The sequence below is a fragment of the Amblyomma maculatum genome, chromosome 10 (genome assembly GCF_055883805.1).
Source record: "Amblyomma maculatum isolate TAMU_Amacu chromosome 10, ASM5588380v1, whole genome shotgun sequence".
Classification (NCBI taxonomy): Eukaryota; Metazoa; Arthropoda; class Arachnida; order Ixodida; family Ixodidae; genus Amblyomma; species Amblyomma maculatum.
Genome location: NC_139353.1, coordinates 156,224,716 through 156,368,894, shown reverse-complemented (window position 1 = coordinate 156,368,894; position 144,179 = coordinate 156,224,716). Strand labels below are relative to the sequence as shown.

General features: G+C 47.0%; 2 long non-coding RNA genes across 2 annotated transcripts; both read left to right on the top strand.

Moving 5' to 3' along the window:
- Positions 1–47,864: 47,864 nt before the first annotated feature.
- LOC146177758 (uncharacterized) lies at positions 47,865–67,565 on the top strand. The gene is made up of 3 exons (XR_014701341.1): positions 47,865–47,958; positions 58,886–59,076; positions 67,469–67,565. It is a non-coding gene; the product is annotated as an uncharacterized LOC146177758 (long non-coding RNA).
- Positions 67,566–71,136: 3,571 nt separating this feature from the next.
- LOC146177757 (uncharacterized) lies at positions 71,137–118,529 on the top strand. The gene is made up of 3 exons (XR_014701340.1): positions 71,137–71,235; positions 73,689–73,774; positions 117,590–118,529. It is a non-coding gene; the product is annotated as an uncharacterized LOC146177757 (long non-coding RNA).
- The last annotated feature ends 25,650 nt before the right edge of the window (positions 118,530–144,179 follow it).

Here is a 144,179-nt window from a genome sequence, read left to right as displayed (position 1 = left end):
AACGTAGAGGCATGCAAAACACCGGCGTCAGTAACCTCCCAGACGACCCTAGTAGCAGAGATGAAAACGCCCCAGTCATTCGACGAGATACGGAAATCGAAGCTACAGCAGGTGGAGATTGAGTGCGTAGGGATACCGGCGACAGCTATAATTGATACCGGTAGCAAGATAACCGTGGTTAGGGAAGGCCTCGTGCCAAGTATATGTTCGGGAGCCATCCGGATCGATAAAGCTAGTTTCGGCTTTTGGGGAGACGGTTAACGCAAAACTGGTCACTCTTGCGGTAAGCATCAGGCGGCCCACCGCACACATAGCAGGGCCCGAGGCAGTAGACATTGTATGCGCGCTTTCTGATAAGCTGGCGGAAGGAGTGGATTGTTTGCTCTCCATGGAGGACTGGGAACTGCTTTCGGAGATAGACAGTCGTTACGAGGCACCTGGTATGAATAAGGCCTGCCCTCTGTCTGAAGCAGTCAACGCGTCTGTCACCATGGCGGAGCAGAGCGCAAAGGTGAGCTCTACATCACACGAGGAGCAAGCGGCGGGGCCTGAGGCAGGCAAACTAATGAGTGGTGAGCAGGGTGTGGCGACGGAACAGCCCTGTGAAGTAGATCTGGAAGAAAGCGAGAAGGAAGATGTAATCTCGATCCAGGATGACGCGGACGCAGCCCTAAAACAGCGCCAGGTATTCAGATCCGACCAAGTATCAGACGAAACCTTAAAGAAAGCGTGGGCTGACCCAAAGGCAGGGAAGGCAGGCATGTTTTTTCCAGACGGCTTGTTGTATCACTGGGACTCGATCTCCGGTAGCAAAGTGAAGCAGCTTGTGCTCCCCCTTAGCAGGCGTGAAGAGGCACTCTGCCTTGCGCATGAATCCCTTTGGGGAGGCCATTTGGGGCCACGGAAGACAAAGACCAGAATTAAATACAGCTTTTTCTGGCCAGGCTTAGAAGGGGACGTAACGCGACACTGCAGGACATGTCACGGGTGTCAAGTCCGCTCAGACAGGCGAATTAAAGATAGGGTTCCATCACACCTCTCACCAGACCCGACCATCCGTTTCAGGTCGTAAACATCGATATAATCGGGCCGCTCGATGTTCCGTCGAGCAGGGGTCATAGGTACGCCCTCTGCCTCGTTGACTTGTGCACGCGGTGGCCGGAGGTAGTCTGTTTGCGATCCCTAACCGCTAGGGCAACATGCGACGCCTTGCTTACGATTTTCAGCCGCACAGGCATACCTGAGGTAGTCTGTTCAGATCAGGGAACGAACTTCTTGGCGCAGCTGACGCGTGAGATGTTAGCAAGACTGGGATGCGCGCCGCGTTTTTCTACTCCTGAACATCCGGAGAGCAACGGGACAGTGGAAAGGTGGAACCGCGTTTTGAAGAACATGTTGTTCCATGTTATTGAGAAAGATCCGTAGAACTGGGATAGACTGGTCCCGTTCGTTCTCTGGGCGTACAGGGAAGTCCCCCATGACACTACAGGTGTGGCGCCGTTCCGGCTCTTATTCGGTAGAAACCCTATCGGACCGCCAGCAATTCTGCAGCGAACATGGACAGGCCAGCAACCCCTCCCGAACACACTCAGGGAAGAACCCGCGAAGTATTTGCGACGGCTACGCGAGCAGCTAGAAGTAGCAGCAGAAGTAGCGGGTTTGACGGCGAGCGCACGTCAGGGAAGTTACGCGCAGGCGTATAACAGGCGCGCACGGAGCAAGACTTTTGTCGTCGGATACCAGGCATTGCTCTTTGACACAGACCCTGGCAGTAAAATGGCCCCAAACTGGCTCGGTGCATTTGTCGTAACCGCGCAAGAGAGGCAGAACTCGTACAGAATCACTAGGGCGCGCCCTCTGTGAAAAGTGGCTGTTCCTGGCCCTACGGGGCTGGGACTGGTAGGTCAACGCCGCTTGCGGCGGGGGCTAGCCTGCCACGGAATTTTGCGGCGGATGTCGCGTGGCGTTCCTTCATCACCATCATCATCATCAGCCTGATTATACCCACTGCAGGGCGAAGGCCTCTCCCATATTTCTCCACTTAACCCGGTTCTGTGCTAGCTGCATCCACTTGACCCCTGCGAACTTCTTAATCTCATCCGCCGACCTAACTTTCTGCCGCCCCCTGCTACCCTGCTACGATTTCCTTCCCTTGGAATCCAGTTTGTTACCCTCAGCGACCATCGGTTATCCTCTCTTCGCGCTACATGTCCGGCCTATGTCCATTTATTCTTCTTAATTTCTACTAGAATGTCGGTAACTTGAGTTGTTTCTCTGACCCACTCTGCACGCTTTCTATCTCTTAATGTTACCCCTACCATTTTTCGTTCCATAGTCCTCTGGGTTGTCCTCAACTTAAGTAGAACTCTCTTGGTTAGCCTCCATGTTTCAGCCCCATAGGTGAGTACAGGCAAGATGCAATTGTTGTATACTTTCCTCTTGAGCGATACCGGTAAGCTGCTAGTCATAATCTGCGATTAATTGCCAAATGCGCTCCATCCCAATCATATTCTTCTTGTTATTTCCTTTTCATGGTCCGGATCTACGGTTACTACTTGTCCTAAGTAGACATATTCGCCTACTGTTTCCAGTATTTTGCTACCTAACGTAAACTGCTGTTCCTTCCCGAGGCTGTTGAACATTACCTTAGTCTTCTGCATATTGATTGTCAAGCCTACCTTTCTACTTTTCCTGTCTAGGTCATCAATCATTATTTGCAGTTCGTCCCCCGAATTGCTTAGCAAGGCAATGTCATCGGCAAATCGCAGATTACTGAGGTATTCTCCATCTACCCTTATCCCTAACTGCTCCCATTCCAAGTCTCTGAATACTTCCTCTAAACAAGCTGTGAATAGTACTGGAGAGATTGTGTCTGCTTGCCTAACACCTTTCTTTATGGAAATTTTGTTACTTTCTTTATGCAGAACTATGGTCGCTGTGCAGCCAGTATATATACCTTCCAGCACTTTCACGTACGGCTCGTCTACCCCCTGATTTCGCAATGCCTGCATCACCGCCGAGGTTTCAACTGAGTCAAATGCTTTTTCGTAATCAATGAATGCTATGTATAAGGGCTGGTTATATTCCGAGCATTTTTCTATCACCTGATTGATGGTATGAAAATGATCGATAGTAGAGTACCATTTCCGAAACCCTGCTTGATCCTTTGCTTGATTGCAGTCTAAGGTTGTGCTGATTCTATTAGCGATTACCTTAGTAAATACCTTATACGTAACAGACAGTAAGCTGATTGGTCTGTAATTTTTAAGGTCCTTGGAGTTCCCTTTCTTGTGAATGAGGATAATGTTTGCATTCTTCCATGGTTCCGGTACCGTCGATGACACCAGACACTGCGTATACAGGTTGGCCAGTTTTTCTAGCACGATATCCCCCCCGTCCTTCAGCAAATCTGTAATTATCTGATCCTCTCGAGCTGATTTCCCCCTTTTCATAGTTTCTAGTGCTTTCTTGACCTCGTCCTTCGTCACTGGTGGGACGTCTGACTGTTTTTCCCTACCGCCAATCTCATTACGGTCCTGACTACTTTGGCTACTGTAGAAATCTGTATAGAACTCGTCGGCTACTTTGACTATCTTTTCCATATTAGTGATGACGTTGCCCGCCTTGTCCCTTATCGCATACATCTGGGTTTTGCCTATGCCCAATTTCTTCTTTACCGCTTTAAGGCTTCCCCCGTTCTTTACAGCATGCTCAATTTTCTTCATGTTATACTTCCTTATATCGGCCACCTTGCGCTTATTGATTAGCTTTGATATCTCGGCCAATTCGATCTGGTCTGTTGGATTGGAAGCTTTCATACTCTGGCGTTTCCTAACCAAATCTTTCGTCTCCTTAGATAGCTTACCGGTATCCTCTCTAACTATCCTACCGCCTACTTCTACCGCGCACTCAGTAATGATATTTCTGAAATTGTTGTTCCTTGCCTCTAGGGTAACGTCGCCATCCTCAGTTAGAGCTGAATACCTATTCTGTAGCGAGACCCTAAACTCTTCTGCCCTCCCCCTCACTGCTAATTCGTTGATGGTCTTCTTTCTTACTAATCTGTTGCGTTCCTTCTTCAGATTTAGGCTAATTCGGGACCTCGCCATTCTGTGATCACTGCATCGCACTTTCCCGATTACCTCTACATCTTGCATAATGGCGGGGGTTGAACACATTATGAAGTCGATTTCATTTTTAGTCTCTTTGTTAGGACTTTTCCATGTCCATTTCCGGTTCTTCCGTTTGCTGAAGAAGGTATGCATGATTCGTAAGTTATTGCGCTCTGCAAACTCAACTAGTAACTCCCCCTGCTATTCCGAGAACCAATGCCATAGTCGCCTACTGCCTTAATTGTCTCTTGCCTGTTTTTTCCCTACCTTGGCATTGAAGTCGCCCATTAGTACAGTATACTGCGTCTTTACTTTTCGCATTGCCGATTCTACATCTTCATAGAAGCTTTCAACTGCCTGGTCATTATAACTACATGTAGGTGCGTAGGCCTGTTCAACCTTCAGTTTATACCGCTTATTAAGGCTAATTACGATGCCTGCAAACCTCTCATTAATACTATAGAATTCATCTATATTACCACTTCGCTTACGAGGAGCTCTTATTCCTGGGCCATGTCGTGAGCAAAGATGGCGTTCGCCCAGACCGACAGAAAACTGCTGCGATTGCCCAGTTTCCTCCAGTGTCCGCAGCCTTCCTATAAGAAAGCCATGCGCAGATTACTTGAGCTGTGGGACCACCGGTTTGTGAGGAAATTTTCGCGCATCACCTAACCGTTAATGCAACTTACAAAGACTGATGTGCCTTTAAAACGGGAAGCGCCGCAGACGGAAACATTCAAGGAACTTCAGCACCACTTACATACACCTCCTGTCCTCGGGCAAGTCGACAAAAACGGCGAAACAGAAATGGATACAGACGCAAGCAGCGTTGGCCTAGGAACAGTCATTGTTCAGAGAACTGAAGGACAAGGCTTATAGAGTATGCCAGCCGTTCGCATTCGAAAGCCGAAGCAAATTACTCAATGACAGAGAAAAAGTGCTTCGCGATCAGCAGGGCAACTTGAAAGTTCCATCCATACTTAAACGACCGACCATTTAAGGTGGTAAGCAATCATCACGCGCTCGGTTGGCTGGCAAGTTTGAAAAACCCCTCCGGCCGCCTAGCTCATTGGAGTCTACGTCTTCAAAGATTCGACATCACAATCGTCTAAAATTCTGTCTGCAAGCACTCTGACGCAGACTGCTTGTCCCGTGCCCCTTTGATGCGCCGCTAAAAGACGACGAAGACGCCGTTTTAGGACTGGTAAGCGCCAGCTGTTTCGCAGAACGACAGCGATCAGACCCTGAACTGATAACGCTAGCCGATTACTTAGAAGGAAAAACCGCTTCTCTGCCGCTGTGTTGAAGCATCAGCTGTGGTCCTTCACGTTACATAATGACGTCCTTGTGAAGACAAAAATTGAATCCAACAGAACCGTACACCTTCTTTTTGTCCCTATAAACCTCAGAGAGAAATTTCTACGGGCGTGTCACGATGTGCTAAGGGTAGGACATTTCGGCATTGCACGCACGCTGCACCGAATCCAGGAGAAGTATTACTGAAGTAGGATGGACATTTGGGCGAGTTGGTACAATTGCATAGGGGTGGAACAGCGCGAAAAGACGAAACACAAGACGAGAAGCACAACAGACGAGCGCTGTGTTTTGAAAAAGGCCCTGTACAAAAGAAATACATTGAAGTAGGATAAACAGTTGGGCGGGTTGATGCAATTGTATAGTGGGTGGAACAGCGCGAAAAGACGAAACACACGAGAAGAGAGCGCTCCTCTGTTGTGCTTCCCTTCTTGTGTGATTCGTCTTTTTCACGCTGTTCCATCCACTATGCAATTGTGCCAAATCGCCCAACTGTACATTTTACTTCAATGTATTTCTTTTGCACAGGGCCCTCTTCAAACAGCGCTCATCTGTTGTGCTTCTCTTCTTGTGTGTTTCGTCTTTTCGCTCTGTTCCACCCACTATGCAGAAGTATTATTGGCCGCGGTTGGCTGGCGACGTCGCCCATTACGTTAAAACGTGCCGCGAGTACCAGCCATGCAATACATCTCCGACGAGACCTGCTGGTATATTGATTCCTATGCCATCCACAACTAAGCCCTTCCAACAATTAGGGATAGACCTCCTCGGACCCTTCCCAGATTCATCGACGGGAAACCAGTGAATCATCGTGGCCACTGATTACATTATCGGTTACGCAGAAGCAAAAGCCCTGCCTAACGGGTTCCAGTGGAAATCGCCAAGTTTTACGCCGACTAAATTCTCCTCCGACACGGCGACCCAGAAGTACTCATCACGGACAGTGGAGCAGCATTTACGGCAGAGCTCACTCAAAACAATCCTGAAGTACAGCCATACAAGCCACCGTTCGACAACTGCCTACCACCCGCAGACGAACAGCCTTGCAGAACGTCTGAATAGAACTACTGCGGACATGCTTGCTATGTACGTCGACGTCAAACCCAAGACCTGGAATGCTATCCTGCGGTACGTGGCCTTCGCGTATAACACGGCCATCTAGGTGACAACTGGAGGGACGTCGTTGAAGATTGTGTACGGCATGGAGCCCACAACGACGCTCGACGTGAGGCTGCCGCACCTGACAGAAGACAACTCCGACATCGCTGCCTACCTCCAGTGTGCGGAGGAAGCCCGTCGACTCACCCGGCTGCGCATCCAAGACCAACTACACGCCGACGCCGGCCTTACGCGACACAGAGTACAGACCTGGAGACCTAGTATGATTTTGACGCCGGTACGCCACCGTGGACTGATTGAAACGTTGGTGCAGCAGTACCTCGGCCCATACAAAGTACTTCGGCGCATCCCGTCGGCACGACCACATCCCAGCGGCGTAGGAGGCGCCCAGAAATTGCCCATGTTGCGCGTCTAAAGCATTATTACGCGCGCTAAAGGTCCTAGTTTTTTTTAATTTTGCGCATTTTGTTTATGTTCATGGGTTCATTTCGTAATAATCGAGACGATTCCTTTTTAAGGGGAGAGTAGGATGGATGGAAACAACTTCATTTAATAAAAAAAGTCTTCCAGGGTGGTCTCCTACTAGTCCAGGAGTCCATGGTCTTTTGCTTCACATAGAGCCCGATCTACTAGCCATTTCTGATCGGCGGGTTGAGCTGCCCGCAAAGCAGCCTCCCAGGACGAAAAGGTGGGACGGGGGATGGGGGGCACTGCCTGGGTGGAAGGATATTCCCACAGGTAGTGGAAAAGTGAGGATTTGGGCTCGCCACAGCTGTCGCAGTGAGGGGGCAAGCCAGGGTGAAGGCATGAGAGACGGTAGGGGGAAATAAAAAAATCCGTCTGCAATTGTCGCCATGTAGCACTGGATAAGGGTGACAAGGTGCTGTGGGGTGGTGGCAGTGTCATGCGGTTGTGTTTGTAGAATGTGGTGATTTGGTGGTATGTAGAAAGGACCAATGCGGCCTCCTGCGCGGAGTTGGGTGCCTGATCATCCGGGGCTCGGGTAACGGCGGCATCTATTCACATCTTTATTTGCTCTATTTTTGATAGCTGCCGGCTTGTGGCCGTATCACTGATTCTGGTACGAGGATCAATTCTGTATTCTTTGTTTGTTTATGCTCCTTGTCGCGAGGCGCAGCTTTATCAGTTTGTCGCGCATTATGCGCCGAAATGGGTCTCGAAGCTTCCCGCCACTCGCATATGCTTCTGGAAAGTTTAAGTTTGTGCTAGTCACCGTTTGCGGCTTCATCTAGATGTTTCCTCAACGCCTTTAAATCGAGCGTTTGTCGGTGTGACGGCAATCGTAGATCACCGATCGGAGCGCACATTTGTTGCTATCGCCGCCGCCGATTGCTTAGGTATTTTGCGGGTGCAAGTCAGCCAAATATAGTTTATTCAAGTGAAGCACAGACCTCCTCATTTGTTAGAAACTGCATGATCACCTCAACGTGACAATATTAAAGACAGAGGCCGTATTGCAGTAGCCTTAATGCGTAAAGATGACTAAATCGCTTTATTTGGGTCGGATATATTGGTGTTTATTTTATTGATTGCGGTGGCGTGCTTGCACCATCAAACGTGTTGTTTGTGGTGGTATAATTCGCAAGAAAAACGACAGTGATTTTAAAGTGTCCTGTAATGAAACTTTGGGTGTGCTATGTCAGTGGAGTGAACCTGCGGCGTTCATGACAGCTGCTATATTTTGAGTGCTGAGTTCAGACTGGCTTGAGCAACTATTTGGTGTGCTGGAAGTAGTGACGCATTGGAGAGGCAGCAGTTTTCAATGGAAAATGCTTGAGAGAGTTTCGTGGCATGTAGAGTTAAAATGAAGAAATAAAGATCTGTGATGGAGAGAAGACAATGACGGTATGGTTTGACGTTTATAAATCAAAGATGAAGATTATGAATTATTCGGCAGCGTGAGAAGGAGTGATTGATGGAGACGACCAGACGGTGAAACGACAAGGATGACGTGCATCAACGCCGAGGTTATAACGTGCGCGGGATGAAGCGGCACAGGTGTGGAACGAGAGAGTCTGAATCTCCAGGAGGGAATGGACTTTTCGGCTAGGAGAGAGTAATGCGGGCTTCCGCTCCGGTGGTCTCATATTCTAGAACACTGCACCATAGACACCCTGTTGTCAGCGAGTCGGCCCCGGTGTTCCAGCTAGCAACCCGGCTGCTTCCTGCCACCTGCATCACGAAGGTGGTGGCTCCACCTCATCATCAACTCAACATCACGTCTGCCAGCGCACTGCCAGGAGTCCTCCCAAGCCACCAGTCTGCCAGATTTTCAATCATCGTACCCATTTCAACACCGACGCCATGGCCTGGACCCACGCACCGAGTGATCTGCGCATCGAGTCATTTCCTTGTCTGAAAACTCACGCAGACAAGCACGAGCAGAAAACCAGGCATTAAAGACAGCAGCTGATGCAAATCTTATCAAAGCAGCATTATTCTATCCCCCCGCAATGGTAACCGATGGAAGGCAATGAACGAGTTTGGGTTATAAGATGTTTTGCTTTACTGCTATATCACTGACTGTGCCTTTCAGATCCTCGTCTTCACACGCGTTGAGGCCGTGTATTTCAAGTTTGCACGATCTACTGTAGTATTCATCATGCAGTTCAACAGTATCTGAATGACTCATAGGGCCGAAACCTGAGCTTTTATATTTGAGACGAAGGGTCAGTGATGCTGCAGACTATACTTCTCAGTAGCAATTCCACAGACGTGTAGAATTCCTGCCCACATGAATTTAGAATTTCTGGTGCAGGCCTTACTTCACTTTAATACCCTAAATATCCTCATTAGAGGGTATTACATAAGGGTATAACAATGTAGCGATGATGAATAAGGGTGGGTAGGTTGGATTGTGATTTTAAGGATGATATGCTGACATGAGAAGAATACAATGAATGAACTAATCTAGTTGCTCGGTTTTGAACTACTTGAATTGAATTGCAGAAGTATGCTTGTTTCGGAGACCAGATGGGCGATGCATATTGTCATTTCGATTTAACGAATGATTTGTAAGGAGCTCGACATGCTGAGCTGCAGAGCTTAGGTGATGATTTAAAAATACATGTGCTGTGTTAGCGGATGATATGATGTTTGAAATAAGCGTATTCCACGTACGATCATGACAAATGTGAACACCAGGGTATTTGTATAATTGGGTAAGGTCGAGAGGAACGTTAGATATGCTGTAGTAAAACAGGAGAGGATAACAGTGATGATTGAATGACATAAATTTGTATTTACTTACCTCAAGTGTCATTAGCCGTTCATTACGCGACTTGCGCATCTGGTAAATTATTTTGAAGGGATTCTTGGTCGAAGGTGCTAGTGACTGTTCTGTAATTAACAAAATTGTTGACAAACATCGGAATATGGCCATCTAATTTCTCAGGTAGGTAGATAATATAAATGAGCAAAACTTGTCCCAAGGACGGATCCTTGGTTACGCCTGAGGAGACTGGTTGGAGGACTGAGGAGTAGGTGGTAGGTCTGAGGAGGAGGTTAGACATTTGATTATTGACGACGACTGACTAGAAGCGATGAGCCAGAAATTCTTTTATTCATGCTAATATGTTGGTATGTAAGTTTAGGCAAGAAAGATTCAGAAATAAGTGGTTGTGAGGTAGCTTGTCACTGCCTTAGCGAAGTCGAAGAGTGTTGCATCAGTTTGGAGGTTAGCATTGTGGGGCTTCGCAGCCCCTTTAGTTGTTTTAAACCGCGCGCGCGTCTTTCTCTTTGTATTGCGTTTGCACGGGCAGCGCGAGTGCGCATGAGCAAGCAGATAATCTTGGGGGGCATGATGTTAGCGGCGACAGACGAGGGTAGATAAGGGCGTCGGAAGCGAGGCGCGGGGCTTTTTCTGCCCCGGCGGAGAGGCCGGCGCGGGGCAACCGGCGAGCGTCATGGGTCAGCAGGGTATGCACGGACGACTGAAGGAAGATCGCCGACACGAAGATGGAAGTAGTGCATGCAGGTAAGTTGCTGTCCTGCGAGGCGCAATCTTTCTTGTGCCGCCGTTAGCGCTTTGGCCCCATTGCTCGTTTTATTCGCTCCGCAGTGTGTTTTGTTTCGCCGATGTAAGGCCCTGACATTCTTCCCGCTTTCCGTTGGTGTTCTATTGTCGCGCGCATGAACAGCCTGTTCTCAACGCAGTAGCGCCTTATGTTTCGTTGTTTTGCTTTTTTTGTTTATCCGGAATAAACCGGTGTTTTTAGGAGACTGGATTTGTCACTCATCGGGGGAGACCTAGGCTCGCGGACCCGTTTTTTTGAAGGCGAGGCCATCAGCATCAAGGTCAGCATACAAGTAATGAACGAAAAGTGCCAGTTGACTTTCACAGGAGTATCATTTGCGAAATCTTTGCTGCGATGAGTAAACAAATTAGAAAAGTATGAGATGAGTAAAAAATCGTTAAAGGATAAATAACGTGTTCAATGAGTTTACATGGCATGCTAATGAGTGATAAGGGCCGGCAATTAGGTGGTGAATCTTTGTTAGCAGTCTTGTGTACCGGACGACCTTTTACACATTCTAGTCGTGGGGTATGATACCTGTAGAAAGAAACAGCGAGAACAGCTACTATAAAGACTGAGCAGGAGTGCGATTAACGTTTTTAGTACCTATGTGTTGAAAAGCCAGCAGATGGTGAGAGTTTTAGTTTATCCATGATATGCAGGTTACAGAGAAGGTAATGGCTGGCATTAAAATTCTTTGGTCAATCGCTGTCGTGAGGAGGAGGGGGCACGGTTCCTTTTCATTGGTTAATACAAATGCGAAAGCAGAAATAAATATGTGAGCACACTCAACATTGGGAACAGCACACCCGGAATCATCAGTGAGGGTAGCAGTTTATATAGTTTGAGGGTTTAAAAGCTGGGAGGATATAGTTGTATTATCGTAAGTATGTTCAGCAGGTACGTATGATAGAATGAGCGTTTAGTTTTTTCTACTGCGAGCAGGTATGTCTTTTCGGCACCATAATATGTTTCTCATGCGCAGTCATTTCACAGTATGTGTGGCACAGCTCAACCGAAGTTTCTTTTTGTTTTCTAATCTTCCCAGAACATTGGGGAACCATGGTTCTTGCGTGTTTGAGCAGAAGCTGCATTTGGGAACATATTTGTTAGAAAGTTAATTCATTTTATGAGCAAACCTTGACCCATTTTCGTGGATGAGTTCCTGGAAAGAGCACTGGAAAGATGACAAAAAAAAACGTCCAATGCTCTGTAAATGACCTCATAGTGTTCTTTGTTATAAAGAGTGTTTGTTTTTAGAAGTTCTTTTTGGTTTGATTGAAAGTAAAATCGATGACCTTGTGATCAATTACGTAGGATTAAAATTTTGTTGGTTGGGTTTAACGACCCAAAGCGACTAAGGCTGTGAGAGAGAGCATAGTGGAAAGCATAAAATTTTGACCACCTGCGATTCCTTTACGTGCACTGACATCGCACAGCACGTGGGCGCTTAGCTTTTCTCCTCCACCGAAAAGCGGCCGTCAATGCCGGGTTTCGATCCCGCATCCTTGGGCACAGTGAGATTAGAATTTAAGCACACATCCACTAACTCCCGTGGTTCATCCTGTCTAAACTAGGATGACGAGGGTTATTCCAATCTATCCCAGGATAGGTAAATTCTTCAAAAAGTAAACGTGCGCATTAGGGTGTTTTGTTGTAAGTTCGTTCAGAATGTTTTGCAGCTTTCGATGGAATTTGGTGCTATTGCGGTGCTCCCCAAGTACGGCGAACAAGGATTCTGATCGAACTCCTTCGCCCTCCAGGCGCCAAGTCTCATTTCAAAAGAGCTGATAACTTGACAGCCGAGTCTGGAACACGCTTCCAATGAACTGCTAGGATCTGCTTGTCAGCCTTCGCGGGCAGTCACCGCTTTACAAGGTGGTGGTCAAGCTGCGTGATTGCTTTACTGTCACAACTTTGTCATATCGTCTTCTCCAACCAACCCTTGACAATGGCTTGGAACAACAAGATTTCAAGGCTTCGCTATTTACCTCCCCACCACCAGTATAACCGTTTGGGTGCGCTTTCTTTTCGATGTTCGCCGGCTTCGGGAATTGAAAACTCTGCCTGCCTCTAATACACCCAATACGACCGTGTTTACAGTTCAAGCTTACCTGGCATCTGGATCGGAACTTCGGGTTATGTTGTGTCGAGTGTCGACCCGGACGTCGCCCCGATGACCTTGCTTCATTATTCGGTTGTTCTACACACAAGGCAGTGGAAGCACATTAGATGTAGACAGGACGCACATGTCTGGTTACGCTGCAAGGGCGTCTGTCTCTTGCGGCTCGCATCTCACTTTATGGGGGAATCTTGCAGCACCGCGTGTAAACCTGAAGAGGAGCAATGTTATTGGCGCTTCCGCCCAGGCCAAATCAGAGCTTTCTGCCCATATCCAGAGCGAACCTCTACAAGGACTGATTCCAATGAATATCGTTGTGGCTCTTGCCGTCAATAGGACCATGACATGTTCAATGACGGCCCAGTACAGCGCCGCGCCATAGAGGAACGCCATATGCGCTACTAGAATCATCGCATGAAGCCACGACTGGAGATACAAAATGATCTCTTATCAACATCGAACCGCTTTTCACTGCTCCAACTTAACGAAGAGGACACCACACCGCTAAACCGGCTGTAAATGAAGGTTTCTCCGCGACCCGAACATATGATCAAGTATTGAGGCACGGCAAAGCGCGCTCTGCTAGAAGACCCCAAAACTCTGACCTTGCTGATGAACCTACAGACGAAATTGTCGAATTAGACAAACAGCTTTCAGGTGTACAGAAGCGAGTACAACGTCGCTCCCAAAAAGAGCCTTGCTTGCACGATCGTTCAATCGCCATTTGATCATCCTCCTACTGCGCCTCAGTCACCTTCAGAGCTCACTTGCCCCTTGTCAACCACAAGCACCTGTAATATTTTCTGCTGGGGAACTGCTCCATTTCTTGGCGCAGCAACTACAACAGCTCGCAAAGGTGCTAATTGGTAACCTTCCCCCTATTTCCTAAATATGAATTCAACATTGAAGAGCAACCACCGCGTGTTGCAATGGGACTGCCGATGTTTCGGGCGAGATTCGTACACGACTGCGGATAGGTAAATGTCTTGCCTGGGGTTACTTTTACAAGAAACAAATGCTCTATGCCAGCTTTCTGGCTTCATTTTCTGCTCTTTCCTAAGCAAAATAGCCTGGCAAAGCAGCCATATATGTAGCCGATTGTTATACCCAGACTGAAGTTTCCCAGGCGCTATGGTGCAACAAATGGCAAGAAGTAGTGGCTGTGCTAGTTCGCCTCCCCCAAACCGATGTAATTCTTGTCTCATGCTACATACATCCGTACAGTGGTGGAGCTCCTAAAATACAGCTGGGGTGGATTAATAATTATAACTGGTTCACAGGAAAGGAAAGACGCAGTATCTGTCACACGTTTCTGTGGACACCTGACCCGCACCGTAATAGAAAAGAGGAAGGTGGACATGAAAATGGAAAAACAGAAAGACGAGCCGTATTGGAGGGCACATTCGACCACCTGGGAATCTTTAATATACAATGACATAACACAGCAGATAGACACCGCTGCGCTTCGCCCCCATCAAAACGCAGCCGCTGGAGTCGGATTCGACACAGGTATTCTCGCACAGTAGTCGCGCATTTTAACTACTGCACCACATTGGAGGGGCAGAGTTGCGCACTTTCATTACTCATACCCGAGACGTCCTATTTTGGTTGGTGGTGACTTTACTGCCCCGCATCAAACTTAGGGTTACCCCTCTGCTACTGTTCGGGGGAGTGTAGCGTGGGACGCATTTCCTGATACAGAGCTTGTGCTCCTTACGATCATCAGCAAGCACAGCTTGACATTGGGGCCATTCCAGTTCACCGCTGTCTTCTCCAGACCTCACATGATGGTGTGGTGCACGTCCTGTGTCATGGGTCCGAGAACTAGACTCGTTTGCATCCGCATTACCAGCGCCACCGTCGACGTTACTGCTTTGTCACAGAGTGGGACTCGTTCGGAACGCTACTAAGCAACTCCCTGCCTGCAGCTACGGATCAAAAGGAAAACTTTGCGCACAGCCCTACAAGCTGCAACTCATTCCAGTTGGTTAATAATATAAACAGCGCGAACACGAAGACAAAGGACAAGATAAAAGAAAGCCACAGTACAAGCGCTGACTCACTACTATGCCTAAGCCCTTTACTCCAAGGCTCAAAAATGTAGGCAAGAGGTATGGTGTTGACGTCGCATTGACCGCCCCGCTCAAGATGAAGAGGATCTGCCCGGCTATTCAAATGGAAAGAGAAGCGAAGAAGCAAGAATGTGGGGTGAAACATAGAAACCCATATGTTGGATGCAAGACAGGTGTTGTGTACAGGCTTCCACTCTCTTGTGGAGCCAGTTATATAGGACAAACAGGACGATGTATTAATAAGAGACTACAGGAACACTGGAACAACTTGGAAAGTGGAAAGGACAAAACGTTTCTGGTATCAAATTGTCATTCATGTGAAATAATAAAGGAGAAGAAGAAGTGCACTCCTAAGTTTGACAAGGTTAGGATTTTGTATCGCCACAAAGAGAAGGTGACGAGAGAGATAGTGGAATCATATTTGATTTCAACGGACAATAAGTGTGTCAGCAAGACTTCTCTTGCTTTTTCAAGCAGAGAGGTGCCTTTTTTAAGTGATTTTGTGTCAGCAGGTGAACCCAGGGGTTGTTTCACGTGACTGTTTCGTTTTCTTCATGTTTGATTTTTCTGGGCCTTGGAGTAAAGGGCGTAGCATAGCTGTGAGTCAGAGCTTGTACTGTGGCTTTCTTTTATCTTGTCCTTTGTCTTCGTGTTCGCGCTGTTTATATTAATAATGAATAAGTACCAACTCGCCCAACAAAGTATCATGGTCATTCCAGTTGGGTAGAGGAAACCGACCGCCTCCGGATCTGCATATTGTTCAGCTATGGGCTGCTCGTCGTAGTGAGGAACTGGCGCTCAGTAGAGAACCACTCTCTTTTGAACGCCGAGACACACTACACCGCCTAACAGCAGCGGCACGCTGACATGAGAAGCGCCTTCCACTCTAGCGATGGTAGGACTGGTGTTCATCTCTAAATTCAATGTTGACTACACAATCAATATGGCGCACCTTCCGGTCCATGGAAATCAGCAGACGTTTAAAGTACGCCGTAGGAAACGCCTAACATCTGCACAGGCGCAAACACAGTTTGCATTATTGATGGTCAGGAATTTATTTCCGGTTTTCGACCACATTCCGCCTCCATTCTCCAGCTTGAATTATCTGCCGTCAGCAGCAGACTCGCGTCCAAACAAAGAGGACCTTGAAGGTATTGAAAAACATTTCACAGTGGCGGAGTTTATTGCAGCTGCTGACCAAACGAAACCACGCTAAGCTCCAGGGCCGGAGGGACTGACATAATAAATTGTTAGAATATTGACCAGCCAGCTTTAGAGTGGCTATTCGGCAACCTTCGCCCAATAGCGATTACTTTCACACTTTGCAAGTTAGAGAAAGTATGTTACCTCTGCGACTGTCATCGTGGCTTCAACGATAGAACTGGTACCACCCAGCTCAGATAGTCTTTCACCTTCACAAAGGCACTGAGGAATAGGTGGGATACCTTTCAGGTATACTGTTACAAGGAGGAAGATATCTCACAAAACCCGGAACATTTTAAAAACGTAGGCACTGAGGAATAGGTGGGATACCTTTCAGGTATACTGTTACAAGGAGGAAGATATCTCACAAAACCCGGAACATTTTAAAAACGGACGTCCACAAGGCCTACGACAACGTCAGGCACACAGAGATCCTATCCATTTTACGCTGACTTCGCTTGCGTACCAGAGTATGCAACTTTGTTAGATCACTCTTAGAAGATCGTTTCATCTCTATACGCATTGATAAAGAACGTGTTGGACATCCTCTTGACCCCTGCGAACTTCTTCACCTCATCCGCCACCTAACCTTCTGCCGCCCCCTGCTAGGCTTTCCTTCCTTTGGAATCCAGTTTGTTACCCTAAGCGACCATCGGTTATCCTCTCTTCGCACTACATGTCCTGCCCATGCCCATTTCTTCTTCTTAATTTCCACTAGAATGTCGGTAACTTGAGTTATTTTTCTGACCCACTCTGCATGCTTCCTATCTCTTAATGTTACCCCTACCAATTTTCGTTCCGTAGCCCTCTGAGTTGTCCTCAACTTAAGTAGAACTCTCTTGGTTAGCCTCCACGTTTTAGCCCCATAGTTGAGTACAGGTAAGATGCAACTATTATATACTTTCCTCTTTAGCGATACTGGTAAGCTGCTAGTCATAATGTTTGAGTGCTTTCCAAATGCGCTCCATCCCAATCCTATGCTTCTTGTTGTTTCCTTTTCATGGTCCGGATCTGCGGTTACTACCTGTCCTAAGTAGACATATTCGTCCACTGCTTCCAGTATTTCGCTATCTAATGCAAACTGCTGTTCCTTCCCGAGGCTGTTGAACATTACCTTAGTCTTCTGCATATTGATTTTCAAGCCTACCTTTCTACTTTTCCTGTCTAGGTCATCAACCATTATTTGCAGTTCATCCCGCGAGTTGCTTAGCAAGGCAATGTCATCAGCAAATCGCAGATTACTTAGGTATTCTCCATCTACCCTTATCCCTAACTGCTACGATTCCAAGTCTCTGAATACTTCCTCTAAACAAGCTTTGAATAGTACTGGAGAGATTGTGTCTCTTTGCCTAACACCTTTCTTTATGGGAATTTTGTTACTTTCTTTATGCAGAACTATGGTAGCTGTGCAGCCACTATATATATCTTCCAGCACTTTCACGTACGGCTCGTCTACCCCCTGATTTCGCAATGCCTGCATCACTGCCGAGGTTTCAACAGTCAAATGCTTTTTCGTAATCAATGAATGCTATGTATAAAGGCTGGCAATATTCCTCACCTGCTTGATGGTATGGATAGGAACGATAGTAGTGCCCCCTTTTCTAGAACCTGCTTGACCTTTTGCTTGATTGCAGTCTAAAGTTGTCCTGATTCTATCAGCCATCAGCTTAGTAAAAACCATGTATGTAACAGACAGTAAGCTGATTGGTCCGTAATTTTTCGAACCCTTAGCGTCCCCTTTTTTATGAATTAAGATAATGTTTGCGTTCTTCCATGGTTGTGGTACCGTCGATGACACCAGGCATCGCGTATACAGGGTGCCCGATTAACCTAGCACGATATTCCTTCGACCTTCAACAAATCTGCAGTTACTTGATCATCTCCAACTGATCTCCCTTTCCATAGTTTCTAAAGCTTTCCTAACCTCTTCCTTCGTCACTGGAGGAACGCCTGATTGCTTTGCCCTACTGCCAATCACATTATTATCCTGACTACTTTGGCTGCTATGCAGATCAGCATAGAACTCCTCGGCTATTTTTACTGCCTTGTCCACATTCGTGATGACGTTCCCCGCCTTGTTCCTTAAATCATACATCTGATTTTTGCCTATGCTCATTTCCTCTTTACCGCTTAAAGTTAGACTAAACAAACCAAAAGATGCTATGAACATCTAATAAACTACATTTGGTGACCCTTTCGCCCCATATCTGGCAGAAAAAATCCAATAATAGTTGAGATATTGCGATAAGAAGTTGATGTTTTTTCTTGTTCCCGCCGGTTGAATGCAAACTGTTTCCTTCGAATACGTAGTCCGGTAGAGTGACGCACACTATGACGTAAGTGGAGACTCCGTGTGCTTGTGAGCCGGCGCGGCCCGCGGCGTTGAGCATCCCTCCGGGGCCAACATGGCAACAGCGTAATCGCAATCGACTATCGGCTCACAATAAGTGACGGCCACAGACGAAATAAATAAAACGATGAATAGAGTAATTTACCTAGCGATGGGCCCATAGAGAAAGAAGAAAAATAAACATAGAGTGCTTGTAATGCACAATACGTGTTTCTCAAGCTTTGGCGCTCCTTCTTGCACTGCGTATAAACAAACCGAACCCTCGGTCATCGCAACGCCCCCGAAATGTTTACATACAAATAAGATTTAGTTACCAGCAAAATTGTGTCCTCGATGCTGCGCTTGCCAGTTTTGAAGCTTTTTCGCACGTTTTTCCTTCAAGGTTCGTGCTACAGCTGAGTGTTGAGCGAAAATTGAATATTTATAAAAACACTGCTGGCTTTACCAAAAAAAAAGATCTACTGAGCTATTTTGTTAAATCGTGAAATGAATATATGTTGCTTTGATTTGTTTATCTATGCATTATTTCCGTATGTATTGTGTTATCTTTGTGCAAATGACTGTACGGTTCTCTTATTTACTTCATTTGCGTTAATATGGCATTCTTCTATTTTCTCTTATTTACATTACAGCTCTGTTACTTTTGTATGAAACCTTTTTTTTATTAGTGAGTCTTCGGATGTTTTTTTTTCTGTTGTATATTGCGAGTTTTCATTATGTTTGTATTATTTCATTGTTACATTTTTGTTAACACACTTGCCGTACGCTATGCCTTGCAACGGTTTCCTGGACTTAGTCAAGCTGCTCTAGCAGCTTTTATCCAGGAAACCTTCGAGCAAAACTGGAAACTAAACAAACTGAACTGAACTGAACTGAAATTACGTCCACGGTAGCAGAGCATGACTGAAGAGTCGGCGCCCCTAAATTTGTCAGCGCTGTGAACTTCGACATCTTAAAATGGTTCCAAAGTACACAGAGGCATCCAGAATATTGGTTGCAAGTCGTAAGAGCAGGCAGCATGCTTCGATGGTCAAGAAGTTGTAATTTTTAGACCGGCAGCAATGGCCTGTACACCTCGAAACATGTTTCATTATAAATGCGGCCGTGACATAATATGCAGAATTATTTCTTGGCTTCCTATGACCACTGATGCCAAAGACTCGATGAGACCGTGAAAGCAAGCTTGGAGAAGCCCATCAGCATTCGAGAGATAGAAATTGCTATAAATGACCTGACCGCTGGAAAATCGCCTGGTGCTGATAGATTGGGCGCAGCATTTTATAAAGCTTTTATGTGGGAAGTAGCGCAGGCATTGTATCGAGTTTTGAGCGAGGCATATTATAAAGAAGAAACGCCACCGTCATTTAGAAGGACGCACGTGGTGTTAATACCAAACAGCGATGACCCCGTCAAATTGCTCTCCGTGAAGTCCTACCGGCCTATAACACTTGCCAATGTGGATTACAAACTCTTCATGAAGGTCCTAGCAAACCCGTTGCAAAACGTAATTAAAGATATTGTTGGGCCACATCAAACATGTGGAATTAAAGGGAGAAGCTTATATACAAATATTCACATACCTAGAAGCATTTTGGAATTCTGTGACGGGTTTGAAGATCACGTTGCAATGTTGCAACTAGACCTGGAGAAAGGTTTTGACCGGGTTAGTCACGAAATTTTATTTTCAATACTCGATCATGTAAATGCAGGCTCAGTCATATTAGATGGAGTTAAAAGGGCACATGCAAATTATTTCACTAGGATTATTGTAAATAAGGAATTCACAGAAAGCTTTCAGATACGATCGTCCGTAAGACAAGGATGCCCATTTTCTCCTCTGTTATTTGGCATATATATAGAACCGTTTTGCTTAAAGGTGATTAAAAATGAAAAGGTCCGAGGATTTATACTTATGGAAAGCGAAGTAAAGTTATTGTCATATGCTGACGACATAGCCGTTTTCTGTCAAGATCAAGACAGCGTTTAGAAACAATCAAAGATGCTAGTCGATTTTGTAGGCAAACGGCCAGCGAAGTCAAATGGGACAAATGTTTGCGGTGATGGCAGGGGGTTTGGTGCAAAGCACCTTCCCTTTTTGAAAATGTTCCTTGGTCTGTCACACCTGCGAGGTACCTTGGAGTGCCGCTGGAACATTACAAAGATACGAAAGATTATTGGAATGCTGAACGTGAACGTGTCCAGTCAAAACAAGAATGTGGGGAGGCCTTGTGTTGTAACTCAGTCGGACGCCAGGGTGGAACTGAACAATCTTTATTGATGCACAGCCGTTTTTATAGCATGAAGAACGAGTGATACGCCCACCGCTACTTGCGTGGCTGATAAGTGATGGCGCAAGAAATGCAGTGTCGTGACGATGCGATAAAGATACACTACATTCCTTTCCCCTAAGATTATTAACACAATCATGATGTTGGCTAATCATTAATGCCGTAACGCACAACAGGTCGTCGAACACGTGCTGATCTTCTCGGTTCGATTGATTCCTGTGTAGCTTGACCTGAACGTGCTTCCGGCGTTGCTTCCGCGGTGGCAGGCGATTTCTCTGGCCGCCTGGCAGTAGGAGGGAGCCTGACGTGGTAGTCCGCACTTGTGAGTTGGTCAGGCTCGGGTCTGGTCCAGGCGCACCTCAACTGGTTCCGGTGCCTGTGATGGCGCTCACCGTTGTCCAGCAGAACCGTGTACGACACAGGGCCTCTCACAGCCACAACCCTGGCCGCTTTCCACCTTGGACCTGGACAAAAGCTTTTAGCATAAACTGAGTCACCGACACGAAACCTTTTAGTATCTGGCCGTGGGAGCTCAGGCACGTGTTGCCTATCCGGATGAAGCTTGTCCAACGCTGTCCTCAGCCTACGCCCGAACATCAACTCTGCCGGAGATTTCCCTGTGATGGCATGCGGCATCGTGTGCTGTTTAAACAGGAACCGCGAAATCTTGCACTGCGTCGACCCTTCCTGCTGCTTCTTTAATGCTTCTTTAACTTCTCTTACCATCCTCTCCGCCCTGCCGTTGCTGGCTGGATGATAAGGTGCAGTGAAAACTGCACGCACACCATTACACTTCAAAAATGTTTGCATCTCTGAGCTTGTGAAGGCTGTGCCGTTATCTGAAACGATAACATCTGGCACGCCATGAGTCGCGAACATCTTTCTTAAACTGGTGATAACCGCCGTAGCCTTCATGGAAGGCATGATTTCGACCTCTGCCCAGTTGCTATATGCGTCCACTACGACTAAAAATACTTCTCCCTTGACGGGGCCCGCGAAGTCAATGTGTAGTCGACTCCAAGGTTGATCTGGCTTTATCCAAAAATGCACTGGAGCCTTCGGATCGCTTTGCCGATTACTCTGGCATGGTTGACAGTGCCGCACGAATTCCTCAATTTCGTGGTCCATTTTCGGCCACCACATGAGTCCTCTAGCTGAAGCTTTCATGGCACTCATCCCTGGGTGATTGGCATGCAGGAGTTGAAGCACCCTTTCTCTAGCTGCGTTCGGAATGACTACGCGATTCCCCCACAGTACGCAATCACGATGCAGAGACAATTCAGTCTTCCTCACCTCGTAAGGCGCGAACTTGCTGTCCAGTTGCGTTGAAGGCCAGCCACTGAGCAGCCATTCCTTTACCGTGGATAGGACTTTGTCCGTCTTGATCAGCTTTGCGATGTCCGTCGCCTGCAGTGGCGCGTCTTCAACAGCTTCTAACAGCAGCACGTCTCCAGGTGGTTGTGGCTCATCTTCGTCTCCCGGAGCTGGCAGACGACTAAGTGCATCGGCATTGGCGTTGTCTTCGCCTCGTCTGTACTCCAAGCGATAGTTATATGCAGACAACAACAAAATCCAACGAAGCATTCTGGGCGACAGAACTTCGGGCACTCGCTTGTCTGGGTTAAACAAGCCGAGTAGCGGCTTGTGATCAGTTATCACCGTAAATTCTCGTCCTGCCAGATACTGGTGGAACCTTTTTACGCCGAATACCACAGCCAATCCCTCTTTATCAATTTGGGCATAGTTTCGCTCACTACAGCCAAGAGTTCGTGAAGCATAGGCAATAGGCTGCTCTTTTCCATCATCTGCACGATGAGCTAGTACTGCCCCCACCCCAACAGGAGATGCGTCGCAACACAAAACCAAAGGACGCTTGCTGTCATAAGGAGCTAGTACAGAGTCTGAGCTGAGCAATTGTTTCAGCTTGTCAAAGGCACATTGGTGCTCACCTGTCCACTCCCATTCATGGTCACGATCGAGGAGTCTGTACAGTGGCTCGGCCGCTTCCGTCTTTCCCTTGAGGAAACTGCTTTAAAAATTGAGCAACCCCAAGAAAGCTTGCAGCTCTCTCTTGCTCTTGGGCGCCGGCGCTTGCTGGATGGCGTCCGTCTTGCTTTGACTGGGGTGTATGCCTGCGTCATCAATCTTGTGACCCAAAAATTCAATGCTTGTTTGTTTGAATTCACACTTTTCTTTATTTACTCTTAGCTGTGCCTTCTGAAGACGCTCTAGTACGGTCTGCAATCGCTCGGCGTGCTCCTCGGCATTGCTTCCAGATATCAAGATGTCATCGAGATAAGCTTTCACGCCGGGAATGCCTGCTAAGAGTGTGTCGATGACGCGTTGAAACACCCACGGAGCCACTGAGATACCAAAAGGTAAACGTTTAACCTTGAAAAGTCCTTTAATCGTGTTAACTGTGAGCACCTCAGCCGACTCGTCGTCTAGCGTAAGCTGTTGATAAGCCTGGGCTAGATCTAGCTTAGTAAACCACTTGCTTGAACCCAAAGTAGTCAGCATTTCCATTGTAGTGGGCAGTAGGTACCCGCTGTTTTTTAGAGACTTGTTTACTGTGCTACGATAGTCGCCGCACAAACGCAAAGTGCCGTCTTTTTTTCTTACCACTACCAGTGGCGTAGCCCAGTTTGAGTATTCAACGGGTTCCCATACGCCTTGTTGCACCAAGCGGTCAATTTCTTCGGCCACGGCATCCTTGAGTGCCAGTGGCACTGGTCGACTTTTGAGAAACACTGGTTGGGCGTAGTCTTTCAGCTCGATATGAACTGGGGGTCCGTTGAAGCCAGGAAGGTCCCTGCGAAACACTTCACAAAATCTTGAAGGCACGTCTTCCACGCTCATTTGTTGGATTCCTCGCAAGCCAATGCCTAACGGAGTAAACCAGTTTCGTCCAATAAGGCTGTTGCCTTGCTTCTTTACTACCAGCAAAGGTAGCTTTGCCTTCCGGCCTTTGAATTCCACAAAGACTACTGCACGACCCAAAACAGGTAACGCCTCTTTGGACCATGTTACGATAGTTGTTCCGGAATCTTTCAGCGGAATTTTACACCCGCTTCCCTCGATTGCTCGAAATGTGTCTTCACTCACAATTGAGCACGACGCTCCGGAATCAACCTCCATCGGGACTTCATGCCCTTCAATTACGACTTGAACAATGAACTTCTGGTCCTGCTCATTCACTTCGCAGAGTGAAAATAATGCACTCATTTCGTACACGCCCTTGTCGTTATTTGCCCTTTTTTCCTGACGTATGGTCTTCCGGGCCTCTCTAGGTTCGTCTTTTGAACGGCAAGCCTTTGCTATGTGGCCAACGTTTTTGCATTTGAAGCATGTCGCTTTTCTGAAACGGCATAAATGAGGAGCGTGCTTACCGTTGCACCGGTAGCAGTTCCAGCTCTCTCTCTTGAAGGCTTGTTTCGGGCGGGTTACTTGTATCACACCCTGGTTGTCCGCTGTCTCGTCTCGGCCTTGCTTCCGTATGTCTTGCTGTTGCTTGGCTGTTGCTTCTGCGGTCGCGGCCAAGTCGTATGCAACCGTAAATGTAAGGTCGCTTTCTGCGAGTAGTCGCTGCTGAACTCCTTCGTTTTGGAGACCACATACGAAACGATCCCGCATCATGATGTCCAGTGGGAGTTGCTTGTCGCTGAACCCGCAGTCTTCGGCTAGCTTCCGCAGCGCCGTTACGTAGTCCGCAACAGATTCCTCGGCAGCCTGGTTTCTTCTGTAGAACAAAAATCTTGCGTACAGCTCTGAAGGCCTCGGATGCAGGTGCTTGCGAACCGCTGTCTTAATTTCATCGTAAGTTGCTGTTGTCGGTCTTGCTGGCTTCACCAAAGTTACGATGAGCCCGTACGCCTCTTCGCCGCAGCAACTCAGCAGGACTGCCCTCTTCTGCTCTTCCTTCGTTATCTGGTTCGCTTCGCAGAACATTTCCAGGCGCTCGACGTATTCGTCCCATGACGCGTTCGTGCCGAGACGGTACTCGCCGATCCTGCCGACGGCCATCGCCGGCCGTCACCGTCGCCGCCTCGTCGCCAGCTGTTGTAACTCAGTCGGACGCCAGGGTGGAACTGAACAATCTTTATTGATGCACAGCCGTTTTTATAGCATGAAGAACGAGTGATACGCCCACCGCTACTTGCGTGGCTGATAAGTGATGGCGCAAGAAATGCAGTGTCGTGACGATGCGATAAAGATACACTACACCTTGATTTATCAATGTTCGCGCGTTCAACTGTATGCAATTTGTTCATTGTTGCGAAAGTCTGGTATGTTTTGCAAGCATTGCCTATGTCAGGGGTTAGCGTCCAGAAATTTCACCGATTGCTGGCAGTTTTCGTCTGGGCTTCGGTTTGGGAGAGAACAAGTCGTAAAAATTTGTTTCGCTCTGTAAAAAAATGGAGAACTTGGTTTGCCCATTTATTTTTACGACAAATAGTATCCAGGTTTATGTTCTTACGGAACGGACCCGACCCTTTTCTGCATACGCGTTTTCAAGTTAGACTAAGACTTACCCAAATTTTTTGTGTCCTCTAGCAACTTTAAACGCAAAAGACTGAGTCTTTTTTTGCGTGAGGTTGTGGCTTCCTTTAACATTTTAAAAGTGAGATTCTCAATGAAATACCTAAGCGCTGTAACCCAAAAGCAACTGTATAAGGATCTGATTGATTGAATGAAGCCAGTGTCGTTGTATCGATCATTGCACAGTGGAGGAGAAGGTAAGGATGTCCTAAAAAGAGTTAAAATGATGCCAGCACGGTTGTCAGCGAAACGTTTTTTCTTCCTATTACACAGTGGTACATCACCTGTTAAACCGTGGTTCTGAGAAAAAGGTGTCTTTGTTCTGTGGTCGATGGACCGCTTGATTTGCCATAAGCCGGAAACCATAGACCATGCCATGCAGGCAACCCCGGTAACAAGGCAGCCCACTGAACTGCTCGAGCGCACGTAAACCGAGCGAGGCATACCGAAGACTGGGGAAGCACGCGGGGCAGACTTCTCCCCTATCCTGACATAACACTTCACTACCGAGAACAACCACTCTTATATCCCCCACCTAGGGGATAGGGGGCACGACATCGCAGCCGCCATGCGCTCACCGCTGTTTCTTGCTCAGGTGCTGTCCTGCGTCCTCTTCTCTTGGTCTCCCGTGGATCCATCATCACTGGATGAGGCATTCAAGCATGCGCCTATCCATTTCAACCTCAGCTCAATTGTTGCAGATGATGCTTCGATAGCAAGTTGCTGCGTCCCGCCTCTGCATCTGCCTCCCAGTTTGGCTCCGACTGCGCTGGTGATCTGGCATCACGGATGCATGTGCAGCACTATCTTCGAGGGGCGGTTATTTATTCGTTAGTTTCAAGCCAGCCAGCTGGGGCACGACATCGCAGCCGCCATGCGCTCACCGCTGTTTTTAGCTCAGGTTGGTTACCGGTTTCCCGCTGTATGCTACTGCAGTTCCAATCGATGTATTATTGCGGTGTCGTGCCCCGACGGCCTGTTTTGTGGTATGAAAAAGTGTGCTGCTATGTGGAAGTATGGTCATGGTCTCCTATGTCAAATTTTACTGTTATTATCGGGTGACGTTGAGAGCAACCCCGGTCCCGATTACGATGCTCCTCAGTTTAGTTCGGATAGCGAAGCTATTGCTGGGATTTACGCTGTATTGAAACGTCTAGAACTACGTCAGACGCAGTTTCTTCAGGAACTCCACATGCTCAAACAACAGCAGAGCGCTACAAGTGCGTCTTTGCAAGGCTTCCTGGGCAGTGTCTCTGCACTAGAGACCGACTTGCATTCCTTACGGCAGACTGCAAATGCTCGTACTCCGAATGCATTACCCTGTGTTGACACCTTATCCAGCGATATTGCGCATCTTAAGGCTTGTTTTGAAGATGTATCCAATAGGTTCCGCAGAAATAACCTGCTTATTCTAGGTCTAAAAGATTCCGCAACAGAGAGTTGGTCTGAATCTGAAAAAAATGTGTGCGCTTTCTTTTCCTCTTTTCTTCTCCAAGATGTTCCTTCTGAAAGTATCGAAAGGGCTCACCGAATAGGTCACTTTGTTGAAGGCAAAACCCGACCTATTGTCGTTAAATTTTGCAGTTATAAGGTCAAGGACAATATCTTGTCATGTGGTTTTAGGCTCAAGGATACTAAGTTCGCCTTGCGCGAAGACTTCACGCCTGCGGTTAGAAAGGCACGTTTCAAGCTTTCACAATATGCTCGTGATCAGGCTTTTCCTTCGAAGTTGCGATTTGATAAGCTTTTCGTAAATAAAAAGTGCTTTGTCTATGATTGCGAACATGACCGAGTTGTTGAGCTTATGGAATAGCAAAAAGGGAGGCAACTGCCCGCTCACCAGCATGGGCCTGATCTTCATTCTACGCCTTCGGCATCATCAAATTTTTAATTGACAATTCTCATCATGAATTGCAGGAGTATACAAAATAAAACTGATGAATTTGCTGCCCATGTTTCCTCCGTTAAGCCTCATGTTATAATTGGCACTGAATCGTGGCTGGATGATTCCGTTCTGAGCCCGGAAGTTTTCCCAACTGGTTATAACGTGTACCGTAGAGACCGACACTTGCATGGTGGAGGGGTATTTCTGCTAGTTGAGGAGTGCTTTCGCTCTTCAGCAATAACAGCGCCCCTAGTTGGCTGCGAATCAGTGAGGTGTAACCTACGCCTATGCAATGGAAGGGACCTGACTATTGGTTCCGTCTACCGTCCCCCTTCCGCTACCAACCCTGATATTTACAGGTCTGCCTGATTTCTTGCTTGGCTTAAAAAATGACTTTCTGTTTGGCGGGGATTTCAATATGCCTGATTTCAAATAGGTTGACTACAAATCTCTTCGTACGAATCAATCTTCATTGTCTTTGGCTTTTTGTGAATTAATTACTACTAATGATCTCTATCAGTACGTCACTGAGCCTACTCGGGAAACTCAGCACTCATCTTCAGTGTTAGATTTACTCTTCTGTAACCGACCATCGGTAGTGCGCGGCGCTGTTATCATACCAGGAATAAGTGATCACAGTTGTGTTCTTGCTAATGTTAGGCATTTTCCTTATTTAATTTCAAAAGGTCTCCCTAGGAAAGTCTTTGTTTTCACCAGGGGCGATTATACATCAATGAATAACGAACTTGCTTCCTTCCTTCCCAATTTTATTACTCTAAGTCAGAGTTTAGACTGCATTTCACTCTGGGAGGTATTCGAAAATAAATTGGGCAGCCTAATTGATAAATACATCCCAACAAAACTTCTTTCTGGTAAGCGGCGCCGCGACAAACCATGGATCACGCGACAAATCAGACGGCTTGTCAGGAAAAGACATCGCCTTCTTCAATCTTATAAAAAGAATCGTTGCCCTGCTGTATTGCAGTCAATTCGGGCCCTTGGCAGTACACTAAAAACTGAAATTAAAGCTCATAAGGATAACTTCTTTAATAATCTGGGTTCTAAACTGCGTAGTAATCCCAAGGAATTGTGGACGTTCCTGAAACACAACGGACGCGAACCAGTCGGAATCCCAAACTTAGACGTCGATGGTGACCTTGTTAGTACTAATACTGATAAAGCCTGCCGCTTTAATGCATACTTTCAGTCTGCCTTTGCGCCAGGGTACATCGGTGAACTTCCGAACACTCGTGAATCTATTACCGAAACCATGCCTGAAATTGCTTTTACTTACCAGGGTGTTTTAAAACTGCTTAATAACATCAGGGCCGCCTCCGCCAGCGGCCCTGATGGTGTACCTACCTTTGTTTTAAAATCATGTGCGAACGAAATTGCTCATTATTTAGTCACCTTGTTCCAAACATCGCTTAACTCGGCATGTTTGCCAAATGACTGGAAAAATGCTAATGTTGTCCCAGTGCATAAAAGCGGTTCGAAAATGTCTGTTGTTAATTACACGACCCATTTCTCTGACTAGCGTGTGTTGTAAAACACTGGAACATATAATTTACAGTGCAGTCATGAAAAACCTTGACTCTCATGACTTCTTTACGCCAGTTCAGCATGGCTTTAGAATGGGTTTTTCCTGTACCACCCAGTTACTTGAGTTCAGTAATGATCTGTTTTCCTCTTTTGACGACGGATATCAAATTGATTGCGTATTTCTGGATTTAAAAAAAAGCCTTTGATTCTGTACCTCATGTGCTATTATTACATAAGTTACGTTGTCTTGGTCGCATCCCAATATCCTCGACTGGCTTCATTCATATCTCCAGGACCGCATGCAGCGTGTTGTAATTAACGGTTGTCACTCCGATTCCGTAAACGTCTCCTCAGGTGTGCCCCAGGGGTCTGTCCTTGGACCCCTTCTTTTTCTCATTTTTATTAATGATATTGTTCTTGACCTCACCTGCCAAGTTCGGCTATATGGTGACGGCTGTGTGCTTTACCATGTTGTGGAAAGTTCTTCTGACGCATTAAAACTTCAGCGAGACTTAAATTTTATCCAGTACTGGTGCTCAAAATGGCAAATGTCTTTGAACATTTCAAAATGCAAACTTGTCTTGTTCACTCGTAAGCGTTCCCCTCTACCGACCTGCTACTAAATAAATAATGTTCCCCTGCAAAAAGTTTCTGAATATAAGTATCTCGGCGTATATTTCACCTCTAAACTTACGTGGACGAGACAAGTTGAGCATATTACATCGAAAGCCTGCAGAATGTTTAATTTTTTAAAGCGTAATTTCAGCAAAGCGCAGTCAAATGTCAAGCAGCTCTTGTATTTCACTTACATAAGGCCAATTCTTGAATATGCATGCCCTGTATGGGATCCCCAGTTTATTTACTTATCAGACATACTCGAACGCGTCCAAAATAATGCTGCCAGATTTGTGTCCTACAATTATAATTTTTCATCTAGTGTCACGTCTATTAAACATAATCTTGGTTGGGAATCTTTAGCTCACCGCAGAAAACATTTCAGACTGCAGATCATGTATCGCATTTATTTTGGAAAGTTCAGCATTGACAAAGAGCGGTACCTGCTTCAACCTCACTTTTTGTCTAGACGACTTGATCATCAGTTGAAGATCCGCGAAATAAAATGCCGGACAGATGTGTATAAAACCTCGTTTTTTTCCACTGACGATCAATGAGTGGAACCGGCTGCCAGCTGTCATCACTGAGTGTTGCACTGAAAATTTATTTCGGGCTTTTTTATCGGATGTGTGACGTGGCGCCCAGTTCTCTTGCGTGTGTTTCCTTCAATACTTTGTTTTTGAGTGTTTTCATCACTTTGTTCGTCGCGCAGTTGTCCCCTTTAGATGCATGTTTTTCATTCTGCATTATCAGTTGTGTCCTGTTATTTTCTTCATTTTTATGTATTTTATCACTGGCGTTCCCAGCAAGATTACTTGTCATCTCCCCCCCTGAAATAATGCCTTCGGGTGCTGCAGGAACTTGTAATAAGTAAAATAAATACCTCTCTCTCAAAACCCCATCAAATAATCTGGCGACAGCTACAAGCCAAAACCTCTCCCTCCCCAGCTTGGTTGGCCTTCTTGGCACACCCGGGCCAGTACGACCCCACATGCTCTCTATGGGGCCCACCTAGAGCCACCTTCAGTCACATAATGTTTATATGCAAAGCTTTCAAGCCACCGCCCCAATGGGACATCACGGACCAAAAGGGTTCGGAGATCGCGGTGTCCAGCTCGGACCCAGCAGCGCAAAAGATGCTGGCGGCTGAAGCGGTCGCTGCCAGCCACGGCCTGACAGACACCAGCCGGGATCAGGAACCACCTCAATCCTTATAATGCACTCTGGTTCCCATAATAAATGTTTTACCACTTCCACCATATACCATATTTTTTATTGACTGCTGGGATGCAGTCTTTCTGTGGGATATCTTGCAGCGGACTTTAAAAAAGGACTTGCGAATTACACCCTATTGTATACAGTTCCTGCCGGTCCATAATCAAGGGGGTGTGCCGTATGACCTATTCATGTTGCTTTGCCTCCACAGTGTATGGAAAACGAGAATGGCTGTGAGACACGCGGACGTAGATGCTCGCGTTTTTGAAACTTTGTGAACCCTTACTTTTGCTAGAGCGCTTTCTGGCATCATGCTTTTACTTTGCCCCACTATAAATATTGTTAAGATGCGGCAAGCTGATGAAGAAAGACGACAGATCATTACCGATGGCGATGGTAGATGACGTTGAATGAACTACTATCGGGCCTAGCGCGAGCGCTCCTGCCCGCGCCACTGCCCGCTTCTTCCTCCTTGCTGGTTCTTAACATGACCCGGGGCCACCGAACGATCGTCCCGATCGTGGACCAAGAAGTATATCGATGTTGATGAGTTCAGGGCATGATGATGGGCATGTCTGGATGATTGAAGAAGAGGAAGAAGGAAGAAGAGAACGGCTTGCCAGCACGATGATTCCTAATGAACCTTTACAAAGGACACTCTCGGGCCACACGTCGCCACGACCCCATGGCGGAGGCCAAGGTACACACCTCATGCCATAGGCAGGGCGGGATGTCTTCAAGTGCAGTGGTGTCTTGGGTCGTGGGGTCGGCACATCTTGTCAGTGGGATCACATATGGCTCTTGGTTTTTTCCTTGTGTCTTGTGGTTATCTGTGGCTTCTCGGATCAGTCTCTCCTTCGTCATGTCTTGTGGTCTGGCCGGGGAGACGGGGCAGAGGAACAGCGAAGTCTTGCTGGTTCCGGCAGGCTGGGGAACAGCCATGCGATGCCTCCTAACCTTCAGCCGACGGTGCATGATGTCGCAGGGCGCCGAAGCTCCGGACCATTGATTGTTAACAGGAAATGAAGAAAAAAAAAACCTCGGCGTCGCCGAATGGTTACCGCCGAACGTTACGGTGCAAGCAGTGGTGAGTTCAAATCCAGCTGGTGGTGGCGCTTTTTTTTTCTACAAATTGTTCTTTTTTTTTACCTTTTAATGTACTTGTAGCGCTTTGTTATTTTTTGTATTTACTTTTTATTCGGGCCTGTTTTCGCCGGGCGACCAGCGCAACAGGCAAGGATGCAATAGGGGAACAATGACATTTGGAATAAGGTCGACGCTCTCCGTCGTATGAGAGGCAAGTATGCCCCTTTTGTTTACTATGCCTGCAAATAGCACAATGAAGCTCTTGTTGCTACAGTATGTGGGACACATGTGCCATGAGTTAGTGAAATATTGAATGATAATGCGTTTTTCCTTCGGCACTTAGTATATGCATGCTTTTCGTGGCGTACTTAACTGCAGTCGAGCGGTTAGGTCAGGGTTAACTGGAGCTCGCAGTCGAAGTGGAGACGGCGGCGATATGCTGGCTCAGAAGTGTGAACGAAAGAGCTTGTCGGCGGCAGCGGATTTCGCTCGCTCGCGCCTCCGAATGCTCAAATGTGAACGCGTTAGGCGCATCTGCTGCTCCAAGCTCGTAATGCAGGTGATGCAGGTCCAAGCTTGAAACTATCCGAGCACGCATGAAGTGCCTAGCCGGAACATAATCGAAACTGAAGTGGGCGCCTGTGGCACCTCCAAGTATATATTTGTATTTGCCTTGCAATGTTTACGTTGTCTTTTCGCAGTCGTTTACGTAAGATAAAAGCGTTTATCATTATCGAGACAAAACTTACGACCGCATTCAAACGGGCAACGTAATTCGCAATTGTCAGCAACCGGGATCCCTAGCGCGTCACGTGATTTGTAGTTACGAGTTTCGGCTGTGGCGGCGATACCTGCATATCTGTTCTTCCTCTTTATACCTTATAACATCTCGGTTTTCATCAAGGGTAGACTTTTTGTAATCAGGAATTGGCATTGTATCAATGCAAGCCCACTTCAGTTTTCTCTTCAGTGTCCCTTTAAGGCTGCCCCGTTGTTTAGAGTATGCTCAATTGTCCTCATGTTATGCTTCCTTATGTCGGCCACTTTACGCATAATTAATTAGCTTTGGTATCTCTGAGTTCTATCCTGTCTTTTTTGTCGGAAGCTTTCATACTTTGGCGTTTCTTTATCTTTCGTCACCTTAGACAGTTTACCGGTATTCTCTGCAACTGTTCTACCGCATACTTTTACCACGCACTCAGTAATGATATCTCTGAAATTTTTGCTCATTGCTTTTATGCTAATGTTGTTAACATCGGTTAGAGCCGCCTATCTATTCTGTAGCGAGATCCTGAACTGTCCTCCCCCTAACCGCTAATTCTTTGACGGACTTCTTTCTTAATAATCTGTTTCGTTCCCTCTTCATCTAGACCAATTCGAGACCTTACCATCCTGTGGTCACTGCGTCGCACTTTCCCGATTACTTCTACATCCTGCATAATGGCGGAGTTAGAGTATAGTATGAAATCATGATCATTTTTTGTCTCCCCGTTACGACTTTTCCATGTTCACTTCCGGTTGTTTTCTTTGGTGAAGAATGATTCGTATACCTTATTTCGCTCTGCAAACTCATCTAATAACTCCCTGATATTCCTAGAACCTATACCATAGTCACCTACTGTTCAACAAGGGAAAGAAACAGTTCAAACGGACGGACGTGTAGAAAGGCGAGACAGACACATGAGCTGACTAACAACCAAATTTCCGCTCTCATGCGGCCGATTTTACATCGGGGAAACTGGACAGTGCGTGAATGATAGACTACGCGAGCACGCCAAAGACAGAAAACCAGTCACGCCGAAATAACATGATCATTCATTCCACCGATTGCAAGGACTGTGAAGCGTTTTTAAACCAGACCACAATCATCGCCAAATATAAGGATCTGACCTCGCGCCTCCTATCTGAGGCTTTTCACATACACGAATTTGGTGACACATGTGTCAGCCAACCGTCCGTTGCTCTATTCCCACAAGAGCTTATCTATCTCAATCAGGGACGGTTTTGATAGTGTCTGTGTGTATCTCAGGACCATGATTGTGTCGCAATTGAATTTTCTTATGCGCTTTGGCTCTCTGCTTTATATTGCTTCTTGTGTCGCAACAAACCATTTGGTTGTTAGTCAGCTCATGTGTCTGTTTCGCCTTTCTACACGTCCCGCTAGTTTGAGCTGTTTCTTCCTTTCGTTCAACATGAATCAACCAGCCCGACAAAGCCCTTTTCTTGATTTCACCCACTGTCTGGTCTCCTGCCTGTTTTTTCCCTACATTGTCATTGAAGTAGCCCATTACTACAGTATACCGCGTCTTTCCTTTCCGCATTGCAGATTCTACATCTTCGTAGAAGCATTCAACTGCCTGGTCATCATGACTACATGTAGGTGCGTAGGCCTGTACAAATTTTAGCTTATACCGTTTATTAAGCTTAACTACGAGGCCTGCCAGCCTCTCAATAATGCTATGGAATTCCTCTGTAATACCAGCTATATGCTTAATGACAAGGAAACCTACTCCTAGTTCTCGTCTCTCCCTTAAGCCTCGTTAACACAGTACATATCTGTCCTTCAGTACAGTATATTCCTTACTGTCACCTAACCTCACTAAGCGCTATCATATCCCATTTCATACCCTCTAGTTCCTCTAAAAGCCCTGCTAAACTGGTCTCAGTAGATAGGGTGCTAGCATTAAATGTTAACAGGGTGCTTCCAATGGCAGCCTGTCTAGCTTAGAGACATTCTTAGCACCCCCCGCTGCATCGCAGATCTGACCACCGCCATGGACAGTTGCTCCGCAGCCGCTGGTGACTGGGAGCTGGGGTTTTATCGGACTAATCGTGGGTGGTTTTGGCTAATTACTGCATCAGGGTGATCCACTCCTTTTCTTCTGAGGGAGGCTGTTGCCGAAGGTATTCACCGGCATCAGGGCGCACCCCAAACCTGTTTATGCAATCCCAGCAACACGCGGCCTTTTTTTTTAATCCGGTGGAGAAATGCGCGGCACCAAAATTCGAACAACAGTCTTCTTTAATTCGAGGCGGATGTACTTCATGTACGCCTCCGAGGTGACGTGTTCGACACTTTACCATTAAGTGGGCTGTGCCTCAAAGATCTGTGCTGGCACTAATACAATGTAATATTCCGCTTCTACCTTTGGCTGGCAACTGGAAACTATTCCGGGTTTATTTTATCTGAAGTAGGCAGCTGACATAACGGTACACGAAACGGTACACGACACACGGACTTAAGCCGCTAAGAATTAGGCCTTCAGACTGCTCTTAACAAAACGTCCCAGTGCTGCGCGAAGATTGGCCTGGCGCTCTCAGTAGAACAGACAAACTTTGTCTTTTACAAACCGATGCTGTAGACGCAGACATTTACAAGCACCCAATACAGCTGTCATTGAACGGGCGTCTACCTACTACCACTTCTTCGATGGGAGTTCTCGGTGTCGCACTGCACAGTTGTGGTTCCGTAGCGCCATGGACGCGATTTGCATGACAGAATGTCGCCAGTATCCTGCATCTAATTCGGTGCATTGTCCAGAAAACAGGCGGCGCTTCCTGCAACTTGGCTCGAAGGTTAGTGCGTTCCGCATTACAGTATCGGCTTGTCTATCGATCCCCATTTCAACGTCTCGCATTAAGAAATTATGACGGCTTGGATGCAGTAAATAGAGAGGCAATGCGCGTCATCACTTGCCTCCTTCACCTGATATCCATTACCACTCTCCAAGTGGAAGCTCAGCTCAGGCAGCATCGTGCAGTGTGCTACCTGAAGCGTCAATTTGCCCACAGCAATACCAAGCTGACAGAGCAGACGACTTGCAGTCTTGCATGTTTCTTCAATAAATTACATCTTAATATATACACTAAAACTGTGGCAAGGCAATTATTTAGCAAGAAAGCTGTTGTTGCAGCATACGAACTGGCGCATTACTTTGTCTCGTCGCGTATGCGCTGCTTGATGCAACATCATTGGAACCTTCATGGCAGTGACCACAGATCCCCTAAGAAATATTCGCCGCGTTAAACATTCAGTAGCAGAAGCAGACACCTTTCATTGACGAAAGTTTCCTTAAATACGCCAAACATGTTCTTATAGAACAGAGGCAATGCACCTTCCTTCTCTAATAGCAGAACTTGTGGCCATTCGTGATGATTTGCCTGAGTTAACATAGAGCCTCTATGCTTCACTGCCGACGCATTTGCTCTACGCCAGAATCCACAAACGCAGTCCAAGCCTTATGGCGTATAGCTGGTAAGTTAGACATCATCAACGAGATCTGCTATATAGTGCAAACATTTCTTTGCCCTGTGCGTATGGCGTGGGCTCCCCAGACTATGCACCGTCTGACAGAAACATGATGCGCCCTTTTCCCAGAAGGTGACATGCCCTCTGCCTATGTTGAAGTTGTCTCCATGAGACGCCGTGCTGGTTTAGAAAGAATTGCTCTGCCGCTCCACGCGTACTTTAATTCCACCGTGTGGATCCAACCTTCCCGGTGGTGTAAATAGCCGTGAGGAGGTGGCGCTGAGGAGAATCTGCGTGGGTGCTGCGGTAACGCTTGCTGTGAAATCCTTCTTGACCCCCCAGACTGCTATCCTGAACTGCCCTTTTGTCCCAGGTCCGGCCAGGGAGGCGACACTAAACCATTTCCGTACAACTTGTCTTAGTCTTCGTGTGGCCGGAAAGGTACACCTTCGAAGCCACGCTTACCACCTTACCCGGCCACCTAATACAAGGGTATGGACACATGGGCCCGATCATTGGTGCTACAGGCCTGCATCAATATATTTAGATCCCTATGCTGAAGGGCATATTTGCGTAATAAAAAAAGTTTCTTTTGTTTATAAGGAGAGCAATTTTGCTATAATTGGCCACTGGCTGTACTTGTTATGACGTCTCGAGCGATGAGCACCCTCTATCTGACTGGGCTCTAAAGTTACCTCTACCTCTAACACATCCTGAAAATGCTTAATTAGTACTTTTTCCGACTCGATGAATGATTCGCGGTAATTGGAGTCTGAAAGGCCTTAGAATGTCAAGTTGTTGCTGCATCACCTGTTTTCTGTGTCGTCTGTTCGAGTCTCAAGGTTAGTAATAAGAGCAACCATCTCAGCGGCAACATATTGGGCGGATTCTATGTCAGATGTTAAGTAGGAATGACCGGAAAATGGCTTTCCAGGTCTGCAAAGCGCTAGCTCAGAGCGGATATGGGTTGGTCGACCGAATGCACCTCACCTTTAGGGTTCGGCATATCAGCAATGATTTCGATTTTACCGGCGAACAACACTATCACGTTTGTCTGGACCAGGGTTCGTCTCAATATCACCGGATTTAAGAAGGTGTTTTACAACACAAAAACATTCACCAGTCATGGAAATGCAACACTACATGCTCAGCAGCTATCCCAGTCAACGGCCACTACATGTTTAGAAAAATGGCAAGATGATGAACTGACCTGCTTAGCGAAAATTAGTGGATTAGGAGGCTGCATCATAGCATAACTACTGAGCACACAGAGCGCGGGCAGGAGGTGGTGCTCTTTATACGTTGACAGGGTTGCTGTCCCTTTCCATCCGGTATCGAAGGTCCAAGAATGGAGTGCTGCTTTCACTGACGCATCTGCTCTGCTCAAATAAACGTCCTCGTTGTTCACGGTGTAAAACGGCTGTTCTGGGCCTCGTAAAAGAAGCCACGAGGTGTTGAAGATGATTGGCAAGATACAGGCGAAGGCCGGCGCGAGGACCTGCGAAGCGAAAATCAGAGGATGAGGAAGTTGGTTCATGGCACAGCTACCGAGCCCCAAAGTGAGAAGCTCATCAATTTTAGCACTGACAAGATAAATTGTCTCAGTTCAGTTCAGTTCAGTCGTTCAAGCGTGTTGGACTCTTCGTGACCCTATGTACCTTATCATGCCACGTTTTCCGGTCTGTCATTATCTTCCTAACATCACATAACCTCATCTGCAGCGCCTCGAGTATGCCATCTAACCATCGAGTTCGCTGCCTACTCCTTCTCCGGTAACCCTCAACGTTTCCCAACAACAAATCTTTCTCCTGCGACTTCTCTCTTCTCATCAGATGACCAAGTAGCTAAGCCTTAACTTTAGAATTTGACACTCCAATGAGCAGTCAAGGTTTATGGTCGACAACATCGACTGATTTGACCTTCAGACAGTTCAAGGAACTCTCAAACGTTCCGCCAGCACCACAATTCAAACGCGTCAATTCTTCGGCAGTCAGCCTTCTTCACAGTCCAACTCTCGCATCCATACATCACAACTGGAAAGACCATAGCACGAGTTATACGGATCTTGGTAAGCAGTCTGATGTCTCTGCAATTTACTAGGTGGTAAAGGCTAGCCTTGACTTGTTTATTGTGTGCCTCTCCTGTGTGTCGTCGCCTATTCTGCTGCGTGGTACATCATGTCTTCTGACCAACTAGCTCAACTTTCAACGGTAGCCTTGGCTCTCTTTCCCAAAAGCAGGCGTCTCCTAATTTCATGGCTGCAGTCACCTTCCGGGGTAATCTTGGGGCCCAAGAAGAGAAACTTTGCCACGGCTTCCACTTCTTGTCCCTTGATGCTCCAGGACCTGATGGGGCAAGACGCTATGATCTTTGTCTTTTTAAGGCTCAGTTTAACCCCAAACTTCTCACTCTCTTCTTGTACGCGCCTCCGAAGTCTCTTGAGTTTCACTTCACTTTCTGGTATCATCCGCATATCTCAGGTTGTTGATACGTTTGCAGCAATCTTCACTCCAGCAGAAGACTCGTCCAGGCCGGCCTTCCTCATGATGAACTCAGCATATAGGTTAAATAGGCAGGACGACAGTATGCAGCCTTGTCTCACTCCTTTCTCAATCGGGATCCAAAAAGAAAGACCATGCTCAGTTCTGACTGTGGCCTCTTGTCCTTCATACAGGTTCCTGAGGAGACAGATTAGGGGAATTAGAACTCATCTCTTGGAGAGCTTGCCACAATCTGTCATGATCTACGCAGTCAAACGATTTCGCATAATCAACAAAGCAGATGTAGATGGGTTTCTGGAACTCTCTTGCTTTTTCCATGACCCAGCGAAGGTTGGCAACCTGGTCTCTAGTTCCTCTTCCCTTGCGAAACCCAGCTTGCATGTCCAAAAGCTCCCGGTCCACATACTGCTGCAGCCTACCTTGGAGGATTTTCAATAATACCTTGCTATCATGTGAAATAAGCGCGATCGTGCGGTAGTTGGAACAATCTTTCGAACTGCCTTTCTTTGGAATGGGGACGTAAACTGACCTCCTCCAATCCTGTGGCCACTGCAGTGTTTTCCAAGTTTGCTAACATAAGTTATACAGAATGTTACAGTGTCGTCGTTAAGATTTTGAAGCAATTCAGCTGGAATGCCATCAATTCCGCTAGCTTTGTTCTTAGCAAGGCTGGCTAAGGCCCATTCAACTTCACTCTTCAGGATGCCCGGCTCGAGATCAGTGATCCCAAACATCTTATGTTGGGTTTGTACGTCCGGATCCTTCTTGTACAGTTCTGTGTATTCTCGCTACCTCTTCTTTATATCTGACGCTTCTGTGGGGTCCCTGCCTCGTTTCTCATTTATCACGCCCAGCTTAGCACAGAAGCTTCCTTCAATATCTTTGATTGTCTTATACAGAGCTCTTGTGTTCCTCAATTGGCTGTTGTCCTCAACTGCTTGGCACTTAGTGTCCAGGAAAGCATTCTTATCTCTCCTTGCTATTCTCTGAAAATCCGCATTGAGAACCTTGTATCTTTCTCTTTCACCCATAACTTTTACCATCCTTCTTTCCTCAGCTATTTGCAAAGCCTCTTCAGACAACCAGTTTCCGTTCTTGCATTTCTTTTTCTTTGGAACTACCTTAGTAGCAACTTCTTATACCATATCACGACCATCAGACCACAACTCTTCAGGCTCTCGCTCTTCTAGATCTAATTCTTGAAATCGATTCCTCACTTCCACAGCATATTCTGATAAAATTTGATCCAGATCATACCTGAAAGCCCTTCTAGTTTTCTGCGTTCTCCTCAATTGAAGCTTAAATTTGGACACAAGAAGCTGATGATTGGTGCCACGATCGGCCCCAGACATTTTTTACTGCTTGTATAGCGCTTCTACATCTCTGGAGGCAGAGGATATAATCAACCTGATTCCTGTACAGACCGTCTGGTGAAGTCCATGTGTACAGGTGCCTCTTGTGCTGTTTAAAATGAGTATTCGCTATGGCCAGGTTGTTTTCTTGACAAAACTGTACTAGCCTCTGCCCAGCTTCATTTGATTCGCCAAGACCGAACTTGCCTGTAATTCCGGATATTTCTTCACTGCCCACCTTAGCATTCCAGTCTCCTATGAGAAAAAGGATGTCTGATGATGGAGTGCAGTCTAAAAGGCATTGCAGGTCAGCATAAAATCTCTCACCATCAGCTTCTTCAGCAGTAGTGGTAGCATAGACTTGCGTAACTGTTATGTTGAAAGGGTGAGCTTGGATCCGAAGTTAAATCATTCGGTCGTTTTTGGGGTAGTACCCTAGCACTGCTTTGCCCATTCTTCTGCTTACTATGAGAGCGACCCCATTCCTTCCCAGACAGCATTGGCCGACAGCCGACCTATGGCCGATCATCGGCAGCTGGTCAGCAGCCGACCTGCCGGCATTCGATGTGCGGTCGAATGACCGCCCATGGCTGGCCATGTACCAGGTAGGGCGAAAGTCGGCCGTCAACCAAGGCCCAAGCTCTGGCACCCGACTGAACGTCGACTAATTCGGTCATGGTAGCCCGGACATTGGGCAGCCCATGGTCGGCCATGTACTGGGTTGGGCAGAAGTCGGCCAGCATTCATGGCCCGAGCTTGCAACTCCGATTGAACGCCGACCTGTTTGGCAACGGTTGCTCGGGCAGTTGGCGGCCCACGGCCGGCCGCGTGCCATGTTGGCCAGGAAGCCGGCTATCACTCACGACCCAATATGCCTGTATTGGACGCCGATTACCATCCCTGGACCTACTTAACCTCTCGTACAAATCCAGTTGTCAGTGAGGACGCGGATACAAAACGAAACCGTGTGGTCATAGCACAATGATATGACATTAAATTAGTGATTAGAAAGTAGCTTCTTCATTGCGAGAAGGAAAACATTGCCTCAAGTAGATCTAACAAATGACCATTTTCTCAGCGACTTTTTTGTTCTAGTGCTTTTGCATTATCTGTTTTATAGGAACTACGAGCATCATCGTCTGTTTACCTGGGGAAAGGACCGAATACGATGTGTGTACTTTTTAGACACAATCCCTGGTCAATGAAAAGCCGGTAGACTCTCGAGGTTACCATTTTAATTTTGGGTATTCACACGCTGGTAGAAAAAGAAAAAAAATGGCAGTTTTTCGCGCAGACTGCGGGCATGACAAGCCCCAGTACATTTATATGGCGCATAACATATATATCGGCAATAAACAACAAATTAGTTTGTTCCGCCTATTAGTTTAGACTTCGATCATTCCAACCGCTCTAAGCGGTGGCAAAGGAATAAAATAGTAGAATCGTTCCACGTAAGATAAAAAAAGATTGTCGGTCGACTTTTTATATTAATTTCAAAAGTTTATATAATATTGTTTGATGACTACAAAGAAGAGATCTGCAATTGGTTCTGCTGCCAAACGATTTTTCTCGCCGTACGAAATTAATAATAAATAGGCGGAGTTTCGCGCTTATCTTCTCTGTTCTTTTAGACAACATTGGTTATGAAATATGCAAATTATGTTAAAGGTAATTGAAAATTATTGGAATAAATATATGCATGTTTTTATTTCTATTCGGTTATTGTTCGCTTTTCAGGGTAGTGTAGATGTTTTTATAAACTTTCACTAAATCGGCTCAAGAAACAAAATTTTCCTACACTTCAGACCTCTATATTTCGAAAAAGGCTTATAGCAGAGCAGGAATAATTTCACACTCTGTTCTCAGCATAGTTATGTATTAAACAGCTAAAGCTTATATTGATATAACGTTTCAATACAGAGATACGATCGATCTAATTTAAAGAAAACAGCGAACATGAAATTTCTTAGGAAAGTAAACAGTAAAGTTTCAACATTGTTTAAACTTTTTCCACCTATTCTATACTACCCCAGCTTTCGAAATCATTAAAAACGCCTTACATAATTTTGTTGCGCTAGTAATTACGGCCCGTTCAATAAGGCCTTGGTGCAAGGCATGCGCACCACGCAGATCTGAAGATTCTACGGCATTTGTGAATCGCCCACGATTTTGAAATTGTGGCATAATATTCTAACAGGCAGAAATATATTTACAAAAGAGGAATAAAGACATATATTATACAATGAGAGACAGCCAAGGAGCTAGGGAATGAGGGCCCCCCGTTCGACGCACTTCTTTTTCTTAATCTTCCGCAAACGAGCGCGCCACTTCGTCCTCATCATTACAAACTCGCTGTGACAGACACCGCAATGAATGGTTCGGAGTCAGGGCAACGGCAAAGATGAGCATAACAGCAGCGGAACCAGCACGCGTGCAAGTCACGGAAGCAGCGTCGCCGTCTTTGTAGAAGCGATCGCGCTTCTTCTTCGGGCGCTACAATATGCATTTAGTTGCTTTCAAGAAGAAACACAACGTAAAAACACGCGTAACAGAATCCATAAAAGTAATATGACAACAACCCCGAAACGCGAAAATTAGGAAAAATACAAACTCGACCAATTAAGCGAATAAGCATCACTATATTACAGGCAGTAATAGGCGAGATTATATATCTAGACAAAAAAAAAAAAGAAAAAAAAAACGCATTTGGAGAGTCAACATAAAGGGACTACGGCGAAAGGTTCGGCGATTGTCGACATCGTGCGAGCTCGAAAGCGGCAGGCCCAGTACGATGAAACGCGCTCCTCGGCGCCTGTAATTTGGCCTCAACGTGCCCGCAGAGTAAACATCCACCCTCTTCCTCCGCCTGTTTCCCACCGAATGTGCTGGCGCGTCTCACATGCGCTGTTGGCCTGCGCACGCTCTGCGCAGACTACCGGGGAACGGCAGGGAGGCGAGAGAGGCTGATAGCGGCTAGAACCTCCTTCGGTTTCATGTTCCAGCTTTAGTACGCAGCATTGAACCAACACGTACAGCTTCGAGCAAACCGCAACGATTGCGTTTTTTTTTATATATACAAAACGATGCGCCAGACAAAATTGTTTGGGAAAGACGGCAAGTACATTAAGGAGAGTACCTTAAACAAAAATAACCGCTTCACCGTCAGAAAAAGCGGACGTGCAGACTTTTCAAAGCGTGTGGTCTCTCCGCTTTTTCTCGCAGGTGTGCATACCTCGCTAACACACGCCTCAAAAGGAAGGTCATTGTCATCGGCCTGTGACCAGAAAAGTCTCGTAAATTGTCTCTGCCCAACTTTTGTTTAATGGTCCGTCGAGCCTATTGAGCCTTAGGATGAACGGCGAGAAATTCAGCCTATGCATGCGCGCTATCGCTTTCGGGACCCATCATAAGTAGAACATTTGCCCACAATCCACAAGGATTCTGCGATATGCCTACAAAATTGATATGGGAATCTGAAGCGTAGAAGGCGTGATTGCTCAGTGGTTACGCTCGAGTTCTGAATACAAGTGCGAGGGTACTTTTATTCAGCCAAGGAGCCAGGTAATGAGTTCAACGCACTTCTTTTTCTTAATATTCCACAAACGAGCGCGCCACTTCGTCCTCTCCTCATCATCCTCTGTCATTTTTTGCCTCGACGTTGCAAACTAGCTGTGACAGACACTGCAATGCATGATTCGGAGTCTGTTTTTTAAGCGTGGAGTTCCTGATACGCTGTGGCATAGGGCAGCCCACAGACGGTTTTCGCAATCACCTTCACCATTAAAATGAAAAGTTCTGAGGACAATAAAAAATACTGTTTTTGATATCTTTTCAAACGGCCAGTCCAATAAGACCCGTAAAACAGGAATTTGAAATTGCTGTAGGTCTGACTTCTTGGCCACTAAGCGAATAAAATGCAAGCAGGATTGGATTTCAGGTTCTAAAAATATGTCAAACAGTAGGGAAAAGATGTCGACGGAAATGAGGACGTTAATGTTCAGATGTTGAGATGGCCGGAGCGGCCATGAGCGCGGAGGTGTGCTCTCCCCAGACGTTCGTTTTAAGAGGTGGAGCAGTAGGAGCTCATTTTTGCGCCTTCAGACCGACAGACTTGATACATATATTATGGTGAGGCTACCCGAAACTCATAAAAAATAATATGCCTCTGCCCGCGCCACTAGGTATAAAGGGCTGTAGTAACTCTCTTGTAGCAGTTCAACGCATTTGCACGGGAGCTTCACTATTCTATCCGCCTGTTTTTCGCACCGTAACCCGACGCCAATAACAGGGGGCGAAGTAAATAAGATGCGACCACTGTCGGGGAGCCCGCTTCACCAGCGCGGGCGACCGCCGCTGCCGCATGAGAAACTGCTGCGCCAGCTGCGATCAGTGGAAAGCATGAATGTGGTGCTGCAGTGGCAAAGCAAGGTATCGAATGCTAAAAGAAAAGAAAAAAAAACTGTTGGTAACGGGATGCTCGTGCCTCTCTCAGATGACGGCATCCAGACGGCCTGAAGTGGGCCTTTTGCCACGCGTTCGATCAGCTGTTCCCACTTCATGCAGGCACGCTAGCCGGGAATGCATGGAAGAAACTGTACAGGAATGAAAATAATGTGCGGTATCGAGTCATTTGTAAAAACGAATTCACCCCAGAAACACTGTGTTTTAATGAGGCAGTTTTCCATGCCCTTTACAATTTTTTCATTCAACTAAAATTATTTGGAATACGTTGCTTGCTTATTGAACGTTATCGTCTTTTTGTGTAATCCGTGTTAAGGTGAAGGTGATTGCGAAAACGACTGTGTGTTGCCTGATGCCACAGCGCATCAGGAACTCGACGCGGACAAAACTGATTCTGAATCATTCATTTCTGTGTCTGTCACCGCCAATTTGCAAAGTCGAGACAAAAAGTGACCGAAGAAATATTGTTACAGCTGGAGAATGATAAGGACGAAGTGGCGCGCTCGTTTGTGGAAGAGTAAAAAAAGAAGTGCGTTGAACGGGGGGCCCTCATTGCCTGGCTCCTTGGCTGTTACTCAATGTATATATCTTTAATCTTCTTTTTCGTAAATATATTTCTCCCTGTTACAATATTATGCCAAAATTTAAAAACCTTGAACGATTTACAAATTCCGTAGAACCTTGAGATCTGCGCGGTGCGCTATAATTGGACAAAGGCCTTATCAAAGAGGCCATAATTAATAGCGGAACAAAATTATGCAAGGTTTTTTTAATGATTTTGAAATCTAAGGTAGTGTAGAATAGGTTTCAAAAGTTTGAACAATGTTAAAACTTTTCTTTTTCCTAAAACATTTCAATGTTCGCGATTTTCTGTAAATTACCGCGATCGTATCTCTGTATTCAAATGTCATATAAATATAAACTTTAGCTGTTTGCGGATAACTATGCTGAGAACCTATATGCAGAGTGCATCATGAGGAAGGCCGGTCTGCACGAGTCTTCATCTGGAGTGAAGATTGTTGGAAAACGTATCAACAACCTTAGATATGCGGATGATACCACTTTAATGGCAGAAAGTGAAGTGGAACTCAAGAGACTTCTGATGCGCGTACAAGAGAGTGAGAAGTTTGGGCTTAAACTGAACATTAAAAAGACAAAGATCATGGCGTTTTGCCCTATCAAGTCTTGGAGCATCAATGGACAAGAAGTGGAAGCTGTGACAGATTTTCTCTTCTTGGGCTCCAAGATTACCTCGGAAGGAGACTGCAGCCATGAAATTAGGAGACGCCTGCTTCTGGGAAAGAGAGCAATGGTTAGCCTTGACCACCTAGTAAAGAGCAGAGACATTAGTCTGCCAACCAAGATCCGTATAACTCGTGCTATGATCTTTCCAGTTGTGATGTATGGATGCGAGAGTTGGGCTGTGAAAAAGGCTGACCGCCGAAGAATTGACGCGTTTGAATTGTGGTGCTGGCGAAGACTCTTGAGAGTTCCTTGGACTGCCAGAAGATCAAATCAGTCGATATTGTCGACCATAAATCCTGACTGCTCATTGGAGGGTCAAATTCTAAAGTTAAAGCTCAGCTACTTTGGTCATCTGATGAGAAGAGACGAGTCGCTGCAGAAAGATTTGATGTTGGGAAAGGTTGAGGGTCCACGAATAAGGGGTAGACAGCGAACGCGATGGTTAGATGACATCCTCGAGCCACTGCAGATGAAGTTATGTGATGTTAGGAAGATAGTGAGAGACCGGAAAGCGTGGCGTACATGGTCCATAGGGTCACGAAGAATCGGGCACGACTGAACAACTGAACTGACTGACTGATGCTGAGAACATAGCGTGGAATTATATCTGCTCTACCATGAACCTTTTGTGAACTAAAGGCCTGAAAATTAGGAAAATTTCGTTTCCTGCGTCGATGTTGAGAATTTTTATAAAAACATCTACTCATACCCGAAAGGGAAAAATTAACTAAATACAAATTAAAACACGTATATATTTAATCAGATAATTTTCAGCTAGCTAACTTGAACATAATTTGTGTAATCTATAACCAAAGTTGGCCAGAATTGCAGAGAAGCTCGGAACTCTGCCTCTTCGATATTATTAATCACTCATCACGCAACAATATATAATATTTTATAATATAATATAATATAAAAGGTCGAACGACCATTGTTTGTTCGATCATAGGTGGGGAACGGGAGGGGAAAGATGACGCGCGCATTTGTCGATGCACCAACAGTATGGATTTACGCAAGGTTGTGGATGGTAGATGGGGAGGCTTTCATATTGTAACGAAGTGTTCGCATGTTGAACTTTCGTGACGGCACGACGGCTCCGCCGCATTGAAGAAAGGGACCAGGCGATTCCGATTGATAACACAAGTTAACTGAATTTAATAAAGAGCAGCTCAAACAATAATTAAAGCGAATTCAGTAGTACCAAAAAAACAACATACTCAAATTAACAACACATTAGTCAGGCAAACGCGCCATCTGCGCAGGGGTCCCGAGCAGCAGCTCGGACGGTCGTCGTCCTCCTTCACCGGTCGCCTAAACCCATCTCTCTAACGTTATTCAGGATTCTCCAGGCAGTGTTTGCTACCATGCGGAAATGCGCTCATCGGAGCCAATGAGACAACTTTAGAGCTGAGGAACCAATAGGACGCCGGTGCCCACGAGGTTGTTTACTGGCGAGCACCACGTGAATTTCAAGAAGACGCGGCGCATCTCCGCCTGGCACACAAACACACAAAAGGTCAACCAACAACACATGGGCAGCAAGGACACAGACGGCACAGAACACAAAGCTCCTTCCGTGCTCTCAGCCGTCGCCCCCAAGCCCTCAGGCGTTAACCGGCTGGGACGCGAGCTTCCAACAGCTCGGCTCCTTCACAGCCATTAACCAATTTACCAAAGGCGTAGATCGCGAATACCCCCCAAGAAGAAGGAGAAAGCACAGCCACGCCGTGCAGGCAAGAAAACAAAGACCGCTCCCCGGCTGTGCACGGGTCATGAAAACGGCGCGCGACATAGACATAGCTCGCTATGCGACAATATTTTTAGAAAATGTTATGGCCGTGATTGGCTCGAAGAAACAATGCGTTTGCGAACACAAAAAAACTATTTATTAGAACTCGACTCAAGCGGTGCGCGCTGGCGGCCTCTCATCGGCGCTGTCCAAGTCACGGCTGGCCGGTGCAGACAGGAGAGGGCTGGGTAAAGGAGGAATGGAACGTCGAGAGGGTCGTGGGTCCTCCTATCCCACGCGCAGCCCTTGCGAACACAACACCTCGGCGGGAATCGCGCACTGGTTGAGCGGTTCATTGTTCCCCGTCGTCTACGCGTCTACGAGCAAGACACAACAGAAGAGAGAGAGTAAAATTGGTTAACGGAATAGCGTCCAGGATAGCACTGGCCTGGGCTGCCTCCCGGGCCCTGGTGAGCAGGCTCCGCTGCTCAGAGAGACCCGTGTGGGCTGCTCAGAGAGACCCGTGTGGGCCAGCTGTGCCTCCCACTCCACTTGGCTGAGTGCTCGAGCTTTATATTTCTGTAATTGCTCTTTGCAGTTCCATATCATGTGAAGGAACAACAGAAAGCATCCCCAGCTGTGCGGCCTCCTCCCGAAGCGTTCATTTCAGAGATTGTTAAAGACGCTACAACACTTGTGAGAGCTTCTTATACCTTTCTTTATTTCTTCCATGATTAATTTTCTTTGTCATTGTGCTGTGCATATTTTCTCTTTGCGCCTATATATGTTACATGTGCTCTGGTTAGTGCTTGCTACATATCTGTGAATAGCAGAGCTGTGAAATGTCGCCGGAGTACGGATTATAGCAACGGCGGGAAACCATCAGCATTGTCGCACTCAGTGAACGCCGTCGTCTTAGACCGTGAGTGTATATCTTTGCAGCATGCCCTTGGTTCATAATTAGCTCCATATAATTCCCTACCAGTCCTAAAAGCTCTCTTTCCGTATTCTCCTCGAAACAACTGCGCGAAGCATTGCTTCAAGAACTAAGCGAATTTTGTCCGGGTTACATGCAAGCAAGTGCGTGGACTTATTTGCTGGCTGCGATATGAACAGCATTTGCGCCGAAAATAGGGAAGCCGTGCGTAACAGGTGTGTGTGCCACCAACGCGTGACAGAACACTGCAGGCAGCCATTTGCACAGTTTTTTGACTGCGCAGCGCGCCGCAATCGATTAGTATCCGCGGCCGGCTTTGTACATATATTTTGGACAGCGTCTCTTCTGCGCGCAGGAAGCCATGTTCGCTCAGTTTTTGGATTTTCTTAAGAGTTAAGGGCAGTTTTTTTTTTCAGATGTACAGACGATGTTTTGAAAACTGTCCGTGCGGTCTGTGCAAGCGAATTTTACAGTGGGGCGGACATTATGGGCGTGATGCCGCTTGATGATTAGGCTATAATTAAGTCCTAATGAACCCCCACTTTTATAATGGTTAATATCATATTGAGGAATTGAAAGCCGTGAACAGCGCAAGTGAGCCCCTTTTATAAATTTTCTTAATCGACGCCCTCCCTTCTGAGCTCGGTGGTGTTGGTGGTGAAAACCTTTATTATATTACATAGAGGTATATACACTAAGTGGGATGCCTAGACAGGCACTCCATTGGCGTTTGCCGCAGCCCGGCGCGCTGAGTTAAGACCTTTTGGGCCTCTAGAATGCAGCAGCCGGACAGGGTCGCCTCCCAGTTCTCTTGGGTGGGATTTGGGATAGGGGGCAAAGATGGGGTTTTCTGGCAGGTCCACACCATGTGGTAGGTGTCAGACACCTCCCCACAGTGCGAGCATAGCCCGTCGAATTGCGTATCAAAATGTTTTAGAGTAGCCGGGCACAACATTATATTGGTGAGCAGGCGCAGGAGCACCCGCTCGTTAGCCTTCCCCAGCGCTTTGCACGGGGTGGGAAGAGTTTGGTGCGTGGATCTGTAATATTAAGATATTTCTCTAAATTTGTAAACTGGGCTGAAATCAAAATCCTAGTCCGCGTCGGGTCCCGTGAGAAATGCCCGGAGAGAGAGCGCGCTGGCGGCGGCGTCGGCTGCGTCATTCCCTTGGAGAACTTGGTGACCTGGAGCCCAAACGAGACATCGGTGCGCGGGATCTGAATCTCGGCTACAATTTTGGTATATACGGTAAGATAGGGGAGCAGTCCATCCTTGCTGGACGTTCCGACCAGCCCCTCGCGAGTCGGTTATGATGTATTTGGAGGAGCAGTCAGAGGCTGCGAGGGCGATGGCAACCTTTCTCCTTGGGTTGGTGACTGGGCCTTGAACGTGAGGCCATCTACTGTTTTGCCCTCGTGGATCACCGCGGCTGTGTACCAACCCCTAGGGTTCGGGCTGGAGGCGTCCACATAGAAAACGCCTGGTTTGCTTCCATAATAGCGGCCCAAGGCTTCCGCCCGCGCCAGGCGCCGACCATTATGGTCCTCTTTGGACATGTTGGCGGGGAGAGGCCGCACATGGAGGGCGCGTCTCCATTTTTCGGGAATGCGACATCTCTCTTCTGTGAGTTGGGTGTGTTTGATGTGAAGTCGGGCAAGAAGACGGCGACCCGACTCTGTCTTTGTTAGACGCGTGTACTGATTGGTGAGGTGGGCCTCCCGAAACTTCATGAAAGTATTCACCACACCCAGCGCCATGAGACGGCCGGTACAGGTGGAGACCGGGAGGCCCAGTGCTCGTTTCATGATTTTACGGAGGATAACTTCGAGAGTGTCCTCCTCCTGTTTCTGCAGGTGGAGGTACGGAGTCGAATATAAGATTCGACTGGTCACAAATGCGTTCGCCGGCCGCAAGGCGTCCTTGCATCGTACCCCACCGCGCTTGTTGGAAACCCGGTGGACCATGCGGCCCACCTGGTCCGCGACCTGCCGGAGCTTGGCGAGTATTGTGTCGCAACGTCTCTGGTTGTGTATAAAAAGTCCAAGAACTCTAATTTCCTTAGATTCTTGAATGGAACCGCTTTGCAAGGTGAGATTTATATGAGTCGAGCTTGAGCGCGAGGGGCGCAGATGCACGGATTCAGATTTCTGCGGTGAGCATTGGAGACCACAGCCGCGGCCATAGCGGTCCACTATGCTAGCACCCGTTTGCAGGCTGGTCTCCATGTCGCCCAGACGCCATTGCGTGGCGCAAAGGGTGATGTCGTCGGCGTACAGCGCGTGTGGCACCCCTTCGACCGCACCCAACAGAGCAGGTAAGCGCATCATTGCAACATTGAATAGCAGAGGGGACGCACTGCGCCTTGCGGAGTGCTCCTCGTGCCGAACAAAAAAGGTCCGTGTTCTTGATCCTGTATTCGAATATAAGACACTCTGTCTGTGAGAAATTGTCTGATGTATTTGAAAGTGTTCGTACCACAGTGCGTTTGACTCAAGTGCGTATGATCTCGTGTGTTACATTTCGAACGCCCCTTTGAGATCCAGGGCGAGGACGAGTTTGTCGTTTCTTGTGCATAATTTGTGACATACCCGGGAGATGTCGCTTCCTTTTCCGCACGGCGATGCAAGTGAACACTCATGGGCCTCCTGTGGAACCCGATGCATCGGTAGCGGTCGCCCAGAAGAAGCGCCTCTACAACTCGAGTGACGCATGCAGCCAGGTCACCGTGCTGTACTCGCATGCTAATTATGACTCTTCTGCCGACAACGATGGGTTCGTGGCGGTGCTTAGCAAGAAAGCAAAGCGAAGACTACACCGTCAACAAGATTCGCCCTCATCAAGCACGTCCACGGTCATCACAACGCGAGGCCCTCCGACACACACTGTCTTGTTTCTGCCAGAGATGCCAACAGACAATCTGAACCAACTCAACAGGCAAGTCATGTCTGTGTTCCTTGAAGGCTTCGTCCCTGGAAAGATTCAAGACGTTAGAGTTAATCCTTACAAAAACATAATTGCAATTGATGTCATGGAGCGGAGCGCATTGGAGAGATTGACCGCCATCAACAAACTCGGCGACATCAGTGTGCGCTCCCATATTCTTCAGGACAGTGGCACTATAGCCGGCGTCATCTACAATGTTGACGAGGCCATCGCTGACACCGATCTACCAGTCTTAATCAAACCAGCATCAAATGGCATCTCCATACTGCAAGTGCAGCGCCTCGAGATATCGAACTGCATCAAGGTCACTTTCAAGGGAGACTGCACACCATCGCATGCGAAGGTTGGACATTTCCGACATCCGGTCGGGCCTTTCGTGCCCAAGCCACTTCAATGCAGAAAGTGTATAAAGATCGGGTACGTAAGTGCGGTCTGCAAAAATTGCATCGTGTGTCTTAGATGCTCTGAGTCGCATAGCGGCGACATTTGCCGCGCGATTGTTCTGAAGTGCGCCAACTGCCATGACCCTCATGACTCCTCCTCAAAGGACTGCCCCCGCTTAAAGACAGAACGGGCAGTGCTGAAGCAAATGGTGCGTGATCAAGCTACACACCGAGATGCCGCTGCTAAGGTGCGACGGCGTCGCTCGCATCGCCGAAGATCATCTAAGAAAGCAGTTAATTGTCATAGCAAGGCCTCGAGCACTCCCGTATCTTGTCCTACTCCTATGCCTGCAGTTTTAAATCAAGGGACCTCGACGGGCGGTGAATCTGGAGGTGGTGCCTCAGACGTTAACTGGCCACCGCTGGCCATGTCCGCTGGGCCAGGAAACGTTCCGCGAACCGAATCTCCTGCACCTACTGCCGAGCTAGAGAAACATCATGATGTAGAACATAGCCAAGACCTAAAGGTAATTGCCATTTTCACGTCCATGATGAAGGCCATCCGCGCTGTACGCACCAGCAGCACAGAATGCGCTACAGGTTCTGGACGCGCTAACATCAGTTCTAGCGGCTCTACAGTAGTAGACACAATGGCTCCCCCAGCATTACCATTTGGAAAATCACTCAAGGACGCCTCTATTTTTCAATAGAATGCCCCTGGGCTTCAGTTCCGAATTGCAGATATTCGACAATATGTTCATGCAAATCGCATCCCCATCCTTGTGATTTGTGAGCCGAATGTACCAAAGATCTTACGACTGTCAGGCTACGAGGCATTTGCACCTGCAACGCACCAGGGGAACAGCAAGGTCATCATTTATATTCGGCGAGGACTTACATATGTAATCCATCCGGTTACTCCCAGCAACGACAACCAGTATGTTTGCCTGACAGTGAAGAAGCGCAATATCACTTTTACACTTGAGGGTGCGTATATGCCGGCATCAAGTCATTTTTACGCCACAGGATTGAGCGACTTGATGGCGATCACACCTGGCCCTTGGATCATTATAGGAGACTTTAACGCTCACCACATGATGTGGGGAAGTGTTCGAATGAACCTCAAGGGAAGAAAACTTGTGTCCTTCGCCTCTGATCATGACCTGCGATGTTTTGATGATGGTACATCGACCTTTATTCAAGGGGAAACTTACAGCAGCTGTCTTGATTTAACTTTCGTGTCTCGATGTCTTACCAAGAACGTCCAATGGTTTGCAGACATAGAAACATACGGAAGTGACCTCATTCCTACATATGTGATCATTAATGGCCTTTACACGTCCATGTCTGTCCCACGTCGATTGGTCGGCATTTCAAGCACTTATGGAAGATGCTTCCACAGCAGGCCTCTCTGCAAGTATTGAAGAGACAATTAAGGAGGCCATGATAAACGCGACGTCTTCCTTCACCCAAGTGCCTACCTACACAGAGTTTGATACGGAATTACAGCGCCTGCGAGCATTGCGACGGAGGGCAGAGCGTAGATACCGACCCACGAAGTCGCAAAGAGGCGCCTGCAAAAGAAAATTCAGCGCCGAATTCAAGCCCTGCAGGAAAATCGTTGGCGGTCATTCTGTGAAACGCTTGATCCCCGCAAGCCTTTATCACGCATCTGGAATGTCGCCCGTGGTCTCCGAACATCCCTTAAACAGCTCTACCCATTCAAATCTGTCGCACTCTATCAAAGACGTAGTCAGGTCGAGGTAGCAGATTTCTGCGCTAGGGTAGCAGGCCAATCGACTCCAACGGCAACGCTACATTTCAACTATGTTCCAACTTCACGGGATTCACGAATGGACCTTCCTTCTCCGTGGAAGAACTTGACGCTGCGTTGGCTTCTTGCAGACGGTCATCATCGCCTGGTCCCGACGGTGGAACATACACTGTGCTTGGAAATCTTGGACAAAAAGCTAGGCACGCTCTTTTGGAATATTACAACAAATCATGGAGTGAGGGTACAGTACCAGACGAGTGGATGTGCAGCTGTTTATTTCCGCTTCTGAAACCTGGCCAATCGCCTCTGGACCTGACATCATACCATCCAATTGCACTGGCTAGTTGCGTTGGTAAAGTACTGGAAATAATGCTGCTTACACGTATTGAATGGTACCTGGAACGCTATCAGGTATATTGAGATATAATGTCCGGGTTTCGACGTGGACGGTCTTCAATTGACAACTTTGTGGGCCTAGCATCATCTGTCCAACGCCGAAAAAGTTTGAAGCTCTTACCCGTGGCGTTGTTCCTGGATATAAAGAGCGCATATGACAACGTCACTCACCAGGCCATTTTGGATGCTCTGGAAGCTGCCGAGCTCGGCGGTCATGTTTTTTGCTTGATACGCAGTTATTTATCCAACAGATCTCACTTTATGTAGACTGAGAATGGCCCAACATCTCCTCATTTCACTTCCTGTGCTGTCCCACAGGGTGGAGTGCTAAGCCCAATACTCTTCAATCTTACTTTTGTCGGGCTTGTTGACTTAATACCACAGTCGACGAAACTTTCAATATATGTGGACGACATCTGTATCTGGGCAACAGGAGTTACGCGCCCACAGCTCAGAGGGAGGCTTCAACAGGCGGCAAGTATAGTTGCGTCCTACCTCCACCTGCAAGGTCTGCAGATATCAACTGAAAACTGTTCGCAAATTGCATTTACACGCATGCAGAAGATGTCACCTTAAACCGTACGCATTGATGGTAAAGCAATACCCTATGAAAGCAGCCATCGCTTTCCGTGAGTGATCATCGACAGAAATCTTTCGTGGACTCCCCATATTTTATTCATAAAAAAGAGGCTGACAGCAATTGCTCACATACTTGCCTTTATTGGGGGAAAGTCATGGGAAGCGTCCGTGCGGTCGAGGCTCCAGCTGTACCATGCATTATTTATGGGATTTCTTCGGTACAGCTTACCTGCACTTGCAAATGTCAGGAAAACCAACTTAGGAATTCTACAGAGCGGTCAAGCTCAAGCTCTGCGAACCTGCCTGGGATTGCCGAAATGTGCCTCTACGGCTGCTACCATTTTGATTGATCAGGAGCATCCCATATCTACCTACCTAACAGTTGACGCCCTAAGGGCACATTTCCGACACATCACCCGGTTCCCTGTCATCATTTGGCCAGTCTTCCTATTACCAGGCCTCGTAAATTGTTTAGAGACCGTTGATGCGCATCGCGCTATTCTGCCGTCCCAGTTTACACCCGCATCTAGACCGTCCTCTGCACTATATGGAGCTTGCATAAACCACACGTGCTTCTTTCAATACACGGCCTCAGAACGAAGGTTGAGCTATCGCCGACAGAACTAAAACAAATCATTCTTGAATACTTCCATGAGTACCATGCAAATCGGATGCACGTCTACACTGACGGTTCAGTGAATGCCATGAGTTTTTCAGGCTCCATGGTCATACCCGCAACTACTACAGAAATAAAAGTTAGGACAATTCACCGTACGTTTTCAACAGCCGCAGAACTAACCGCTCTACGTGTCGCTTTAGGCATATCAGTCAGCAAAGCCCTAAACGATGGTCTATTTTCACCGATTCAAATGCAGCTCTGCAAGCCTTAAAAGCGGCTCTTCGCTGTGGATCCAATGAGCAACTCGCCGTGGAAATACGACAACTGCATCTCCATGCCATAAATGGAGGACATGACATAATCTACCAATGGCTTCCAGGACACTGTGGCATAGCGGGCAATCTCCGGGCGGACGAGGTCGCACGAACAGCCCACCAAGGCGGCGATTGTGTGTTGATACCATTTTCCAGGGCAGACGCAGCGGGCAGGCTTCGCGCACTTGCGCGGGAACACACGCTCTCCTTGTGGAATTCTGACCAGTTTGCGAACTGTAGCTTAAAATCCCTGGACCCTGACCTGTAGCTCCGGCTTCCACCTGGCCTACCCCGATGTGAAGAAACTTTGCTGTGTCGCCTGTGGGTTGGTGTAGCATTTGCAAACACTTATTCTTTTGTGATAGGTATGGCAAATAACCCTGCATGTACCAACTGCGGGTGCGACGAGACTATAGACCACGTTCTTTGTGAATGCCCCATATACAGCGAAGAAAGCCAGTGCCTATTCCTGTGCGCTGGAGCGTCTAGATGGACGCCCACTAACTGAAATTAAGATCCTAGGTCCCTGGCCACGGCGATCGTCTGCGGTGAAGGCCTCCCAGGCACTGCTCCGCTTTATGAAAAGCACAGGACTGATCGAAAGGCTATGATTTTTAATGTTACGTCTAATGTCTGTAACGTGATGTGATGTGACATGTCTGTTATGTAACTGTACTCTCATCACCCATCCCTCTCTCAGCCACAACTTTTGTAGCCTTCTACCCCTCTCCCCCAGTGCAGGGTAGCAAACCAGTTCCTTTACCGGTTAACCTCCCTGCCTTTCCTCCTCATCTTCCTCCTCCTCCTCCCTCTCTTGTGCATCTGATGGGGTTCAGTATTTCGCGGTCGAGTTGGAGCAGGACATCCTGTGCGGATCTGTGTGGGCGAAATCCGAACATGGTGTCCACGAAAGTGTTGTGTTGTTCAAGGTACTCAGACAGCCGATCCCGCACCATAGTCTCCATCAATTTGCCCACACACGAGGTGAGAGAGATGGGTCGGAGGTTTTCCGTGTCGACTGGTTTCCCGGCTTTGGGAATAAAGGTGACGAGAGCCGTCTTCCATTCAATGGATTGATATATTCAAGAAGGCACTGGTGCGGCGTGTCAGGGAGGTTCGCCAGAGGTTTGACGGTGACCTTGTCTCTGCCCGGCGCAGTGCCCTTCTTCATTTTGGCCAGACTGGCCCGCAGATTGTGGAGCCGGAATGGGTTATCCAACTCCGAGTTTTCCCTGCCTGCATAGAAATAGGCCGATCCGCGGGGGTCCTGAATTGTGCACAGGTAGCGATCGCGTAGCGCCACTGCTAGATGAATTGTGTTTCCTTGGAATGAGTGCATGGCTTTGTGTATGTGTTTGTGCGTTTCCGTGCGTGTCTGTGTTGGATTGATGAGGGCTCGGAAGAGCCGCCACGTGTTGCGGCTCGACATTTGCCTCGCCGCCGTGTTGCAACGGTCCACCCAGTTAGAGTCAGCGAGTTGGGCCGCGTGCTCTGCTGCCTGCCGGGTGAGATCCGCAATACGAGATTTGAGCTTCTTGTTGTGTTTCTGACGCTTCCAGCGGTGCGTGAGGCCATGGCGTGCTTCCCAGAGATGCAGGAGGTGGTTGTCCACGTCAGTAACTACCTCTGTGAGCTGTATTTGTTTCTCATGCGAGTGAAGGTGCGCCAGGACTGCCAGGAACCAGGTCGTGTAGCCCTGCTCTGTGATGTTCGTGTTAGTTTCTGCTGCGAACTTTTGTCGAAAGGTAGTCCAATCTGGGATGCGGGCTTTCGTTGTGGGGCACTTCAGGGGGCATGTCTAAACGGATGTGTTGAGAATACAGTGGTCGCTGCCGAGGGTCTCCTCGGTGTTGATTCAGTCTGCGTGTCTTATGTTGCGAGTGAAGGTGAGGTCCGGGCATGTGTCTCGGGTCACCGAGTTGCCTGCGCGGGTGGGAAATGCTGGGTCGGTGTGGAGGGTGAGGCCCAATGTGGACGCCAGTTCTGCCAGCATACGTCCACGCACTTCCTCCTTACGGTAGTCCCATAGCTGGTTAGGGGCGTTGAAGTCACCCACAATCATCAGGGGATCACTACCCGCCTCTTTAAGCGCACGGCTAAAGAGGCCCGCGAAGGTCACTCGCTTCAGTTTCGGGGAGCAGTACACGTTAGGCACGTGCAGGGGAGGATCTTATCGGCTAAGAGGGAGGATGCTCACCATCATGCATGAATAGAGTATGTTGAGATCGAGGTCAATTTCGGTGGCTGTGTATGATTTGTGCACGAGGAGACACGACAAAGGGTCATGCTGGAACGTCGCGTAATTAGTCAACTTGGCTGCCGCTCCTGGCTCTTGGAGGGCGACCACGGCGGGCAAAGCCTCGAATGTTTCGAGGTAGAGACGCAGGTTCGCGCGTTTCTGTCGAGACTTAAAGCCTCTACAGTTCCACTGCGTTACGGTTACGGAATTGTGAGCTTGGGGATTCTGAGCACGCGCCTTCAGCTGAGGACGTTGTCAGGAAGCGGCAGCGGTTTCGCAGGCGCGCTTCGAAGGCAGACGAAAATAACAAAACAAGCAAAAAGGCACATGAGGCGTGTGCGCACTGCGCCCCTGTCACTGGAAAGTAAACAACGTGCACGCGGGACACATGGTACAAAAAATTGACGATCGGTATGAGGCGACCATATCGTTCGAGATATATCGCTCGCGAAGCGCTCGATCACAGCGCGCACTTTCTGGCGAAACGGGACAGGACGTCAGATCCGCCTGTTCGGCAATTATAGCTATTTGTGCCTCACTTACTGTATGCATGAACTACACATCATAGCCATCGTACAAACAGTTTGAAACGGAAGCAGCGATCCACGTATTCTACTTCTGTAGGAACTCATTTGGAAGTAGAAAAGAGCAACTTAATATGAATTACATGGTTGTTTAATGAACAATATGTGTAAATGGATGCTTTAATAGTTACAGTAATGGAGTGTTGTGCTAGAGCTTTTTACGGCCGTGACCGCAATAAATATTACTCATATTGCTCTTAGCTTTAAGCTCTGGCATTGACAATCCTATCCAAAGAACCAACTGGCAGTGACAGGTTGTTTACAGCTGTTGATCGAAAGGTAGACCATCATGCTATTATTGCAGGCATATTTGCTCCTTTTTGTACCTCTACTTATTACAAGCAAAACTTAATTTTGTTTCCTATTCCTAGGGACGCTGCACCTCTTACAACACCCACTTTTCAGTCGCTTTCGTTCAAGGTACAAAAAGGAGGAAATGCGCATGCACTCGTAGGATAGCATGTCTTTCCGTTAAGAGCTGCAAATAACAAGCCACTGCTGCTGGGTACCTTAGATGAGGTTTTCAATAGTGTTACCTGAGATTCCTAGCAATTGCTATAATATTTATACCAACCACTGCAGTGACAAAAAAAAGGTAACACTGCATCACTTTAACTGCTGCATGCACCTTTAAACGTGCCTTAAGTTTATTGCCTATTCTTATAGACGCAGAACCTTTTGCTATTGGCTTTTTTGTTCAGTAAGCAACCATCTTTCACTGCTTCAATTTCTATCTCTCCACAACATTCTTGTTGCTCCGGGTGTGATCATTTGATTTCATTGTTCAAGTCATATTGTTTTATTATGTGTGAATGATTTAGCCTACACATACATGCTTTCATTTTTTTAAGTGCGCGTCGACAGTGTTTTCTACGTGGAAATGAATCGATTCAGTTGTATCACTGGGACCTCTTGCTATTGGCTTTTTGCAGTAAGCAACCGCCTTTAATTGCTTCAATTCCTATCTCTCCACCACGTTTTTGTTACTTCGAGTATGATCATGTCATTTTATTGTTCAAATCATATTATATTATCACGGGTGAATGATTTTGCCTACACATACATGTTCTTTTTTTTTAGGTGCGCATCGAGAGTGTTTTCTACGTAGAAATGAATCGATTGAGTTGTATCACTGGTGCGAACACCAACAGTTCGGTACCCCCAGAAGAGTTCTGTCCGGTGGTTAGAAGGGGAATAAAGAAGAGGATAATCAGTGGAAAAGCCTGCCTAAAAACTTACAAAAATGGCGCAAAAGCGAAAAGCTGATCAGGGTGAGTGTCTGATTACTTCTGTTATCCCACTTCACTTGCTAGATGCATGATATGTGACTATATATGAAGCACCTTAATATATTTTGTGGTATACTCGCTTAAAATTGTGTAGACACTGAATTTTTCTTGGTTCAATTATTTTGAGCGACGCAAGAATTGGAATAAGGCGAAGTCATTCACACATCTAATGCCTATAGACATTAGATGCGTGGATGAGCTCATTAATTGTGTTCCTATGTGAACATGCAATAGTTTGTCGAATATATTATTATGTTAAAATTCGGCTTTTTCACTCTTAACCGGAGCAATATATATGCTCCATCTCATAGCATTATTTGCCTATAGTTTGTAACTGCTCTTTCTTAAATTGTATTCTACAGAGTATACGTGTGTCATCTCGTATGTCTATTTAACTCGCGAACAATTTACAATCGAATCCCTTTTGTGATGTTGTTGCAAACGCCAGCGGCCGGCGTTCGCCTGCCAACGGGTCGGCGGCGGCGAACCCGTTAGAGCCAAACGAGACTGATGGATGGGGCAGAAAGAACTGGGTTTATTGTGTGGCTTGGGTTTTTATACCAAGCCAAAGAAAAAGAAGAACGAAAGGAAAGCTGCAAGCAGAGGCTGTCGTGACGCTTGGTGATGACGAGCAGAGCGGAGGCGGGCAAACGTGGCGCTGACGAAGCATTTAGCAGTTCGCAGCATCCCCCTTTTCTTGGAATCCATATCTTACTAAGGGCCTCCTGACACGTGTTGACCGCCGCAGCACCGGACCCTCGATGTCGCTGGCTGTGGGAGCCTCCGTTCTCTACAGCTCCACGTCTGAGTAATCCGCAGGTACTCCAGGGCAAGGAGTGGGAGTTGAAGCAGCAATGGGTGCATCGGTGCTTCTTCTGCGGAGCTGGTCCATGTGACGGTGAACAACCCCGTTGTCTGTCTCCACTTTCACGACACGCGAGCCCGTGGTTTCCTTGACCTTGCCCGGCGTCCATTTCTCGCCGCTGCTATAGTTGCGGATGTATACCGGATCTCCTGGGGCAAAGCTCCAGCCGGCGTCTTCCCGTGACTGGGCCTGGTCGACTGTCTTGCACCTGGGCGGGAAGCACATATCTAGTCTCGTGCGCAATCTGTACCCGAGCAACATTTCGGATGGCGAGCGCCCTGAGGGTAGCGGCGTGCTTCTATAGCTGCACAATATTCTTGCCAGGGCCTTCGTTATATCCCCTTCTGAGCATCTTTTAAGTCCATCTTTAATGGTTCGTACAGCGCGTTCAACCAAACCATTGCTTTGTGGGTGATGCGGCGGTGTTCGAATGTGTGTCACGCCGTTCCGCTCCATAAATTGGGCAAATTCCCAACCGATAAAAGGCGTCCCATTGTCAGAGACAACTGTGCGGGGTAGACCAAACTGACTGAAAATTGTCCGGAGGGCCTTGACTGTGGTGCAGGAAGTGGCGTTGGATAGGGGTATGGCCTCAATCCACTTGCTATGCGAGTCTACGATGACCAGGATCATCTTGTTTTGAATAGGTCCCGCAAAATCAATGTGCAACCGCGACCATCTTTCCTGCGTCTCTGGCCAGCTAACAGGTGCGTGGGTAGGCGGCATTGGAAGCGCTTGAACGCAGGTTTGACACCCAGCAGCCACCCGTTTAATGGGCCACCAGAAAGCAGACCGCGCAACGGTCTTCATGGAAGAAGCCCCTTGGTGTGCTGCGTGTAATAACTTCAAAAATCTTCCTCTGGCTGCTACCGGAATCACAACACGGTGGCCCAAGTAGAGCAGGTTCTGACTAACGGACAGCTCGTGTCACCTTTTCGAGTATTCCGCCATCTCCCTCCCTTCCATAACCAAGTGCCTCGGCCAACCCTCCAAGACACACCTACAGACCTTCGAGAGCACTGCGTCTGCTTGCGTGAGCACTTGCAACTCCTTTAGGGGCACGGCAGCCTGGTCCCAGGCGTCCAAGGTCAACACGTACTCTGCCTCGTCCTCCGAATCCTCGGGAACCTGCTGAGATGGTAGCGGTAGGCGGCTTAAGGCATCCGCGACGAACATGTGCTTACCAGGCTTGTACTGTAACTTATACTTGTATGCGCCAAGCAGAATGGCCCATCTCTGTATTCGAGCAGCTGCCATGACGGACGTTTGCCTGTCATGCTTTAGGAGACCCAACAAGGGCTTATGGTCTGTAATGAGCGTGAACTCCCGCCCGAGTAGATAGTCTCGAAAACGCTGCACACCGAAAACTAAAGCCAGGGCCTCCCGCTCAATGTGAGAATAATTCCTTTCAGCGGCGTTTAACGAGCGCGAGCGAAATTCGATCGGACGACGTTCGCCATCTATGCGATGGAAAGCGTGGCCCCAACACCATAGGGTGATGCATCGCATTCTAAAAATAGCTCTTGTTTCGGGTCGAAGTGCGTGAGCACCGGGGCCGTGGACAGCGCCTCCTTCGCTAAGGAAAATGCATCTTCTTCCTTAGAACTCCACGCCCACTTAACACCCTTTTCGAGCAACCGGTACAGGGGGGCTAGCAACGTAGCCATGTCAGGCAAAAACTTGTTGTAGAACGTTACCATGCCCAGAAACGAGCGCAGCTCGCTCACATTTTGGGGGGAGGGGGCTGATTTGATGGGATCAACAGCTTTTTTCAGTCGGATGCAGTCCGTCCGCATCAATACGGTGACCGAGATAAGTGACAGACGTCTCGTGAAATCGACACTTGTCAGCACGCAGCTTGATGCGATGCTCACGAAAGCGCTGAAGAACCGCCCTGAGGTGATTGCTTTCGCCATCGTGGTTTTCCGCAATCAGAACGTCATCGAGGTATGCTTGTACCCCGGGCAAGCCTTGCAGAACAGTTTCGATACGCCTCTGGAATTTGGCCGGTGCAGAAGCAATTCCAAAAGGCAAGCGATTGAAACAAAACAACCCTTTGTGGGTGTTGATTACGGCCAACTGGCGGGATTCTTCGTCTAGCTCAATCTGATTGTAGGCATCCCTCAAGTCCAATACGCTGAATCGCTGCCCTCCTCCCAACTGAGCAAAAATATCACCTATAACTGGCAGCGGGTACTGTTCCATTTCACACACTAAGTTCAGCGTAACCTTAAAATCTCAACATATGCGCACTCGCCCATCTTTCTTGAGAACTGGTACAATAGGTGTGGCCCATTCTGCGTGAGTGACCGGTGATATTATGCCAGCTGCCACAAGCCTGTCCAATTCCTCTGAAACTTTATCGCGTAGAGCGTAAGGTACTTTTCTTGCCTTGCAGAACTTCGGCTGTGCTTGTGGCTTGACCTGCAGGTGCACTGGTGGACCTGTCATGCTTCCCAGGGCCTCCGTGAATAAGTCTGCGTAGTCCTCCAGAACGGCAGTCTGTACAGCAGGGGTCAAGCTGCGGTCCTGTGGCGAACGCATAACATGTAGCACAGCTGCTTCTTTGGTTTCGAGTTTCTGCAGCAAATCCCGGCCACAAAGTAGGGGTCCTTCGCAATCTAAGACGATGAGGTTGCAATCGACAGCTGCAGTCTTATAGCGCACCCGCATAGGCAACACTCCGAGTACCGGCAGTCTCCCCAGATAGCAAGACAATTTAATCGTCGGTTTCTGCAACTCTGGCCATTGATTACTGTGTGCTTCGTAGGTTGTCCTAGGAATGACACACACTGGCGATCCGGTATCTACATCCATTAACAGCTTGATGCCATTCCAGCTGAAAATTTTTCTAATTGGTGGCACAAACAGTTCGTTTGTAGTCACTGACGATAGCTGGGCTTCACTAGTTTCGCTATCGCTCTCTGTATGCGCTGTGACGTTCACCGAACGGTTTCTTTCCTTTCGGCACATTCAAGCCAAGTGGCCTTGTGTGCCACAACTGTAACAGCGTCGGTGACGCATCGAGCAGGCGGCATTATCATGACCGCTGTTTCCACAACGCTCGCACTGCTTGTCACTCGCGTTCCGCTTTGCGCGCCAACGCCGCGGCATCTTTAATGCTAGCAAGTCAGAGGAGGCTTCTTGGTGGCTTATCTTCTGCGAATCAAGCTCTGCATGCTCGGATGCTATCGCAAGTGCTGTCGCTTCAGCTAAGGTAAGATCTTTTTTTTGCTAGCAATTGTTTTTGCAAGTTCTTCGAACGGACGCCACCTACGATGCGGTCTCTCAACATCCTGTCGAGCATTGTTGCAAAGTTGCAGTTCTGAGCAATTCGTCGTAATTCGACAATAAAATCTTGTACTGACTCCCCTTCTTCCTGTTGCCGGTGAAAGAACTTGAAGCTTTCGGAAATCTCGTTCGGCGTAGGGTCGTAGTACTTGCTTAACTCGTCTACTACTGACTGATAGCTCAAAGAGTTTGGCTTCTGTGGGGCGACTTGTCCGCTAAGAATATCAATGGTTCTTGACCCAAGCGCGGCGACTAGCAAGGCTCTTTTTTTGGCATCGTCAGTTACTTGGTTAGCTTCGAAATAGGCTTCAACTTTGACGAGGTACGATTGCCACTTATCTTTCACGTCGTCGAACTCAGGCAGGTGGTGGCCCATGGCTGCAGGAAGGTCCGAGGCCTGGATACTATCGACAGACCCTTGTGTTATGGGAATCCTCGTCGCCACTGTTGCAAACGCCAGCGGCCGGCGTTCGCCTGCCAACGGGTCGGCGGCGGCGAACCCGTTAGAGCCCAACGAGACTGATGGCTGGGCCAGAAAGAACTGGGTTTATTGTGTGGCTTGGGTTTTTATACCAAGCCAAAGAAAAAGAAGAACGAAAGGTAAGCTGCAAGCAGAGGCTGCCGTGACGCTTGGTGATGACTAGCAGAGCGGAGGCGGGCACACGTGGTGCTGACCAAGCATTTAGCAGTTCGCAGCAGATGTTCTTTCAGATGTTGAAAATATAGGTGGTTTAGGTATAACGTATAGCGCGAAAATCTTTAATATATGCGACGATATTTTTGTTCACGGCATTGCCTAAAACAGCCTGTTTGAAGAGACAAAATGAAAACAAATATGGATGTCTTCGGACAGAAACAGTAATCGTGGTGCCATGACCATTTGTTTTTTCAAATAAATTTTCATATGTCGCGGGCTAATGTCTCGACGCAAAGGAACGACCTTTAGGTTTGCAAGATGCGGCGTAGGTTTCCCGAAAAAAAAAGAAACGCCTATCACTAAAGCTGGAAAACGCAGTTTTTGTCATTTCAAAAAGTTGCACGTTTGGAGGCCGGCTGCAATTTCGCGCTAATATTTTGTCATCCATTGTTTTTTACTCACCACATCTACGTAACTTTTACTTGTATAAGAAATATTAAAAGCTTGTATAATTGATGCCGTTGATTTAGTAAAAAATTGCAAACTTTGCTTCAGGAGAAACGCGCTACAAAAATGTTAATTTTCAACCTTACATACTGGCGTGATGCGTGACGTTGTTTGCACTAAAACATTCTGTGTTTATTACACATATTATATTGTTAATTTAAGGCAGAATCTGGAGCCCTAAGCTGATATATGTGTGTTCTCTGTAACGCCACAAAAATTATTATGCTGGAAGGCGATTTGCTTATGATTGTAATTATAAAAAATCATCTTCAAAAATATAGTATTGTTAGTTATGGTCAAAGCTGAGAAATAGAATAATGTAATAATAAACTAGATTGAATACTACTGCACCTAGCAATAAAAAAGAATGCAGGACAGAGAAGAAGTTCTGCCTTCACTTGCGTTCTGCCATGAAATTGACAGAAATAGCGAATGAATGCCATTTTCAGCTGTAATAAGTATTTGCCGACAAGCAGAGAAAGGGTTTATAAGCACTGACAAGGCTTTAAATTTTACTTGAGGTAAAATGTAACTAAATTCAGCAAATACTAAATTGAAATTTTGATGCCTAATCAATCCATAAGGAGGAGCCATAAAAGCACATCTATAGAATAAAAACAGGCATTTTTATATTTCTAATATTACATTGTGCAGAATTCATTATATTTACTGACTCATATTAACAAAGTACTTTGCAATGTTTCCAGAGATTTCGAAAAAAATCGATGTTGCCGCAGTTTCTTCAAATCTAATCAGTTTTCCTTATCTTACTATTTTTTTACTTTTGCCCAATTTCAAAATAATATGCAGAAAAAAAACACAAATCTAGAGCTTCAAATTTTTCCAGAAATAGAGAAAGGAACCAAGATAATGTAGAGAAATAGTTTCAGTGCCAAGATATTATTGGATCTTGCAAGAATGCAGGCTGAATTTGGCCATTATCAGGACAAGCACTCGGTTTAATATTTAATGATATATTTTTAAACAGTATAACGCAATAATTTTTAGTCCGTGATATTTTTCAGGTACTGAAGATTCTTGAGAGGGATTTTAATGAAAATAGAAGATGATCTTTTTTTTTTAATTGCAGCAAATTTGCCCCTTTACGGCTGTTTTTGAATTTTGAGCAATTTTGATGCGTTATGAAGAACACACCTAGATGTCTGGAGCTCAAAATATTGCCTGGAATTAAGAACATGGGTTAGAAAGTGAAAACATATTTAGTGCAACCAACCTAATGCATCATATGCCAGTATACAAGGTTAAAAATGAATATTTTTGCAGCGCATCGCTACTGAAGCAAAGTTTGTGATTTTTTAATAACTCAACTGCAAAAACAAAACCGGTTTCTAATCGTGTTTGTAAATGTAAAACCGGCATATATTTAGTGAGTAAAAAATAGTAGATGATAAAATCATGGTATCAAAACTTGCAACCTTTTGAAATGGCAAAAGCAGCGTTTTCTACCTCTAAAGATGTACCGTACAATTTTTTTTTTCGAGGAGACAACGCCGTATCTTGCCACACTAAGATTATTTTTTTTGTGCCTAGATATTTGCCCACCACATATAAAAAATTAATTGGAAACGAAAGATGGTCATGGGACCTCGATTATGTTTCTTACCTAAGGCATTCATATATATGCTGTGGGAAAGCCAATATCAAGGGCTTATTTTTAAAATTCCATATTTCGAGCGGTTGTGCTATCTAAGAAAATTTGAATGCTAGGCATACCTTCGATGTCGCCAGCCCTCACTTTCTGCTACAGCTGCACTTGCTAAGCTGAAATAATACATTGAGTACTTTATTTTAGCCATGAATATTGCTTTGTTATGTGTGAATTTTAAAGAAAGACCGCAGTGACGCGATTCTCGTAGTATTTGTAAGTGAAATCTGTAAAGGTTACAAATCTACTCATATATATGATCTCATGCAGGTTTTATTCAAGCTACATTACACCTGCTGTTCCCGATAGCTTGAGCGAAGGGTTAGAAATAAACCATTAGAAACAGGCGATGGAAACAGGTGGCGCATTGCTGGCAGCCACTTAGGACAGCGCAGTGAATTTTTATTTTGTACGTAGGGAAGTGAGGTTATTCACTCCAAGTACTAAATATTAACTCTAGATAAATAAATAGGACTTGCAGAGTCGGTGAGCACGCTCGGAAACCCCTGTTTTATTATCTGCGGTTTTTTCCATCTGCACAGAAATTCCGGGTTATGTAGATACCGAAACCGTTACCAGCCCATTCGCGCACCTCAATTGTGCTGCTCCCAACATGATTCTGAGCGGACGAAACAAAGTGCCGCTATGATGGCTGGCTCCATGCATGAGTAAGGGTGAGATGCTGGCGATGGTTGTTTCGCGTCGGCCCTTTGGCGCACATAAAGGCGCGAGTTACAGTGAGCGCGCCGAACTTTGCAATGCGGATAATGACTACAAAGCGGTAAGGATATAGATGAGTGGAATATATTTTTCAGCTGTAAAATACAAATACAGTCTTGTTGAACGGTTGTGCTGGCGCGGACGAAGAAACCATAGGCAACATATCGGTCCAACGCTACACAGGGCTGTCGAGCCAAGCCAAGTACGCAATTGTATTGTAAAGGAATCTGATTTTTGTATTTTCGAGGTTTCCTATTGTATCTGGGGAACAAAATTCACACGTGACGGTTCTTTATCGCAAATAATGAAACGTGGTTTGTGCCGGTACTCTTCAAAGTAGCAACATCATTTGTTTTGCAAGTCAATAATCAGGAATTTAGGTAAATTATGTCAATTAAGAATTCCAAACAAACCCTATTCTGTGGCGCTCAAGGTAGCTTCCAGCAATATCTATCTGGTTTCCTTCGCCTGCCTCGAAAATGTCTTTTTTATCCCTTGGATCAAATTTGCTTGGACAAGCAGTATATGTGTAGAAATGGTGCACCTCATATTGAATTTGACTTCAGATATCATCCGATGACTACATCACCACTGATTGCTTGAGTGACAGCGTTTTATCACTTAACAGGCTAAAAAGTTCATATGAGTACGGAATGAAGGCTGATATTTTCTTTCGTATATTTTCTAGGATGCCTGAGGAGAGGCAGCGTGTACCTGAGTGACATCCTCTCCAGGAAGACCGCGGCAGCAATCAAGCGCTGGCTCGTAATAGTGAAGAATTGGGACGGCGGGCACAACGAGCAGGGAAACGGGACATCTTCGAGTCAGCCTAGAAGCTGAAATCCAGAATAAATTGCTGTGAAGCCTAACAAAGTTAGTAAGCTCTAAGTGCCACTTTTTGATTAGGAAGGCTTTGAACGTGTTTCGAATAGTTAAGAAAAACCAATAAAAAGTGCTGTGTAAACCTACAATTGTCAATGCATGCGCCGGCTTTTTTAAGCTTTATACGTATGGGTTGCTTCTCACCTGCCCGGAGAACACCATTGCTGATGCCACAAAGTTAGAGCCCGTTTTGAGGAGAAGATGTGCACCTCAAAATACTGCCTTAGCACTAAGTTCCATGCACAATCGAGCTGCAGACGTTTTAATGGGTAAACCATAGGCCATGGATGAGTAGACCACTAATTTTACATGGATAAACCACCGGGCAGCCTGTACTGCCGAAGTGGTTGGGCCATGTGTGCGTACGCCATGGCCCATGCATGACCCTAGCGCGGCAGTAGGCTGGCCAAGTCGGCCATACTCGTTGGCCCGAGGTCCACTGCCGACGGTGGATAAACCACCGGCCAGCGAGTACCGCTGAAGTGGTTGGGCCATGCGTGGGTAATCCATGGCCCATGCGTGACCCTAGCGCGGCAGTAGGCCAAGTCGGCCATACTCGTCAGCCCGAGGTCGATTGCCGATGATCGGCCGTTCTTAGGCTATTGTCAATCCCCGACCTCGGGCTGAGGTTGGTGGCCTACGTCGGTCCGATGAGTTTTAGACGGCCATATTTACAAGGGCCGAGCGCGGGCCGACCATAGGCTTGCCGCTTGGGTTCTCCTGGCTTCGTGCCCACAATAAAAGACATAATGGTCGCCGGAAATAAATTCTCCCATTCCGGTCCACTTGATACTCGATACAAGATACTCGGAGAACTTCAGAACGGCTTTAGAAATGGTAGGCGCTTAGATGATAGCCTGTTCGTGCTTACCCAATGCATCGAAATATCTAGAGTGGAAAATAAACCTTTGTGTTGGGCCTTCAAGGACATAAACAACGACAACGTAAACAGGGAACTTCTGTGGAACATATTAAAAGAAGAAGGTATCGGTTATGAGATAATACAGTTCCTACAATAAATATACCGGGATAACAAAGTATAAATTACATGGGAACGAATAAGAAGTACGGAAGATGTCAAAGTATGCAATCGATTAAGACAAGGCTGTCCTCTATCACCGCTGCTGTTCATACTTTATATGATAAACCTAGAACGGATGATACAAGACAGTAACCTAGGTTCTAACCTGCCATATAGATTAGGTGCAAAGGCGGTAGAACAGCGCCTTCCCGGTTTGATGTATGCAGACGATATTGTGCTGCGAGCTGAGAGTCTGGAAGAACTGCAAACCCTAGTTAAGTGTTGCGGAGACGAAGGGGACGCTCTAGGCTTCAGTTGTAGCGCAGTTAAGTCGGGTGTGATGATTTTCAACGGCTCAGCTGATCAGAGTCTTAAAATTCAAGGCCATGAAATACCCAGAGTAGCAGAATATAAGTATCTGGGGGTATGGGTAAACGAAGGATTGGCATACATTGGAAAGCATGAGCAATGACTTAAGGCCAAAGGGCGAAGGAATGCCGGGATAATGAAGCATAAGGCATTGCGGGGATACAACAGATATGATGCTTTGAGGGGTATTTGGAAAGGAATTATGGTTCCCGGACTTACTTTCGGAAATGCGTTTTTGTGCCTAGAATGCATTTTTCTGTGCGAAAACATGTAATGAGTGTTCTGCAGCGGATGCAAATTTTTATTGATGCATATAAATCATTGCGTTGATTTTCAACTTTGTTCTATGCAATATGACAGAACAACGTGGTAGATTTTTGCTCATGCACTCCTTTATTAGCCATCCATAGAGCTTACAATACACTAAACAAAGAAATAAACTTCACTAACTTGCTTTTCGCACTCTGATGGAAGCTGCCAGTGACGAGTGTGGAACAAGGAAGACGGCAATTACGTGGCGATTTCTTAAACAAACAGAAACCATTTTTCTGTTCTGCGAGGTAAGAAAATACGACAGATTGTTTTGCTCGAAACAAATCTCGTGTGTTTGAGATTAACCGATGCCTTTGTGCCAACGTCTCCTTGCGCTCACGACCAGTTGCAACGACTACTGCGTCAAGATTCGGAATGCCTGCTTCGATGCACCGCGTGATTCACTTCCTTTACTCGCTCACTTCAAGACCATGCCATTGCTTATGTCCGTCCTGAGTCCTGAATAAAGCGCATGAGTATAAATACTTGAAGTTTTATAACGCAACCATTTTGCATCGGTCTCATGGCAGTCTGTACTCAGAGGACGTTCGATCTAGTTTTCAGGCACTTCATTATCTGTTGATATTTAAAATGCCCAGGAGTGGTAGAGTTTTCATATTGCGGAATTTTCGTTATATATTTCTGTTCATATTAAAATTCACATGGTATTGTATTGTACTTGCCTTCGAACACCATTTTATCGACTGTATGTAGAGTGTGAGTCAAATAATAAGTAACAGCGTTACGTTCCTCGCAAGATAATTACGACGATAATCATTGTAACTATTATCTACAACTGCTCGCACTCTTTGTCAGAAAGCAGATTCTTATTTTAGCCCATTGATGAACGGCAATTATGTCTCCTGTCTATGAAATTTTGAAGTTTTCTAAAATACGTAATAACTCGCTAAAATTTCATTTTTGCTGCAGCTGCTTTATCGAACTTCCTTTTTGATAATGTTTCCAATAACATCCATACTTTTGGCAAATACATTACTAAAAAGCACATTACATTACATGAAGGTTTCAAATAATCCACGTTGTTCTTGTACACTCGGGCACAGCAACCAGTGACTCGTTACTTTTTCCATTCGCCCTGCCATAGTGGTGCAGTGGTTAGGGCGCTCGACTACTGGGTTCAAAAATGCGGGATCGAATCCCGCCTGGGGTGGCGAATTTCCGATGGAGGCGAAAAGCCAGGCGTTCGTGTGCTGTGCGAGGTCAGTGCACGTTAATGAACCCCAGGTGATCGAAATTTCTGGAGCCTTCTACCACGTGGTCAATAGCCTGAGCCGCTTTGGGGCGCAAACCCCACAAACTAAACCAAACTAAACAAGCCTGTTTCAGTCTGAGGATATATTTTAAAAGCGCAGGAAAATGTGGGCTTGCTCAAACTTCCTTCAGTTGTTCGCTGGTACCGGCGTGGTATTTTTTAACCGTTCAAATATGTGACATAATTAAAAGACCAGTTCGTTCGCACCATCTGTGATTGCATGAGAAACTGAAAAGTTGCCTCAGACGTCTTGTACACATCGGCAAAGTGTTCGGGTTCTCGGATAATTCCCAACCAGGTCCTTAAAGCTGAAATGCGAAGGTCTAGCCTTACACCGCTCATGTAGAAAAAACTTTATGCTGAATAGGATACCGAGGCTTTTTGTTTACATTACGTGTTTGCTTGCTCATTTCGTCTTTATTATTATAACTTCATTTCTGGCGCTTTCACTGAAGCGAACAGACACGTATATAAAGGAAGCAAGTGCCGGGCCCACTGTGCACTCAGACACGGCGTCAGCTCTCGCCGTTAACAGAACTGTAGTTGCAAAGCTCCTGGCTATATTGCTTTCTTTGAAATTGCAGGATCCCAACGGTAGGTAAGTAGCGTTTAATTACGCACCATTGCTAATGCCTCATTCCTTTTTTCGTCAGTTGAAGAGATGTGGTTATTTAACTGACAAATATCTTATAATAAGCAACGGTTTCATATCTGGCTGATTAACATTACCTTTCTTTTAATCTAACATCACAGCCAATGCAGAAAGAGGTTCACCGCGCTCTCTACACGTGGGGAATTCACAAAAACCGGAACTATAATGCAGATATGGGTAATTGCTCCCTGATTGCGTTGTGGATGTAAAATTTCGTCTTTTCGCCATAGGAAATATGAAGTAATTTAACAGTTTCTTGACGCTGTCTTTCATTTCCTCTCCTTTGCGTGGATATGTGAACATACCACAGAAGTCATATGCTGGAAACGACCTGTTACTGATCAATAATGTCATTCAAATTGGCATTCTTAGCGCTTGAATGGATGGCGATGAACGTTCGTCTCTCTTTTTATGCAGATAATTTTTTTTCCTACGCGTGTGACACACTTCAAACAATTATACTGTAATCTACACAGGTTATGCTATTCCTATTCTAAACACAACATTCGTGAAAGACACCCAGGCAGCGGATCTTCAACAGTCATATACTTATTTCTATCAGTAATGCAGTGGGATTACCATGACCTGCAAATTTTAACGCCATAGAATTAAGTGCTCAATGTCGCAAAAACCCCGGTGTCGGCTCCGTGGTTTTGAAGCGTAAATCAGAAGAAAGTAAAGAAACAATAAAAGTTTTGCGGAATCTTGCGCACTTGAAAAACGCTTCCTTCGCAGTGTGAGGCGAACATGCAAGCACCCCGCCAGAGAGCCGTATTACTTCTGGCCGAGCTAAAGCTTATGTGCATCAATAGAACAAAACTAATTATGGAAGTAATAGTATAGCCGAAACAGATGACGCGAGCCGCCGCCTGAAAGCCTTATAGATCCATCCTTCTATCTATCTATTCATCGTCTTCAAATCATTGGGGTTTAAACGCCATCGTGTTGAACTCTAGTCATTACGCTCTTTTACGTTCATTACGATTATTGCAACATTCAAATAATTATACTCATTACGGGTTTTAAGCAAGGATATATTTAGTGGCGAATAGGTGATCACGTTTCATTCAGAATTTCGGCAAATTAGTGGAGCTTCCATTGCAGATGAAGCGGCGGCTAACGTCTATTCGTGACGTCGCAAAATCACTTCAACATAACCGTCACAGTGGGAAGGTGGAGATTGATGGTGGCAAATTCAATCCGTTCACTTCGATATATAAACTGCGTCGAGCGAGCTCGCACTTCCAATAAAATAACAGAGTCTGGAATCGCCTAACCGATTATGAAACTCATATACACAAAAGCTTGGCTTCATGCCGCTTTCAGGATATCGTGAGACGTTAGCGTGAGCAGTCGGGCTAGTTCCTAAGTGTTAATGGTAAACGAGCGCGGAAAAGACGGACAGGGTATTAAAGGCGAGAGGACATAAGTGCTCACTAGCAACTGAATGATTAATTCGGAAAAACAGCATTAAAACCCAAGAAAGGGAGTATATAAAGAAAACATAATTTTACCACGCATTAGGGATCCTAATCAGGGCGTATAAACACACGCGTGATAAAGCGTAGAGCAAATCGGAGGACATCGTTACAACAGAAGCACGCGACGAAATCATTTTTCATCAAGGAATCCGATTACAGTGATTTTTAGGGTACTTGATGACAAATGATTGTCTCGCCTGGTTGGTTCTCTTGTGCCGATGTTCGTTTCGTTCTCCGTTTTATCACGCGTGTGTTTCCACGTCCTGATCATAATTCATGAAGCGTCATCTAGTTTTCTTTTATTCCTATCTTTATGTCTAGTGCTGTTAGTGCTGGTTTTCCAAATAAAGCATTCAATTGCTTGCGAGCGCTTTTGTCTTCAATGCCGTGTCTGTCTTTTCCACGCTCGAGTGCCACGAATATCCCTTCAGGATACTTTTTAAAAGGACAAAAAACGTTGACTCAAAAACAAGAATAATATTAACGACAGAGCCTTCAATAAATATTTCAGTTTCGCCACGAGAGCCGATTGAATGTATCGGCCGTTTCCCCTGCTTTCCCAATGACGCGACGCAAAAAAATGAAGCCTTGCAGGTGCAATGCAAAACGACCGGAAACCCTGAAAATTGTATCGAGCCCTTTTAGAACAAAACACGTCTGCATGAAGAAATACATTCACGTATTTGTAATGTAGAGTAATTAAAAGACTGCCTGGCTGACATTACTGGTGTAATTGTTTTCACCTGACTTCGTCCCATCCCCAGCTACACGTTTCTTCCTTTGAAAGTTATAAGTCAGTTGACCAAAGATTGCTGTCGGGTTTCGAAACACACTTCTAGTTAAACGTCTGAGTAATGAATGGCGACTGTCGTTCGATCCCAAACCGTACTGGTCTGGCTTTATTTTGTCATTACACAGTTTATCAAAGAAGATGTTGCTCTCCGGACTTCTACTCACATGGCTCGCAGTGCCCTCTTTAGTACTCGGGGAATATTATCATCAAAGTGAGTATACTTCATGGTCTGTTATATTTTTCTATGTTGCAGAAAACATCTTCTTTGTTATTTTGCCTTCAGTCGTCCTTTTCGTTACAGCATTTCGCCAAGATTAAATGTTACATAGAACTTCAACTTCCACGATTTTAATTGTGTGTTTGTCGCCACGCTCGTAGCATATCGATGCATGAGAACTGAAATCACTACATGTTATACGGTAATACTTCTAAGGAACAATGGTTTCATTATTTGGTTCATAAATGTTTTATCCTCTATCAGTGTCGTCACCAAGGAAAATTCTGCAGACCTTTTATACAACTCTGAGCGTTTCGTCGCGATGTACAGTCGTCCAAGCACTTCGCCAAATAATTAGAACATATCATGTTCTGTGTTACGCAATGATGGAAATCGATACCGCTCGGCGCGCACTCTATAGGCTTAAATGGACAATAGATAGATGGATTTATTGAAAGGAAAAGGCAGAGAGGTTGGCCCGAATAATTTAAATCTGGCCTGCTATTCTGCACTGGGGAAGGGGAAGGAGAGAAGAAAGAAGGTCATGATGGGTGACGACGTGGGAGAAGGCATATGAAATATATATACAGACACAGCAGCTTGCTTTACAAGCGCGAATCAAGTCCGCTGGCGCTCAAATAACGGCAAAAAGCACGCACTGCATGGACGCCCTTCCCCTTGTCCTGCCAAGCGCCCAGCAGCAGTTCCTCCGACAGAGGCCTCTTGTCTAAACGCTTCAAGGAAGCAGCTAGCACATTTCTTTCGTTCGCATACTCTGGGCACACCAATAATACATGGTTCACAGTCTCTGGGATGCTACAAGTTGATCATTCCAGTAAGTCCATCTGTCCAATTAAATGTAAGTACTTGCGCGTGAAAGCCACGTTTAGACGAATTCTATGTATCAAGCATGCCTGATGACGCGGAATATCACGCGGAACAATACATTTAAATGTTCGATCGAGCCTTCTTAGACGGATGTGTCGGGCGTCTGGTTGAGCCCAGTAAGCTGCGGTAGCAATATTCATACAACTCTTTAGAAGACACGTCGTATCCGCTCTTGAAAAAGGCACAGCTGTTTGGAGGCCATTGATGAGTGCGCTTTTCGCTTCAACATCGGCCTGCTCATTCCCATGGAGGCCGCAGTGGGCAGGGATCCATTGAAACATTATCATGTGGCCTTGCAGCTGGGCAGATGTTATGAGCTCCTTAATGTTTAGTGCCAGGGACTGATAGGCAATGTGGCGTAAGAAGTTTTCCAAAATTTGTAATGCAGTCTAAGAGTCCGTGAATATACACCATTTTTGAGGTGGTTCCCCACATATATAGCGAATAGATTCCCGAATGGCTACAAGTTCGGCAGCTGTTGATGTAGAGGTATGTCCCAAAAGGAAATGGAGAGTCGTTTTCTGAGCTGGTATGACCACAGCTGCAGCGGATGCCTGTGCTGACACAGATCCATCGGTGTATACGTGAATATAATTGGGATATTCTGACCAGATGTGTGCCAGAGTAAGTTGTTTGAGTCCACTAATTGGTACCATTGATTTCTTTAGTATTCCGGGAACAAGAAGGTGCACCAAAGGTTTATCCATCGTCCATGGTGGTTGGGTGGGCTAATATGGGAGGGCATATCCTGTCGGTACCTGCGACTGATGGCAACGGAGTGCACTTGTAAAACTGCAGTCCGGCCTCTCATCCGGCATCTTGCTGAGTGGGTGAAAACGGTGTCTTGTAAGTGCTCGTAAATATACACGAAGTGGTTCGTATGACAAGTATATGTATATTGGGCGAGCGTGTGCCTCTTCAATTGTGCCTTTGTTAGAGGTGCATCTTGGCAGTCCAAGGCATATTTTTAGTGCCTGCGCTTGCGCGCTCTCTAAAGTCCGCAAGCAGGAAATGCTCACACTGGAGAATACTGGGAGACTGTACCGGATGTAGCTAACAAACAGAGCCTCGTAAAACAGTATTAAGGAGCGCTCAGTTGGACCCCATTTGATACCAGCTATGTAACGAAGTACATGGCAAAAAATAATTAGCCTTTTCATCACCATAGCAATATGTTTCGACCAAGATAGTCGGTGGTCAATAATTACTCCTAAGGATCTGTGCCTGGAGACGTATGGTATTACGACTCCATGAAGGGTGATCGGGTAGCGGCTGACACATTTTCCCGTAAACGCGATCACTGCACACTTTTCTGCCGCTAAAAATAAACCTTGACGCCGTAAGTACATCGATGTTGATGACACAGCTCGTTGCAGTCTCGCACGTAGTTGTGGGCGCGTCGAACCAGAGGCCCAGATGCAGATGTCGTCAGCATATGCACTTATGTGGATGTTAGTTGGCAGTTCACTCACCAGGCCAATTAGCGCAACGTTAAATAAAGTTGGGCTGAGAACTCCTCCCTGTGGAACTCCACGACCGACCTGAAAGTGGGTAGTATCTCATTCAGGCGTAGTCATGTAAACAGAGCGACCACTGGGATACCTTACAATCCCCAAGTACAGCCGGCCACCAACTCCCACGTCGTCAAGTCCATCAAGAATAGCTTCATGGACGAAGTTGTCGTAAGCTCCCTTTATATCTAAAAATGCAGCAGCTACTAGTCGACGGTGACGCTTTTCGTGTTCTACTGTCGCCACAAGGTCGATGACGCTGTCAATGGAAGAGCGTCCGCGGCGAAATCTAGTCATCATATTCGGATAAAAATCATTACTCTCTAGATACCACTCAAGTCTTGCCAGCACCATGCGCTCCATAACTTTTCCAACACAGCCTGCTAGGGCAACTGGCCGGTATGAGGTAAGTTCGAGAGGAGGCTTTCCAGGCTTCAAATGAGCAACCAGGCGGCTAATTTTCCAGTGTTCAGGAACAGCACTAGAAGCCCATATATCATTGAAATAATTAAGTAGTGCAGTTCTGCCATCCTTGGGAGGTTTCCGAACGTCTGAAGCTAGCGCTCTTCCACTTTTCTGGATTTTATATCGCTGTGAACTATTTGTGATCTCGACATCCTTCGGGATGGCGGGCACACGACCCTTGCGCCCACCCGCCACCATCGAACAGGCTACAGTTTACTCGACGGGTCACCTTGACGTCGCGGACGTGGAGCTTCCAGACTCGGCAGATGACTCCACCGTGACTGAGATGGATTCCGACAACGGCTACACGCCTGTACAGTCGCGCCGCCTGAAAAGGAAGCTGCGCCGAACATCAGTAATGAGTGAGACACCAAAGAAGAATGCTGAAAAGCAAGGGATCTTTTCCGTGGCCTTCGTACCAACAACGGCAACGGCGAATCTGAATGTGATAAACAGACAGCACCTGACGCAGTTTTTCGACCAGCTGGTTCCCGGTGAAGTTGACGAAGTCAGAATTAATCCCTGGAAGAATGTCCTGACCGTGGATGTCAAATCCCAGGCTACAGTGGACAAGCTGAAAGGAATTGGTGCGCTAGGCAACATGCCGGTCCGTTCCTTTCTTGCACATGGGAAAAAGACTACTGCAGGTGTAATCAGCGACGTTGACCCCGAGATAAGTGAAAGCGATCTCTGCACGCTGATCAAATCTACGGCGCGCATTGTGGATGTTCATCGATTCGGCCGCTCAAAGTGCATTAAATTAGTCTTTGAAACTGAATCCCTCCCATCACACGTTAAAGTGGGCTATGTGAGACACCCAGTTCGGATGTATGTTCCAAGACCTGTTCAGTGCCACAAATGCCACAAGATCGGACATGTGAGCGCCGTTTGTCGAAACGAGGTCTCCTGCCGTCGATGCGGCGGTACGCATCCTCATGAAGCATGCGAGACGGAGACTGTCAAGTGTGCGAACTGCTCGGGTGCCCATGAATCGACGGCTAAGGACTGCCCTAAAATTCGGGATGAAAAACGTATACTAAAAAAGATGGTGAGAGATAACTCGACTCATCAAGAAGCGGCCGCGTCTATTCGTCGTCGCAAGCACCGTTCCCGACGCCGACACAAGGAATCGGAAGGCAAGCCTAGCCTGGATAAGTCAACTTCAGAGTTAACGTCAGCTCAGGTGCCACAACAGATTGAGTCTAATCCCGCTAAGAGTACTCTTGCTGTAATGTCGCAGACAGTGTCACAGGCCAAGGATCCGACAGAGGCTGTTGTATTACCTACCGCCTCTGATGCTGAGTGGCCAGCTCTACCATCAAAGGCCAACGCCAGGCATAATCCCAGTTTGGTTGCCACACGTACTGAAAATTCCGACAACCCCGACAGCCAGCAGGTAAAAGAAATGCTGAAACAGCTGGTTCGTTCAATGCGGGTGCTGCTCTCCAGCATCAACACACAAACAGCAAAGTTTGCTGTTCAGTTTTTGGACGCATTTGAGCCGCTCTTTGCGGCATTGCAATAATTCACAATGGCGCAACAAACTAACCCCACCTCTGTGACGATGCACTTGCGCCGCAGTGTTGTGATGCAATGGAACGCTCGAGGCCTGCGTGGTCGGCTGAGTGACTTCCGACAGCGGGTACAGAAGTACCGCTTTCCTGTGATTGTGATCTGTGAGCCCAACATGCCGGCTGCTTTCCGCCTTTCTGGATATGTTCTGCTATGGTCTAGAGAAGCCAACGAAACAAGCAAAGTGCTGGTATGTGTACGCCAAGACATTGCGCACGTCCGCCATGCTCTGCAGCCCCACAACACGAACCACTACATTTGTTTGACGTTAACCCTGAAAGGACGAGTATGTTCTGTAATTGGCGCTTATATTCCACCGAGAAATGGCTTGGACAAATCATATCTATTTTCAATAATCCAGTGTTGTGCAGCTCCTCGTATTATTGTGGGGGACTTTAATGCTCACCACCCTCAGTGGGGTAGTGCAATAATGAGCAATAGAGGAAGAGACCTGGCAGACTTTATGCATACGCAAGATCTCGTCAATATAAACGACGGCTCACCGACGTTTCTACGCGGAACAACCTAAAGCAGCTGCTTGGATGTGGCGTTTGTTTCCAGAAACCTCCATCCCTCCGTTTCTTGGTGTAGTGATGTGGAAACACATGGCAGTGATCACATACCGACGTACATATGCATCAAGTGGTTTGCACCTGCCACTTCACCTCGTGTGCAATACACAGACTGGCCCGCCTTTAGGGCAGCGGTGGAGACTTCCAGCGTGGACCTCCAGTCACCATCTCAAATAGAAGGACTCATTACTTCCTCTCTCAGTGAGAACACTCGCTATGTTAGTGTGCCGGTGTCAGTGTCCAGCATCGACGTGGAATTCGAGCGGCTTCGCGCGATCCGTCGGCGGGCTGAAAGGAAGTACAGAAGAACGAAATCCGCGCAAGATCTCGCACTTTCTCGCCGAGCTAGACGACAAGTTTTGCGTCACCTGGAGAGGTTAGGACGACAACGTTGGAGACAGTTCTGCTCATCACTGGATCCCCGTAAGCCCCTGTCGCATATCTGGCATGTTGCGAGAAGCTTGCGCACACCTCCGCAAGAAAGGCACCCTTTTCGTGCCCTGGCCCTTTACCAACGCCGCAATGAAGTTGACGTAGCTGAAGATTTTTGTAAAATGGTTGTGGGCACAAACCAGGCACAGTTACCAATTTCAGAGGTTTTTGCACCACCTTCGCCGAATGATCAATACGACGTGCCCTTTACAATAGCTGAATTAGACGCCGCTCTTGCTTCTTGTCGGCATTCATCTGCACCTGGTCCTGACGGGATTACATATTCAACCTTATCGAACCTAGGCAAGGATGGTAGAACTGCACTACTTAATTACTTCAATGATATATGGGCTTCTAGTACTGTTCCTGAACACTGGAAAATTAGCCGCCTGGTTGCTCTTTTGAAGCCTGGAAAGCCTCCTCTCGAACTTACCTCATACCGGCCAGTTGCCCTAGCAAGCTGTGTTGGAAAAGTTATGGAGCGCATGGTGCTGGCAAGACTTGAGTGGTATCTAGAGAGTAATGATCTTTATCCGAATATGATGACTGGATTTCGCCGCGGACGCTCTTCCATTGACAGCGTCATCGACCTTGTGGCGACAGTAGAACACGAAAAGCGTCACCGTCGACTAGTAGCTGCTGCATTTTTAGATATAAAGGGAGCTTACGACAACGTCCTCCATGAAGCTATTCTTGATGGACTTGACGACGTGGGAGTTGGTGGCCGACTGTACTTGTGGATTGTAAGCTATCTCAGCGGCCGCTCTGTTTACATGACTACGCCTGAAGGAGATACTACCCACTTTCAGGTCGGTCGTGGAGTTCCACAGGGAGGAGTTCTCAGCCCAACTTTATTCAACGTTGCGCTAATTGGCCTGGTGAGTGAACTGCCAACTAACATCCACATCAGTGCATATGCTGACGACATCTGCATCTGGGCCTCTGGTTCGACGCGCCCACAACTACGTGCGAGACTGCAACGAGCTGTGTCATCAACATCGATGTACTTACGGCGTCAAGGTTTATTTTTAGCGGCAGAAAAGTGTGCAGTGATAGCGTTTACGGGAAAATGTGTCAGCCGCTACCCGATTACCCTTCATGGAGTCGTAATACCATACGTCTAAAGGCACAGATTCCTGGGAGTAATTATTGACCACCGACTATCTTGGTCGAAATATATTGCTATGGTGAAGAAGAGGCTAATTAATTTTTGCCATGTACTTCGTTACATAGCTGGCATCAAATGGGGTCCAACTGAGCGCTCCTTAATACGGCTTTACGAGGCTCTGTTTGTTGGCTACATCCGGTACAGTCTCCCAGTACTTTCTAGTTTGAGCATTTCCTGCTTGCGGACTTTAGAGAGCGTGCAAGCGCAGGCATTGAAAATATGTCTTGGACTGCCCAGATGCACCTCTAACAAAGGCACAATTGAAGAGGCACACGCTCGCCCAATGTCCATATACTTGTCACACGAACAACTTCGTGTATATTTACGAGCACTTACAAGACACCGTTTTCACCCACTCAGCAAGATTCTGGATGAGAGGCCGGACTGCAGTTTTACAACTGCACTCCGCTGCCATCAGTCGCAAGTACCGACAGGATATGCCCTCCCATATCGTCTCACCCAACCACCATGGACGATGGATAAACCTTTGGTGCACCTTCGTGTTCCCGGAATACTAAAAAAATCTATGGTACCAATTAGTGGACTCAAACAACTTACTCTGGCACACATCTGGTCAGAATATCCCAGTTATATTCACGTATACACCGATGGATCTGTGTCAGCACAGGCATCCGCTGCAGCTGTGGTCATACCAGCTCAGAAAACGACTCTGCATTTCCTTTTGGGACATAAATCTACATCAACCGCTGCCGAACTTGTAGCCATTCGGGAATCTATTCGCTATATATGTGGGGAACCACCTCAAAAATGGTGTATATTCACGGATTCGAAGACTGCATTACAAATTTTGGAAAACTTCTTACGCCACACTGCCTATCAGTCCCTGGCACTAAACATTACGGAGCTCATCACATCTGCCCAGCTGCAAGGCCACATGATAATGTTTCAATGGATTCCTGCCCACTGCGGCCTCCATGGGAATGAGCAGGCCGATGTTGAAGCGAAAAGCGCTCTCATCAATGGCTTCCAAACAGCTGTGCCTTTTTCAAGAGCGGATACGACGTGTCTTCTAAAGAGTTGTATGAATATTGCTACAGCGACTTACTGGGCTCAACCAGACGCCCGACACATGCGTCTAAGAAAGCTTGATCGAACATTTAAATTTACTGTTCCGCGTGATATTCCGCGTCATCAGGCATGCTTGATACATCGACTTCGTTTAAACGTGGCTTTCACGCGCAAGTACTTACATTTAATTGGACAGATGGACTCACCGGAATGTTTAACTTGTGGCATCCCAGAGACTGTGGACCATGTATTATTGGTGTGCCCAGAGTATGCGAACGAAAGAAATGTGCTAGCTGCTTCCTTGAAGCATTTAGACAAGAGGCCTCTGTCGGAGGAACTGCTGCTGGGCGCTTGGCAGGACAAGGGGAAGGGCATCCAGGCAGTGCGCGCTCTTTGCCGTTATTTGAGCGCCAGTGGACTTGATTCACGTTTGTAAAGCAAGCTGCTGTGTCTGTATATATATTTCATATGCCTTCTCCCACATCGTCACCCATCATGACCTTCTTTCTTCTCTCCTTCCCCTTCCCCAGTGCAGAGTAGCAGGCCAGATTTGAATTATTCGGGCCAACCTCTCTGCCTTTTCCTATCAATAAATCCATCTATCTATCTATCTATCTGCCATCCTTGCCTAGGTTTGGTAAGGTTGAATAAGTAATCCCGTCAGGACCAGGTGCAGATGAATGCCGACAAGAAGCAAGAGCGGCGCCTAATTCAGCTATTGTAAAGGGCACGTCGTATTGATCATTCGACGAAGGTGGTGCAAAACCCTCTGAAATTGGTAACTGTGCCTGGTTTGTGCCCACAACCATTTTACAAAAATATTCAGCTGCGTCAACTTCATTGCGGCGTTGACAAAGGGCCAGGGCACGAAAAGGGTGCCTTTCTTGCGGAGGTGTGCGCAAGCTTCTCGCAACATGCCAGATACGCGACAAGGGCTTACGGGGATCGAGTGATGAGCAGAACTGTCTCCAACGTTGTCGTCCTAACCTCTCCAGGTGGCGCAAAACTTGTCGTTTAGCTCGGCGAGAAATTGCGAGATCTTGCGCGGATTTCGTTCTTCTGTACTTCTTTTCAGCCCGCCGACGGATCGCGCGAAGCCGCTCGAATTACACGTCGATGCTGGACACTGACACTGGCACACTAACATAGCGAGTGTTCTCACTGAGAGAGGAAGTATTGAGTCCCTCTATTTGAGATGGTGACTGGAGGTCCACGCTGGAAGTCTCCACCGCTGCCCTAAAGGCGGGCCAGTCTGTGTATTGCACACGAGGTGAAGTGGCAGGTGCAAACCACTTGATGCATATGTACGTTGGTATGTGATCACTCCCATGTGTTTCCACATCACTACACCAAGAAACGGAGGGATGGAGGCTTCTGGAAACAAACGCCACATCCAAGCAGCTGCTGCAGGTTGTTCCGCGTAGAAACGTCGGTGAGCCGTCGTTTATATTGACGAGATCTTGCGTATGCATAAAGTCTGCCAGGTCTCTTCCTCTATTGCTCATAATGGCAATACCCCACTGCGGTTGGTGAGCATTAAAGTCCCCCACAATAATACTAGGAGCTGCACAACACTGGATTGTTGAAAATAGATATATGATTTGTCCAAGCCATCCCTCGGTGGAATATAAGCGCCAATTACAGAACATACTCGTCCTTTCAGGATTAACGTCAAACAAATGTAGTGGTTCGTGTTGTGGGGCTGCAGAGCATGGCGGACGTGCGCAATGTCTTGGCGTACACATACCAGCACTTTGCTTGTTTCGTCTGCTTCTCTAGACCATAGCAGAACATATCCAGAAAGGCGGAAAGCAGCCGGCATGTTGGGCTCACAGATCACAATCACAGGAAAGCGGTACTTCTGTACCCGCTGTCGGAAGTCACTCAGCCGACCACGCAGGTCTCGGGCATTCCATTGCATCACTACACTGCGGCGCAAGTGCATCGTCACAGAGGTGGGGTTAGTTTGTTGCGCCATTGTCAATTATTGCAATGCCGCCAAGAGCGGCTCAGATGCGTCCAAAAACTGAACAGCGAACTTTGCTGTTTGCGTGTTGATGCTGGAGAGCAGCACCCGCATTGAAGGAACCAGCTGTTTCAGCATTTCTTTTACCTGCTGGCTGTCGGGGTTGTCAGAATTTTCATTACGTGTGGCAACCAAACTGAGATGAGGCCTGGCGTTGGCCTTTGATGGTAGAGCAGGCCCCTCAACATCAGATGCTGTAGGTAATACAAGAGCTTCTGTCTGATCCTTGGCCTGTGACACTGTCTGCGACATTACAATAAGAGTACTCTTAACGGGATTAGACTCAATCTGTTGTGGCACCTGAGCTGACGTTAACTCTGAAGTTGACTTATCCAGGCTAGGCTTGCCTTCCGATTCCTTAAATGGACAAGATTCTCATCACAATGAATGGGAAGGCGCATGTCCTATAAGGTCTTGTTTCAGATTTAGGCCTCTACTGAAACACGATGGGGTCACTAAGGCACCGCCTTTAGGAGTATTACACGACACCGTCAATGACTAAAGTATGATGCTGGCCTCACTGATCCTCGTGCAGAAATGTTAACTCTGGTACTTCCTTAAAAGCGAAAACCTTGATTTGTGCCTTTATTGCCTCGTCGATATACTCTTCACCATATATTTGTAAGAGACATTAGGTTGAAATCTAAAGTTTGATGAAATCTCGTCTGGTCGGGTAAATTCATGAGAGGTTAGGTGGCGCCGACCAAATAGGCAATTGCCAGAAAACGACGCTTTGGCTTCCACACGGAAGTCTTGTTCACTGGATGCAATGTTCAAAACACGAAGCTTAGGTGCGTTGCACTAATCGTTCTAGGGTTCTCGTGTACGTGGGCGGAAGATTACCGGCGTGGCGTATGTCTCTTCGTTTGGATCAACAGGTATTCCAGATAATGGCATGATGAGCTGTTTTTTTCTTTTCCGATGATTGACGCATCGTCCCAAGCTATCTTATGCTGCGTTGCTTCCACGTGTTCCGCAAGTGCGTTGGAACTGACCTTCTTGTTTCGGACTGAAAATTGATTCAGGCAAAATGGTATATATTTTTCCTTGTGGAAGCCGAAACGTTGTTTTTTAACAATTGCCGATTTCGTCGGCGCCACCTAACCTCTCAGACATTAGGTTAGGGACCATCCACATGGGTGTAAAGCTCCGCCTCCACAAACCCTGTCTTGGGATCCAAGAGTCCCAAGTGCATTAGATTCCGTCCTCTATCTCTCATGTCAGAGGAGGTACCCGACTTTTCAACACCTGTCAACTCAATATTGTCTCTTTACATCATGACAATCGCTTATTAACCAGTGGCCTCTGGTGTTAACAGGCCAACAGCAATCTCTCTGGGAGAGCGGATTCTATAGAACATTGATTTGAGCAAGATGGCATAAATATAGGTGAAAACATTATCGCGCATTTCCACAAAGACATACACGAAAAGAATCGACACACAACAGGCTCTCGTGACAGAAAGCTGCTTTTAACTTACCGCTCAAAACGCTGATGATGAGGTTAAGGCGTTCTATATGCTGCGAAGTACACTTTCGGCACCAGCCGAACTGAAGCAGATATCTTTGCAACTATGAAGATGCAAAATCATGGTTTCGCAGATTAACCAGAGAAGTTGTGCTTATTTTTTGAACTCTGCCTTTCGCACCACAGAATACAGGTTTTCATTTTCTTACTTTATTGATATGTCATGATAAGGTCGCGCGCTTTTGGTAATTTATACTGTGAATTCTCATTCATGTTTTAACTCAAACAACAGCAGCAACAATGTATTATACTGACTACATGAAATTAAGGTGAATCGGTAAATACAGTGAGCTAAATTTATATTTCCGTCTACCAACACGTACGATTAGCCGTGATAGCTCGACATGCTTTACTTTCGGTACAAGATTACCATCAAGGTATGAAATTGTCTCTGTCTGTGAAAAAATCACCATTTGTCTTGTTTTCAGGTGCTGCAAGATGCGCAGCTCAAAATATAGCTCGGTCACTCTTTCATTCATCAAATACATCACATGCACCTTCTGGCGTCATTATTGGCTCCCGTCTACACTATCAACAAGCTGTTGCTGCGACTGTCTCATCTTCCTTCATCCCAGTGTGATTTGTAGATTCCCAAGTGTAGAATGGAGATGCCACCCTTCTTCAGCGATCAGACTTCATCATTCGTATAATGTACCAATTTATTTACTTGCGCCATAGTGGCACACTTGGAGCGCCTTCAAAGCTTACACAGAAAGGGCCTAAGAGAAAATGAACAATGCAGGACTTCCTGAATTACTGTAAATCCGGATAGCCAATTGTCGCTTCAAAGAGACAACTAAATCACCTTGAAAGCCCCGGAGGCCCGGTAGCTGGCGAGTTCTTCTCTAGCGGCTCCGCCGCCTAATTGGCAGAAAATATTCTTACTCCTGTAAGCATTACTGCTCGAAGGCAAAGCAAACAGTTTAACTAGCACTGATCATTTCCAAGCTTAGACTCAGCGGTACTGTTCCTAATATGCGTGCCAAGTGCAGTTATTATTTTGCGGCAATGCGTAGGTTCGTACCTGAACATTTAAAATCAGATGCCCGTCATTTTAAAATCTTCGTGAATGGTTCTGTGGATAAGGTGACAAAATCTAGCGCAGCAGGTTTTTATATTCCTTCTTTGAAATCTACGTGGTGGGTGGTGAAAGCTAGTGCGACAGTTTTTTTATATTCCTTCTTTGAAATCGACGTGGGTCTGTACGCTTTACTGAACTTGTGTCCTTCACAACGACCGAAACCATTTCCACTGAGGCGGCTTTACGGAAGCCACGGTGTTTTTTTGGTTGAACCTGTTGTTATTTTTACAGATTCAAAGTACTGAAGAGTAATCTGACGCTCTGGAAGTAAAGAAGGACGAGGTTAAGGAAGCTGTCGAAGCTGTGAAAAAAGACATTTGCTGGGGAGGATCAGGTACTATAGGTTTGTTGAACGATGGTAGAGATGTCGTGCTAGAAAAAGTGGCCACCCTTATACGCAATTCCGCATGATTTGACGCTAAAGGAAGGTTGCAAGAAGGGTAAAATTGTCATTATTAATCAGAAATGGGAAGCTGACTTGCAAAAATAAAGACTAATTAGCTTAGTATCCGTTACGTACAAATCACTAAGAAAGTCGCTGTTGGAATTAGGGAAAACTTAATCTTAATCAACCTTAGGATCAAACAAGTTTTCGTAAAGGTTGCTCTACTATCTATAGTCTTCCTACTATCAACCAGGTGATAGAAATACACTCAGAACACACCTAGTCCCTGTTTATAGCACACATTGATTACTAGCAATTATTACACTCATTTGAAACGTAGGCAGACAGGCATCCAATGCGAAATAAGGGCTTATATGACCAATATATGAATTACTGGAATAGACCTAAAATTTCTGCTCAAATACTAATATAGTTGTCTATAAAGAAAGTAATAAAATTTCCATGACGGAAGCGTTGGGCAAGGGGGTAGTACTATTCCGCGCTTGCAATTCGTTGAGGAATTGATTTGCTAAGTAACTTAGGGGATGGATTGCAAAGAATAGTTCATAGCCTAGATAGGCAAATCCCGAAGGTAGTCATACAGTTAGTATGTGGAAGAGTTGGGAAAAGATCAAAAGCCACGGAAAAGAAGAGCAGACAAGAGCGAAGCACTGGAAGTGGTAGGCGAATACTTTTATAGGACAGATAGTGTCCGGAGATTCGCACATCAAAAGGGAGGTAACTAGGAGAAAAATATTAGGATGGAGAGGATTTGCTAAGTACTCGTAGTCATGACTAGACTAGCAGTTTACCGGAATCACTGAAGAGGAAAGTGCATAACAGTTGCATCCGACCTATACTAACCTATGGGGCTGGAAATTGGAGGCTAACGAACAGGGTACTACTTAAGTTGAGGACAACGTCGAAAGCTAGGGATTGGAAATTGGTAGGTGTGAATTTATGAGATAGGAAGCGTGCACACTGAGTCAGAGAAATAACTCGAGTTAATGACATTCTAGAGGAAATGAAGGAAAATGGGCATGCACCATGCATGTAGTGAGCGAGAAGAGAGAATAACCGATGGGAAATAAGGATAGTAAATTGAATTCCAAGGGAAGGAAAGCACAACAAAGGATGGTAGAAGCTTGGGTGGGAGGACAGGTTAGAAGGGTTTTAGGGGTCAAGTGCATGCAGCTAGCACAGGGGCTGGTTAGTTGAAAGAATATGAGGAAGGCCTTCATTCTTCTGTGCGTACAGTCGAGCTGAAGAAGAGGATGATGATGAGTAAAAGGCAACCGAATTAACAACATAGTACTAGTTACTGAGCAGGGTGATATAGTTCCTGGCCCACTTAGCGCAACTGTTTTCAATGACACTTTCATCAAATTTTTTCTCCAGCTCCAACGATCCTTCAGCGCTACATTCGCAGCAAGCATATCACTTTTTACCAAAGGACGCTATTGTAATTTCGCCAGAAGTAGTTCGGAGTGTAATTAACCAACTTGGAGTATCATCCTCACGCGGCATCGATGACGTCGTCACCAAATTCTTTGGAAATACTGTGAAGTATTCTTCTATTATACTGCAATATCTCTTATCGCAAAGCCTAGAGCATCACATCCTTCCCTACGACTGGCTTAGTGAAAAAGTTATTCCAGTGCATAAATCTGAAGATACTCATATTTCACGTAATTATTGTCCCATTTCACTTATTTCCGTTCCATGTAAAGTTCTTGAGCATATTATATTTAGTCGCGTTGTTAACTTCGTAGTATCTAACCAGTTCTTTACTCCTAAAGCAGCATATATTTCGCAAATTCTTTTCGTGTGAAACACAGTTATTGACCTTCACTAATGTCTCTCTAGACTCTGGATTCATAACAAGTTGCTTATTCTTAGAGTTTTCAAAAGCCTTTGATAAAGTTAGTCATTCTCCTTTGCTTTTAAAACTGAGCCAACTTAACCTTGATCGTGACATACGCAATTGGATTCGTGCCTTCCTTAGTAACCGCACTCAGTTCGTCTGTGTAAGCAATCACAACTCACAATCAGCCCCTGTACATTCAGGCATGCCACAAGTATCGGTGCTTAAGCCATCAATATTTTTGATCTACATAAATGATTTTCCTGTTAGCATCTCATCTAATGTACGCTTGTTTGCTGACGACTGCGTAATTTATAGAGTAATTAATAACACGGATGGCATTGCATGCCTAAAAACTGATTTGAACAAAATATATGACTGGTGCCAATCATGGAAATAAACACAACTAAATGGAGATGCATGGGTGTCACTCGTAACCAACAAACAGATCCAGACTACTTTCTTAATAGTACTCGTCTCGAATCGGTATCATCCGGCAAATACCTTGGCATTACATATGTTATAATCTTTCTTGGACTTTTCCCGACAAGCACATCCCTTCGAAGGCTAACCGCATGCTTGGGTATGCCCGCAGAAAGTTCAATTCATCGCCACCTTCATTGCAAAATGTTATCGTACACTACACGTATCCGTCCGCAACTCGCGTATGCATTCCCTATCTGGGACCCCGGTCATCATCATCATCATCAGCCTGATTATACCCACTGCAGGGCGAAGGCCTCTCTCATATTTCTCCACTTAACCCGGTTCTGTGCAAGCTGCATCCACTTGACCCCTGCGAACTTCTTAATCTCATCCGCCCACCTAACTTTCTGCCGCCCCCTGCTACGCTTTCCTTCCCTTGGAATCCAGTTTGTTACCCTAAGCGACCATCGGTTATCCTCTCTTCGCACTACATGTCCTGCCCATGTCCACTTCTTCTTCTTAATTTCCACTAGAATGTCGGTAACTTGTGTTATTTCTCTGACCGACTCTGCACGCTTCCTATCTCTTAATGTTACCCCTACCATTTTACGTTTCATAGCCCTCTGGGTTGTCCTCAACTTAAGTAGAACTCTCTTGGTTAGCCTCCACGTTTCAGCACTATAGGTGAGTACAGGTAAGATGCAACTGTTATATACTTTCCTCTTGAGGGATACCGGTAAGCTGCTAGTCATAATCTGCGAGTGCTTGCCAAATGCGCTCCATCCCAATCTTATTCTTCTTGTTATTTCCTTTTCATTGTCCGGATCTGCGGTTACTACCTGTCCTAACTAGACATATTCGTCCACTACTTCCAGTATTTCGCTACCTAATGCAAACTGCTGTTCCTTCCCGAGGCTGTTGAACAATACCTTAGTCTTCTGCGTATTGATTTTCAAGCCTACCTTTCTACTTTTCCTGTCTAGGTCATCAATCATTATTTGCAGTTCATCCCCCGAGTTGCTTAGCAAGGCAATGTCATCAGCAAATCGCAGATTACTGAGGTATTCTCCATCTACCCTTATCCCTAACTGCTCCCATTCCAAGTCTCTGAATACTTCCTCTAAACAAGCCGTGAATAGTACTGGAGAGATTGTGTCTCCTTGCCTAACACCTTTCTTTATAGGAATTTTGTTACTTTCCTTATGCAGAAGTATGGTTGCTGTGCAGCCACTATATATATCTTCCAGCACTTTCACGTACGGCTCGTCTACCCCCTGATTTCGCAATGCCTGCATCACCGCCGAGGTTTCAACTGAGTCAAATGCTTTTTCGTAATCAATGAATGCTATGTATAAGGGCTGGTTATATTCAGAGCATTTTTCTATCACCTGATTGATGGTATGGATATGATCGATAGTAGAGTACCGTTTCCGAAACCCTGCTTGATCCTTTGCTTGATTGCAGTCTAAGGTTGTCCTGATTCTATTAGCGATTACCTTAGTAAATACCTTATACGTAACAGACAGTAGGCTGATTGGTCTGAAATTTTTAAGGTCCTTAGAGTCCCCTTTCTTGTGAATGAGGATAATGTTTGCATTCTTCCATGGTTCCGGTACCGTAGATGACACCGGGCACTGCGTATACAGGGTGGCCAGTTTTTCTAGCACGATATCCCCCCCGTCCTTCAGCAAATCTGTAGTTATCTGATCCTCTCCAGCTGATTTCCCCCTTTTCATAGTTTCTAGTGCTTTCTTGACCTCATCCTTCGTGACTGGTGGAACGTCTGACTGTTTTTCCCTACCGCCAATCTCACTACGGTCCTGACTACTTTGGCTACTGTAGAGATCTTTATAGAACTCCTCGGCTACTTTGACTATCTTTTCCATATTAGTGATGACGTTGCCCGCTTTGTCCCTTATCGCATACATCTGGTTTTTGCCTATGCCCAATTTCTTCTTTACCGCTTTAAGACTTCCCCCGTTCTTTATAGCATGCTCAATTTTCTCCATGTTATACTTCCTTATATCGGCCACCTTGCGCTTATTGATTAGCTTTGATATCTCGGCCAATTCGATCTGGTCAGTTGGATTGGAAGCTTTCATACTCTGGCGTTTCTTAATCAAATCTTTCGTCTCCTTAGACAGCTTACCGGCATCCTCTCTAACTATCCTACCGCTTACTTCTACCGCGCACTCTGTAATGATATCTCTGAAATTATTGTTCCTTGCCTCTAGGGTAATGTCGCCATCCTCAGTTAGAGCTGAATACCTATTCTGTAGCGAGATCCTGAACTCTTCTGCCCTCCCCCTCACCGCTAATTCGTTAATGGGTTTCTTTCTTACTAATCTGTTGCGTTCTTTCTTCAGATTTAGGCTAATTCGGGACCTCACCATCCTGTGGTCACTGCATCGCACTTTCCCGATTACCTCTACATCTTGCATAATGGCGGGGGTTGAACACATTATGAAGTCGATTTCATTTTTAGTCTCTCCGTTAGGACTTTTCCATGTCCATTTCCGGTTCTTCCGTTTGCTGAAGAAGGTATTCATGATTCGTAAGTTATTCCGCTCTGCAAACTCAACTAGTAACTCACCCCTGCTATTCCTAGAACCAATGCCACAGTCACCTACTGCCTTGTATCCTGCCTGTTTTTTCCCTCCCTTGGCATTGAAGTCGCCCATTAGTACAGTATACTGCGTCTTTACTTTTCGCATTGCCGATTTTACATCTTCATGGAAGCTTTCAACTGTCTGGTCATCATAATTACATGTAGGTGCATAGGCCTGTACAACCTTCAGTTTATACCGCTTATTAAGCCTAATTATGATGCCTGCAACCCTCTGATTAATACTACAGAATTCATCTATATTACCCGCTATATACTTATTGACAAGGAAACCTACTCCTAGTTGTCGCCTCTCTGGTAAACCTCGATAACACAGTACATGCCCATCCTTCAGTACAGTATATGCCTCATTCGGCCTCCTAACCTAACTAAGCCCTATGACATGCCATTTCATGCCCTCTAGTTCCTCTAACAGCACTGCTAAACTAGCTTCACTAGCTAGGGTTCTAGCATTAAACGTTGCCAAGGTCAGTTTCCAATGGCGACCTGTCCAGCGGAGCCAGGCTTTCTTAGCACCCCCTGCTGCGTCACAGGTCTGACCGCCGCCGTGGTCAGTTGTTCCGCAGCCGCTGGTGACTGAGGGCCGGGGTTTTATGGAGCTTATCATAGGAGGTTGCGGCCAATTACTGCACCTGGGTGGCCAACTCCTGTTCTGGTGAGGGAGTGCGTTGCCGGAGGTGCTCACCGGCATCAGGTCGCACCCCAAACCTGTCTATGCAATTCCATTGACACGCGGATTTTTTTTTTTATCCGGTGGAGAATTGCGCGGCACCGGGATTTGAACCCCGGTCCTCCTGCATGCGAGGCGGATGTAATATCACATTAATAAATGAACTAGAGGCTGCGCAGAATCGATGCGCCCGTTTTATAGTTCGAAATTACAATCGGGCAGCAAATGTTACGCGTATAAAATCTAACCTCAAGCTTCAATTACTATTTACTCGCCTTAGACTTTCACGCATTTCTCTTTTCCACAAGCTATATTTCCACAACGCGCGGTTGAAAGCTACCTGTGCAAAATAGCCATTTTTCATCTCGCCTCGCGTCGACCACATTCAAAAAGTGCTGTTATCATCTGTTTTGGTTTGGCTTGGCTTGGCTGGCAGCTGCGACTGCGATAGTGGCGCTAGTGTATCTGTGGCGCAAGTGTGGCGCAAGTGTATAAAAGCGGAGTGCGAGAATAAACGGGGGTTCATTTCGTCGCTTGGGAGCTCGGTGTCTGGACTGCTTTCTCTGGCAGCGTTCCGGCGCGGGTGCAACGGCGCCCCCCCCTGCCTGGGCTAACACGACATGGTGTCAGAAGTGGCCGTCTACGACATGATGGCAGATGGTCAAGAATCCTCCCACTGAGCCAGGCACCTTACATCCAAGATGTCGAAGACGCCTTCAATACGGCTGCATGGACTGCAGCAACCGCCACCGCTGGACTTTGACCGCACGTCAGAGTGGCCGGCGTGGATCGAACATTTCGACGACTTCCGATATGCAACGGGACTCAAGGAATGCTCCGGGGAGGCTCAGGTACGAACGCTGTTGTACACAATGGGGAGGCAAGCTCGTGACATATTCAAGACGTTTTCTCTATGTGACGAGGACGCCAAGAACTATGAAACCGTAAAGAAAAAGTTCGACGGGCACTTCGTAAAAGAGAGGAACATCGTGTACGAAAGCGCCTGTTTTCACAGACGCGTACAAATGCCAGGAGAGTCGGTAGACCAGTTCGTCACTGCGCTACACGGCTTGGCGGAACGTTGCGACTACGGTGAACTAAAAGAACGAATGATCCGAGACAGACTGGTTGTCGGGCTCCGCGACGCAAAGCTCTCGGAAGCTTTGCAAATGGATTCTCAGCTAACGCTGGCTTCGGCGCTGTCGAAGGCTCGCTTAAAGGAAAGCGTCCAAAAGCAGCAAAGTACTCTACGAGGACAGCACAGCCATCAGTCATCAGAAATTCGTGACCAGGACCCCAATGTGGACGCGGTGGTTCAACAGAGGCACAAGGGACGTCTGCATGGGCAACGAACGCCGGAGGTGCGGCAGCATGCGCAACGAACGCCGGAGGTGCGCTGTCCTTTCTGCAGTGGCGACGCCCACCCCAGGACAATGTGCCCAGCCAGAGCTGCCAGGTGTCTTCACTGTGGCAAGAAGGGACATTTCGCAAAGGCCTGCTTGAAGAAAGCAACGGCTACCGCTCAACGAAAGGTACGCGTCTCAGCGGTCAACCAGGAAACTGGAGAGCTACGCGTCTCAGCGGTCAACCAGGAAACTGGAGAGACTTTTGTGGGATCAATAGATGCATGCAGAAAAGCGCGATTTGTTCAGGTGCGCATTAATTCTGTGCCCATTTTTGCAAAGGTTGACTCAGGTGCTGAAGTGTCAGTATTACCAGCAACGTTTCCGGGATCACCGTCCCGACTGGTAAAAACCGATGAAATCTTGCTAGGTGCAGGAGGCAGTAAGCTTAACGTACTAGGCAAATTCGTAGCAGAGATCGCATGGAAAGAGAAAACTGTGTATCAAACATGCTACGTTGTCAGTCCGTTACGCGACGTCCTTCTAGGATTACCTGCACTTGAGGTCTTAGGTATCGTGAAATTTGCAGACGCGGTCGAGTCGGGAAACCTGCAGTACGAGACGCGTTTTCCAGAAATGTTCCGCGGTCTAGGTACGATGCCAGGGCAGTACACCATCAGGCTACAAGCTGGCGCTATCCCGCATGCCATAAGCGCTCCACGCAGGGTACCAATTCCCCTGAGGGAATCCCTGAAGCGCGAAATAGATAAAATGGAGCGTTTAGGCATAATCAGGAAAGTGGATGGGCCCACCGAATGGTGCGCCGGAATAGTTCCGGTAGTGAAGCCCTCAGGAGACCTGAGAGTTTGCGTAGACCTCACTAAATTGAACAAATGCGTAGTTCGAGAGCGATTTACGTTACCAACTGTGGATCAAGCTCTAGGGTCACTGTCGGGAGCGAAATGGTTTTCAAAGCTCGATGCCAACTCAGGCTTCCACCAGGTGCGACTCAGTAAAGACTCGGAAGAGCTAACCACGTTCTTAACACCCTTCGGTAGATACTGTTTCACGCGACTACCCTTTGGAATTACCTCCGCTCCGGAATACTTCCAAAAGAGAATGTCTGAGATACTAGGTGGCCTGCCGGGGGTCGTTAATTTCATGGATGATGTCCTAGTGTTTGGCGAAAGCAAAGCTCAACACGATGAGCGTTTAAGTAACGTGATCACACGCCTAGCAAGGGCAAATGTGACATTAAACAAAGAGAAATGCTTATTCGGGGTTAGGCAAGTGCGTTTTTTGGGTCACATTTTGAATGAGGAAGGTATTCACCCTGATCCAGCGAAGGTCAGGGCTATAAAAGATTTGAGAGCACCCAGAAACGTTACTGAGCTTAGAAGCATTTTGGGCATGGCGAATCATTTGGGCCGCTTCCTGCCACATTTAGCCCAAGTGTCTGCTCCCATGCGTGTTCTTTTGCACAAGGATAGGGACTGAGTCTGGGACAGCAATCAGGAAAAAGCGTTCCAAGAACTCAAAGAGCTCATTTGTTCAGCGCAATGCATGGCTTTGTACGACGCTTCGCTACAAACCACTCTTTCAGCTGACGCATCGTCTTTTGGTCTGGGAGCAGTTTTGTTTCAAAAGCAAAAAGACGGGCGACGTAGACCAGTTGCATTCGCTTCTCGTTCGCTAACCAAAACCGAGCAACGGTACTCCCAGATCGAAAAGGAGGCGCTGGCGTTGACGTGGGCAGCGGAAAGGTTTGATGAGTATATACGTGGTCTGGAAGTTGTTTTTGAAACTGACCACAAGCCCTTGGTGTCGCTGTTGGGTCACATGGCAATCGATGCTATGCCGCCAAGAATTCAACGTTTTCGTCTGCGCCTGATGCGATGCAGTTTTTCTGTATTATATGTACCAGGCAAATCGCTAACCACTGCTGATACTCTTTCACGTTCGCCGTTAGCTCGTACGAAAGTGGAAAGCTGTTTACCTGTCTCAGAGGTAACCGCTTACTCGAAAGCTTGTTTACTGGGTTTAGAAACAGGCGACGATTTCTTGAAAAGAGTAAAAGAAGGTCAAGCAAAAGACGAAGTGTGTCGAAGCTTGCGCACAGTGTGCAAAAAAGGGTGGCCCAGGAAACAAAATGTTCCCTGTTATCTTCTGCCGTACTGGCAGGAACGTGCATGCATTACTTTGGTGAACGGGTTTCTGCTCAAAGGTATGAGGCTTATCATTCCTCAGACCCTTCGCAAGGAAGCGCTAAGCAAACTGCATGACGGTCACCAAGGCATCTCGCGATGCCGCAGTGTGGCTAAAGGTTCTGTCTGGTGGCCGGGACTTAGCACTGAGATAGCGTCATTCGTGAAACAGTGCAGCGTTTGCGCGAGGCATGCGCCAGAACAGATCGAACCGATGATTGCATCGCCAACGCTCTCTTTTCCTTGGGAGAGAGTAGGGGTCGATCTGTTTCAAATTCAGGGACGGCAATATCTTGTCGTAGCAGACTATCTTTCGCGATACCCAGAGATTGCCATTCTTCCGTCAACAAAGTCTGCTACCGTGATAAGCCGAATGAAAAGCATTTTTGCGAGACATGGCATTCCCGAGTGTGTGGTGACCGACAATGGTCCCCAATTTGTCAGTGCCGAGTTCTAGAAATTTGCAAAACTGTATATCTTCCGTCATGTCACCTCGAGTCCGAGGCACCCCCAGGGAAACGGGGAAGTTGAACGTATGGTAAAGACGGTTAAGAATCTCATTCTAAAATCGGACGACCCTTACTTAGCCTTGCTGGCTTATAGGGCCACACCTGGTGTTCTGAATGTCAGCCCAGCGGAGATACTGATGGGTAGAAGGCTTAGTACGAGAGTCCCAATGCTGCCTTTGCACCGCAATCCGGGACAATGCTGTCTGCAAGAAGCGGCAGCCAAGGACCGTAAAGTTAGAAAGGAGCAAAGCCGCCACTTCGACCGACGTCACCGGTCTAAAAATCTCCCAAAGCTGGAAGCAGGTGATGTGGTGTGGGTGACTGATCTCCGTACCAAAGGTACAGTGCTCGGAGCAGCACCACAGCCGCGTTCATACCGTGTTCAAACGGAAAACGGGGTTAAAGTCCGTCGAAATAGGAGAATGCTTCACCGTCTCCCAAAAGACCGGGTAGATAGCGGGAACTACGAATTTCCGGATAGTCAGGAACAGCCCAGCAGGGCCGGATTGGTAACTGGAGTAGACAACCAATTTGACGAAGCTCCGGAAGCTTTGGTGCCTCTAACTCAGACGGAGACTGACAGTGGCAATTCTCAAGCTAGAATTGTAACTACGACCAGATGTGGAAGAGTTGTTCGCAAACCTATAAGGCTGGGCGTGGACGACTGATGCTGGAGTCACTGTGTTTTGTCGTGTTTTCTTGGGTGTGTTCCAATGTTATTTTGAAGTGTATGCATGTAAAGTTAATAGTGCTTGAATAGGGGGATATGCTGTTATCATCTGTTTTGGTTTGGCTTGGCTTGGCTGGCAGCTGCGACTGCGATAGTGGCGCTAGTGTATCTGTGGCGCAAGTGTATAAAAGCGGAGTGCGAGAATAAACGGGGGTTCATTTCGTCGCTTGGGAGCTCAGTGTCTGGACTGCTTTCTCTGGCAGCGTTCCGGCGCGGGTGCAACGGCGCCCCCCCTGCCTGGGCTAACACGACAGCTGCTCCCCACTGTACGACAATGACCTGTCCTAATGCCTTCCTTCCTAAAGCATGCAATGACTGAAACCATCTTTCACAGGCACTTACGTGCATCATCGACCCTGCGCGTTTCAGAGCCACAATAATCGCGCTGTTGGAATCTGATTAATCCCAAGCTGTTTCACGAATTTATTTTGGATGTTTTCGTTTGGTTGCTTTTTACTGACTCAAATATACCTGTATTCTTTTTTGTTGAATTTCGTTTTGAGCTATTTTCAACAGTATCGTTTTGTATCAGGTTTCCTCTTGTACTTGATTTTGTTCTGTTTCACTGTCCCCACCCCGTCTTTAATGCGAAGGCCCTTAGGCTCCAATAAATGAAAATGAAATAAAATGAAATTAAAACAATCAGGTGCCGCTAAGGTGATGTTGGCAAAACAGGCAAGAATAATCCCCCCTGTAGCATGCAACAAATGGAACCTCTGTTTCTACAAGCGAAAGCTCATTACAGAAAACATTGATAGGGTTGGTGTTGCGCATATATTGATTGTTGCATACATTGCTAAGATTGAGTGCTCAGCGTACAAAATAGAAGCTGCAGCAAGCTGCTACGCTACCCAGAAGTTGGTTGACAGACGAACTTCGCTCACTTATTTTAACTCCATGGCAGAAGAGGATGCTAACGTTCAGGAAAATGTTGGGCACTTTAAATTTGGGTGGACGACATGTAGTAATAAATCATACAATGGTAGGCTTTAAAGTGAACTGCAGAAGAAATTATACAACTTTCATTAACAAAAAATGATAGGAACACCCTTATTATCTAAGAGAGGAAGGTAAGAGAGAAAAAAAACACTGTCAAAATAGAAAGCGACCTTGCGCTGCAATCAGCGTGAGAGTATTGTCATTTGCCACCGAAATGTACGGAGTGATAAACAGCTTCCCATCTAGGCTAGCTGCGCAGAAGGTAGGCTAAGCTCGCTATTTCTACTTTCTTCTACTTGTTCTTTCTCGTTCTTCTAATTGTCAACTGTCGCAGCGCCGTGAATAAAGTTGACGAGTTGCCTGGCCTGGTGAGGTCTGTTGACGCTGATATTATCATAGGGACAGACTCTTGGCTAGATGGTACCATTGCGGACAGCGAAGTATTTCCTTGGTCATTCAATGTGTATCGCAAAGATCGATCTAGATACGGGGGAGGTTTTTTATTCTTATCAGTGAGGTACTTAAGAGCGATTGATAAGCATTCAACTGAGTCCGTGTGGTGCCGTTTATTGCAAGAAGACTCAAGCTTTGTTGTAGGTGCCTTTTATCGGCCCCCGTCCTCTGCTTCGGAAGTAATGCGTCAGTTGCGCAAAATAGCCGGCGCTTTTTCCCCCGACTCTGTTGTTCTTGGAGGAGATCTTAACATGCCTGATGCTACATGGAAGGACTGTTCTTGTGTTCTGAGAACCAATAACGCCGATTACTGTGAACTGAAAGTGATGTCTGACATACTTGGTTTTTTCCAACATGTCGTGCAGCCAACTCGCGGAACAAATATTCTTGATCTGTTCTTTTGCAACGCTCCTGATTTTGTATCTGATGTTTGCTGTATGCCTGGCTTTAGCGATCACCACAGCGTGGTCGCTAACCTTGTCACTACTACTCCTAAACCTAAAACCGATGTTCCTAGAAAATTGTTTTTTTTTTCGATGACGGGAAATATAAACAAATTATGCATGGCTGCGCGATGAAGGGCAATATACACACATTATGCATGGCTGCGCATTTAGATATCAATGACCTGTGGTTGATATTTAAAGATAAAAAGTTCATCACATAACTGACCTTCATGTATAAAGGGAATCGTGTAGCAAAGAGAAGAGAAAGGAGAAACCTTGGATAACTGGTCCACTAATTCGATTGATACGAAGGGGACAGCGAGGTTATTGACTATATAAAAAAGGTAAATCAGTTAATGCGTTTAATAAGATCGAAGAACTAACGCCGTTGTATAAGACAAAGATACGTGAGTGCCGCAAACTTTTCTTTTATAACTTAGTTTCTGTCTTCCAAAACAAAAAGAAGTTCGGGACGTTCATGAAACGCTGTGGTAAATATAAGCTGGGTGTGCCTAATTTGGAGCATGGGGGTTCTTTAGTGTGCAATGGTTCTGATAAGGCGACACTATTCAATGAATTTTTTCAGTCTGTGTTTAATCCCGTATATCCCCCTCTTGATCAAATTACTAGTTATCAAAAACTCACGATGCCGCAAGTCGAGCTTTCTATTAATGGTATTTCAAGACAACTTGAAAATTTAGATATGTGAAAGACTGCGGGTCCTGATGGCATTTTACCCAGAATATTAAAGCACTGCTCTATTGTCGTGTCAAAGTACCTTTATGTGACCTTCACTAAGTCACTCTTAGATGCAAGCTGCCAGATGACTGGAAGATTGCCAACTACTCTCAAAACTGGAGCCAAATAAAATGTGTCAAATTACCCACCGATTTCACTAACTTCAGTTTGTTGTAAACTTCTCGAACATATCCTGTATTCAACAATAATGAAACATCGTAGTTCACTCGGGCTTTTCAACAATAGTCAACATGGGTTCGGGAAAGGGTTTTCTTGTACACATGAGCTCATAGAATTCTATAATAATATATCATCGGCAATTGACAGTAAATGTCAAATCGACTGTGTATTCCTGAACTTTCAAAAAGCTTTCGATACTGTGTGTCACTCAATACTGCTACCAAACTTGGTCGACTAAATATTGTGACATATATGCCCTGCATCGCTGGAAGTTGAAGATAACAACGATCAGCAACAGTGACACAGAAGAACACACAGTGGTAGCAACGATTTATGGTAGAATAAGGTCGGCGCTGCTGTGTTTGTGTTTGTGTGCTGTGCCAGCCTGGACTAACCTTCGTGGACTAACCTTGCTACGTATCATCTTGGTGGAGGTGAATCAATATCCCCGTACGCGCCGATTAGCCCATTTACGCTGCCAAAAGCTGGATTTACGAAGCGGCCGCCACCTACCTGAAATCACAAACACGTCTCAGACATCCACAATGATCTCCGAAGCAGCCCCTACAACCGCGGGAACATCGGCTCAGCCAGTTGTTCTAACGAAAATTCGCCACCCTCCCATCTTTAATGGCGACAACAATCCAGACGTTGACGATTGGCTTGATGAGTATGAGCGCTGCAGCCGGAACAACCACTGGGACGCCACCATCATGCTCGCTAACATCATCTTTTATTTGGCGGGAACAGCTCGAACATGGTTTCAAAACCACGAACAAGAGCTCGTTACCTGGGATACCTGCAAGCGCGAGCTTAAGGACTTGTTCGGGAAATCAATTGGACGCGCTCTGGCTGCAAGAACGGAACTTTCTTCTCGTGTTCAATCCCCCACGGAGTCCTACCTCGCCTACATTCAGGATGTGCTTGCGTTGTGTCACAAGATTAACACCTCCATGCCTGAAAGTGACAAGGTAGGGAGTATCCTCAAGGGTATCGCGGATGATGCGTTCCACATCCTATTCTGCATGGATTGCTCTACCGTCGACTCGGTGCTCCACGCCTGCCGAAAATTCGAGCAGGCTAAACAAAGACGTCTCGTACATCGCTTTGAGCGTCTTCCGAACACGGCGGCTACCTCATCCTGTTATGACCTGGCCCCTTTGCACCAACCCTCCCATCCCACGACCGTGACTCGAATCGTCCGCAGAGAACTTGAGGCCCTAACTCCTGCACCACTCTCGTCTCCGCTGCCCGACACCGTTGCCATGATACAGGCCGCTGTTCGCCAGGAACTTGCAAACGTCGGCCTCTCCTCTAGCTCCATGCCGCCCCCGCCACCATCGCACCCTGTTCCTTTAGTGGCTGCTACAACCACCAGCTGTGTCTCCCCACGTCGCTACCTTGGTCACAACCCTGCAGAGTGGCGCACCTCAGACGACAGGCCAATCTGCTTCATTTGCTGTCGAGCCGGCCAAACTTCGCGGTATTGCCGTAGCCGTACTTTCCCCACTCCTCGCTTCTATTACAACGCTGATCGTTGGTATTACTATGGACCTCGACGCTTTGTCGCCCCGCCAGAGGAGCCCCGCTCCGCTTATGATCGACCTGCATACTCTCCTCCTCAACCAGATGAACCTTGCACCGAAACCGTCCCAACTGCTCGTCGCTACGGCCGATCTCCATCTCCCCGGGCTCATCGATCCCGTTCACCGTTACCTTGTCGCGGCTCCTCCCAATCATGCGCCGGCACCTACTCGGGAAACTAGCGAATGCAGCGCCCGGAAGTGACACTGCATTACCCAACCGGACTGTCAACTCGGAACTGACCCTCGCAGCCAGACATAACCTCATTGACATTTTTGTGGGCGGAGTCTCAGTTTCTGCTCTTATTTTCACTGGTGTCCACATTTCCGTCCTCAGTGCCTCGCTCCGTCAACGCCTCAAAGAAGTCCTCACACCCGCTCCCTTATCTACCGTTCGTGTTGCTGATGGCAACACAGCTACTGTGATTGGTATGTGTTCTGCGAGAATTACCATCGCCGACCGCCATATCCCTGTGCTATTTACAGTCCTCACCAGTTGCCCTCACGAAGTTATATTAGGACTCGACTTTTTAACTGCACATTTCGCGCTCATTGACTGTTCTTCTGGACTGCTTCATCTTGACCTCTCAATCTCTTCTGACAAACAAGCCTCTGATACTTCAACGCTCCGTCTCCGCTCCTCTACATTTACTCGTCTGCCACCAGAAGCTGCAGTGTATGTGCTCATGTCGCCTTTCCCCTCCGTTCCTGACGGCGACTACGTTGTTTGTCCCATAACCGACGTGACACTGCAGCGTAGAATCGCTCTCCCTCACACCATCGTGCACGTAGAAAATAACAACGCTTATATTCCAGTCTTGAACTTCGGCCTTTTTGTGCACGTTCTTCCTGAGGGCATTACTCTCGCCGAACTGCTCCCACTCTCTGACGTCACAGTTGCCGCTCTTTTACCTGACCCTGCTGCTAAAGTGTCGACACGACCTGCGCCGTCCCCACCACCGGAGGCCCGCATATCAGGAATGGTCGTACCTAACTTGCGCCCTGACCGTGCTACAGCACGTACGAGCCTTCTGACTTCGAACAGCGATATTTTCGATTTTGGTGACCGCCCCTTAGGACAAACGTCCCTCGTTACACATCGCATCGATACCGGTGACGCCAGCCCAATTCACAGAAGACCTTATCGAGTCGCCATTTCTGAACGTCGCGTCATACAAGATGAAGTGTGACAAGATGTTAGCAAAAAACATTATAGAGCCTTCGAGCAGTCCTTGGGCGTCGCCTGTCGTGCTTGTTAAAAAGAAGGAAAATACCTGGAGGTTCTGCGTTGATTACCGACACCTGAACAAGATTACAAAGAAGGACGTTTACCCGCTCCCCAGGATAGATGATGCCCTCGACTGCTTGCACGATGTCAGCTATTTTTCTTCCATTGATCTTCGTTCCGGTTATTGGCAGATCGCTGTCGACGAACGGGACCGAGAGAAGACGGCCTTCATCACTCCTGATGGCGTGTATCAATTCAAGGTGATGCCTTTCGGCTTGTGTAATGCGCCCGCAACCTTCGAGCGCATGATAGACTCTCTCCTGCGTGGCTTGAAATGGACGACGTCCTTGTGCTATCTCGATGACGTCATTGTATTTTCTTCTACATTCGAGAGCTATCTCCGTCGCCTTGATGCCATTCTTGGCGTCTTTCGAAGACCTGGCCTTCAGCTGAACTCGAAGAAATGTAGCTTCGGCTGACGTGAACTCAAGGTGCTCGGTCACGTGGTCGACGCCCGTGGCGTTCAACCCGATCCAGACAAAATACGTGATGTAAGTGCATTTCCTACACCCTGTTGTACCAGTGACGTACGTAGTTTTCTTGGGCTTTGCTCCTATTTTCGGAGGTTTGTACCCAACTTCGCGGTGACGGCTCGTCCACTCACCAATCTTTTGAAGAACGACACTCCATTTTGCTGGGACCAAGAACAATCCCAAGGCTTTTCTGCGCTCATTGCAGCCCTCACCAACCCGACCGTCCTGGCTCACTTCAATGCCTCGGCACCAACGGAGGTACGCGCCGACGCCAGTGGTCACGGTATTGGTGCCATACTTGCCCAACAGTAGATGGGTCGCACTCGCGTCATTGCTTATGCTAGTCGCCTCCTTTCTGCAGCTGAACGGAATTACTCGATCACAGAACGTGAGTGCTTAGCCCTCGTGTGGGCTATTACAAAGTTTCGCCCTTACTTGTTTGGCCACCCGTTCTCCGTCATCATAGACGACCATGCCTTATGCTGGCTTTCTACGCTGAAGGACCCTACTGGTCGCCTGGGCCGTCGTGCCCTCCGACTTCAGGAATACACTTTTTCTGTCGTTCACAAGTCTGGCCGTCTGCACGCTGACGCCGATTGCCTGTCCCGCAACGCGGTCCGCCACCTGCGAGCGAGTGTGACGATGACACATATGTGTTGGCCTTCTCTGACCTTTCAAAAATTCGACATGAGCAGCGCTTAGATCCGAAGCTTAGCAGCATTATCAGTCGCCTCAGCACTGATCACTTTGACGCTACCCTAGCCATGTTTGTGCTCCACAACGGCATCTTATACCGACGGAATATGCGACCAGATGGCACCGAGCTTCTGCTCGTAGTCCCCGAACACCTGCGTACCTCCGTTCTTCAACAGCCGCACGACGCACCCACCGCGGGTCATCTTGGCGTATCTCGTACGTACGACAGCGTCCGCCGCCGCTTCTTTTGAACAGGCCTCTATCGCTGTGTTCGTAGTTACGTGGCTTCTTATGACCGAAGCCAGCGACGGAAGAAGCCCTCGGTTATGCCTGCTGGATCCCTGCAGCCGATCGACATCCCAGTAGACCCGTTTTCCCGAGTTGGTCTTGATCTCCTCGGGCCTTTCGCACTTTCTGCGTCGGGAAATAAAAGGATTGCGGTGACCACGGATTATACTACGCGCTACGCTGTCACCCGAGCGATGGCCACCAGCTGTCAACTGACGTGGCTGCGTTTCTTCTCCACGACGTCATCCTGCTCCATGGTGCTCCACGCCAGCTGCTCACTGACCGTGGCCGTTGCTTTCTTGCTCGAGTAGTCGACGAAATTCTTCGGTATTGCTCCATAAAGCACTATTTTACCGCCGCTTACCATCCACAAACGAACGGCCTCACCGGACGCCTCAACCGCACGCTCACGGACATGCTGTCAATGTATGTCTTGGATGATCAGTGAGACTGGGATATTATTTTGCCGTTTGTAATGTTTCCGTACAATTCCTCTCGTCACGACACAATGGGCTCCTCACACTTTTATCTTCTATACGGCTGTCACCGTCCCCTTCCGTTTGACAGCGTACTGCCTGCCACCGTTAACGCCATTTCCTGCGTTCGTGACGCCATCTCCCGAGCAGACGCCGCACGTGTTATCGCTCGTCGCCGACTAGCTTCCTCCCAAAGTTCTCAAAAACAGCGCTATCATTCTCGCTACCGGGATGTCCACTACTCTCCGGGCTCTCTCGTCTTGCGCTGGACTCCCGCTCGTAAATTAGGGCTGTGTGAGAAGCTCTTGCCACGCTACGCAGGACCCTACCGTGTTTTACGGCCGGTCACTCCTGTGATATACGAGATCGGCCCTGTACATCCGCCACAACAGTCCTCTATGCCACGCACCGAGATTGTTCATGTCGCCCGAATGAAGCCGTACTACCCCTGTAGTAGTTCGTCCTAGTGCGCACCGGGACTGTGCTTTTCGTGGGGGGGGGGGGGGGTAATGTGACATATATGCCTGCATCGCTAGAAGTTGAAGATGAGAACGATCATCAACAGTGACACAGAAGAAGACAAAGTGGTAGCAACAAGCGCAAGGGGCTGTGCTGGTGTCCTGTTCTGCATTCTTCTCCTGACTGTTGATCCTGTTTTGTCTGCAAGCCTGACCGTTCTCTCTGCCTGACCGTTCTCTCTGGTGAGGCCATTTAACGTCGGGGATTGGCCAGGATTTGTTTTAAACCGAACCTAGGACTATAATGTCTCTAGCTTCCCCAGGGGGGGGGGGGGGGGGGGGGGGGTTCGACATCCTGGTTTGCCAGTCTGCCGACCCAAAGCTTGGACTTGGAATCTTTCGGACGAAATGGAATAAGTATAATACCGGTGGCATTTGTGCCAATTGGGGATGGATTCCTGAAGTTGAAAAATCCAAAAATAATTCAGGAGCAGCTAAAGGCTGTCACCCCCCACTACCTAGAAATCTCTGAGGTGCGTCCGTTTGGCAGGAGAGGTATCCTATGTAAGTCCTCGAATTTACAGTGTGTGTCGGACTTGCTTCGATGCACATCGTTTGCATCATTGCCTGTTAAACTTTTATACCTGAACAGCTGGCATGTGCAAAAGGTATTATACGCGGCGTGGATTCGTCGGCTTCTCCGCAAGAAATGATTGAAGAATTTAATGAGGCTGGCATTGGCATCTTATGACTATTCCGTTGCAGCAGGGATGCTGGTGGCTCTAGGGTGCCGACAGAATCAATGATAGCGACGTTTGCCGGGGCTAACTGTCCAACAGAGATTAAAGTATGGCCCATTGTGTACTGTGTACATCCCCTGCAGCCTCGCCCTTTGCAGTGCAAAAACTGCTGGCGATTCGGACACAGCAGCAAGGCGTGCAAATCCGCGTCACGCTGCAGACTGTGCGGAGACAGCCATTCATCTGACATGTGCACTTCTGCTGTGGTAATTTGCGCACTATGTCACGCAGATCACCCTGCTGATGATGGTACATGCCCAAAACGCGCAGATGAACAAACTGTTATTAATATCATTCAGCATAAAAGGTGTTCTAGAGCAGATGCCTATGCCCAACTAGACCATAAGAGGAATTCGTATGCAGCTTGTGCAAAAACAATAGCTTCAGATGTGGAAACAGGCATAACAAAGTCGGTTGTCTCAGCTGTAGAGAAATCTCTTGAGGGTTTCTTCGAGTGTATGTTAAGCACATTTACAGAGGCTGTGTCACAGGTCATAGCTACAAAGATTGGTTCGACCGAAATTGCAGCTTTGCAAGTTGACAACCCTGGTATAGCTGAATGCCATGCTCCTATGGTTGCTAGGGCCTCAGTTGAGGGAGATTCTACCCAGACGACGCCTGCTCCTTTTTTGTCAATGAAAGTACAGGGACAGGGCCCTGTGGATACCCACGTGTCCACCGTTTACCCATTAGATGTAGAGATGCCATGTTCGTCCCAGAAGTGTCGCGCTTCTTCCTCTCCCTCAAAATCCGCCCATTCTAACACTAAAAGTAAAAAAGGTTCCCCTAATCCTCATAATAACATTGATGTCTTAAATGAGGCTGTTACAGCCTCCCGGATTCTACAATAATCATGGCGGGGTTAAAAGTACTACAGTGGAATTGTCGTTCAATTGCATCTTCGTTTCACGATTTACAGAATCTTATCTCAAATTTCAACCCAGACATAGTTTTATTACAAGAAACTTGGCTTTTGCCAAATCGGCCATTTTCTGTAAAGTATTTTAGAACTTTTAGATGAGATCGCACTAGCGGCCGGGGTGGCGGCTTGCTAACATTAATTTCATCAAAAACAACTCATCGGGCGAAGGTGTCACACAAAATTCTACGACAAGACTGCGAACTGCTTGCAGTTGATATCGCAATTACACAGTCTGCTCCTCTCACTATTGCAAATGTCTACTTCCCAACAGGTGTCCGTACAACAGATGATTTGAGTGATCTTTTGAGTTCAACAAACGGACTGATTATTGCTGGCGATTTTAATTCACACCATGTTATTTGGGGTTACCGTTCAGATATATGTGGGCAGCGACTTTGGAACTGGATGTCTGTAAATGATGTGCATTGCTGTAATAGTCCAGGCATAACCTTCATGCGAGCAGCTGCTAGGTCAGTAATTGATTTAATGTTAGCAGCAAATGGAGTAAGGGTCTCATCATGGGCTACGGTGGATTGTGGTACATCTAGCGACCACTTTCCAATTACGTTTAATATAGAATCTACTCCCCTTAGAGTAACTACTTGTGAACAAAAATTTATCAACCATAAACTCTTTAAAAAGTTTGTGAACTTCTCTTTTTCCTCAATAGCATCATCTCAGCATTCTGAACGTGCTCAACAAGCACTCTCTTCACTGCTAGATGACATTGAGCGTTCAGTGTTCACTGTGAAATCGTCTGTCCCTAACAAAATGTCATGCCGATGGTGGAACGAAGAATGTGAGAAAGCATTCCGTCGTAGAAAAGCTGCGTGGAAGAGGCTTTCCCATAACCAGTGTCCCCAAAATTGGATAAATTATAAATTTTATGCGGCTTCATTTAAAAAAACTATTCGTATAGCAAAGGATGAGTATAATGCTAATATGAATATCTATCTCTCTAATCCAATTAATCGGAAGGCATTGTATAGGTTCATGGAACGCAACCAAAATTCTACTCCACCACATGTAACCGAGTCAGAGGTGTTATCACCCAATGAAGCAAAAGCGAAACTTGAACAAATTGCGAACGGTCTTGCTATTCGCTTTCAAGCGCAGATGGTGGCTCCCTTACTTCGACCTACACCACGTGCTGATTTCGTTGCAATTGAGTCACCGGAATTGCATTGTATAGCGGCTGCTCTGAAACCTGCAGCTCCTGGGTGTGACGGTATTACAGTGGCTATGCTGAAAGCTTTAGTGCAAGACCACTGCTCGGAGGTGTTGAATATTGTCAATTTTTATCTGGAAAATGCTTGGTTACCTCAAGACTGGAAAGTTGCAAAAATTATACTAAGCCTCAAAGATCCGAAAAAAAGCTTAAATTTGGATAATATTCGGCCAATTTCTCTGACTTCAAATCTAGTGAAACTTATTGAACGCATAGTTCACCGCCGCCTCACAAACCATGTGATGACCCTGAATGTATTTAATGATGCACAAATTGGTTTTCGTCAAGGGTGCTCCATTTGGACGGCTCATACAATTTGGAAAGTAGAATTAGGTTAGCAATGAAGAAAAAAGAAGTGTCGGCATTGGTCACTTTGGATATCGCCAAAGCATATGACAGTGTAGAACATTCTATTCTGTTGAATAAGATAAACGAAATTAGGTCGCCTTCTTAAATGTTTGCATGGTTAAAAGAATTATTAAGCAATAGAAAATTTTTCTGCACGAGAGGTTCTATAACTTCTGAAACTTATATTACCAAACTAGAGGCGTGCCTCAGGGATCGGTGCTGTCTCCATTGCTATTTAATATATTAATGAGAGATATTCCTGTTCATCCAAATATAAAATTGTACGTGCATGCGGATGATATTGCCTTTTTCTCTTCTGCACGAGATGTTCATTCCTTATATCAGCTATTGCAAGCCTACTTGAATGCCCTTGAAGTTTGGCTCGGTAAAGTAAAATTAACTCTCAACGTGAAGAAATCCTCAGTACTCGTTTTCCCACCGGCACACCCTCTTTATATCTCCCTTGTGTATTGCGGTTCACAAATCTCACAGGTTGAATCATTAAAATACTTGGGTGTATTATACCACTCCCAATTAGACTGGCGGCCTCATATCAAAAGTAATTGCCTGAAAGGTGAGCGAGCCCTTGGTCGCCTGATTCGAATTAGCCATAACAAATTCGGTATGCGTAGAGATACTCTTTTGTTTCTCTATAAAACTTATTTGAGACCAATTCTGGAGTTCGGCTGTGTTCTTTTCTCGGGCAGTCCTAATTACAAACTACGACCTTTGTTGCTACTGGAGAGGCGCGCTTTACGACTATGTTTGGGGTTGCCAAGAACAGTTTCAAATGCAGTCCTCTATTTAGAGGCCCGTGTACGTGACTTGAACTCTCGATTTGAGCTGCTAACTGTGCGAACCTTTTTAAGAGCACTGGAATCTCTGCCTGGAGTGGCTTCTCCCATTTTTATTACACACCAATCTCAGTTTCTAGATTATCATTTGCCGCAATATAAGCAACCACAATTTGTATTTACTTAGTCCTTGCTGTCCAAAATTGCAGTTTCGCTTAGGTCAGTAAGACGTGTTGGCAATGTTCAAGCTACTTCCACACCGTGCTTTGACCAGTCGTTGCCATCTAATGCAAAACACTTGACTACCACGGTAATAAAGGGACACCTTGAAGATTATCTATTACAATATCCACGACACGTACCTATTTTCACAGATGCCTCACAACGAAATGAAAAAGCAGCAATAGGGATTTACTCCAAAGCACTTGGAGTTTTTCTGTACGGATCCCTGATTACACACCAATATTTACTGCTGAATTGCTTGCAAGTGGTTTGGCCCTTCAAAAAGTTCTCGGTAATGCTACTCACGTAATCATACTCTCTGACTGCCTGTCAGTCTTAGCATCATTAGAAAGTCCCAAAATGCGTCTTTTGAAACAAACCCTGATGTTTTTCCTTCCGATACACTTACAGGAAGTACGTTTTCAGTGGGTTCCGGGACACTGCGGCATCGCTTCTAATACAATGGCAGATTATTTAGCAAATTCAGCTCTCAGTGGGCCTGTTGCCGATGTTGTGCCCAATATTATCTTGCTAAATATATCCCGTTTTGAACGATTTCAAACGTTAAACTCCTTGAGCCATGAGCCACTCCTTGCGACTACGGATTTTAATCATTTAAATTTCCATTGGAATGTCCGATGTTGTACCTCGAGGCAATGTGAGGTTTCCATGACGCTCATGCGTTGTAGAATTCCTTCCCTCAATCTTTATTTATGTCGCTCTGGATTCACACCGTCCAATCTTTGTGCGTCATGTAATGACGTGGAAACAATTGAACATTACATCCTCTCCTGCCACAGGTATGCTACTCAGAGAAGACATTATCTAGAAATACCTCTTGCTCGTCTAGGACTGCCATTTACAGTTCCTGTCCTCCTCTCCTTTGGTGCAACCATCAAAGGGTATGCCCTAAAATCGGTGTGTGAATTACTTCATAATTATAATATTGCTACTGGAAGATTTGTGTGTTAGCGCTGAGCTGTCTGAATTGTATTTTTTCTTCTTATTATTTTTAGTAATTTACAGTTTTATTCCTTTTTTTCATTGCTTTCTATTACATCGCCTCAAAATTTCAAGTTATTTCAGCAACACTAGCTCCTAATTATTAGGTTATTTACATCATATAGCCAAATCGACATTATCAAAAATAGTATGTCACCTACAACGAATTCTGGCCAATCCCCCACTGTGGGTATGTGCCATTACAACGAGGGAGAAGAAGAAGAAGAAGAATTGATGCTAGAATAAGGTCGACGCTGCTGTGTTTCTGTGTTTGTGTGCTGTGCCAGCCTGGACTAACCTTCGTGGACTAACCTTGCCCCGTATCAATATTAACCCTTCTGTGTATAATTGGATCGAAGACTACTAAAATTGCAGGAAACAGCGGGTATTAGTAAACGGAAGTGCCCTAGTCTTGTGGCGGTCATGCCGGGAGGGCACCAAGGATCTATTTTGGGGCCACTGTTGCTTCTTACTTTTGTAAATGATATTAATGACGGCAGTAAGTCTCGAGTGCGGTTGTTCGCGGATGATTGTGCCTTGTACAGCAAAGTGCCGTGTAAAACGAATTCCACACAGCTCAGGGATGACCTCAGACGCATTGAGAGTTGGTGCGCAGCATCCATAGAATGTCCCTAAATGTTAAAAAATGCGTTCACGATTGCTTCAACAGGAAAACTAAAAATAAATTATTGTATCAATATTCCCTCTGTAGAGAATTAATTCAGTCAAAAGCGACGTGTAAGTATCTAGGTGTTATTTTCTCCGGGGATGGTAAATGGTTGGTGCATGTCAATAGTTTAGCAAGAAATGCAGGTAGATCTCTTAATTGCTTCCAATGCAACTTAATACATGCGCATAGGGAGGCTAGAGAGGCGGCGTACCAAGCATACGTCGGGCCCATTGTAGAGTATGCCTGCCCTGTGTGGGATCCGGTTTGCAGTATTCATGCACAGATGCTTGAGCGCATACAATCTGCCGCTGCGCCATTTGTCCTTGGCCTTTACAACCACTTCCTTAGCACAAGTAAAATGAAAAAGGAACTGGGCTGGGTTTCATCGAGCGAACGCCGCAGGGCTCTACGTTCAAAGCTCTTTTATACAATCTATCATGGTCAAACAGGAGCTTCATCCAAAGCATATTTGCACCCCACGCATTATGCATATTCACAAATTGATCATAGTCACAAAGTGCGACCGTATATTTCAAGGACAAAAATTTTTCAGTATTGTTTTTTTTTGTCTAAACCACCAAGGAATGGAATGCACTGCCAAGTTAAGTAGTGAGCCGTAGCACGGCGGATTTGTTTGATAAAGACTTGTATCCCCCGTAATAATTCCATATTTGAGCTGCGAGTTTTTACTGAATAAACATTTACTGAATAAACGCCATGCAGCTCTCTAAAGCCTCGTTAGCGCCTACGGCTTGACACCTCTGCTCGAGCGCATTCAGCGACCCTTTCAAACTTTGGTTTTTGCATGCAAGTGCCTTCATGGTCTTGCTTAGGTACTGACATGTGCAGGAATGTAGAGTCTTTGTCAAAAGTGTAGAGTTCAGGGGTTCTGCTTCTGAGCCGCTTCGTGCGGCTTGTAATGCATGTCCAGTGTTCCAAATCTCTCGACAGTAAGAAGATGTTTTGTCTACCTTCTCCAATGAAAAGGACCTCCACTAACGCTAGATTAGCGCCACTATTTGGCTCGAAAGCAGACCCCCCGGGCTATACACTTATGATAAAGGCTGTACGTCGATGACGACGGCGGCGAATAGCACAAAAAAAGTTGCCCGGTCCCCCTCGGGGGTATGAGCTGCTATCGGAGGGCACAACAAAAAGTGGCCGCTTAACATATATGATGTGTTTTTGCACTGAAGGCGTAGTTGTATAATCCAGGTTAACTAACCAAGAGGAGGTATAGTGCCTTTATTTACCTCTGCGCCTACTACAGTTGGTTCGAATCATATTATGTGCCATTTTCCTGTTACAAGTTTTTATTTAGTATGCGCCCGTTACGTGGTGCGTGACATTTCACTGTGATGGCGGCAAAGTGGCTTTATTAAGGGATCAGGCCAGAGAACCTCTGGAGCGCGTTGTTTTGTTCTGCGCATGCGACAAAATAGACACTGCCATTGGAGAGCTCACCGCAAAAAATAAGGAAAGGTATTCCTTACTTCATGTTCCCATAATAAACAAGTTCAGATCTATTACCGTATAAACAATAGCGTGTCCACGATAGGCTGCGAATAGAAAACTGCAGTGTCAAAATAGACCACGATGAAAGGTTACCGACAAGAACAGGACTACAATATTTCTACGAAAGAAAGATGATAGCGCGAAATTAAATGAAAGAGCAAATTTAAACACATAGTTTTCGTTGCTGCGTTCTATTCGCGGAATGTTTCACACCAGCCTGAAGGCGGGAACCCGAATTTCAGGCATTAATTTGTCGCGCATGCGCAGAAAATGACATCCCGTGCCGGCGAATGGAGTGCCTTTATTTACCTCTCAGCTTGCTGGTTTGCTGAGGAGACAACGCCTATAATATTCAGAAAAGCAGGTTACATTGAAAACAAAATGCCTGATTACATTTCTTCAAAGCGAACGGCAGCCACCTTTGGCGCTTGGATGGGTTACTTCGCTTCACAATTTTTTCTAGGGCCTAGGTAAGGTATTTTAGTGCAGTCGGCGAGCTGGGTGACCAGTCAGAGCAGCACCATCATGTGTAAAGGGCACACAAGGGCCGCAAGTCTTTCAAGGACCGAAACGAACGAGAAGAGCGGATTTTAATTTTCTTTTACATATTCCTATACGTCTTGAGGATTTATTGCCTCAGTTTATTTTTTTAAAAACTTCATTAAAACCTAATATAAAAATTGGGCTTCCCTATGATGACGCCATGAATAGTTTATTCTGTTGAAATAACGGAACGTAGCCGGCGGCTGGAGGCCAAAGGACTGCCCCTTTATTGATAGGTGTGCTTGGTTTTATAACAGAACCGCACTGATTACAGATCATGATACGCAAGAATGCGGCACGTGTAAACACTCAAGCTTATGCTATACATCAGCACGCGTATCTGATAACACTGCATCCCCTCCCCCTAAGCTGGAGTACGTAAGACGATCTGGGGGCTTCCGCAGGCGAGTCGAACGACGTGGTGGTGGTTGTTGGTCTTCGGCTTGAGAGCTGACTTCCGGTGCCTCCGTACCTTGGCGAGTTTCTGCCTCCCCGGAACTACGCTGAGCTCCGTCGTTGGTCCGGTCATGGCTCTGCTTGTTAGGTGATGAACCTGTGACTAGTCGTGGCCGGAGTTGGTCTACGTGGCGTCGTTGCTGTCCCTCAGGTGTTTCCAGTGTCACCATGCGTGCTCCCGTCGTGGACACTACGGTTGCCGGCATCCATCTCCGGGCAGACTGAAACTGGCGCGACCATACATGCCTGCCAGGTTGAAACCGGGTCGGTACTTCTGCTGCTGCTGGAACCGCTTCGCTCGAACCGTCCTGTCTTATCACCTTGGTATCCGTGATAGAAGCTGTCAGCCGGGTTCGGGGACGGAAGGCCAACAACCGTTCCGCTGGCGATTTTCCTCCTTCCAAAGGTGTCGTTCTATAACGGAATAAAAACTTGATTAGTCGTTCTTGCAGTGTACCTGTTGGATTCTTCCGAAGACCTTCCTTTATTGTTCGCACGGCCCGTTCCGCCAACCCATTTGACTGGGGATGGTATGGGGCGGTTCTTATGTGTTTCACTTGGTTTTCCTGCAAGAAACTGGACATGGCGGAGCTTGAAAATTGTGGTCCATTATCCGATACCACACAGAATGGCAAGCCAAAGCGTGCGAAAATACCTCGAAGTACTTGAACGGTGACCTCCGCTGTGGTCGTTTTCAAAGGTATGGCTTCAATCCACTTTGTCTCAGCATCAACCAGCACAAAAACTTGGTAGCCCTTGATGGGGCCCGCAAAGTCCATATGAACCCTGTACCAGGGCCTGTTGCTCACCGGCCAGGGACTGGGAACTTCCGCAGCCGGCATGGGCCAGCATTGTATACATTGCGGGCAACTTCGAACCAACACTTCGATGTCCCTATCTAACCCAGGGTACCAAAACAACGCCCGAGCCGTGCGCTTCATGGCACTGATACCGGGGTGACTGTCGTGCAGTTCCTTTAGCATGCTTTGTCGCGCCGCCTCCGGCAACACTACTCGATGACCCCAGTAAATCAGGTCGTGACTGGCCGCGAGCTCGTTGCGGCGAGAAAAGTATGGCATCAGGTGTTGCTGTGCTGCTGATAAATACCGTGGCCAGACATGTGCGATCCACCACCTGATCTGACGAAGCGTATCGTCCGAGCCGCTTAGGTCCACTAGCTGTTGAGCGGAAAGGGCGGTGGAATTGAGGCTCTCCGTATAAAGTACGTATTCCATGGGCTCTTGCCCTCCTCGGTCTTCCATGCACGGCAGTGGAAGGCGACTGAGAGCGTCTGCGTTAGCATTTAGCTGTCCTGGCCGATACTCCAGATCATAATGGTAAGCCGCCAGTAACAACGCCCACCGCTGAATTCTTCCTGCTGCCATTTGCGGAATCGGCTTTTCCGGGTGGAACAGACCTGTCAGTGGCTTGTGATCCGTCACCAGAGTAAAATGTTTCGCCAACAAATAATCTCGAAACTTGGTAACACCGAAAACCAAAGCCAGCGCTTCTTTCTCCAGTTGCGAATAATTCCGCTCCGCAGGTGTCAGTGCTCTTGAACGGAACGATATGGGATAGTCCCGGTTTCCAATTCGGTGTGACAACACAGCGCCGACCCCCACTGGCGAAGCGTCGCATTCAAGCCGCAACGGCTTTTCGGGGTCATAGTGTACGAGAAGCTGTGCTTTTGCCATAGCCTGCTTTGCTGCCTGGAATGCTTCCTCATGCTCGCATCCCCATTGCCATCGCGCTCCTTTAGTCAACAGCCTATAGAGGGGAACCAGCGTAGTGGCAAGGTTGGGCAAAAACTTGGCGTAATATGTGATCAATCCCAAAAAGGATTTAAGCTGGCTCACCGTCTCCGGTCTGGGTGCAGCTGTGACGGCCTCCATATTCTCAGGGGGGTGTAGTCCAGTTGCATCAATCTTGTGGCCCAAGAACGAAACTTCCTTCTCGCGGAACCTGCATTTGTCACGGTTCAGCTTGAGCCCATTATCGCGCAGCCGCTCGAAGACTTGCCGGAGAGTTGAGTTGTCGTTCTGTTTTTCGGCAATAATGATGTCATCTAAGCACACCTTGACGCGAGGGATGCCTTGTAGAACGGACTCGAGGCGACGCTGGAACAAAGCTGGAGCCGAAGCGATGCCGAAAGCGAGGCGGTTGTATGCAAACAACCCTTTGTGGGTGTTTAACACGGCCATTTTTCGTGCCTCGTCGTCCAGTGGAAGTTGATTATATGCGTGCCGTAAATCCAGAGTGGTGAACACCTCCCCTCCGTACAGAGATGCGAAGATGTCCTCGATTTTTGGTAATGGGTACTGTTCCAAATGTGTCGCCTGATTCACGGTTAGTTTGCAGTCACCGCACTGTCTAATTTCACCGTTCCGTTTTACTACGGGCACGACAGGCGTAGCCCACTCGGAAACTCTCACTGGTGAAAGCACTCCTTCCTGTACCATGCGGTCAATTTCTGCAGATACCTTTTCCCGAAGCGCGTAGGGCACTGGTCGAGCCTTGAGAAAGCGTGGTACCGCGGCCTCTTTTTTGTGTAGTTTCACGGGCGGCCCCTTACAACGACCCAAACTATCCTCGAAAATTTCCGGAAACTCCGCCAAAAGTTCGACTGTCGCTGCGTCACCCTGAACCAGATGTACTTTCTGCGGCGCACATTCTTCCAGTAGTGCCATGCCCGCATTCTGGAAGGCTTGGATGGTGTTCCGGCCGCACAACAAAGGCCCGTCGCAATCCACAACCACGAGCGAGCTGTCCACTTGCGTGTTACCGCATTCGACTTTCATGGCCACTCGGCCAAGGACCGGAAGCGGCCCTAGGAAGCACGATAGGCGCAGTGCCGTCTTCTCTAGTGTCGGCCAAAAGTCGCGGTGGTTCTCGAATACCTTCCTTGGAATGACGCTGACAGTAGACCCTGTATCCACGAGCATGCGCAGGTTACGACCTTCCCAGATGAAATCCCTTTCGAATGGCCGTACGGCCTCGTTAGTACTGTAGCTGTGAGCCACCAAAGCGTAGAGCATATCTTCTTCACTGCCGTCGCTGCCGTCTGCTTCCTTCACCGCGTATGTTCCTGAAGGGTTAGCGCGACCACTGGAGCACATCCGGGCTAGGTGTCCTTTCCTGCCGCACTTGTGACACGTCGCTTTCTTGTGTCTACACACTTCTGAAGCATGGTTCGAGCCACATCTCCCGCATTGCGAGGACTCGGTCATGGATCCTTGCTTGCGTCCGGATTTCTGCGGATACCAGCTGTGCTTCCGTACGACGTTGGCAGACGCCCCGTTGTTATTCAAGCTCCTTTCTTGCATCACCCGGACATTCGCCTCGGCGGTTTCCGCGGCTAGAGCAAAAGCTTCTGCCTCTGCCAGGCTCAGCTTCTTTTGCGATAACATATGCCGTCGAGCTTGTTCGTCACGGATTCCGCAGACAATCCGATCCCGCAACATGCGATCCAAAAACTTATCAAAACTGCAATCCTTGGCGAGACGCCTCAGGTCGGTGATGTAGTCCCGTACCCTTTCGCCGTCCGCTTGGTTCCGCATAAAGAAAGCATAGCTAGCTGCTATCTCATTGGCTTGGGGATCAAAGTGATTGTCCAGGAGCTGTACGACGGCCTCGTAGCTCAGAGTGTTCACCGATTCCGTCTGGCACTGGCCTTGAAGCACGCGCACCACGTTGTCACTCAGTGCCGACACCAGAAGCGCACGCTGTTTTCCTGTATCTGTGATGCTGTGGCCCTCAAAAAAGGCCTCCAAACGAACACGGTAAGTGCCCCAGCTACTAGTCGTGTCGTCGAACTCGGGTGGCCTGGCTGCCATCGTGCAGCAACTATCCCATCCTCGTCGCCACTGAAATAACGGAACGTAGCCGGCGGCTGGAGGCCAAAGGACTGCCCCTTTATTGATAGGTGTGCTTGGTTTTATAACAGAACCGCACTGATTACAGATCATGATACGCAAGAATGCGGCACGTGTAAACACTCAAGCTTATGCTATACATCAGCACGCGTATCTGATAACACTGCATCTGTGAAAAGGCATATTTGACCCAGCCTTTTCCTTCGAAAATAGGATGAACATCTTCAACTTACCTATTGATTGTCGGCATTCCTTTTTTTCTCCTCTTAAAAGACTTCGACGTGGCGCTTGTGTAATCATTGAAATCGAGAAGGGAATTTGGTCATTACATTGCCAGCTCTAGATATTGATATAGCTATATTTGTCACTTTTGTTTTTGTTTCTTTTGCAGGTCAATGGATTGTGCGAGACTCAGCCCTCGATGAGGCTTTCAGACTATTTGGCGTAAACCTCCCTCGGGATTATTCCATCGAAAGGCCTTCTTTCTACGGACCACTGAGTCACGAAGACGTGATACTTACACATGCCTACAATACCTTTGAAGTAATCGGCCCGATCCAGCGTTACAGTATGGACCGACGAGCAATGATTCAGGTTATATTCAAGTCTTCTTGGGATGTTAAGTGTCCTGTGGCGTTGAGTGGCATCTGGAATGGGAATCTCCATCTCCACATGAACGGGATAACAAGTACCATGCAGTTTGCATTGCAAACGAACCTCGAGAATAGGACATTTACTATTGAACCGAAGTCCTCCCACCCAGTATGGCTAAGCTCGTACTGGATCCACGTCACCGGTGAGGGAGATTGGTATCTGAAAAAGATTGCCGAGTACGTCTTGGAACTTCTGTTTTCTTTTTTACAAAGTAACCTGATGTCAGACTTTTTTCGTTACCATGCTCTCGAAATTGCAAATGTTGCACTTAATGCTTCGGCTCCTTTTAGCTTTTACGTGTAAACTGGTCTCGTACAGCGTCGCTGCAGAACACGATTGTGGAAAAATAAAGTTTGCGCGAAGTTTTGGCTATCTTTTTTTATGCAATTGTTTCTATTAAGCAGCAATCGGCCCAAACCTTTTTTCTATCCAATACATTTAACGCAGCCACTCGGACTGCATGGACCGCCGCTCTGCTCATGCACCCACGTTAATAACCAATGCAGACACTTATTATGCCTTGTATTTTTGAAATAAAGTTTCAAGTACTACGTACATGTTCCTCTTGCGTGGTGAGCACTGTAATGGTTCTTATGGCAAGGAAGCAAGTTGGCAATCAACAGACACGTTGTGTCAGATAAAACGACTATAAAAGAATAATGGAATCTATGAGAAGCAGGAGCTAAAAAACACCTGAAATTATGGAATATTTTAGGAAATACTCAAGCTGCGCCTTTAAGGGTGCATCGGGATAGCATTATTGGCCGCATTTATTTCACCGCTCTTCGAGCACATGCACTTTTCAACGCGCCTATCCCTTGATTTCTTTTTGTACATCTAATATTCCACGCACACTAATTAGCGCAAAAATGTCGGTTAAAATTTTATATGAAAGAGAACGCGGCGTAGACAAAAATTCCTAAGAAAGTTAATCCCATAGAAGCCGCCAGTTAAATTAGTGTCAGGAGGCTCAGGATCCAAGGGTTGTGCAGGGATGGATTGCAATCGCACCATAAATAAAAAGACTCACCAACTAGCCCAGCTTTCTGCTTTGACTGCAATCGCACCTTCCGCATAAAAGGCGAGTGACGTCACAAAATTTTGCCACCAGTCGGCGCATTACCATATCACTTCCCTGAGACCAGAGGCATCCCAGCGAGTTTTCGTCGCCATATCACCCCGAAGCAATTAACTGCCAGGACCATGCCCACAATTTTACATCTCCATTTCCCCTTCCAGGCACCACCTGCCACAGGAAAGCATGCCTGTGATTATTCATTGCCACATCACCTCAAAACTACCACCTGCCTAAGTCATGATAACTATATTTCGCTCACAATTCCAAGTACAAAGACATGGAATGTTCTGCAAAAGGCGACTGTAATGCAATAAAGTTAATGTCAATCGCCTCTACAGAGAATGAAAATACTCCGAGTACATTATTTGGGCACCGTGAAACATTATTTCAGTATGCTAGTACTTCTGTGCACCGCTGCTGTGACTCAAAACTAAGGGGGCTCGACTTGTGATGCGGATAATTCGTGTTTGAGTACCTGCCACTGTGGCCGGTCTGAGATGTATGCAAAACTCAGGTCACATGTGTGTGATGGCAGCATAAGCAATGAACGCTAGGTAATTCGTTATAGCCTGAATTGGTTCAGAACGTTAAATGGTTACTTTCTTTAGATTCATCATCATCATCCTCAGCCTGACTATACCGACTGCAGGGCGAATGCCTCTCCCATATTGCTCCAATTACCCAGTCCTGTGCGAACTTTTAACCTCGTCCGCCCACCTAAATTTCTGGCGCCCCCTGCTACGCTTTCCTTCCCCTGGAATTCAGATTGTTGTCCTAAGCGGCCATCGGTTATCCTTTCTCCGCGCTACATGCCCTTACAAAAATGGATATTGAATTTCTGTTACCTACGTAATGTGTTTTTGATGAGTCATCAACCACTCAAAGGAGATTCAAGATTAGATGTGTTTTAACATCATATCCGCAGCAGACTTTCCTTTGAGATCACACATGAAGTTTCGTGCTTGGAAAACGCAACAGTATTTTTGGGTAGGATCTAATGTGGAAATACATTGACTTTCTCAAATGAGGAAATGCATACATCACTAAGTGAATATATGTTATTTCTTTGTTAACTGCACACTTTCAGAGCCCTATGTTTTCATTTCTGATTAGCATATGTAGGATGTTGCCTAAGAAACAATTTTTATGTGTTTTAACATGAGATCCGCCACAGACTTTCTTTTGAGATTACGCAAGAAGTTTTGTACTTGGAAAACACAACAGTATTTTTGTATAGGAGCTAATGTGGAAATACATTGACTTTCTCAAATGAGGGAAATTATACATAACTAAGCAAATGTATATTCTTTACTATGTGTTCATTTCTGTTTAGCATGCACTGTACAAACAAAAACAACTTTTTGGACATTTGTTTCATTCAAAACACGCTTACACCCTGCGTCTTGGGTGTTTGTGCCATTGCAAATAACTTCTTGCCAAGCAAATGGGTGCTGTGGTTGGACAATATGCTTGAGGGTGTTACGGGCAAGGATATTGTTGTGTACGCGAACCGACGCACTGCCACACCGCCTCCAAGCAAACGGACGCAAGGCCGCTCCATTTCCAATGCCTCCTATCCTTCCCATGCCATTTCTTCTTGATTTCCACTAGAATATCAGTGACTTGAGTTATTTCTCTCACCCACTCTGCACTTTTCCTATCTCTTAACGCTATACCTACCATTTTCCTTCCCATAGGCCTCTGTGTTGTCCTCAACTTAAGTAGAACCCTCTTTGTTAGCTTCCACGTTTCAGCCCCATAGGTAAGTATAGGTAAGATTTAACTGCTGTATACTTTCCTCTTGATTGATACCGGTAATCTGCTAGTCATAATCTGGGAGTGCTTGCCAAATGCGCTCAATTCTAGTCTTATCTCCTTGTCATTTCCCTTGCACGGTCCGGATCTGCGGTTACTACCTGTCCTAAATAGAAATACTCGCCTACTACAACCAGTGCTTCGCTACCTAAGGTAAACTGCTGTTACTTCCCTAGGCTATTGAACATTACCTTAGCCTTCTGCATATTGGTTTTAAAGCCTACCTTTCTTACTTTTCCTGTCTAGGTCATCAATCATTCTTTACAATTCATCCCCTGAGTTACTTAGCAATGCAATGTCATCAGCAAATCGCAGATTACTGAGGTATTATCCATCTACTCTTATCCCTAACTGCTCCCATTCCTATAGTCTCTGAATACTTCTAAGCAAGCTATCAATAGTACTGGTGAGATCGGGTCTCCTTGCCTAACACCTTTCTTTATAAAAAATTTGTTACTTTCTTTATGCAGAACTATGATTGGTGCGCACATTCTATATATATCTTCCAGCGCTTTCAAGTACGGTTCGTCTACACCCTGATTTCGCAATGCCTGAATGACCGCCGAAGTTTCTACTGAGTCAAATGCTTTTTCGTAATCAATGAATGCTATGTAGAAGGGCTGGTTATATTCCGAGAATTTTTCTATCACCTGGTTGATGGTATGGATATGATTGATAGTAGAGTATCCTTTCCGAAAACCTGCTTGATCTTTTGCTTGGTTGCAGTCCAAAGTTGCCCTGATTCTATTAGCGATTACTTTGGTAAATACATTATACGTAACAGAGAGTAAGCTGATTGGTCTGTTATTTTTCAGGTAAATAGAGCCCCTTTTCTTATGAATTAAGGTAATTTTTGCGTCCTTCCATGGTTCCGGTACCATCGATGACACCAGACATTGCGTATACAGGGTGGCCAGTTTTTCTAACACGACCCCCCCCCCCCCCTCCCCTCCCTTTCTTCAACAAATCTATAGTTACCCGATCCCCTCCAGCTGCTTTACCCCTTTTCATATTTTCTAATGCTTTCTTAACTTCGTCCTTCGTCACAGGCGGAACATCTGACTGAATTTCTCTACCGCCATTCTCATTATTGTAGTGACTTCGTTGGCTGCTGTAGACATCAGTATAGAACCCCTCGGCTACTTTGACTATCTTGTCTATATTCGTGATGGCATTGCCCACCTTGTCCCTTAGCACATACATATGATTTTTGCCTATGCCCAATTTTTCTTCATAGCTTTAAGGCTTCCTCCGTTCTTTACAGCATGCTCAATTTTCTCTGGATATCGGCCACTTTGAGCTTATTGATTAGCTTTAATATATCTGCCAATTCTATCTGGTCTGTTGGTTTGGAAACTTTCATACTATGGCGTTTCTTAATCAAATCCTTTGTCTCCTTTGTCGTCTACACCCTGATTTCGCAATGCCTGAATGACCGCCGAAGTTTCTACTGAGTCTATTCTGTATCTTGATCTTGAACTCTTCGGCCCTCCCCCTCACCGTGACTTCGTTGATGGATTTGTTTCTTACTAATCGGTTTCATTCCCTTTTCAGATTTAGACCAATTAGACACCTTACCACTTTGTGGTCACTGCATCGCACCTTCCCGATTACCTCTACGTCCTGAACAACGGCGGGGTTAGAACACATTATAAAGTCAATTTCATTTTTAGTCTCCCCGTTAGGACTTTTCCATGTCGATTTCCGGTTCTTCCGTTTGCTGAAGAAGGTGTTCTTGATTCTTAAGTTTTGGTTCTCTGCAAACTCAATTAATAACTCCCCCCTGCTATTCCTAGAACCAAGGCCATACTCTCCCACTGCCTATTCTCCTGCCTGCTTTTTCCCTACCTTGGCATTGAAGTCGCCCATTAGTACAGTATACTGCGTCTTTACTTTCCGCATTGCCAATTCTATATCTTCATAGAAATGTTCAACTGCCTGGTGATCATGACTAGATGTAGGTGCGTAAGCCTGTACAACCTTCACTTTACACCGCTTATTAGGCTTAATTACGCTGCCTGCCACCCTTTCATTAATGCTATAAAAATCATCTATATTACGAGATATATAATTATTGACAAGGAAATTTACCCCTAGTTCTCGCTTCTCCGGTAACCCTCGATAACATAGTACATACCCTTCCTTCTGTACGGTATATGCCTCATTCGGCCTCCTAACTTCACCAAGCCCTATGACATCACATTTCATACCCTCTAGTTCCTCTAACAGCACTGCTAAACTAGCTTCACTAGCTAGTGTTCTAGCATTTTAACGTCGCCAGGGTCAGTTTCCAATGGCGGCCTGTCCAGCGGAGACCGAGATTGTTAGCTCCCCCCGCTGCGTCACATGTCTGACCGTCGATGGTGACTGACGGCTGGTTTTTTTTAAGGCAAATCATGGGAGGTTGCGGCCAATTACTGCACCAGGGTAGTAAATTCCTGTTCTGGTGAGGGAGTGCTTCGCCTAAGGTGTTCACCGACTTCAGGTCGCACTCCAAACCATTCAGCTCAAACCCTCATCCCGACTCGATAGGCCTAGGCAAGGCCGCCGCGCCCCGCGGCTCGACGATTCCCGGGATCCCAAATCCGGCAAAAAACCAGCAGCGGGCCCCGAAAGGCGCTCGAAGGAACCTGGCCGGCCGGGAGTCCGAGGAGTAACGCTTACCTGCGTTTGGTAGGCCGGATCCAAGAGCCCGGCCCGGTTGTGATGGGCGCAGGCAATGGCTGCAGGTATTGGCCGCGAACAAAGACCGGCGGTTGAAAAAACCTGATTAAAAACCGGGTCCGCGTCTTTAGGTTAGTCTTCCTAAAAACATTATATGAACAAAAAAATTGGCACTTACCGTGATGTTTCCTTGCACCTCCCACATACATTTCCCGCAGAAAAGACTATAGCCGTAAAACACGCAAAATTGCCTTTCGGAGATGTTTATTTAAATTAGCTTTTTTTTCATGCCCAATAAGTGAATGGAACAGCCTCCGAAACGCAATAGTTTCATTAGGTGAGAACAGCTTTCAAGCTGCTCTTAAAACACATTTATGGGACTAACTGATGCATCACTGCACCATGCACCATAAGCTATTGATTGCTCTGCTTATCACCAGAGAGCTTTCGCATGCTACTTTCTTTCTCTCTCTCTCTCTATATATATATATATATATATATTTATATATATGTATTGTTATGTACTCAGTACATAACGGGGGCGATTATTTGTCGTCTAAAGCGCTGAGAGTCCTCCAAGGAACACCAGCACACACCACTGTGGCTTCTGTTTCTTCTTCGTCTCCCCAGCTTCTTCTTCCTTTCTGGCGCCCCGAAGCACGTGACACTTTCCCCCTCTCAGACAAAGTCCCAGGGCAAGCAGCTTAAGGAAGGTGCCGGGGATGGAACCTTTTTAGCCGAGCCACATGCACCACCACTGGTCCGGCGTGAGCATCGGCCACTTTCGGTGCGGCGTGAAATTACATAGTTCACGTCATTCAGGCGCTCCAAAACGACAAAAAGGCCGCTATAGTGAAACAGCAGCTTTTGGGCTAAACCACGCTTGCGCAGCGGCGACCACAGCAACACTAAATCACCGGGCACATAAGATACATATGAGCGCCGGTTGTCATAACGCTCCTTCGAACGTTCCTGTGAGTCCAGGATGCGGAGGCGGGCAACGCGGCGAGCATCTTCGGCTCGACATAAAGTGGTGGCGATAGAAGGCTCCTTGTGGAGGGAGAAAGGAAGGATGGTATCAAGACAGCTGCGGCGACCTCGAGCATAAAGGAGGTAAAACGGACTGTAGCCAGTCGTCTCATGCTGTGCAGTGTTGTATGCGTATGTAATGAAAGGGAGGATGTCATCCCAGTTCTTGTCATCAGAGTCCACGTACATCGCCAACATAGTAATCAAAGTGTGGTTGGTCCGTTCAACAAGTCTATTCGATTGCGGGTGATACGGCGTTGTATGACGGTAATCGCAGGTGCATAGACGAAGGAGTTCTTCGACAACTTCAGCTGTATATTGGCGCCCACGGTCACTGATCAAAACTGGAGGAGGGCCATGGCGCAGGACGAGAAATCGCAGAAGAAATAGGGATACTTCGTAAGCAGTGGCGGAGGGTATTGCGGCTGTTTCTGAATATCGAGTGAGATGGTTAACACATACCACTATCCTCCGGTTACTGTTCGAAGATCGCGGAAAATGACCGAGGAGGTCGATGCTCACCTGCTTAAAGGGTGCGGTCGGAGGCGCTATAGGGTGCAGCAGTCCCGGTGGACGGGAAGTAGGGAGCTTGTACTGCTGGCATTTGACAGAACTAGCTACATAGCGCTGAATGGCTTGACTCATTTTCGGCCAGTAAAAGCGTTCCTGTGGACGATGAAGGGTTCGGGCGGCACCGAAGTGGCCCGACGTAGTATCATCGTGCATCATTTCAAGAACAGGAATACGGAGGTTTTCCGGCACGACGAGAAGAAAGCGTGCACCTCCGGGGTTCAAATTCTTCTTGTATAGCAGGCTGGCAGGAAACGCAGAAACGCGCATCTCTTGTACCTTGAGCGGCAGAGAAGAGCGGTGCCAAAGTCTGATCGTTGCGTTGTTCTGTCTGGAACAGTTAAGGGTCAGGAAACGTTGCCGAGGTAGGCGCCAGGTAGTCATGAAAGTTGAATCATCACTACCAGTTGACGAAAGCGGCAAGCGTGACAGACAGTCAGCGTCAGCATGTTGACGGCCGCTTTTGTATGCCACAGTGAAGTTACTCTTGTAACCGCAATGCCCATCGATCGAGCCGGCCGCAAGGGTCACGAAGATTTACGAGCCAACAGAGCGAATGGTGGTAAAGTGACGATGGTAAAAACATTGCCATATAGGTAGGAATGAAATCGTTGCACCGCAAAAACCATTGCGAGGCACTCTTGTTCAGTAACGGTGTAGTTCAACGGTGTGCTCAACGAACGACTAGCATAAGCTATCACGTGCTGATCGGTGTCATGACGCTGGATGAGCACTGCGCCAACGCCCACGCCACTAGCATCGGTGGGACCTTCGATGGGGGCAGAAAGACAGAAGTGACGTAGGTTAGGTCCTGATGTCAGAAGGAACTTCAGGTGGCGGAAGGCAGAGTCGCAGTCAGTAGTCCAATTGAACGGTGCATCTTTGTGCAAAGGGCATGTGAGTGGGTATGCGATTTCAGCGAATCTGGGCACAAAATGACGAAAATAGGAACACAGTCCTGAATACTAAAAAACTCCGAAGCTCATTCACTGATTTCGGTGCTGTAAAGCTGGTTACAGCCGCAATCTTCTGAAGATCCGGCCGAACACCATCCTTAACGACCAAGTGACCAAGAACAATTGTTTGGCGTTCGCCAGTTCGCACTTCTTAGAGTTGAGGACGCGGCCTGCTCTCTCAATGCAATCAAGAACGATGGCGAGGCTACTATTGTGTTCCTGAAAGCTCTTGCCGAAGATCACAACGTCGTCCAAATAGCACAAACAAATGTTCCACTTGAGTCCGCGCAGAATGGTGTCCATGAATCTTTCGAACGTGGCAGGCGCATTGCACCATCCAAAGGGCATTACGTTGAACTCATAGAGACCATTGGGGGTCACAAATGCCGTCTTTTCTTTGTCGCTTGGGTTCATCGGTATTGGCTAGTACCCCGATCTCAAGTCTACCGAAGAGAAGTATGACGCTGAATGAAGACAGTCGATTGCATCGTCAATACGTGGAAGCGGATATACATATTTTTTGGTGACGGCGTTAAGGCGACGATAGTCCACACAGAAACGCCATGTGTTGTCTTTCTTTTTAACGAGAATAACTGGAGCCGTCCAAGGACTTGAAGATTCCTGGATAACGCGTCGTTGGAGCATGTCACGAACTTCTTCGTCAATAAGCTGACGTTCAGTCGGAGACACGATAGGGCTTCTGTCTGATCGTGCGAGAGATTCCAGTATCAATCGAATGATGGATGCGAGAATTTCGAATCGGTGGCTGATTATCTCCGGCGAAGTCGAAAACCGAAACATGCTTGCAAAGCAGGTCAGTCAAAATTCAGCGCTCCAGAGCTCCCAAAGATATCGTATTCAGATATGTGGCGCACACAAAGACAAACACAGGAGAAGATCCACAACACACGCGCACTTGTGGATCTTCTCCTGTGTTTGTCTTTGTTTGCGCCACATATCTGAATACGATGATGCACCAACTAGCCTCTCAAGCTGTTATTTTGAGATCCCAAAGATATGTTTATCATTGCTGGATTCGAGACTCTGCAAAATAGGATGTTTTCTTTTCAGGAGCATGGTTACTTAGTGCCGCCACGTAATTCGGCACACCTTCCTCGTAATGAGCGAGCCTCATGCCAAGAGGCAACGCGGCTGGCTCGTCTGAATAGTTTACAGTCCACAGCAAGGTGCAACCTCTGGTGGCCGAAACTATGCAACGAGGCACCAAGACAATCTTCTTTGCACAGGCAAGTGTTGTAGGTTCCACTACGGCACCGAAATCCTCCCATAAATTAGTAGATGAAATAACTTGAATAAAGTCTCCGGACATCACAGGTACAACTGTATCTTCAGACACAGAAAATGCTCCTAAATCGAGCGACAAGGTTTCTGCAAGAGCCAACATCAAAGCAGCATTAAGCGATATCTGTCCACTACGGCAGTCTAACGTCGCACCGCACTGCTGCAAAAAGTCTACAACCTAAAATACTTCATGCTTGGAATGAGACAACACTGTGAATTCGGTTCGTAACGCTTCGCCACCAATCACAACTTTCGCATAGCACACGCCCAAAGGTACCAATGATTCACCACCAACACCACGGAATACAACAGTTTGATTCACGCTAAACATCGCACTATGTTCTATTCGATTCTTGAATGCTAAACTCATAACAGAGACTGTTGCTCCAGTGTCAATTAGTGCCATAGTGTTTTTGCCGTCAATGGATACTTCGAGTTTGTTCTTTAACATAAACACAGGCAGAGGTATTGGGAACGTTGATTTTCCGGCGACCTCACCCCCATCGGCCGCGTATTCTAGTTTCCCGAAGGGGAAGAACGGTGCCGAGGAGACGGTGATTGTCGCTGTCTTTGGGTTGGCGGCGTCAAGCTGCGGTTCGAAGCAGGCGATCCGTTTCGCAACTGTGACGGGCTGTATGTATCCAGAGCCGGTGTCGGATAAAAGTCAGTGTCGAAATGATCAGAAACGTTCGTCAGCGGGCGATGACCTTGTGGTAGCAGGCCCCGCCGACGGCAATGCCGGGAGATGTGTCCGGTAATACCACAGCTATAACACACAGGTTGCTGTTGCCACAGGTCCGAGCAAATGTGGGTAGAAACTCGTTCTGGTTTCCGGTAGTAATCGGGACGGCGTTGCTGACGAACCACCTGGCGTGTGTAGGTGGTCTTTCGACCCATCCGTGGCTGAGAAGTGCCTAAATCGTTATGCTGTCTGCTCGCGCCAAAGCGTGACGCATTTAAAGCCGGAGTCCAGGAAGTTGATGGGGTCGCGCATTCTGCTTGCAGCGCGCAACCGTCATACTGGTGATCGTCCCGGCACGCAGAGCCTTTGTCACGCAGTAATTCTTCCCGCCTGATCCGGCGTATCAGATCAGCCGTGGACTCCGGAGCACTGACATCAACGCTCGCAACAGATGTGACGTTGGCCAGTCGCCCAAATTCAGGATTGATGCGACGCAACTTCAAGGTTTCGAAAGCGCTGCAGTGCCTGATTAAGTCAGCTGTAGAGCTCAAATTGTCTTTGCTGATAAGAAATTATAGACATCTACAGCGATACCTTTGAGCAAGTGCCCCAATTTATCTTCCTCGGACATTCGAGGGTTTGCAATCTTGCACAATTTCATAATATCCTCGATATATGCGGTGCAAATCTCGCCAAGTACCTGGGCCCGCTCTATCAACGTTTGCTGTGCGCGTTTCTTCGCGGATCCGCGCCAAAGCACTCCTTTATCAAGATCTTCTGTGAAACAGTCCCAGCTGGTAAGTGAGTCTTCATGATTACCAAACCAAACTAGGGCAGTGCCTTCCAAGAACACTACGTTCGCTAGTTTCTCGGTCGCATCCCAGCGGTTGTACCGGCTCACCCGTTCGTAGTAGGTTAGCCACTCGTCGACGTCCTCGTCAGAATTTCCACCAAATGTGCGCGGCTCGCGGTAGTGCTACCAGTTGCACACCGCAGGTGTTGTTCGATCAGCGTCACCGTCTTGAGCCATTTTAGATGGAAGGCGGAAGACAACGGGGATCCGTGTTGACCTACCCCGCACCTCCACCACAACTGTTACGTACTCAATACGTAACGGGGGAGTTTATTTGTCGTCTAAAGCTTTCCGAGTCCTCCAAGGAACACCAGCACACACCACTGTGGCTTCTGTTTTTTCTTCTTCTCCCCAGCTTCTTCCTTTCTGACTCCCCGAAGCACGTGACAATATATATATATATATATATATATATATATATATATATATATATATATATATATATATATATATATATATATATATATATATATATATATATATATGAAGGAAAGAAGCCAACAGTCGGCGAGGCCAAGGAAAGCATTGGGGATTGTACTTCGTCTTTTTTTAATTTTTACTTCGGTAATCACATAAATTAGAAATGTAATCTGTCTAGGAGAAAGATAAACACAAAGTAGAAGGAAAAACAACGTGCCGATGGTGGGGACCGAACCCACGACCTCCGAATATCGCGTCCGGTGCTCTTCCAACTGAGCTACATCGGCCGCTGTCCCACTTGCTACTTTCTTGGGTATAAATGTTGTCTGTATACGAACCTTGAGAGTGTTCACCAGCGCCGCCCTCAACCATAGCGGTGGACATGGAACGTCCTGTGTTACCGCCAGCGTCACGTAGAATGTGATCAAGAGCTAGGGCGAAAGCTGTGCTAGAACCTTCTTACGCTACCTATGGCCTCAAGACTGCCAGAACCAAGACCCCCGTAGGCTACAAGCAGATAAATGAAAGGAAAATGAGGGTACTCGTTATAATACATGAAGGAAAGAAGCCAACAGTCGGCGAGGCCAAGGAAAGCATTGGGGATTGTACTTTGTCTTTTTTTTTAATTTTTACTTCGGTAATCACATAAATTAGAAATGTAATCTGTCTAGGAGAAAGATAAACACAAAGTAGAAGGAAAAACAACGTGCCGATGGTGGGGACCGAAACCACGACCTCCGAATATCGCGTCCGGTGCTCTTCCAACTGAGCTACATCGGCCGCTGTCCCACCTGCTACTTTCTTGGGTATTAATGTTGTCTGTATACGAACCTTGAGAGTGTTCACCAGCGCCGCCCTCAACCATAGCGGTGGACGTTGAGGTTCGGCGCTGGTAACCGGTTACATTCTGCGCCACTGCCCGTACCATCGGATGGGCTTGCGCGGATTTTCCCCAGATGCCCCTCGGCCGCGCTATGGCGAACGACCTCGGGACATCGACCAATACCTCAGCGACCACGTCCCACCTGCGTCCGTCCAGCGACGCCAGTCCAAGTCACCACCGCCGAGACAGTTTTCAACCAGCCGCCGCTCTTCCATCAGTCAGTCCCCAAGTCCGCACCGAGAAAACTGAAGACGGCGACCCTCGGGGGTAGGGCCGCCGTCGATGGACACTACGACCAACGCCTTCCGCTCACTGATTCCATCACACAGACCGACCTCCGACCCTTCGCTCCGACCAACAGGCCGACCACTTTTCGACGATCGCCGAAGCTTTCCTCCGACGCTCGCAATCGACGCACCGCACGACCAACGAATTCGACGACGTACCGACGATCACAGAAGCTTACCTTCGACGCCGTAATTCGACGCAACGAACGACCCGTCTGCCCGACGACCCCTAACACGCTGCACTTTGTCGACGGTGAGCTACATTCCGCCGAGATACCGATCGTCGTTGATAACCACAACACGAGTGCCCTTGTAGATACCGGCGCTGATTTTTGCGTTATGAGTAATGGCCTTGCTACCATTCAGCGAAAAGTCCTGACTCCTTGGCACGGAGCCCCGTTAAGGACAGCCGGAGGCCATGTGCTAACGCCGCTCGGCGTGTGCACCGCTCGCGTCGATATTCACCACGTAACTTTCTCGTGTTGCTTTGTTGTGCTAGCAGAGTGCTCCAAGGACCTGATTCCCGGCCTTGATTTTCTTAGAGAAAACGACGCAATCATCGACCTCCGTGACTTCATGATGACTTTTTCTACTCACCGCGCAATTTCCCACGAGTACAGACAGCACTGCGACGATTACACAGACAGGCCAGTTTTCCGAGTGTGCGACGACCATGTCACACTACATCCACGCACCAGCTTGTTTGTTACAGTGCAATGCGACAACCCTCCCGCCTTTCAAGGCTTTGCGGAAACGAACGTGAATTTATTGTTCAGCCTACAAGTCTGCGTCGCTCGGGGGGTCTTGGCCTTGAGAAATAAACAAACTGAACTGCTTTTAACGAACCCTAGCGCCGAATACCGCCATTTACCACAAGGTACAGCTATCGCTTATTTTGACGAAGTCAGTGCGCCATCCGCCCATTGCACCCTTTCGCTGGCCAACGAGAACCCTCCCGAGAGAACTGGACATACTGTTGAAACTGACGTGAATCCAGCTTTGTCTCTTACCCAAAAACGCCGCCTTCAAGCAATTCTAGACACTTACCGTGACTGCTTTGCCGTCACTTCCAAAGTGAAACAGACGTCAGTAACCAAACATCGAATTATAGTTGATGCCCCCGAGCGCCCTATCCGACAACAACCCTACCGAGTATCGCCGAAAGAACAAGAGGCTATTCGGGTGCAAGTTGATGAAATGCTCCGCGATGATGTGATCCAGCCGTCCACAAGCCTATGGGCCTCACCAGTTGTGCTGGTCGCTAAGAAGGACGGAGCACTCAGATTCTCCGTCGACTATGGGAGGCTTAACAAAATTACGAAAAAGGACGTCTGCATATTGCCTCGAATCGATGACTCGTTCGACCGACTTCGACACGCCCGATACTTTTCATCGCTCGATCTACGCAGTGGGTACTGGCAGATCGAAGTCGGTGAACGTGATCGAGAGAAAACCGCATTGATTACTCCTGACGGACTGTACGAATTTAAGGTGCTTCCATTCGGTTTGTGTTCCGCTCCCGCAACCTTTCAAAGAATGATGGACACTGTCCTAGCCGGACTGAAATGGCAGACGTGCCTCGTCTACCTTGACGACGTTGTCATTTTCTCTGCGACCTACGAAGAGCACCTCAAACGATTGACGGCCGTGCTAAATGCCATCTGCGGGGCCGGACTCTCACTAAAACCAGAAAAATGCCACTTTGCATTCCAACAGCTCAAGTTCCTGGGTCACGTCGTGAGTGCTGAGGGAATTAGCCCTGATCCAGAGAAGACGGCTGCCGTAGCTGCTTTCCCGACCCCCACTGATAAAAGTTCCGTGCGTTGGTTTTTGGGCCTCTGTGCATATTACAGGAGATTTGTGCACGACTTCTCCCGAATAGCGGAACCATTGACTCGTCTAACAAAGGACGACCAGCCTTTCATCTGGGCCGACGAGCAGCAAAGGGCCTTCGAGGAGCTTCGCAAGCGCCTTCAAACAACGCCCGTACTTCGCCACTTCAACGAGAAGGCCGACACAGAATTGGATACCGACGCCAGTAACGTTGGCCTCGGTGCAGTTCTCGTTCAGTGGCAAGAAGGCGTTGAGCGGGTGATTGCTTACGCCAGCCGCACCCTGTCTCATTCCGAAGCGAATTATTCTGCTACTGAAAAGGAGTGCCTTGCAGTTGTATGGGCGGTAACAAAAATTCGGCCGTATTTGTATGGTCGGCTGTTTAGAGTGGTCCGCGACCTCCACTCACTCTGTTGGTTAGGGAACCTTAAAGATCCTTCAGGCAGGTTAGCCCGCTGGAGTCTCCGCTTACAGGAGTTCGACGTCACTATTGTGTACAAGTCCGGCAAGAAACACAGTGACGCTGACAGCCTATCCCGAGACCCTATCCCGTGTTCTTCAAGTGAAACAGATGACTCCGCCTTCCTCAGCGCTCTCTCGACGCCAGATCTCGCTCAACAGCAGCGAGAAGACACCGAACTGCGGCCCCTCATCGATTACCTCGAAGGAACCGCCTCATCGCAGCCTCGCCTTTTCACGCGTGGCCTGTCGTCGTTCTGCTTGCGTGACGGCGTCCTCTACAAGAAAAACTACGCTTCCACAGACATTTATTATCTGCTGGTTGTCCCAACGCCGCTCCGTACCGTCGTTTTGCAGGCATGCCACGACGAGCTTTCTGCCGGACATCTCTGTTTTTTGCGCACCTTGGCACAAGTACGACAAAAGTACTACTCGCCGAAGCTTGCTGCTCTGGTTCAGCGCTATGTTAGGACGTGCCGTGATTGCCAACGTCGGAAGATACCACCTGTCCAGCAGGCCGGCCTGCTGCAGCCTATTGTTCCTCCACGAGTACCTTTTCAATAAGTCGGTATGGACTTGCTCGGGTAATTGCCTACGTCATCATTGGGCAACAGGTACTTTATAGTCGCCACAGATTATCTAACCCGCTATTGTGAGACGAAAGCTCTTCCCAGCGGCACGTCTACTGATATTGCGAACTATTTTATCTTTAATCTATTCCTTCGTCACGGTGCCCCTCCGATCGTTTCAACTGACAGAGGCGCAGCGTTTACTTCAGCTCTAACCCAGGAAGTGATGCGGCTCAGTGGCACTTGTCATCGCAGAACAACAGCTTACCACCCACAGACGAATGGCCTTACTGAGCGACTCAATAAGACCATCGCCGATATGCTTTCTATGTACGTCGACGAAGATCATAAGAACTGGGACCAGATACTACCGTATGCAACATTTGCTTATAACACCGCAGTCCAGGAAACGACCCGCTTTACACCGTTTCGTTTGGTGTACGGTCGCGAAGCTGTCACCATGCTGGACGCAATGGTACTGCCAGATGTTGCCCACCGATCGATTGCCGGTGCCGACTAATTCGTCCAGCATGCCGAGGCCGCACGCCAGCCGTCTAGACTGAGAGTTCGGACACAGCAAGTTAAAGATGCTCGACGGTATAATCTTCGTCACAGGGAGGTAATTTACAACCCTGGCGATCAGGTTTGGGTGTGGACACGCCAGCGGGGTCGCTCCGAGAAGCTTCTGCGCCGCTACTTCGGCCTGTACGAAGTACAACGCAAACTCAGCGACGTCACCTACGATAGTGACCCCGCAAGGAACTGCTCGCTCATCCCGACGGCAAGCACAATCGGAAGTCGTACATGTCGCCAGGATGAAGCCCTTCTACTCCCGCTAGGTCAAGCTTCATGTGTTTTTTTTTCTTTGCTTCCTTTAACTACTTGATGTGAACGCGCATCCTCGCCAACTACGGTTATCCTCGACCTCCCCACTCGGCATCGGGACGATGCCTTTCCCACCGGGAGGGGCAATGCCGCAATGTTATCTTACTGGCGCCGCCATGTGGCGAGCTCGGGGACTGGCACGCGCTCGTCTTCTTTGCTCTCGGTGCTCGCCCGCCAGTCGGTTCCGTGCCTGATCTTGCCTGTGCTTTCACTTAATTGCAAGTAAACCTGCTGAACCAGTTTCACTGGCTTCTGTGACAATATATATATATATATATATATATATATATATATATATATATATATATATATATATATATATATATTGATCATCATCATCATCAGCCTGACTATACCCACTGAAGGGCGAAGGCCTCTCCCATATTTCTCCACTTAACCCGGTTCTGTACTAGTTGCATCCACTTGACCCCTGCGAACTTCTTAATCTCATCCGCCCACCTAACTTTCTGCCACCCCCTGGTACGCTTTCCTTCCCTTGGAATCCAGTTTGTTACCCTCAGCGACCATCGGTTATCCTCTCTTCGCACTACATGTCTTGCCCATGTCCATTTCTTCTCCTTAATTTCCACTAGAATGTCGGTAACTCGAGTGATTTCTCTGACCCACTGTGCACGCTTCCTATCTCTTAATGTTACCCCTACCATTTTTCGTTCCATAGCTCTCTGGGTTGTCCTCAACTTAAATTGAACTCTCTTGGTTAGCCTCCACGTTTCAGCCCCATAGGTGAGTACAGGCAAGATGCAACTGTTGTATACTTTCCTCTTGAGCGATACCGGTAAGCTGCTAGTCATAATCTGCGAGTGCTTGCCAAATGCGCACCATCCCAATCTTATTCTTCTTGTTATTTTCTTTTCATGGTCCGGATCTGCGGTTACTACCTGTCCTAAGTAGACATATTCGCCTACTACTTCAAGTACTTCGCTAACTAACGTAATCTGCTCTTCCTTCCCGAGACTGTTGAACATTGCCTTAGTCTTCTGCATGTTGATTTTCAAGCCTACATTTCTACTTTTACTGTCCAGGTCATCAATCATTATTTGCAGTTCAACCCCCGAGTTGCTTAGCAAGGCAATGTCATGAGCTAATCGCAGATTACTGAGGCATCCTCCATCTATCCTTATCCCTAACTGCTCCCATTCCAAGTCTCTGAATACTTCCTCTAAGCAAGCTGTAAATAGTACTGGGGAGATTGTGTCTCCTTGCCTAACACCTTTCTTAATTCGGAATTTTGTCACTTTCTTTATGCAGAACTATGGTTGCTGTACAGCCACTATATATATCTTCCAGCACTTTCACGTACGGCTCGTCTACCCCCTGATTTCGCAATGCCTGCATCACTGCCGAGGTTTCAACTGAGTCAAATGCTTTTTCGTAATCAATGAATGCTATGTATAAGGGCTGGTTATATTCCGAGCATTTTTCTATCACCTGATTTATGGTATGTTTATATGATCGATAGTAGAGTACCGTTTCCGAAATCCTGCTTGATCCTTTGCTTGACTGCAGTCTAAGGTTGTCCTGATTCTTTTAGCGATTACTTTAGTAAATACTTTATACGTAACAGACAGTAAGCTTATTGGTCTTTAATTTTTAAGGTCCTTAGAGTCCCCTTTCTTATGAATGAGGATAATGTTTGTATTCTTCCATGGTTCCGGTACCGTCGAATACACCAGGCACTGCGTATACAGGGTGGCCAGTTTTTCTAGCACGAGATCCCCCCGTCCTTCAGCAAATCTCTAGTTATCTGATCCTCTCCAACTGATTTTCCCCTTTTCATAGTTTCTAGTGCTTTTTTTACCTCGTCCTTCGTCACTGATGGAACGTCTGACTGTTTTTCTCTACCGTCAATCTCATTACGGCCGGACTGACTACGTTCGCTACTGTAGAGATCTGTATAGAACTCTTCGGCTACTTTGACTATCTTGTCCATATTTGTGATGGCGTTGCCCGCATTGTCCCTTATCGCATACATCTGGTTTTTGCCTATGCCCAATTTCTTCTTTACCGCTTTAAGACTTCCCCCGGTCTTTACAGCATGCTCAATTTTCTCCATGTAATACTTCCTTATATCGGCCACCTTGCGCTTACTGATTAGCTTTGATATCTTGACCAATTCGATCTGGTCTGTTGGATTGGAAGCTTTCATACTCTGGCGTTTCTTCATCAAATCTTTCGTCTCCTGAGACAGCTTACCGGTATCCTCTCTAACTATCCTACCGCCTACTTCTACCGCGCACTCAGTCATGATATCTCTGAAATTATTGTTCCTTGCTTCTAGGCTAATCACGCCGTCCTCGATTAGAGCTGAATACCTATTCTGTAACGAGATCCTGAACTCTTCTGCCCTCCCCCCAACCGCTAATTTGTTGATGGGTTTCTTTCTTACTAATTTGTTGCGTTGCTTCTTCAGATTTAGGCTAATTCGGGACCTCACCATCCTGTGGTCACTGCCTCGCACTTTCCCGATTACATCTACATCTTGCATAATAGCGGGGGTTGAACACATCATGAAGTCGATTTCATTTTTAGTCTCCCCGGTAGGACTCTTCCATGTCCATTTCCGGCTCTTCCTTTTGCTGAAGAAGGTATTCATGATTCGTAAGTTATTGCGCTCGGCAAACTCAACTAGTAACTCCCCCCTGGCATTCCTAGAACCAATGCCATAGTCACCTACCGCCTTTTCTCCTGCCTGCTTTTTCCCTACTTTAGCATTGAAGTCGCCCATTAGTACAGTATACTGCGTCTTTACTTTTCGCATTGCCGATTATACATCTTCGTAGAAGCTTTCAACTGCCTGGTCGTCATAACTACATGTAGGTGCATAGGCCTGCACAACCTTCAGTTTATACCGCTTATTAAGCCTAATTACGATGCTTGCCACCCTCTCATTAACACTATAGAATTCATCTATATTACCCGCTATATACTTATTGACAAGGAAACCTACTCCTAGTTGTCGCCCCTCTGGTAAACCTCTATAACACAGTACATGCCCATCCTTCAGTACAGTATGTGCCTCATTTGGCCTCCTAACCTCACTAAGCCATATGATATCCCATTTCATACCCTCCAGTTCCTCTAACAGCACTGCCAAACTAGCTCCACTAGCTAGGGTTCTAGCATTAAACGTTGCCAGGGTCAGTTTCCAATGGCGGCCTGTCCAGCGGGGCCAGGCATTCTTAGCACCCCCTGCTGCGTCACAGGTCTGACCGCTGCCGTGGTCAGTTATTCCGCAGCTGCTGGTGACTCAGGGCCGGGGTTTTGTGGAGCTTATCATGAGAGGTTGCGGCCAATTACTGCACCAGGGTGGCCAACTCCTGTTCTGGTGAGGGAGTGCGTTGCCGGAGGTGTTCACCGGCATCAGGTCGCACCCCAAACCTGTTTATGCAATTTCCTGACCACGCGGATTTTTTTTTCATCCGGTGGAGACTTGCGCGGCACCGGGATTTGAACCCCGGTCCTCTTGCATGCGAGGCGGATGTTCTACCGCCTCGCATGTCCTGGCGCACGGTGCTTATATATTGCTAAGTGGTTTATTTACAGGGCGGGTGTTAGATGCGCCGGTTGTTAGCACCCCCAAATCGAGACAAACCAGCTTCCTCTTCCTCTTCAGCTTCTCCTGAAACCCCTCTCTTCTTCCAATAGAGGACCACGGCAAGGCATGCGTGACACTGCCCCCTTCGCAGACGAAGCACGCCGGGCGAGTCAATGTTCGTCGCGCTGATAGCAGTGCTTCATGCAGGCCACGTGAACTACTTGAGAATTTCGAGAACAACGACCATGGCTGGTCAGGCGAGAGACTACAAAGCTGACTGCGCTGATGCATTCCAGCACTACGAAAGGACCACTATACTGGTTAAACAGGTTCTGGGAAAGGCCGTGCTTACGCAACGGCGTCCAAAGCCACACCAAGTCACCAGGGGCATAATTAGCACCTTGGTGACGCTTGTCGTAGCGTTGCTTGTAGCGTTCTTGGGAGGCTAAAGTGCGAAGTCTAGCGATTCGGCGAGCTTCTTCAGCCAAAGAGAGACTATGCGCTAATGAAGTTTCAGCTGGGAGCGAGAAAGGTAAAAATGTGTCCAGAGTACTTCGTGGAAGTCGAGCGTAAAGAAGAAAAAAAGGACGGTAGCCTGTCGTTTCGTGCTTAGCAGTGTTAAATGCGTATGTTATAAACGGAAGGACTTCATCCCAGTTTTTGTGACGGGAATCGACATACATTGCGAGCATATTGCTCAGCGCACGATTGATGCGTTCGGTAAGGCCATTTATTTGTGGGCGGTAAGGAGTTGAATGGCGAAAATGGCGTGAGCAGAGACGGAGAAGTTCATCTACAACTTCAGCCGTAAATTGTCGCCCCTGGTCACGTGCTAGCACACGAAGAGGCCCATGTCAAAATATGATGAACTGTAGGAGGACGGCCTAGACATCAGAAGCAGTGGCTGACGGTATGGCAGCAGTTTCACAGTACCGCGTAAGGTAATCTACGCACACGATGATCCAGCGGTTCCCGTTGGTGGAACGGGAAAATGGTCTTAGAGGTCAATTCCCGCCTTTTCGGATTGAGTTCGTGGCGGCGTTATAGGCTGAAGATGACCCGGCGGAGAGCAGGTTGGGTGTTTGAAACGCTGGCATTGGAGGCAGCTGGCCACATAATTGTGAGTAGTTTGACTCATCTTCAGCCAATAAAAACGTTCCTTAGTCCTGTGCAATGTCCTGGCAAAACCCAAGTGTCCAGCCGTGGGATCGTCGTGCATTACACGAAGAACCTGACACCGAAAATTTGTAGGAACTACCAGAAGATACCGTGCACCTACTGACGAGTAGTTCTTGTATAGTAGACCATCACGAATTCAGAATGAGGTCGCAGGGTTAGCGGAACACCCGCATCAAATGCGGTGCCAACTCGCTGTCGTTCCTCTGAGCAATCTTGAATTCACCAACGTCGGGTAAGCTTGTAGAGGTAGCAGCTATATATTCATCCAAGATTTCTCCCTCGCAATCAGTACTTTCAAGAGCAACCATGACAGGCAGTCAGCGTCCCCGTGCTTACGACCACTCTTAAAAGACACAGTAAAATTGAATTCTTGGAGGCGCAAAGCCCACCGCGCAAGGCGTCCACAGGGGTCACGGAGGTTTACAAGCCAACATAAGGAATGATGGTCCGTCACATTTTTAAATGCACATCCATAAAGATATGGCTGAAAGCGTTGCACATCGAAACAAACAGCTAAGCATTCCTGTTCAGTTACTGTGTAATTGCGCTCCGCCTTGCTTAAAGAACGGCTTGCATATGCAACGACATGTTCATTGCCATTGTGGCGCTGTATGAGAACCTCACCAACTCCGACTGCGCTAGCGTCAGTGTGAAGTTCGGTTGGATGTGATGGGCAAAAGAGGCCTAGTACAGGTCCTGAGTTCAAAATAAATTTTAACTGACGGAAGGCGGAGTCACAATCAGTAGTCCACTTGAAAGGCATCTTTTTGTAGAAGACAAGTAAGTGGATGTGCTAGATCAGCAAACTTCGGAATAAAACACCGGAAGCAGGAGCAAAGCCTAGGAAAACTCCTGAGCTGCTTTAACGATTTCGGTGGTTTAAAACAAGTGACAGCTTCAATTTTTATCGGATCAAGCCTGAGCCTATCCTTGTCTACAAGATGTCCAAGTACCACTGTCTGGCGCTCTCCAAAACGACATTTCTTGGAATTAAGTGCCAGACCAGCTATCTCAATACGCTCCAATACAACCTCTAATCGACTGTTGTGTTCACGAAAGGTAGTTCCGAAAATTACTACATCGTCCAAATAGCACATACAAATGTTCCACTTCCGTCCGCGCAAAACTGTATTCATAAATCTTTCGAAGGTGGCTGGAGCGTTGCATAATCCAAACGGCATCACACTAAATTCATATAATCCGTCTGGGGTAATGAATGCCGTCTTTTCTTTGTCTTCCGGGTGCATGGGAATCTGCCAATAGCCTGAGCGCAAATCAACTGAGGAAAAATAGGAGGCAGAATGCAAACAATCAATGGCGTCACCAGTGCGTGGCAGAGGATACACGTCCTTCTTAGTAACAGCATTCTGCCTTCGATAATCGACACAAAATCACCATGTGCCATCTTTCGTTTTGACTAATATCACAGGGGCAGCCCATGGATTAGATGATTCTTGAATGATGCCCTTATGCAGCATATCACGAACTTCTTTTTCGATCGTCTGACGCTCTGATTGGGATACACAATAGGGCTTCTGAAGGATTGGATCAGCAGTCCCAGTATTTATTCTGTGCTGAGTACGGGAAATGGGGATCTGTGGTGGCGAGTCTAGAGAGAAATCGAAAGCCGAAGCATGTTTCGACAGAACTTCCACTAAACTGTAACGGTCACTTGTTGGCAGGGGTTTGTTAATCATGTCAAGAAATTTTGTTTCATCAACTTCTGAGCATGCGGTAGGGTTGGAATTGTCTGTGCTGAGCACAGCCACTGATTCAACAGCGTCTTCGTCAAAGTTGGCAAGCTTTAGGCCACGTGGTAATACAATAGGTTCATTAGAGCAGTTAGTCATCCACAAAGAATAATGGCAATTCCTGACTGAAATGATGCAAAGGGGAATCAGAACATTTTTCTTCGCGCAGTTGAGAGCGAGTGGTTCAACTACAGCGTCGAAGGCATCACTGGTACAGCTTGAACAAACAACTTGTATAAACTCTGCTGACATTGCAGGAATGACTATGTCGTCCGAAACCGAAAGCGTGTTAGGATTGGTCGGCGAATTTTCACACAAAACATATTCAAAGCGAGTATTCACAGTAATGTCCATATTGCAAAAATTGAGGGTGGCCCCACATTGTTCCAGAAAATCGAGACCAAGAATGACATTATGTGTTGATCGACCAAGTACTGCAAATTCGGTTCGGAATGTGCGGCCGGCGATTACGAGGTTCACGGAACAGGCTCCAAGTGGGTTAAGCGGTTGGCCACCAACACCACACAGTGTCGTCGCTGTATCCCAACCAAACATAACTTGACGACCAAGGCAGTTTTTAAAAGCGAGGCTTATAATAGAAATGGTAGCACCCATGTCCACCAACGCCATAGCACGTACACCGTCCATAAAAACTTCAATTCTGTTCTTTAACATAGAAACGGGTAGAGGCATAGGTAAGCTAGAATAATTTGCGACCTCACCTCCATCGATCGCACTGACTAGTTTCCCGGAGGTGACGACCATCGTCGGGGAGAAGGTGAGCGTCGTAAGCGCCGATATGGTGGTGTCAGGCTGCGGTCAGAGGCCGGTGATTCATTTAGTTTAGCGCCGTTCTGTTCCCAAGTCGGAAAAAACTACAGAAAATTTTCTGATGTTACGACAAAATGTCTGGGCGGTTTTTGACGGGAAACCTGTTGTGACAACAGAACATTCTGTAGTAACATCAGAAATTTCTGTAGTTACAACAGAAAAGTGCTACAGAAGTACAGACAACAGAAATATTCTACAGAAAAACTACAGTACTACAGAAAAGTACTAGAGAACTACAGAAAAATCTGATGGTTACGACAGAACTACAGGATATTTTGTCGTATTTTGACACAGTTCTGTAGATTTTTTCGACTGGGATCTCTTGTCGGCTAGGTGTTACTCGGTACTCATTACGATTAGGTGTTCCTTTATATGAATCAGCATTGTCGTCGGGAAACCTTGTACGGGAGTTCACCCACTGCCGGCGATACTGCCGGTATGGACGGCGATTGCGGCAAAAACGCGAAATGTGGCCCATCATTCCACAAGTATAGCACACCGGCGGCTCACATTCACGCGATGAGTAAGGCTCATCGTGGCTTGGGTCGAACGTTTCATGGTCTGGATGTCGACGAGGAGGACGAGCGTGCTGGCTGTTGCAGGCGTTGATGGTGGCAGGTGGTTGGATTTTCGGGCCATGAGCAGCAGAGCATCGGATATCCCAAGAAGATGGATCAGAGGGAGCATAACAGGCAGAAGGTGGACGATCGTCTGCCGAAGAGATTCCACTGTAGACGGGTCTGCCATGACCCCCAATATCGTGATGCCTCCGAAGCTCTTCGCGGACACTCTGTCGAATGGTCTCTGCCATACTCGTCGCTTCAGGCACATCCACACTGGCGACAGTGTGACATTTGGCAGCCGACCAAACTTCGGGATGATGCGGCTTCGCTTCAAACCTTCAAACGTGCGGCAGTGTCGGGTAACATCAGCGGTAGTATTCAAATCATCCTTGCAGAGGAGAAAACTGTATACGTTTATCTTTATTCCTTTGAGGAGGTGGCCCACTTTATCTTCCTCAGTCATGCAAGCATCAACTAGTCTACACACCTTGAGGACTTCTACTTATAAGCTGTGCAGGTCTCCCCCGGTAATTGAGCTCGCTGAACCAGTTTGTTCGGCGCTCTTTTTTCGAGCATCGGCATTGCCAAATCCCGCTGTCATTTCTTCCATGAAGCGATCCCAGGTGATAAGAGATGCTTCATGATTATCAAACCATGTTAGCGCCGTTTCTTCAAGAAAGAATACTACTTTCGCCAACTTGGTCTTTGCATCCCAGCGGTAGTATTTGCTCACCCTATTGTAGTGGGTGAGCCAGTCATCCACTTCTTCCCCGGGCTTGCCATAGAAGTGCCGGGGTTCCCGATAAGGCTGTGTGGTGGTCGATTGAGCTGTTGGCATTGGCTGCGTCGGAACATCTGTTTGTGCCATCTCCGTCCGTAGAGGGGCTATTCTTCTGCTATTCTGCTTCGACGGGGTAGGAGAGGTTCCGTGGTGATCGATACCCGGAAACTCCACCTCAGTTGTTACGTGGTTTATTTACAGGGCGGGTGTTAGATGCGCTGGTCGTTAGCACACCCACATCGAGCCAAACCTGCTTCCTCTTCCTCTTCAGCTTCTCCTGCAACCCCTCATCGTCCTCCAACACAGGACTACCGCAGGGCATGCGTGACAATATATATATATATATATATATATATATATATATATATATATATATATATATATATATATATATATATATATATATATATATATATATATATATCTTTAACCCTTACATGCCTTGCACAGCATTTCCCAAGTGTTTGTTTCTGCTCTTAGCTGCATTGTTGCTGGGTGTTTTCTATGAATTTACTTCTGTTCACAATGCTTTTGCCTTTCACTTTGCGTGGCCCCGTACACTAATTCCCAATGGGGTGATTTGTACGTACTCAAGTAAATACATAAATAAAATACGGACACTCATATTAGAGGTGTTCGAGGTTGAGAGGTTATATGAGACGCTTTTGTAAGCAAACATCTGCCTTTCCAAAGTGAAAAGTAGATAACAGAGGTGAAGAGCGGAACTCGAAATTTCATTACTTAGCGCGCCTAAATTTCAAAAATTCAATTAGAAAGATTTTATAAATAGCTGCCGCAATTCACCATAAGACCTTTGTAATTGAACGCAAGGGTAAGAATAGTTCCCTTGTTTAAGAAACAAAAATTTTGGGGCGACCATTGAAGTACGCCTAGGATAGTATATCGGGAAAGCGTTAATGGCTGCAGTCTCTTGTTCTCTTGCTGCTCCCCGTTTGTGCATATGCTGTTTGTCACTCACTTATTTATTAATGTCTTATTGTATGCCCTGTAGTTTGGTCATGCTCGTTATCATACTGTCGCACGTGCCTGCGTGGGCTATGTGAAGTTTGTGAGTGCGCAATAACAAAGGACTTAGAGGGTTAGAATCCCCTTCGTCAGAACAAGCCCCGATTGGTGCCCCTGCAACACTGCCATCTCATTTGGTCTCGTCACTACAGACAACGCAACAAAAATCAGTGTACGGCCTTGTCAGCTGCTCTGTTGTCCGCTGTCCGATGCAAGCTCATTGTTCGTTCACCCCATATTGATGTCCTGCTTCCTGAACAGCGGGATTTTCGAAGCTCTCTCTTCAAGAATTTTTAGGGCACTTACACATGGCAAATTGCGCATGATGCTCTCTCAGTACAAACACGTTGCCTAA